The 144,179-nt window shown below is 39.3% G+C and overlaps 2 protein-coding genes and 1 long non-coding RNA gene across 10 annotated transcripts; 2 read left to right on the top strand and 1 right to left on the bottom strand.

Moving 5' to 3' along the window:
• The first annotated feature begins 32,397 nt into the window (after positions 1-32,397).
• Positions 32,398-38,858, top strand: LOC127480333 (uncharacterized). Its single transcript, XR_007907836.1, has 3 exons — positions 32,398-32,483; positions 34,056-34,274; positions 38,300-38,858. It is a non-coding gene; the product is annotated as an uncharacterized LOC127480333 (long non-coding RNA).
• A 1,366-nt stretch (positions 38,859-40,224) lies between these two features.
• Positions 40,225-132,509, bottom strand: SATB1 (SATB homeobox 1). 8 transcript variants are annotated; one of them, XM_051808285.1, is made up of 13 exons: positions 113,693-114,448; positions 113,531-113,600; positions 110,615-110,850; positions 106,671-106,847; positions 105,781-105,907; positions 104,930-105,053; positions 87,028-87,139; positions 84,236-84,690; positions 75,442-75,654; positions 66,991-67,146; positions 45,033-45,236; positions 44,441-44,536; positions 40,225-41,942 (listed from the first exon to the last, which is right to left on the bottom strand). In XM_051808285.1, the coding sequence occupies exons 3-13, from the start codon at positions 110,823-110,825 to the stop codon at positions 41,460-41,462; spliced, it is 2,358 nt and encodes a 785-aa protein (XP_051664245.1). In that variant the 5' UTR covers positions 110,826-110,850; positions 113,531-113,600; positions 113,693-114,448; the 3' UTR covers positions 40,225-41,459. The 8 variants fall into 8 exon arrangements, with proteins under 8 accessions (XP_051664245.1, XP_051664246.1, XP_051664247.1 ...); XM_051808286.1 differs by having other exon boundaries at positions 114,287-114,448; XM_051808287.1 differs by lacking the exons at positions 113,531-113,600; positions 113,693-114,448 and adding an exon at positions 132,408-132,509.
• LOC127480365 (translation initiation factor IF-2) lies at positions 132,160-138,949 on the top strand. The gene is made up of 2 exons (XM_051808447.1): positions 132,160-133,910; positions 137,197-138,949. Exon 1 carries the CDS (start codon positions 132,160-132,162, stop codon positions 133,432-133,434), a length of 1,275 nt encoding a protein of 424 aa, XP_051664407.1. The 3' UTR covers positions 133,435-133,910; positions 137,197-138,949.
• Positions 138,950-144,179: the final 5,230 nt, after the last annotated feature.

Genomic DNA, 144,179 nt, shown 5'->3' with positions numbered 1-144,179 from the left:
GGCCTCTCTGGGGCTGAGAAATTCCAATAAATCTTTTCTTCTTTCTAGTTTAAAAAATGACTTCATAACTAGCCTGTGACCGACAACATAAGAGTTTTGGTTGGTGGCCACTGGCAGAGGTGCACAACATTCTGAATAAAAAAAACCCCACCCACTGTGACATTGCAAACTAAGTCTAGTTTCCCACTGTACAGTTTAGTAACTCTGGTGTTCAGTAATAGCAAGTTTTGTTAATAACAGATGCTCACAGAAGTCAGAGGCACACTACCAAAACCTACTTGATCTTCCAAAGAGTAATAAAAATTTATCAAGAACAGGATGCTTTTGTGAGACTGGCAGGAGTTCTTTTTGCCCTCTGGTCTAGAAACACTAAACTAGTCATACCACTTTCCACACTGGACAGCAACAGAAAGTCCAGAGAATTTCTCAGAGAAAGAAAAGGGTGGAGGGATAATCTTTCCTCCCCATCACCATTCACAACCCCTGGAATAACTAGAACTAAAATTTATTTTTCTCCATTTAAAATGTTGTGTCCCATTTTCCCATACTATATTTTATCAACCAAAGTTTTTTTCAAAAATTTTGTTTCTCCAAATTCCCAAAATGGAAGAAGTAGGAGACAATAAATGCACTAGAGTATATGTTCTTTTGTTTCAGTTTGAAATTCTGAATAGATTATTCCATTTACTGTGCTTTAACTTTCGCTCTCATGAAAATCGGAAAGAAGAGCTATTTACAGCAATTATTTCCCTACCTTCCATTCATGTCTAAAACAGTGACAAAAACATAATGGATCACTTTTTTCATTGAATAAACAACCCACAAATGCAACTTTATAAGGTACATTCCCAGGAAACAGATCTATAAACCTAGTAAATGCACCAAGACCCCATCAGGGATATTTGAACTAAATCTTAATTTGTCATTCATGAACACTTCACATGCCCTTCTAAATGAGTTATGTACTGCATCATCGACAGGAAATATAACAGACTGCACGTTGGAGATACCGAAAAGGGCTTGTGGGAGTGTTTTATTGAACACTGCACAGGTGTTAACAATAGAGTGGGTAACACAGATCAAAGGATTGTGCAGAACCCACTTGATAAGTTACAAACTGTTCTTCATCTGTCTTGTCTGATAATAAATTGCATGTCCATTCTGGTTCTTCTGTCCACCCTGTGAGTGATACTTCAGCAGAATAGAGGTGAACAGCAGTGACATCACTGCTAGCTTGACTCTACAGCTTCAATCACAGATGGTTTTTATGATAATTTAGAGTAAGTTCCCAGCTGACCTAAATTCTGATGGTGACAGGTTTGGCATGAAAAGAACCTCCTCCAAACCAAACTCAATTTCCCACTTTCATCAGGCCTTCTTCATGATGGGGATGGCACAGTGCCAGTGAGAGATGGCCCAAATGGACAACATCTCAGCACCATGATGAGACTGGGTACTCAAGTATCTGAAGGAACTCTCAGCAATGCAAGCCAGCTGAGATAGAGAAGTAGGGAGGGAGTCACTCCATTTAGCAGGATTGCTTCCAGGCCTCTAAAGGATATCCCATAGAGAAGTTGGACAGTAGTTAGTTTTCAGATGCAGACGTTTCTTCATAACAGTCACTGATCTATGTGAGGAGGGAGATTTGAGGTTACTATGTGATTGACAGGATGCAATGGTATCTTAATAACTGTACATCCACTTTCTCAGTCTTCCCTCTCTCCTTTTCCATCCTCACTGGAGCTGTAATATCTATCTTGATTATCAAATGAGTGTGTGAAAGACCAAATGATTGGATAGATAGTGTTAAGCTCAGTAAATTGTTTTAGAACCCTCGTTTAATCTGCTCTTTTCTTTTTTTTTTTTTTTTCCATTTTGCAGGCTTTCTTCCTAATTTTCTGTATGCTTGAGAGCATTGCTTCAGATATGTAGTCATGGTGGCAAGTGCTGGGCAGTGGGCTGAAACAATTTTATCTTGATGTGTTAAAATAAAAGTGCATTACAAATGGCATTGACAAGGTTTTAGTATTGGCAGTCTTTCTGAAAACAGGATGTGAAAAATGTCTGCCCACTGGGCCCAGAAGTTGTCACTGTACTGACTGTGCTACAGAGGCACTTGTGTTTTTTGAGACCAAAGAAACAGATGGAGATAGAAACACTGATTTCCATGTCTACATTCTGTTAACATCTTCTCAGCTTAAAGTTCGCTTCACGTCCTTGAGCCTTCCAAATAGCACAGTAATGAATATGGAAAAAAAGTGCATGTTTTTGACTCAGCATCAACAGAGTACAGCTCAGTACTCTGTGAAAAGAAAAGTACAGCCAAAGAGCCCTCCTCCTAAAGGTTATTATTTTTGTCTGCAGAACAGAGTCACATAGCAGACATGCCATCTAGTATGCTAGGCATTGCGCTGACAAACCTTGGGGGCAATTTTTACTCTGAAGACCTTATAGAAAACATGGGATTTTTTTGCTTGTTTTATAAATGAGCAACAGAGGCAAGCAATGACTGAGGGACTGCATCCCATTCCAGCGTTCAAACCACAGGAATTGTCTCTTTCTCATAACTCCCACCTGTAGGAAATATTGCCTGATTGCTGACTCATGGTATCTGAGCAGGAAAGTAAGGTACTTCAACTGGGAAAGTTCAACCTACTAGCACACAGGGCAAGAAAATGAAAGCATTGCATTCAGGCACTTGCGTTTTGAAGTTTTGAAAGTGGATTTTTTTTCCAGCCTATCAATTTTTTCTTCAAATCAGCCAGTCCCACAAAGATGCAGCTCCCCAGGCACACACCCTGCTAGCAAACCTTCATCTGCAGAAGGTCTCTCCTTATGCTATATGCAAATCCTTCTGGAAGCTGGGATCATTTGACTTATAAGGTTCCTGCCTCATATACTCAAGTCATTCATCTAATTTACATGTATTCAGCTGGTTGTTTGTTTGCCTAGCATGCTAAGTATCAGTTTTTAGAAAGATTCACCATCTATATATGCTCTTTACAGGATGTGCTCATGTGTTACACGAAGGCCGTTTCACTGTTTACCTCCTGCTGACTCCCTGGAGAGGATTGTGATGAGGTCTCCTATGCACCATGTGAAGACTTATTTCCATGCTGTATACCATGTGTGATAGTGTGCTTCTCTATCAACCCTTGCTGTTGGGCTGACCCCTTTGTTCTGTGGTTTTCTCTCACTTTTCTTGGCAAATGAGATACATTGGTTTGCATGTTTTATGTTCACCAAAATAAACAAATTATGAGCAGTACACAGTACAGCAGGGTGAGTGGGTCAGAGAATTGTCTTACACACTGCTAGATATCACTGAAAGAACAGCTTCATACATCCTTCCAGGGTAAACTGGTCTCTGGCCACAGCTGTGGCATAATCCTTGGTGACATATAACTTTAAAACTCAGGTTCAATCAAACAGAAAGTTGCTCTTAAAAATAGTACCCACCATGTAGGGAGGAGATAAAGAAAAGATAGTTTCCTCTTTTTTTCCCATAAAATCTTTCAGATTTTCAAACACGGTGTTTGAAGATACATATTTGTGGATTCCAGTATATATTTGTGTTTGGAATCTTGAAAAAAGCAGCTAGACTTTCAGAGATGATGACTCAACTTTTCAATGATGATAACAGGGTTTGGATCAGGCCCCCTGTTTGTACATGCCTTGTAGGTAAACAGAAACTTTAACATCTATTGCTTGTAATCCTCTCGTACATGCAGAGAACAAAATTCACCATGTGAAGTAAAGAAGGAATAAAATAAACATACAGGTCATGCTTGCCAACAAAAGCAAACAGCAGGCCCTCCAAAGCAGCCTAAAAACCTGCCTGTGAACAGTTCTAGAGTCTCAGTGCTGTTTTAACATAACAAACCCCTTCTGGGACTACCATGGTAATTGCTGCAAGAAAAATAATTTTCATCTGGTAGCTAACTATGCTGTATTTCAAGCCAGTGTCTAGATTATCCTTAAATACCTTTGACCCCAGGGAAATTTAAATTTAACCTTCCATAACATTGCATTTGCCAGTTCCAAATTACCATTGTCATTATTTTGAGTTATATGTTTGATAGACTATATGACCTGGTATAGATAAGATATGATTGAGACTGGTCAAAATAAACAATTGTTTCACAAGCTGTTCTGGGAACTGATCAATGTGTTTATGTCGTATCTTGCAGAGCTGACTGATCAAATAAAGAAGAAGAACAGAGGTTTTCATCCCTCTGCTTTCATAAGGCACCATTTCAGCCTGTACCTCGGACTTCTCCCTATTTACAGCTGCAGATAACACATGGCTAACAAGAGTGGGGAAAAAGGCTTTCTCCTGAACAAGAGTTACTCCATATATTGGACTGTGGCACATTCAGGAAGAAAATGACATTATCTACTCACACTCCCTTGAGATCCAGAGGACAGAAATGAATGGTTTCTTTCTAGCTCCTGAGTAGCATCTTCACTGTAATGTTGTCCACAGGGTAAAAGTCATTTTGTCATGATAGTAGTAAAGTATAAGCACTAGACTAAGTTCAGTAACACTCGTATTGAGGGCAGTGAAAACAGGGAGAAAAAGACCTACAGCTTATGAAACCCTGGAGAAAAAGCTAAGAGTTGTGTAAAAAGATGCTAGAATTAGTAAGGCTCTCTATTTGCCCTTCAGCTGTCCTCTCTTTTCTATTAAAGCTTTGGGGAAAAAATGACAACAGTTCATCTATTTTATTAACATCTTTTCTTCCCAGGAGAATTAGATGGGTGCAGACAGCAAGGATAGAGAGGATTATTTTAGGCTAGTACCTAGGGTATTAATTATATACCTAGGGTATAATTAGGGTATAGATAAGAATCCTGGGATAATTATAGGAAATGGAAAACCAAGGCTGAATATTTGAAAAAGTTCTTTCTGTCTGTACTGAGCTGTAGAGCTGCCCAAGAGAAATGCTCATTGTTTTGCATATGTAAAAAAGTGATGAAGTATAAATTGGGAAATATAGCTTGTAAATTTCTCAGCTTTCAAAACATGCTTCTCATGTTAAACTCCAGATGATCCACATCTGTTGGTGCCCTCTCGTTTCACTTGTGCCTTTCTGGTATCAGAAATATAAGAAAAAGAAATTGACTTTTAAGAGTTGTTCATCCACTTGAAACCTAGAATCATTTGCTTTTCCATGTATCCTTTCTGCTACTGTTGCTGTTTCAATGACAATTGCTCAGCTCTTTTCCCCTCATAGTGTCCAACCTGTTGTTTAGGGAAAATGCAAGCTCTGCTGGGCACTACATTACAAAGAGCAGACTTTCTGTGGAAGGAAGATGGTCAGATGCAGGAACAAGTCTCTCCTAAGTCTATCCTTGGGGATTATCTGAAAATGGTAAGAAAAGTTCAAGAGGAGGAGCAGGAGGAGGAACATGAGGAGGAAAGGAATGAATCCCCCTACTGCTACTATAGGAAAGCTGGTTGGGATGAAGCTACCGTGCACTTGGCTGTGAAAGCGGCTGTACTCTGACACACCATGTATCATCTTGCTCAGCCGGCAGCATGGACATAAGCAGAAACCCTTCCAAACTACATTACATACAGGGAGGGAAGACTTACAGGTGCAATATCATGGTAGCTTGGTTATGTGCTTTAATGCTTCTTTTTGCTGAGCTCCAAATCCAGAGCCCAGCCTATCAGTAAACTGCAGTCCACTGATCTGTCTGAACATCCCTGAGGTCTTCCCACAGCCTCTGCAACTATCCCTTAAAACTATTGTAGGCTCTCATCTGCCCCAGAGCGGGAACAAGGGTATCCAGGTGAAGCAAAGACAAAAGATGTGAAATGTCCTTTTGATGACCATGAGGAGTTGATCTGTGCCACTAGTATTGAACAAGACTGGGTTACTTGTGTACCTTTTCCTCTGGTGGTACCCGGTAGTGCATGCCACTTGCTTAATCTGAATATTTTGAGGACAGAGAAAAGCAAAGATTGAAAATTGCAACTAGCATTTTGAACGGCAGGAGAGTGTGTCCCTGTTTTTCTTTTGTTCTTTGCAGGAAGATAATTGCTGTCATCTTTCTGGGAGAAAGTGCCCTCACAATTGAATCTCAGGAGTTTTATAACATGTCTTAAAAATGGTTTGTTTATTATTTTGGGTTTTCCTGTTGTTCCTCCCCTCTCTCCACTGATTTGCTTTAGAGAAACTAAGTATACTGTACATAAACAGTTAGAGCAAAAACTACTTGGTTTTTTTTACTCCAGATTTTTACATACGTTTTTAATGACTTTCAATCAGAGGCAATCTGTAGTTATAATAAAGCAGTGGATGCTTATTATTATTGCTATTACATTATTATTATTATTATACCGTACACTATTATTATTAAATTGTAAACTTGAACTCTGCAGTGCATTTTTACAATTTTGTGTTATTTGTGGGTATTTGGGGGGTTCATTTACATAAAACAGAGAACTGATGGAGTTTTCATGCATCCTACAATGAATTTCACTTTGTAGATTTGTTTTATAAGAGTAATGTCACTCATTTTTGATTACCTCAGTAATTTGCTCTGCCTCTAGTTGGTCACAATTTTAATTTAAGGAAAGTATTCCATGTCTCAGAGACACTGGCGGATCTTGCCAGTGAATCCCACTGCCTGTGGGAAGTGCTGATTGATATTCAGAGCTTTAACACTTCCCATTTTGCTGAAGGAGGAGCTTCATCACAGACATTCTAGCTCTTCGGTCCCTATTTTTCACTTTTTTACATCCCAACCACGTGTCTCGTGCTGTGCCACAGCTACAGCACTGAATTCCTCATCAGAGAGCTCTCTGAAAGCAAGATAATACTTTCGCAGTCTCAGCAGTTGCTGTGTCCTCCTGGAGGTAAAATATCACTTGTGGGGATCAACAGGACCTACATTCTCCTTGTTTTGTGCTGCTTTCTTTGGTGCAATAAAAAAAAACTTTTCTTGAATAAAGGGCATTTGTTTAAGGTTGTACATCTTACTGTGCTCTGATACAAATACTAGTTACTGAATAGACAGATTTCAAAACCATCTGAGCATCTGTACGGGTTACTGCATGAAGGGCAGCAATCGTGTCTGCTGTGATCCCAGGTCAGTAATGGTTTTGAAGGGTTTCCAGGAACACGCACACACCTGCAGAGGACAGCAAGTCACAAGGTACATAGGTATGAACAGGAGTTGAGCAAAGGCAAAAGTCTTCCAGGTGTGAAGTTGATGGCCCCATTCTTTGAGTTCTGGTTTACAGGCAATCCATAGCTATGCATTTGCTGAACAGGATTAGTCAAAGGGATGTTTGAATGCCTGAAACAGTTTGACCTGTGATTTTGTTCTCCTTGTGAAGTTTGTCATTCCCAACTACTCACTTCATGCTTTACCTACCAGCTCTTTCTCTTCTTGTCCTGGGTGAAGTTTATATACTTCAATCATACTCAATCAGCTACTGCTTAACTTAAAATCTTGCTGCCAAGTTGAGCAGAAAGCCTAGAAAGCAATGCACAGACTGTCCCTCCAGCACCACAGAAAGAGGGACATTAGAAACGTCTCCTTCACGCTCATGCTTTCAGCAGCTTCCCCCAGCCAGCTAAAGGATGAACCTCATGTTTCCTCCTGAATATGGCTGACATGGGCCATGGAAAATGTGGCATTGGAGCAGTGAGAGTTTCTGATACTCTTGGCTTTTTTTTTTACCTCAAGAAAGACATTTTACCAGCTTTTGGCAAAAGCAAACAAACAAACAGCTTTGGTGGAAAGGTGGGCCCTGAGGCTGTGGCATAGCAGCAGCTTCTGGCAGAGAGGTTTGCAAAAAGCCCTGAGGCCCCAGGGGTGGGAGTGGTCTTTCAGAGTTTCTTGGAGACTTGAAAAGTGAAGGACAATGGATTTAATCTCCAGACAGGTTATTTCTATTAAAGCTCACAGTAGAGGTAGGGGTGGCTCTGTGAAAAGCTTGGGCACCTTTGCTCCCTCTGAGTCCCCGAAGAAGACACCACCACAGCCCGATGCCACACGTGTGGCAGGCTTGAGGAGCAGGGAGATAAAGGAAGCCCTAAAATGCAGCTCAAGAAAGTTAAAGCAGTGATGTGGAGAATCACTTCACCATGGTGAAGGCCTGGTGGAGGACATGCTGGCAGCCCAGGGCTCCCAGGGAGCTGTGTGGCAGACCTGGGGGGGGAGAGCAACAGGTAGCAAACAAGTAAGCAGCTGTAGTGGTGGGGAATGATGGGATTGAGTCCAGTGGTTTCGTGGCTGAAGTGGTGCATCCTGACACCCAGATCTGTGATAGTTGTGGAAATGCTGCACATCAATGAGGGTAATGGCTGGAGGAGGAAATCAGAAACTTGTTACCCATTCTGTCACTCATCGTTGCTGAGGGAAGGCTTGGACCGTGGCCAGCATGCTCTGGAGGCTGGTAGTTTAGCCATAAGGGATTATTAATGTGCTCATATTTTCCTTCTATTTTTTGTTCCTTTCTTCCTTTTTCAATAGGTGCTCTACCATTTAATCCATGTACTTATATCATGTGAGCAAGGAAAGAAATACTGCTCCATGTGCACCCAAGCCACAGGTTTTCTGCGTTTAAAGTCTATGCAGTGTTTAAACATTTCAGGAAGAATTCCCTAGAGGTCCCTCACGACTGCCAAAAAGCATCATAGCAGATGAGTTGCAACTCCATGAGTTGATACAGTGAGGGGGAGGACACGCCTGCATGGCATGTCACGGCCCTGATTCCTCCCAACACTCACACTGCTCTTCGGCAGCAGCCACTGTGCTGCCGGGCTCACCCTGCCCAGCAAGGGGAGCCCTCCCAGAGAAACTCTCCTGGCATGTGGCTATTGATCTCACCAAGTATTGCTGTAAGCGATCACTTACACCGTGGTCTGTAATCAGGATGAAGCTAAGATTTATTGAAGTTCCCCTTCACAAGAGCCAGGGGTATTTATCTGAATTCAGTGGGTCCCCATTTTCCTGGCAACAGGACTGTGCAGATCCTCAATCACCTCCTTTCTTATTTTCACAGCAGCAGACTTTTCTTCTTGAAGACTAGAAGGGCAAAGGCCTCCAAAACAAAAACCCTTGTCAGAGGTTAAAAAAGCTCAAAACACTAATTAAAACAAATAACTAGGGACGCGGTGAGAATGTTTGCCCACTAGGCAGGTTCTTGCAAGCTGCATTTTTCAACATTCCAGAAAATAACCACTGAAAATTTTGCCTTTTTTTTTGTCAAGCATCTACTTGTAAAGTCCTCTCAGTAGCATGGCAGTTTCTCTCAAACATTTAGCACGTCGCTATTTGCAAAAAGGCAGTGAATATTTTCTTAGCACATTCTAATATATTTGAAGCTTTTTGCTAAAATAACAAATTAATGCTCACCTTAGCCAAACCCACAAATATTTGTACAATTAAACAGCAAGCTTTGTAGTCAGAGTAGGAAAAGCATTCCCTTGTATTTTGTGGCGCCAAGCAGATTTTTTTGTCCCACTAGAGAAAGTTAGATTAACCAATTAGATAAAAAAGAGTAATATCAAATGTATTAAACAATAAATTAAAGTCTACTTTTTTAAAAAATGCTTAGTTCATTAGCTTTGACATTTGGAAAGACTAAAGTGCTGTGATGGAAGATAAGGTGTTTCCTGGCAATTATACTTATGAGTTTTAGAGGATCAGAGAGGGCAACTGTAGCATGCAGGTGGATCAAAACTAAGTGAACAAAAAGCAAGCAAGGTGACATGCTACCTTCAACTGTGCCTGTGTAGGAATGTCTCCTTTTTAGGTCTTATGTAAGTTATTGTTGTGTAAGTGACCTGCACTCAATCTTCCGTGTTTCTGCCTTCTTTCCATTGTAGACAGCTGGGAAGAAGGTAGACGTGAGAATAAAACAGGGGAAAAAGGGAAAGGGGTGAGATGAACTATTTCCTCAAGCCAGAGCAGACCCAAGAAGAGCTCCAAAACTGATGGCACTGTGCCAGCAGAAAGATTTCAGGACAAGACTGACATGCCAAGAAGCGCCTGGTTGGGAGACAGTTTTCTGTGTGAGGAAGTAGGGAGCCTCCACTGTAGGTACAGGGCAGTGTGTGTGGATCCTGCCTTCCCTGACCTGCAGGACGCCCCTTTGGCAAAAACCTCTTTGCTGGAGCAGGAGAGTAGTGGGATTTAGGTTGTGTGTCAGTACCCACTTAATTTACTATTTCATGTGATGTCTGAGAGGTAGTAAAGGGGATCACTGATCATCAGAAGTGAATGTGCTATTTTATGTAAGATACATCATCCCTTTATTGATATAACTTGTTCACTCTCTCTGTAATTCACAAAGGACAAGTGAAGGCCAAATATTTCAAAAGTAGTTTTAAAGTGAGGCACGTAGCTGATTGGAAGGGTATAACCCCTCCTCTCCAACACCATTTCTCCCTTAAAAGAAACAATGCTATTTTGTGGAAAGTGTTGACATACTAGAAACTATTCCATTGCTTTAATATAGAATTTCAGCCTTTCTGTTTCCAGGGATATTTTCATAAAGACATGGTCTTTATTGCTTGAGAGATCATCTGCTCCTGCTGCTTATTCATCACTTGCAGCCATATAACACACAGTCCTCTGTGACATCATAATCATCTCCAGAGCAACTAATTATGATGCCACAATCACAGGAGTGACTTCAAGTGAGGAATAAGCAGCAGGAGCAAATGAACTTGCTAAGTAACAAATAGTCTGTTTTCAGGCAAATGTCCCTAGTAATAAAATAGGAGGAGGGGGTAAACCTACAGAAAACATGACACATGGCCAGAAATGTTCATAAATAGAACATTTAACAAAGTTTTTCACAAACGCCTCTTTGATGTCACATGCTGTAACTAGCTTCTCTGGGCCAAATTCTGAAAAATTGGAAAGACTCCAAGGATTTGAGTCACTTGTATTGGCAAGCAAACAAAACACACCAGATCACTTCAGATTTGCCCCAGTACAACTCAGCTTACTATGGCTTTTAAATTCAGACCAGGCAAAAGACAAGCAAATTGATCAGAATTGATAATTCTCAAATAACAGTGGCTTTAAACTGATTTAGTTAGAATTTAGCTTTATAGGGTCAATGGTTATGTATACACAAGCAGGAAAGAGAAACCATCCTTTTACCTGTGTTATGAAGCTACTATAGTCTTGAATGATGGCCTTGAATAAGAAAATTAAAATGGTAATGGTGACTCTAGCAAGAAAAGACCATGATAAACCTCAGTTTTTCTTGTGAATCTGCTTGGTTTCAAATAAAGGGGAAAAAAAAAGAGAAGATACTTTGGAAACTGAAGACTGTGTGAAGAAGTAGTGCAGTTGTTGCCTTTTTTTTTTTTTTTAATTTACAGGAAGTATACTCTATACTGAACAACAACAGATGTCCTAGGAGTGAATGTAGGGCTGTAATTCATTCTCAAGGCTCTGTGGCTGTTCATAAACTGCTCAGGCGCTGTCTGACATCAGCAGAGTCCTGCAAGTGAATTACAGTCCCCTACCCACACTGGGGCCATACATTATTGGATGCAATGGGCAGCCAAGACACAGTTGGCTCATGTCACCAACTGGTTTGCAGGCAGACTGGTAGTGAAAGAAAAAAATTTATTAATCAGAGGTATTTTTCCTAAACACCTTTTTTACTTATAGGATCCATTCTGAAACAAGTGTTCATATTTGCAGAATCGGCTGCATTAACTTCGGGATTTGCTGCTAGAGTAGAAGTAAGGAACTTTGAGGGCCATGTTAAACCTCGAGGAGAACATGGTGCCTGAATTTCATTTATTTCTGCCTGTGTGACACCATGAGAGTAGGAAAAGACATTAGTGCCCACAAAATGGTCTGGGGAACAGGTGTTACAGCCAATGGCAGGTTAAAACAGACCTGGAGGCTCCAAGAAATAGCCATTTCCCAACTACTAGAGAATAGCCCAGATGGTAGATATTCTGATATCAGTGAATCTTTAATACTGTCTCATAAAGATTTAAAATGCAGTTCAATTTCAGCACAATCATAAACTCACATCTTACAGTCCTACCAAAAGCTCCTGTAATGCAATATAGCTGCTTGCACTAAAAGCAACTTAAGCTAAGGATCACTAGTAAATCATTTGTTTTATGTTCAGTTCCTCTGAAAAAGTATTTCCCAGATGTAGCAACTTTGTTCTCAGCATTTTTCTTCTGGGATTTAAGTAACCCACAATCCCTTCTCATCTTACTATATACCTAAAATGCTACATAGTGCAAGAAAATTTGGCCAGAATTCTTCACTTGGAAGGAATATGTAGTTTATTTTAGAATCCTTAATAACTAGATAAAACCTCCCCCTCTCCCCTAGAAAAAGCCTTTACTACCTATCCTAAGTCCCATTGCCACATCTCCCATTATCACCAACCCCCAGAGGCTGATTTTGTAGCCATCTATCTGGAACAGAAACAGCTGAAAGGAGTGGGAGGAGAGCAGTGACTCAGCACTATAGACTTTAGCCCAGTTTACTTTCTTTTTATTTACACTTCACAGTTAAGAATTTAGCCAGAAAGGCTAAAGTGCAGAACATGGCAAGAATCAGACGGAAGTCAAAACTATAAAAAAATTAATGATTTTTAAAAATTTCTTTATTTTGCTGAGTTTTTACTGTGCAAACCATTAAGGAAGGACCGGACTATAAAAGCCTACCTTTTAGGTGAACCTATTAATATAGGCCGGGTACTTGCTGGGAATAAATTAGGGAAATCCTATGATAGCTTTTATCAACATGTTAGAGAGTTATACTTTAACTACTTCATTGTTTTCAACACAAAGGAGCTGGTGTTAGGCATCAAATTTTGAAGAGGAAAGAAATAGTATAATGTAATTCATGGTCAGATGATACAAAGTCAAAAGAAGTTGCAAATCTGAGTGAAGATAGGAAAATTACAATAGGCTACAGAGAGGCTGGAAACATCAGCAAAAACAGCATAAAGGGATTCAGTGTGAGGAAAAACAGTAGCTCAAATAGAACAATAGAGGCAAGTGATCCAAAACATTGAAATTCAATGGAAAGCCAAAATATGGAAAGCAATTGCTCTGTAAAAAAGGAAATGTTGTTAGTGGGCAGTAATTAGATATGGGTTTGAATTGCAAATAAATCAGCCAAACAAATAAACAAACAAAAAAAGGACAAGTGCAAGATCAGGCTGTATATGTCAAAGTGCAACATGAGCAGAAACGGTGGTTCTTCAAAAACTGTTTGTGTTGACTCTTCCTTTCTCAGTGTCACACCAGCAAAGTAAAAAAAATTCTGGCAAGTCATTAACTTCTTTGAGTCTTTTGTGAGAAACTCCAGATTTGTTTTATCGGTCATCCTCCAATGCCTTACAATTAATGAGGGAATATTCCAGTCTGATTTGAAAAGTGCTCTTGCCCAAATTGAGTTCCATAGAGACAAACTCGTTGGACCAACCCAAGGTCTGACTCTCCCCATCCTTGTGCAAGAGCAGAGTGTTCTTCTAGGTACATCTGTTATTAAATAGTTTCTCTGCTGACATCCCCATATCGAACCATCACTGTGGGGTTTCTTTCTGACTTGAAGAAATACACTAGTCTCAAACCAGTCATCTGCATGTTTAGCTGTATTTAGAACAAATCATTTTAAAGCAAAACAACAACAGAAACAACAAAAGAGCTATGCTGATTTTTTTCTAGATTTCTAACAAAATGTTTGATGTTGTAGAGATTTCCAAACAATTAATGTGAAATTGGGGATTGTTGTTCCCATGATTTATTTACCATCCATAGAGAACTCAGCTGTGGTGCTGCTGTTACTGCTACTTCTCCCTTTGCATTTAGAGATGAAAACTGGTGAGCTCTTTGTTGGGGCACGTTTCCTTGACTTAAAGTGTGCTGGAACTGCAAGGTTCAAGCTGCAGCAGTGTGAAACAGTTGATTCAACAAACACATGCAGAAGAGGCTAGCTTGGGGTCTTTTTGATTCTTTGTCTCCCTAATATGTTGTGTAGCCTTGGGAAGGCCTGAAGAGTCATTTTTTTAAACGTGACTTGCTTTCGTGGTAAGGAAAGTAGTGCTCTTCCCACATCAGCAACAGGCAGATCACCTGTATCCAAGGGCTGTTGCTTGTGGCCACTGCTCTCCCTGCAGTTCAACACTTGCAGTTAAAGAGCCTATCCTCAAACCCCATTTCCTCTTGTAGGCTTTATGTGCTGCTGTAGAAAACTGAGGCAGTGAACTTGTGATGGGCTCAATTTGTGTCTAAAAAGTGCAAAGCAAACAAAGCAAGGCAAGTAGCCAATTTTCTTGGAGCACTGTGGGCTTGCTGTCAAAAAAGGTGCTTTCCCACAGAAATAAAAAATGGCCAGGTTGCAGTAGATGCTAGGAATAACTTGCAGGATGCCCTGAATTTTCGTTCTGTATAGCTTAATAGAAAGAGAGTTGTGCCAGCAACGATGCATTTAAAGTGAGCTTTAGTAGTGGGGAATATTTTCATGTCACATCTTGGCTGAATTGCTATAATTTTGCTCCAGTAAACCCATCTCAGTCATGGAGGGAGGGAGGGTTGTTGTAGGTCCATTGCGGACCACACTGACTCCTGAAGCTCACCTCCAGCAGATGCTCCTGGGCCACTTCAGGCAGTAAATATTTCTTCTGGCTTAAGAGATTTCTTCAGTTACTGGTTTCCTCGCAACACGATTCATATGGAGCTGCAAATGTTGAAGTGTTTTTATTGGGCTTTTTTCTGGAAAAGGCAAATCTCAGAGGGCAGGGGTAGCCACTTGGCCCCAGCTACTTTCTGTTTGCTCCAGCCAGAGTCAGTCCTTACCCAGCCACATGCTTGATAAGCACCTCAATTACTAGATTTAGTTCCCCATATATTTTGCTGGTCCCCCAACAAGGGGAACCAGTTGACTGACTGGTTTCTATCTGTGTAATAGTAAAGAGGGAAGCAATGCAGATATTTGGGGCAGAACTCAGGGAGAAGGAAGGTATTTTGTTTGTTTGTGCTTTCCTCAGCTAGAAAAACATTTTAATTTTTTTTCAACCACTTCTTCTAAGAATCCTATTTCCCTTGTCTCTTGTTTTAATACCGTAGGGCTGCTTTTAATGGTGGCAATGGAGCCAGAATTAGATCTAATAACAGTGTTCATATAGAGAATCCTAGATGCAGCATCACATAAATAAACCAGACTGGGTATTCTACAAAATTGTAAAAATGAAATAAGGAAGGTGTAAAGTTAGAGGGGTGATTTATATGTGGAAAACTAGTGCCAAGAATATTGTTATGGGCCTGGCTCCTAGAGGCAAGATTTGTTAGCAGAAACTGTCTCTAAATATTTATGCTCAGCTAAATAATTGCTAAATAATTCCAGTTCTTAGCTGGAAATTCAGGATCAGGCCTAGCTCGAATGGGTGGCTGAGTAGGATGGTATATTGGTGTTCTGTACAACAGTCCTCTTACTCAATGACACTTGTAACTTTCAGGATATAATTAATCTTTTATAAAGTGCTCTTCATGGTCTGTCATTGGAACACTTCTTTTAGAAGTATTTCTTTAAAATAAATGAAGCACTTAAAAGCAATATATTCGGTGTTATTTATTTGGGAATTAGTGAAGAAAGTTGTGCTTTTCTGCTCTGATTGTGTGCTCTGCTTTTCACAAACTCTATTTTTGTCAGTTAACAACTTTGTGTGTGAGAGTGAGATTATGCTATTACTGTCATTATTTAGGCTTCCACAGCTTAGGGACAAGATTTTTTTTAATGTTCTTTTTACCATGTTGGCTAATACTTACTGTGCTCAAGATTAATGGTGGGCTCCCTGTAAGGAGTTTTTTATGGAGAGACTCTAGAAGAAATTACCTCTTATGAACATACAGGGAAGAGAGAGCCTCATCACTCAATGCAGCTGGGAGACAGACATCTACAGTACAATATTCTTGTATTTTCCTCATCTCAGAGCAGTGTTATAGTGATGTGGCAAAAGGGACTATTCTGAGTTTATGATCATGAAACAAAGAAACATTTTAAAGGGACCTTGTCAAGATTGGGAATTTTGATATTGATACAGGCCCTCCAATAGACTGGCTTTTGATTACCCCTGTCCCGTCCCCTAGACCATCCCTTCCTCCCTACAAGACCCCTTTGATAAATCCGTCTAAGCAACCCACTGTTGGGATTTATAAAAAACCCTGATCTCAGCAAAAGGAGGGATAATTGTTTCTGGGCAGTTTGCACAGGACTGCTAGGAAGCAGTGGACATTGTGGGCTATACTAAATATATGTTGTGGGGTATGAGAGCCAGGGATCCCAAATGGTGTGCTCTTGGTATCACTGAGTCAGTGGTTAGTGTTCAAAAAACTGAGCCCTTATCCTCAGAGATGAGATGGCGTTGATCTTTCTTGGAAATCAGATGCTAGGAAGTTGATCTACTTTCCCCAAATAGAGTGTGGGAGGTTTGTCCAGGCTTTCACATGCTTTGATCTGTAACTCACTGACACCACCACAATTCTGGACAAACCTGCCATGGGTTGTCATAGTAGAACCAAAATCTTTCCTTATCTTCCCTTCCCTAAAATCCCTTCTTTACAATTCTGGGCTGCCAGAAGCATTCCCTCTCCAAAGGAGGGAGAGACAGTTCTGGGACGTTAGCAAGAGACTGGTTGAAAAATGCACCCTAAAAATGTAAGACTTTTAATCTCCTGGACTCTAAGACATTATTTGTTTTGTGGAAGATAGATATCTTGTATCACTTACATGTACAAAGCAGCATCTATCTTCTGAACCAGATATATTTTGAATATTTATGCAGAAACAGTTCCTTTATGCATTTTCAAATGTTCCTGATCTAGTTTAATCAATTAAAACAACATTAAATGCATTTGAATATCTCAGCTCTTTCTCTTATCAATATAATTCTCAAATGTTTTCTTTTCAGAGCCCAAGGTGATGAAAAATAGATTCATTTACTCTATTACTTCTTATAATTGTGGCTCCAAGAATTTTTTTCTCCTAATTTTGAAGCCACAAGAAGACTTTATGTGGCTCTAAAACTGCTGTTGGTTTTCATACCACAATACTCAAGGGCATATCTCTCCTTCAGGCTGCTATTGTTTGCAATCTGGAGATAAAGGCACACTTGATAAAACTCTTTTAATGATGTTAATATTAATACTTTGGTGGAATACTTTATCCTCTAGTAATAGCTTTAAAGAGTTTGTTGAGATTTTGTCATCTCATACATTTTAATAGAAAATTAGGTTTGTGATTAACAAGAAAAATATATCTACCTGTTACTTTATTTTACTTACAGTGTCATATAACGGCTGCCAGTGGAATAATGTATACCTTGTGCCATATGTAGCTCAGCACTCATGGTGAATACTTGATGCTTCAGACAGAAAGCGAGGTGCAAACTAGCTATGAGCATTACCATAGGCCACGCTGTTCAGTGTCTGTCCCTTGAGAATCTCTGTGTGAAGGTAAGGACACGGTGTGAAGCGCTTTTGTCTGAAGGAGGGAAAGCTCCCAATCTCACAGGTAAAAGAGATGCCCTGATTCTCCCTTTACAGAGAGAAGGTCATTTTCTGATCTGTAAGCCAGCAGCTCTGTGTAGGCTCTGGAGCTAAGCCAGGAACTTGTAGTTTGTCCCTCTCTGCTCCTTTGGAAAGTTTTTATGCTTGAGGAAGTAGGAGCAGCAGCTTGAGAGCACTTAATTGCAGGTCAGCGGTGAGGAAGGGAGTCCCAATCTGTGGAGGGCTTTGTCAGCTGGAAACACCCCGGTAACTGTGTGCGATCGCACCTGCTGAAGTTGCGCAGTGGCCCCATGGAAGAAAACTCGGGTTAGTCCCAGGACAGGGAGATCTGGCACGGCTTCAGCTCCTGAGGATCTTAGGCTGCCGTGCATGCAGCACAGCATGGTTTCTGGATCATTGCAGTGGGATCCTCTCTCATAAAAAACAGGATAAAGAAACGGTTTGGAGCTGCTCAGTGCTTAGGGATATGCCTTTACTACTGCATGTCTAAGAACCACGAGGTACAGTCTGCTGGCTCCTTTGGCTCCCATTTCTAACCCACTTTTTCTGTATTTGTCATGCACCTCCCGAGTCTCAGCCAAATCAGCCATCCTCTGGGCTTTAGGTTCAGGCAGTCACAGCCACATTTCACTACACTTCCTGCTTTAGAGATGGGAATACTGATCAGTTCTCCAGCAAGTATACAAGCAGGCTAAAGTGAAGGCTTCATTAAAGGGACCTCAGTCCCTACATGAGAAGTTCTCCTACAAGCTACAGCATTACTCACTAACAGTGTTTCTTAAGAAAGGTGGAAGCAGACTTGCTTAAGGGAAATCTTACCTGGTCAGTGTTATCCAGTGCTATTGATACCTACTAGGAGGGAGGCAGTACTGGCCAAATAGGCCAGATTTACTCTCACGCAGGAGGCTGGAGGATCAAGTCCTTGTCCCCTTGGTGGAGGGCAGGACTGCTCTGCCCAGTGTGGGGCTGCAGCACAGCGATGTGAGCAATCTCACTATCCTTGCACAGGTCAATCGCTTCGGATGCTATTGCATTCCCAGCTGCATAATTTATTGTGGCTGCCATGTGAGGGCTAGTGAAGACAGCCAGAATGAAGTGCTGTGCCAGTAACAGCCTTGGTAAATTAAGTAGTGATGGGCCTGAGCAGTAAGATTTTGATACGGATCTGAATTTTGAACAGCTCGAGTTCAAGGGAGCTGGGATCCTGGTTTTGGGCTCTGTCCCATTTAGAATTACAGCAAATGAACCCATCACCATTTTGAACCCAATGTTTCACACTGTGATAGTGGCTGTGGGAACACTTGATCAGCTGCTGTCAGTCAGAGCAATAAATTGGCCGGCTTTGTGTCAGCTGATGAAAATGCTACAGGAAAAAGTGCAGGCTTCAAATGTCCTTTGGTCTTTTTCTCTGAGGCAAAAAAACCAAAGATATTTGTAATAATATAAATAAGAATGAATTCCCCAGGTTCCCCTCTCTTTCAAGCTGGTAAAACAATCATCTTCTCTTCTTGCAATGCTTATCAGAGCTCAATTCTTTGTGTTGCAGCCAAGTATAGCAAAGCCACTGCAAATCAGGGAAAATAAACATTCTCTTCTTGCTTGTCATTTGAGGTTATCTTAACCTGATTTCAGTTGAATGACACTTTGCAGGGCTTCATTACATGGATCAACTATTTCTTCACCTGAAGGAACTTGCCTCCTCCAGAAAAAAACTTCTCAGAGAGGACAAATTTTTCATCCCTCACATGTGGAAGGATTTTAATCTTTATAATAGACAGTATGCAGGATTCATGCCTCATAAGGAGCTTCCATTGTGAATCAGGATGGGACTTTAGACCTGTTAGGGGTGGTGTAATGTGGTGATGAAAGATAATCTTGCCTGGGATGCCCTAGAATTACCTAACGACTGTTGGGCAAAACAGTAGGATTGGCTGTGCTTGAAGTTCAGCAAGCTCAGTCTGTACGAGTCTGTTCTGAATGCATCAGTTTATCTTCCAGGTCCCTTGTCCAGTCTCTAACTTTCAGGGAGCACTCATTTGGTATGTTTAGCCTGGGAATAAAGCTTCACTAGAAAATTCAGTGTATGTTGGTTACCTCACAGAAGCTGCAGAGAAACTCTGCCAGGGGATGCAGTGTGACAGAAAGTCTTCAACTAGCTTAAAGAAAATACAATATAGGCTACATGGTAGCCTTCTTTTATTAAGTGAGAAGCTGCACTACTATTTACAATAAGCTTGACAATCTCAAATATTAAGTGTCCTTGACCTGTCTTAGATGTCCTATAGTTACATACATGAGTACTAGTAATACAGAGCTAGAAAAAATGAGTGATTTCTTGCTGAGTGCCCAGCATTCATGTCAGTGACTTTTTCCTTTCTCCTTCTGCTGTCCCAGGACTAATTAATATTATTTTCTAGACCTATAGGGAAACTATATACCAACTCATTTATTGTTTGATTGTGCTATTTCAGATGTAGCTGTTATTCCTGGGATTTTTACTTCTTTTCAATTTCTTTTCTTTCTTTTAAATTTTTTTCCAGCATCATTTCTCTTCCAGATAGTTCACATTGCCCAATGTAACCTCTCTATCAAAGATAATGGACTTTCTGAAAGACTCTTTAAGTCCCTTCTTCAATGAATAATCCTAATTGCCTAAACAGCCCATATGGTTTCCATGAGATTACTTGTTTAACTAATAGTTTCTCTCTCTTGCCTTATTGTCTCTTTCAATCCATCTGGTAATCCAAGGTTATAACTGGTCACAAATACTAGGTTAATTTTCTTTTGCGATTCAGAAAGCAAAAAAAAATCACTGAGTAAATGGTGGTTCTTTGCTCACCTTTTAAGGCTGTCACTCTTTGACATTAAAAATTCTAATGAAAAGCTCTAGCAAAATTTTGAAATATTTTCATAATCTTGGTTCTTCTGACTAGTATTTCTAAACTCCAATTTCTCTGTTAAAAATCTATTGGACCTACCTAATGTGTATGCATGACAGTATCAGTCTACAAATACGATTTAGTAAACATTGTTATTCTGAGGAGAGTATTTCTGCTTTGACAGTACTATCATGTATTGTGGTCCTTCACTGTCCTACAGTGCCTTTTTAAGCAGTCCCCTTTTTCCAGCCTCAGGAGAACTTTTCAAGTGTGACGAGGTGATAATCTGTAATAGGATTTCTGTCTACAGAATACTCACAGGGTTTTGAAGCTAATAACTTTAACTAAAGATATTAAGCATTCTTGAAGGAAGCATGCCCAAAGAAAGAGTAATCTCAATTCTGATGTAGAACAATAGATCACCAACTTAAAGGCTAACTGATGAGTGCAGATGTTCAGAGATCATGGCTAATTACATCACAAGCTGGCAACCACTGGATTCTAAGTACCATATGTTGTTTCTCAAAAATAAGTGATGCTGCTCCTATCCAAGAGGCTGCCACCACCGTCAAGAAGCTAATAAAAGAGTCTGAGGTCTCAGTGGATCTGCACTAGAGCCAATGATATAACTTTGAAGCTGCCACTTTGCAGATACAGCCAAATGTCTGTGTGTCCGAGACCTACCCAGTGCTCCAGTCACAAGTGTGAGAGTTGCTCTCTGTTCCTCTTGAGAACAATCTTGCTTGCTAGTGTTTGATGGGAAATTTGGTGCCTATGGTAACAGTAAAATGCTAAAACATTATAACAGGCATTCTGCAAATACTTTAATGGTCCACTGTTTGTTCTGCAAATCATATCACCAATCAAACCTTGGAAGAGTTTTATCTGTTTATTACCTTATGCATGAATATTCAGATACAAGTCTTCCTCCTGCAGTTGCAGGGAGTGGATCAGTTTTGTTGAGCTCTGTACTCTTAGCTGTGCCTGTCTGCGGGCAAGAAGTGCTTCTCCATGTGGTCTAAAAGAGTTGTACCTGCTACACTGCATGGTCATGACTCATGTTGCAGCTAAGCCCAGTATTCTGTCCTCTCCAGGGGTGGGGTTTCCCCAGGTACAAGGGTGGCTTGTCTCAGCCAAGGAGTTAGACAGGCTGGGCAGGTGGAGAGTCTGAGCTGGAGCACCGAGCTGGCAAGACAGTGTAGATGTGTCCATGTTGGCCAAGTTCCCTTTTCCTTCAGTGAATCTTGGAATGGACTACTGGAGACCTGTGCAAGCAGAGGCTTGTGGGTATTGGCTGTGAAGGAAAGAAAACATTCCACAGCAGTTTTACACTAAACTTTTCAAGTAGCCCAGCTGCAATGGGAGAACTGAGAGAACATTTGTGCAAGAAAAATTCCATATTTAATATAAAACAGTGATTCTTTTAATTGTTGGTTAGATGTTCTGCTTATCCATACTCACCACTTTTGCCTCTTATATCAAAAGCTGATTATAGAAATTAAAGACTGCTCTCACAACTGTAGTGAAAAATACACAGGGAAGAAAAAAGAGTGGACGCTGAGGGTTCTGAAGTTTCAGTTCCTAAACACAAGACATCATCTTCTGTTTCATTACAGTAAATGGCAACTTGACCAGCAATTTGGAGAATACAGCCATTATGAAAAGCAATGTTAAACATCCATTCCAAAAAGTCCATTCTGTGCAGGTTTTTTGATACATTATTTTCTCTGAATTTCAAATGTGTCATCTGTCTTATGAAGGAAACACTTTCTTTGAAATACATCTTCAGGGAGAATAAAAAAATGGGTGTTTGGCCAAGACCAGATATTGTAAAAGTAATTATACTTCAAGTAGGAGAAGCTCTAAAAGGGCAGCACAGAAAGTTACCATAATAAATACAATAATGAAACAACACAGAATTTAGTACTTAAAAAGACAAACCCTTTGTCTGCTAGGACAGTAATTTCTAGCTTATAACACCTCCCATAGTGATTGCTATCAAAGAAATCTTCATTCAGGGTAAGAGATGCCTCATCAGGTGTGCTGGAGCACTTGCTACACTTGCACCTTCCTGAAATTGCCTCGAACCATGACACTTACTATCCTACTGTTTACTCACATTTAAGATTAAGAAATTATTCATTGTTTAATACAGCATGTAATGCCTCCCCTAGAAAACACCTCCTCTGTGCAAACATACCGTGTATTTATTATGAATGAAACTCATTAATAAGTAGTGCAATCAATATTTGAGCTCTCGCAAATATCAAATGCTCAGGGTTGCCGTTTGGCTGCTATTCATCTTAATGTCAGGATTTGGAGAGCAGGTTGTACTTCAGCAGAGGTATCAATTTCCATAAGTCAGAATCAGAAGTTGTGTCACCTGTTTTGCCATCTATCTGCTAAATCCTTCATCTGTCTCTTACACATATGAACACCCACTGCAGTCACTAGTTATGGCTGCAATACTCACTGGCTTCACTTTTGCAGGAGTTTTCCCCTACATGCCAAAGGGATGAGTCAGGAAGAACTTTTTCGGTTTATTCCCCATTCGATCACTTTCTACTCAAATTGGTTTTCTCATTCTTAATCAGACTCTCATTGCCGTCCACACTTCATCATGTGTGAGGCACTTCAGTCTAGTCCAACTCCCAAAAACCTATAAAGAGTTTAAAATGTAAGTAGGACTGATCAAAAATTTTAGTGTAAACCTCTGTGTATTCTTCTGTTTGAAGTTTTTCTTGCTGTACTTTTCTCTCATGAACTCAGTGCATGGAGATGGACTTTGACATCCAGATTAATTCAGACCTGATGAACAACAGGGCTGTAATGTGAGAGGTGAGTGAAATGATTATTAGTAAATAACTAAATCTGTAGAAACTGAGAAATGATCCCATTGGCTGAGCCATCCACAAGGTGTAAGATTTAGCAGAGCTAGAGAAGGACTGCCTTTAGACCAGCTCAAGCCCTCTCTGAATGTGGCTGGAGGTCTCACAGAGAAGCAGCTCTGGGGGTCCTCAGACCATACCTGGTCTTTGCAGGTCACTGCAGAGATTTTGGTGGTGGACACATTCCCTGGACTGTAGGGCAATCAGCTTCTGTGGTGAGCAGTCCTCTACCTTCCCTGTCCTCTGTCCCTGCCTCACTTCAGCAGGGAGAATCACTGCCCTGGTTTGCCACCGTTCCCTGAAAGAGTCCACTGCCAATGGACTCACCACGAAGACCCCAAATGTCTGTTCCAAAGATTTCTGATGTGCGGGTTTTTTAGGTGTAACCTTTCATGAGGAAATAGTTGTCTAAATAAGCTGTACACTTTGCAGAATGCTTCACAAGTATAGATCTCTTTACTATGGTCCAGACTGAATCCATTACTGAATTCAATGCAAAATTAATCGAGCCGTTTTTCAGTGTTTCTTGCATTTCTTTTAACACATCTTTGGATTTTGAATGATGCCCTTTTGGGACCCTAGAAGATTCCTTTTTGTAACATATTCTTAATATTTTTAAGCTCAACTTTCTTTTCTTGAACATGAAATTACATATAGTCTATTCCTTTTTTTTCCTTTATCCTTACATGAATTCTCTTAAAATGCCTGTTCTACATCTCTCGTCTTTGTCTTTTTTTCCTGAGAGAAGAAAACCCTCTGCACCAAATCTTATTCTACATAAAGCTAGGCTGGAGCCATCTTACTATTTGTTAGGGCTGATATGTTCAGCCCTATTTATTTTATTTAGTCTATGAACAATATAATACCCAACCCATTCACTGACAGATATCTAGGCCTCAGGCTTCATGGCCTCACTACAAGTAAATATATAATACAGTAAAAACTAAGAATGAAGCAAGATCAAGAGTGTAAGCCGAGTTCTTATTGTGCAACTGAGATCACTAATTCCATAAAGACAGATACCCCAAACCATCACAGCAACATATATGTGTGGAATTCAATTATGTTACACAAATATTTTAAATTGCCATTGTGAAACTTTCTAAATTGAAATTTCACTTTTATTTTGGGGCTCTCAAACAGTAAAATACTGTATGTTCCTATAGGAAACACAGGTACAGATTTACTACTGTACAGATATCCTACATTTTCTACTATAAATGTAGAAATCTTCCCCCTCCCCTTTTTTACATTTTTTTTCTTTAGGTATGTAAGAAGCACATTGGCACAGCAGTCCAATGCAGCCTGTGTAAATCAGTGTCACTCCCTCCAAACAAGCAGAGCTACACTGATTTACACCAGCTGAGGCACCAGCTGAAGATGGTCATAAATTTTGTGGTGTTTTTTGACTTCAGACTTCCTCCTTTTTCAAGGATACGTGTGATGAGTGCCATTCCTTTTGAGAAGCTGTGAGTTTGTGCTACATATAAACTCCTAAAGGTGTTTTTAACCGTCCTTGATTGTTCTTCTACTAAGTCAGCATTTAAGTGTAGCTTTGAAGAAACAGTTTTCTTACTCTGACCCTAGTTTTCCATGCTTCCCTTTTTCTGAATATTGACATCCTTAATGTGCGATACATTAACTGACTAATACTACTTCAAGCTGTACATAGCCAAACTTAATTTTTAAGGAAAAATATTCTCCTCTCTTAAGCATCACTGAAAGATTATATGCAGAAAAAAAGGAACAGTTATCTGCTGAACTGTATCAGCGTCCTCTTATATAGCCGTCTTTAAAGCACTCCTTTGGGTAATAGTACTAATTAAATCCTGCAATGCTTATTCAGTCTTCTGTCCATAAAAACTCCCAGTGATGGGATCTGAAAGTCCTCTGAAAAGCAGGGCTAACTTTATTTACGTGTATAAATATGGATTCAAATGCCTAATATTACACAGTCTGTTGGAAAATGCTGGCCTCCATGCTCAAGGGTCACAGAATAACAGACTTTAGAGATGGACTGACAATACAGTACAGTCTTTCTCAGCGTCTTACCAATATAAAGATACATAGTAAACTGCAGTGTAAAATTTCTTTCTGGGTAAAATTTCTTTCTTTCAAGGAAAAACAAAAAAGAAGCATTGAGCAGATAGAAAAGGAAATCAATACACTGATTCCACAGTATAGAGGGAATCTGTGGGACATGAGGTCAAGGTAATGCACAATTACAAGAATAAACTCTTTGAACTATTCATACGTACTTATATGTTTCAAAACATCTGTAACTGTTCTAGAGAAAAGCTCTATGCAAAGCCATCAATATCAGAAATAATGGTTTGTTGAAAAAATGTTTTGATAAAAACCCCCACATAAAAAATTAACTATACTGTAATGTGGGCTGGTCCTATATGGATAAGTCCTTAAAATTTTGTCACAGGTGAATGGCACATGACACAATGATTCGTCTATTAGCTGCAGTTTGATATCTAATGTCCTGTCCAGATTTCCATGATATGAACAGTGGAGATTTTTTCCTTACTGAATTAGATCTTGTTAGGAAGGGTTTTGTGATCTGCCTGAATCTTACAAAGTTTTGGACATAAGTCCTATATTCTACATTGCTGTTTACATGCAAGGTCATTGTGAATGTAAAGTTCTTCCAAACATCTTGGCAATTCCACTTGCCTTTGCCACATCCCAGCACCTCTGTTTTTGAAAGTCTAATAGAAAATCAGTGGGGCTGTCTTCTAGGACATATTTCCAAAGATGTCTGTTTACATTGCCATGATTTGTTTCTAAGCATCTAAATCCCTTTAGCTTTGCAAAGCCAAGAGGACTGAAGAGAAATGGGGATGGTTTCTGTATAGCACTTGGAAGAATATCAGGTAGTTTATTTTTGCCTGTTCATCCAGCTGCTCAGCCATTTACCATCCTAATAAGTCTAAGTAGGCAACCTTCTGTTTCCCTAAGGAGTCTAGATTGCCTGTGGCTACGTGGGTTGGTCTCTAATAGTCAAAATACCCTATATGCAGAGGAGCTTGTACTTGTGCATTGGCATTTGCTCGGGGAGGGGATTTTGCCATCATTGTCCATCTCCTCAGCTGTTTTGCAGACCATTTCTTTCCCTTCTGCAAAGGCTGTGGATCCTGTGTGTCAGACCTCCACCATCTGCAGTGGTAAGCCTCTCCCCTGGGTGAGTGTGTGGACACTGTCATGCCCTGGGATGCAGGAACTCCGCACCTCAGCGTGGAATTGGGGCTGCTGCAGCCCAGGCATCACCCCGGAAAGCTGCTTGGCATGCAGTGTGCCTGCTGTGCTTGGCAGCTTGGCATTTCATGGCTAATCAGCATGTGTTGGAGCACAGGCAGCACAGTTTAGAGTGCAACTGTCCCCCAAATGTCCCTTTTTGGAAAAAAAGCAAGGGTCAGATTAAAGTAAGCCTTATGACTGAGGTGGCTCCCTTTAGTCTTGCTCCTGGCACCAGGTGACCCCTAGCATGGCAAAGGCCAGCTGCCCAAAAAAAGGGCATGATCAGGTTTGGAACCCCCTGGCAGCTGGCCCCCATGGCCATGCCACCCCTGTCCACAGCCCCTCTGGGCTAGCTGGTGGGCGCAAGCCTGCAGGATAAACCATGCTCACCCCTTGGCCTGCCACAGCTTCAGCTTGGGGACAGCGGATGGGTGTCTGATGTCAGCTGTGTCAGTTGGATACTAACATCTCCAGCAACTGATGCTTTTACAAAAAAGTCATGAACTACAGTTTTAAACCGATTTTTACAACCAGAGCACATTGCCACTAGGAAATGACACCAAGTTTTTTGACAGCAATATTTAAATGAATAGCAAAGAGAAATAGACTGCCAAGTACTGTGTTTTAATGAGAATTAGAGGGGTTTTTGCATTTTCTCTTTTCTTTTTTTCTTTATTTTTCTTAGGGGTAGGAGATAAAATTTTTCTGTCTGGACACAATACAGGAGAGAAACTCTCAAGCTTTAATTCCCTTGAATAGGCAGTGAGCTTACAAAGCAATTATGGGCTTCTGTGGATTAGGATAAATAACCTTTCTGAACTACAGAGTTGTTACATGCAAACCCAAAGTGTATCCTACAGCAATCTCTGCTGTGCTTTGGTCTAGCTTAAACGTGCCAAAGAGTAACTCAATATATGACTTTCTCATCACTCTATTGATAAGTGGACATATTTATGAAATTTCCAAACAAGTAAAGCAGTGTTTGCTCTTCCTCACTCCTAAGGCACAAGGAAGCTCAGTGGTGATGTTTTTTCTTGAGAGAGGGTGGTTCAAGGAGACATTGTTTTAACATGATGTTATGTTCTGCTAAGCACCCAGAAGGAGCTGGACCTATGTCTGGGGATGGTGGGAGACCGGCCATAGCAAAGAAAGAGGACATGAAGTATTCCTTTTCCCAATGAAATTTGGAAGGAATTGTAGGAAAACAAAAGCCTGTCTCAGTATTTCCAGGAAGATGCCAGGGTATGTGATTGACTCGAGGTCTGCTTGGATCTTAGTGATGGGTGGCTACCCAGATGTCACACCCTTGATTCTTCTTTACCCATGAATCTATCATGACATTGCTTTTGTTCCCTGACACAGAAATAGATGTGCCAGTATCCTCTTTCAGACTTTTGGAGGATCTCAGTGGTAAAGTAAGAGGAAGAAGCAGATCCTGTGTTTCAGTAGTCTTCATGGCCTCCTGGCCTTAAAAAAGGAACCAGGAGAGTTAAAAAAGGTAGAAGACAGGGAACAACCAAGTGCTCCTTCATGAACAGCTTTTTTTCCAGGATCAGGCTCCAGCTCATGGCTGGGGCGGCAGTATGTGTGTGGGAATCCTGCTGCCGGACCAGGGTACTTCATCTGAGCCTTCATCCACTTTCCGTCATTAAAGAAACCACAACCTTTTATAAATGAGACATGACTTTGCCATTACTTTCCAGTTATGTTCCAAGTGAGTAATAATATTTTACACAGGTTGCACACTCTTCAGGGAGAGTTTTTGATCTATACTTAGGATGCTCACTACTAATAACAGGGACCTTTGCTGAGGTAGGTGATAGCTCATTAACATTCTTCCCGGGACCTTCTATGTTTAGACATTATGTTGATAATGCTGTCTTCTGGTACAAGTGCTCAGAAATAAAACTCTAACATAATCGGAAAATTAGCTGCAGAATAATAAGCTTCATTACAGCTAGCCAGATACTCTAGCCTTCTGCTTTTATCAATGAATTAAAAGCTCTTCATCTGCAGTTATTACTGTAACATGACATGGCAGCAATGCTGAACGCTGAGAAGGCGATTTTGCTGTGATAAGCATGGTCCCCCACAGACTTTGTGGTTCTGTAGCATGTATCCCTAGCCATAGGTTTGTTCTCCATAATCAAAGATTTCATTTAAAAATAAAACTGCATTAAATCCAGTGTGCCTGTAAAGGCAGCTTTTAAAATAGTCCTCCAGTGTAGGACAGCGTCAGGATGTCAGTCTGAGTCTGCAGGCAGACAGGAAATTATCGAGCCTAATTCAGTCACAGCAATCCTTCATGTATTTTGTGCAGGGGACAATGAGAAAGTGCTCAAGTCCCTCCACAAGGACTAACCTTAGTGGTTAATGTTTAGAAAACTCCTAATTTATCTTTGGACTTGTGGATTTCCCGGTGGCTCTTTTTGGAGTGTGAGGTCTTTACTGTTGCTGGTGTCCTTTTCTGAGGTATTTGTCCTACAAATTGTAACTCTTAGTCCTTCTCCTTTCTGAGATTTAGAGATCTTCATGCCAAAAGTTTCTGTGATATATTTACCATGATGTTTGCTAGAATCAGATCTGTCCTTTTATGGCTGCTATGATTAAACCAATTTAGAATGAAAAACACCTCGAAAAAGGTTTTTGTTTCTTGGTTGTTCTTTTTTTTTTTTTTTTTTTTTAATTAAAAGGAGATGTCAGCTGAACATTTTTTTTGAAATCCCTTCTGGTTTCAGCATAAGCTACCCCAGATTTATATCTCCTGGGTACCTAACTACATCTTCGCTCATCTTGAAAGGAGTCTTGTTACTACCTGGCTTTGTCAGTAGCCAAAATCTGTCTTTTCCAGGTGGAAAGTCCTTTAAATGGTGGTTGCCAAACACAAAGACATGAGGGAGTGCTAGGAGAATTGAAGTCTTAGGTACTTGATGCCCAGGCCTGAGAAACTCTATTTTAAGCAAGAAGTCTGCAGAAACTTCTACTACATTTCTCCTATAGGAGGTTCTCCTGCATTTCTCATGCTCGGGCAAAGGAAGCAGTGATATGGCATTGTGCTGGCTCTTAACGTTGGAAACTGCTGCAAGAAATGGGAGGAGAAGGTAAGCCCAGAAGAAGACAAGACAGGGGTATTATGTCAAGGCTGGACTGCAGTCACCTTCTCTCCACTGAAACTTTTTTCTTGTGTAAAAAACATAAATCGCTAAATAGTGTAACAGCACATTAAGGATGAGGGTATACAATACCTTTTCCTGAAGAGGAGTTTCACTTAAAAACCTCATTCTCCCACACTATGTCCAATAAATCTAGTAACAATATTTTCGTTAGTCTTTTCCCCCTTCTCTCTTAAACTCTTCTGAAAGTGTTCCTGCATGATACAGTAGCTGAGACACTGGAAGCAGGCTGTGTTAGTTGATTAGAACTTAATACTCCCTACTGGCACAAATGAAGGGTTAAGATGAAGGTGCAGATGCTCTTCAGGCTGCATTACAGTTCTAGAAAACTTAGATGTACTCATACGTCATGAATTTAAAACTGTGAAAAAGTCAGCCCTCCAATACCTAGAAAGTCCTTCTTCCTTTTTGAAAGTTTCTAGCCTTTAAGCTTCTTTCTGCAAGGATAAGTATATGCACCGAGTGCACACTATGGAGTCAAGAATCTGGAAGATTTTTACAAAGACACTAAATCTTTTCTAAAATGAAAAACCTGAAAGCAATCTCAGCCCAAGTCTCAGTGACTTTTGAATGCTTGAGACATGACAATACAGTTCAGTATCCGGAAAATAATATCTGCTTTTTCTTTTTTTATCTGAAAGTTTTATTTCTAAAAGAAATATTTTTGCTGAAATTTACTTTATGTGTGAGAAAAGCGTCATATTCCAATGAAAAAGTTCAGCTGCTGTGCAAGAATGCTCAAAGAAAAGAATTTTTTTTGAGTTGACATGACTTTTTTGTGCATGTATTTTGAAAGACTAGTACAAAATCAAATGCAACTTTTAATTCCTCCCCTTCCCATGGGACAACAGTATTTTTCCAACAAAGCAATTATTTTTCCACTGGTTTTAGGGTTTTTGTTGTGTTTTGTTTTAATCAGCTTTAATAATGATTAATACCTGACATCACATTTACTGGGTCTTTATTGGCATGTGCCACAGCTAGCACATATATTACATGCTGGCTCCAGAAATAACCAATCCAATCCAGGTAACATTAGCCTTTGCAGGTGCTGATGGAAGATAGGACAGGAAACGCTCTGCTCCTCGGACAACTCGGCTGCTCATTGCCAAGGAGCTCTTGTAGAGGGGGCCTGGCATTGCCAACTAGCCAAACTTCTCCTCAGCTGAATCAGTAATGCTGCTGATATGCCAGTATTTGTGGGCTCCCAGATTTTTGGTGGCCTTCCTGGTCACTGATATCCATGCTGAATGGAGGCCAGCTATTTTCATCTGGGCCAGGGCAATAGTTTTCCAAAGGACAGTCCATCCAAGAGACAGTTGATATCTACTGTATTAACTCCTTCAAGGAATTTTTATCCAACTTCATTGGAGCTGAGTGTTGGTTTGATTTCTGCTGCACATTTGTCTGTGTGTAAAGATGAGGCAGGACTATTTCTGAGCCAAGGAGAGGCCCATCATTGCAAGAGACAAGAGAACAAACATTCTCACAGTATAATCAATCTTATAGAGCAGATGGATACAGTAATTAGAGCAAAAACAATTTTGCCAAGAATATTAACATTTCAACAGTTTATCAGAAAGGGGGTGTTGACACCGGTCAATAATTTTCTGATTATTGCAAAAACATCTTAAGTTGTTGACTATTTTGTGCAAAATAGGACAGACTAATTTTGGCCTCCTGACCTTGTTTACAGCAGTGGGAAGTAGCATTGCCACCAAAATCTTTTTTAAAAAAACAAACAAACATGTGTTTTTCCATGATTTGAAGGTATTGTAGGCCATAAAAATGTATAGGGTTTCCAAAGAGCATATTTATTTATATTTTACTCAGTCTCATGATACTTGGGTGCGTGCTGCAAAAAATTAAACAACTGTTGTCAACAGTTAGCACAAGTCAAGCCTACCCATTCCTCCCCCTCTTCCCATACATGGATGAGATAAACATCATGCGTATGAACCCAAAAGAAAGAATAATAATAAAAAAAGAAATTAGAAGAATCCAAGTCCATCAAAGTTTAGAACACTCCCTTCACTGGGGAAGAAATAGCTTCTATTCATCTTTTTTTTCCCTCTGAGTGTAAAACTGGCAAATCTTTGTAAGACATGAGAGGAAATACCGGAACAAAATTAGTATAGGTGAAGGGTAGGAGATTTTACTGACATTACTGTGCATTTTAGTAATCTGCTTGTATTTTATTTCTTTTCCCTCCTCTCTTTATTGTTTCTTCCATATTTTTCAGTATCAAGGCAGTCCTTCCTGTTCATGTTTTCTCCCCTGTGCTGTTCCTCACTTGCCTCTGATGCTATTTTCTCAGGGCACTTTCAGTGGTGGGCCTTTAACACAGTGTTATACAGACCCAGCGGACTGGATCATTGCTCTGTGCTGAAGGACCCTCTCATCTGCCTGCTGGAAGGGATCCCTTCATGGGCCATCAAGGTGCCTTGATATAACAGTTGCTTACACAGCTGCATATGAACATTTGAGAAAAGTCAGCATAAATCCTCTGAAACAATTTCCTGACCCTAAAGACAACCCTATAGCTCACTTCAGGGTATTGTGAAAGGACTGAGATATGAATTCACTTTGTGTCTTGCTTTCCCTTAATGAATCACATGAACTGGGCTCTGGCAGAAACCAGGAAGGAGAAATGAGCAGAGGGAGGGAACTTCCTTGAAGTTGGGAATGCCCTCCAGCCTACCTGCAAAACCCCAGTACTGAAGAAGTGGATAAGGGACCACATGTCCAAGTAGAAAACTGCAGTTACAGGTACTTGTCTCGTATGTAGCATATAACTTCTCATTAGTACCAGTAGCACTTCTCATTAGTACCAGCAGCTATAACATCATATCCCTAAACTATGGCAGTACAGATTGTTTAATACTGATGACCAGTGCTTACAGCAAAACCAAGGAGGTGTGGGGTAATATGGCCTTAAATTAACTATTTTTATCCCCAGTCTCAGTGCTTGCTGAATATAAGGTAATTCCTACCATATCAAAGCAACACAAAGACCCTTTCAGGTTTTGCTTCGTGGCCCATGACCTCTGTGAGGCCACAGCAGATTTAGAGCTCAAGTGGCTGAGCCAATGTTTTGGCCACACACTTTTTTTTTCCCAAATACATTCTTATCCTTAGTTGAAGAGGTGCTGTCCAGTGGCCATGAATATGGCTTGGAAAGTGTGAAGGTTGGTATCAAATTGTTTGGTGGTCCTCAGTAGAATAATTATTTCTAACATGTAGCATGTTTTGCTCCTTTGTTTTTCTTCTTGATGTTATTCCAATGGGTTTGGTGAAGCCATGGCCCAAGGCAGATAGTGAAGTTCAGGAGGCAGGTTTGAAAGACGCTGCCATAGACCCTTGCTCAGCAGACAAGTCAGGAGCTATAGGATCTCAGGTCTGAAGCTGCTCCAGGTTGTATAAATATCTGCCCCAATGTCTCTTTACAAAAATCTCAGATATGAAAACTGACAGGTGGGAAGAGCTTTCCTGTTGTGTCTTGTGCCTTTCACTCATTTACTGGCTGGGTGCAAGGTAGAAAGAACTACCCCAGACTACTCTACATCACAACCACGCCGCTTTGGAGCTGGCTGTGGCATTTCACCTCCTTTCTTACAGCAGCAATAAGCTAAGCTTTTATATTATGATGTCTAGAAAACAAAGTAGTTTTTCCCCTTGCTGTTGCAAAGTAGCCAGAGACTATTAGGAGAGTGGCTCAGCAGCTGCAGTAGAAAAGGGGCAGCTGCTACTCAAAGCTCTTGCAGCAGCTTCATGCTGGACCTTGTGGGTTAAAAGTCTGGGCTTAAAAGTCCTTGTGAGAATAATTGTCCCATCTACTGGCTATCTGGCAGTGGTTATGATCAACAGCTGACATATTGATTAAGCAGGGGAGGCAATGGTTAAGCAGAAAGACTTATACTTCCAAAAATAAGAGCAAGTGAAATTGAAGCTAAATCACTGGAAATCTGCCCCTTTGAATCTTTAAAGGTCAGGAGTGTGGATCAAAGATCAAGTAGTGCAAGAAGTGGCAGGGGAATAAATGCCCTGAAGGGCTTGAAGCAGGCTGAGTTTTGGCCTTCAAAGTTTGTGCAAAGCATCTCCCAAAAGGAGGTGAAAAGGAGGAGGACAATCTGAAGCCAAGCCCTAGGGCAGATGGTGGCAGATGCTGCACACTGGAGCACTGCTCTGTGGGACATGATGCCAGCCTGAGGGTCTGCCTGCACAGGAATGATACATTGGATTAGGCTATTCACCCTGGCTTCAGGAATGAGCTGCATCAAACGTGAAATGCAATCACATTGCTTTGATCTGCTTTCCCACGGTGCTTTTTATGTCCAACAGTGTGCTTGCAAGTGGTGTCAGGCTCATGTTATGTGGTACCCTGGGGAGGTACCCCCAGCAGTGATCATCCCTCTGCCCATGGCTCCCCAGAGTTGCAGAAAGCCCAGTGACAACTGGAGGAGACATGGAATCAAACCAGTACATTCCTCTGATTCGTCTCCCAGCCATCCTGTAACACATCCTAAAAACCTTGGGAGCAACGTCTCATGAGGTGATGATGTAAGTATATACGACTTTTTTTTTTTTTTTTTAATCCTCTGTGAACCTTTTCAGTGGGCTTTTGAAGTAGACAAAGGAACAGGTCAGCTAAATCTGAATGATAGTGAGAGGTGCACAGGGAAGGCTGAAAGAAAGGTGGTACCAAATTATAAAAAATGTCCCGGTTTTGCCGGTGAGTGGGGTCAAAGGAGCCTTACTTTACTCTTGCTGCAGTTAGAGCACAGTTGTGAACAGTAACGGCACTGGTAGTATGGCAATGACCAAAATGATTTGGGTTTTAAATTTTTATGCTGGTATGTGTGGGAGGGAATGTTTTGTAAATATGAGGTGACCTACTCCTCAATGAAATTATTCAGATCAGTTGTTTTAAAATCTGGTTATGAACAATGTAGACAATAAAGTACACAAACTGCATTTAGCATACCTGACCAAGAAAACAGAACAAATTTCAACCCACTCAAATTTGTCTCACTTGTGGCTATGGAGGACTCAAAGCAACTGACTGGATGCTGGACACTGTCCACATGGGATGCCATTACGGGGTTGTGGGTTGCCCAGCACAAGAGCAAAAAGCAATTCTTGACCTGTTCAAAAGAAGGTCACATCAACCGTTTGTTTTCACAATTTTCTTTGAACTTTTTTTTTTTGAAGCTATTTGTGCTTTTTAGTATGAAGGGGTGTGTATAGCAGTGAGTTCAGCAGTTAAGTGTGCAGAAAAAATGCTCCCTTTTACTGTTTTTTAATCCTGCTGGTTGATAATTTTCAACACTGGCTCTAGTTGTGTTACAAGAAGTTTTGAATTTGCTTTCTGTATTCACCTTGTAGCCATCACTTACGATTTTGCAGGTATTTGCTGAAGAAGCAAGCTGCCACCACCCTTTTACAAGCCTTCTCTATTTAATATTTCCTCTGAAGCAAGTCTGTTACCGTGTTCACTCTCTGTATTTTTGCAGGACATGCAGTATGTGAACCACAAAGTAGTCCTGACTTAGTTTTTCCTGGTGACTAACTCAGATCTCCTTCAGTTTAAACTAGTCTTGCAATTCTCCAGCCATCTCTGGGTATGACAGCCCCTAATGAGTTTTTATCTAAATATTTTTTCTCACCTTTCCTCCTTTTTTGCCTCCTTCAGTCTCTCAGCTGATATTAAATCCTTATTAGACTAGGGGTACAGCATTTTGCCTACTAAGGCAATCCAACACCTGCACTTATTTCACAGTCCAAGCTGCCTGCTGATAATGATAAAGAATAATTTTTCCTTCACTTGTGAAAGGACAACCTAGTTTACCTTTCCCTGCCCTGGTTTGCTCTAAGGTAAATTGTCTTTTAAATTGCTTTCCCCAGGTGAAAACACTGACTACAGATTAAAGGCCATGTTTAGGTTGATGATGGGAGAGTGAAGAAGAGTTAAGCCGTTTTGGGGCATGCTATGTGCAGGGGAACCTCCTCGAGATGAGGCAAGATGGGACGCAGCTGTGGGCAGTGCTGGTAGTTATCAGGATAGTGGCCTTCTTTAATGTGGATGGGGAAGAGCAATAAGGTTTGTACTGCAAAGACTGTTTATTTTGTAATACAAATAAAAAAACAGAGTGCCCTTTTTTTTTAAATTCTGTTCTGGGAGAAAGTCCTCTGCAAATTCAGTAGGATTATGCATGAACTTTTCTGGCTCCAACAATTTCAAATCATTGCAACTGACTATATCAGTATGAAATCTCTCTCTGAAGGCTCTTGAGGCTTCTTACTTGCTTCCAAACTTCTGAACTGTGTGTGCTTTATACAACTCTGTGCACTCACAAAGGTCATGTTTTTTTCTGTTCTCTTACACTACGATAAACATCTGATCCATACTACACATTTTTTTTTCAACTCCTGTGGCACATCTGGTCTGAGGAGAAGCAGGACTGTAGGAGACAGCTCCAAAAGGTAGGTTTGAGGCTGCAGACATACTGCTTGTGGTTAGATGTAATCCTGGAAGAAAATGAGAGGGTTTAAAGGCTGGATGCTACTTTAACACATTTTGTGTGTAAGCAAATTACCTAGAGAGTCCCAACTGCATCTGCCATGGTAACATGTCAGCAGCTGATGAAAAGAATCCTGCATGTCTTACACATAGGGACAGTACCAGAGGACAAACTGATAGGGGACCTCTTTTGCCATGGACAGCTGAGGCTTTTGTGTTGCCCTAGATAATACCTGCCAAGGCAAATCCCACAATTGGAGACCATTGTTCATTTTAGATCAAGAACATTTTCTATGGAGTCTTGGCAGTAGTTTGTAGTACTTTAAGTATTGATGTAGCACAGCTTGCAAAAAGAGCTCGTTCCCCCATGCAAGGGTAGCTGTTGTGACCTTATTGATTCTCCAATCTTTATCTGGCACTTCCCTCTTTCCTTTTCTTTCTCCCCTCTGTGATGGACGTCCCCTTGCCCCCTCTACTCCATCAGCCCAGAAACAACCTGGCTCCTGTTGGGTTTGCTCCAGTTATCACTCTCTTTCCCATGCAAGTGGCTTATTCTGGCAACTCTGCCAGGGTCACAGCATAAATGGTGATGACAAAGGGTAGGTGATATCAGACACACACAGTCCTTGCTGCCACATATTAAACTGTGGCACATATACCTCAGTGCTGGCATGTGACCAGGAGAGATGGCATTTGGGCAAGATGACCTGGAGCAGGAAGAGCGTCCGGGTCAGGTCAAAGCGAAACAATACCGTGTGAGATAGTGGGAGGGTTACCAGCAGCAGAGTGGGCGGGAGGGCTCCCGTATGAACCTGAAAGCAAACAAACTCACTGCCAAGTAGCACTACTCTTGCTCCAAGGAGGATCACTTATTGCAGTTTGAATTATTAGCTCATTTGTTGTAGTAAAAGACTGTGTGGACGCAAGGCACTGTGAGGAGACCAACCTAAATTACCTCTGTGTGCAAAAAAAGGCCTGGGAGTATATTTATATCCCTGCTTTGCTATGGGACTGTTATTCAAAGCACAATATAAATCATTATGTAAAAATCAAAATACCTTTGGTCTCTGCAATGTACCTGACTTCAAAGCACAAGTTCAATAAGCTAAGCAGAATTGGTAATACTTGATGTTCAAGTAGAGCCTCTATAATATCTAATTTATACTGCTCTTAACATATGGGGCATTTGCTTTGGCAAATGAACTTAGTAATATCTGGTGCTTTCCCAGCACAAAACCAAAGTACTAACTTAGTAATTCACTGCAACAAAATCACTGGTTTGGAGGAACCTTCCCCTCTTTCTCCATTTCCTGCACCCTCCCAACTTTAAGAAAAAATTAAGCAGAATAATTTAATACATGGACAGTTTTTGCTGTGTCATCTGACCAATTTAAGGTAGCTATACAAAACACAAATCTAAACCACTGAATTGTAGGGTAGCAACTCTTTGTAACGATAAGCAACTTCTGTATGTGTGACTGGGGCGTGAGACTGTCCCCAAGCCTTGGACTTCTTGGAATCTGGGGCCTCTTTGGGTTTCTTGCAGGGCTGAAAAACACACACTGGGGACTCTAGCATATACATATAAATCTTGTCAGTTAAATATAGATTAATGGGAATTATCAGGAAGTAAAAATACCCTACTTTTGATGGTAAACACCATAAAACATGGTAAATACGTAACATCAGTTTTATAGCAAAAGCTAAGTTCTGCCATCCCCTCTCAGCACTTGCTTCCCTCATTTTTAGGCATTTGGTTTTCTTTGCAGCTTAAATTCTATTCTTAGGAAGTTATATTCATTCCTCATACTAAGTATATACAAAATACTCATTTTACATACACTCAGTGAAGTCCTACTCAGTGAATTTTACTAACAACTTCCCAACTAATAGTGTTTTGATGTCTCAATTTCTGTTTTTCATTACCGACGTCCAGTCTGATTTTTTAACCTTTGCAGAAATGGAAAGTTGTGGTTGTGGGTTTTGGTTTTGCATTTTTGTTTTTTGTTTTTTTTGTAGATTTTTCGTTTTGTTTTGGTTATGTTTTTTGTATTTTTTTTGGTAGGATTCCACCAGACAGTGAGAAAAAGGAACAGAACAGGACATAAGGTAGGTAGTCTAAGTGGACCATGAGTCAAGGTGACATATGCTTGTCATAGCTTAACTCCTAACAGTATAAATGTCTCGCATTCACAAAAAGCTGGAATCCTTAGTACCCATATCACCTTTGAAAACACTGCTAAGGATTTAACAAAAATGCTTTTGGTCACTTAGGCCAAGTTAAAAGACTGTACTCACAGCCCACCCACCGGGACACAGAAAGGCAATGATTCAAAGCCCTGTGCAGGTAATGTGCAACTACAGAGGCTGAACTACTTGGAGGATAACCTCAGCTACGCTAGGAGAAAGAAAACCGAAGATAATGGAAAAGAAACAGCTATAATAACCATCTGCAAGCACACATGGTCTCTACTTCAGCACCCATAAAACTTAAAAGGATAAAAGAAAAGGAAATTGCTTGCAAAATAGCAAAGACAATTTTATAAACATTTCTTCTTATACTTTTGTAGGGTTGCCCTGTTTCTGCTGTTAGGAGTACTGTGTGTATTAGCATTTATTGTGGAGAGAGGGATATTTCAAGAAAGTCTTCCCTGCAGCTTCTCTCCTACCCCACCTATGCACACACTGCTAGTTTAAAAGTGTACCCAAGGGTGCCACTGGTATTGTCCTGCACATCAGATCAGCTTTCATTGCCTGGGATATGTATTAGCCTGCTCCTCGGCTGTGAACAAGGATCTGTCCCAGCTCCAAGTGGCTGTATGGCTGTGCAAAGCAGTGATCCCATTTGAAATGAGGGAAGAAATACAATGTTGATCACAGTGACGTCTGTGGACTAGGAATTAATTTTGCCCTTTTCCAACCAGCATAGCTTTGGGCTACTACAAGTCCCTTAAGTGCGGGTATAGTTTGTCTTTTTATTGGAATGCAACGCCAAATTACATGTATGTGTCCCTCCTAAGGCTTCTTTCCCTCCCAGAGTGGTTTTAAGGCTCTTTTCTTTTAACTGGACTGGTTCCCAAACCCAAATCATGGTGCAGCTCCAACACAGTCCTGGGAGCAGCCAAGAGGTGCTGCAGCTGGGAGCCGCTCAATGGACCCACAAGAGCACTGAGAAAAAGGACAACCTGCGTCAGTTTTAAATGAAAACCTGCTTTGTTGCCTAATATGGATACTCCTAAAGAAGTTAACGGAACTAAACAAAGACATTTTCTGCAACCTAACAGTCATTTGTGTCTTTGAAACTCATGTTGAGTTTTGTAAACTTTTAGTAATTTCAGAACTGAGCTGAATTCCAGTCCCAAGTCACATGGGTTATACGCTGTTTCTCTCCTAGGAGAACAACAGTGTGTACTTCACAGCTTTCAGCTGCAGACTGCTCTTTAGCCTAGCCATGAGCCTTGCATAAATTCAGAGGTCACCAATTATTATGACTTTATCAAGAACCTTATTAATGATCATTAAAAATAATCTTGCTTAGAAGGGGACTGCTGTGGGAAAAGCCCATCCGTCCTATTTATGACTATTAATGTTTTTTTTTAATGTTTATACATTAGTGCAAGGAACAGTGTTAGCATAATTCTAGTGTAAAATAAAACCAGCTGTATCCATTATAAGTGCATTACTGCCAGGAACTGTAAATATGTTTATGCCTGATAGCCTTCTGACTCAATAATATCCTGCTATCTCTGTTGGGCAGGCAAGTTTTGAAACCAAGAAAAGACAGGTTATGATTTTCATAACCAAACCAGGTTTTTTTTTGAAGTATGTTATCTAAATTCAAATTTTAAGAAGGTCATTAAAAAAATCTGCCTGTGATTTTAAAGGAGAACAATTGAAATGTCATCTTCAAAGTGGTGGCAAGAAAGTATGATGTGCACTAGGAACAGGTTTTTCCTCCCAGATATACACATACGCAGACAAACCCTGCCATATCATACCATACAAACAATTTTAATTGTGTAGTTACAGTCAATAACCACTCCTAGTCAGAACATTTCTGCATAAAGAAAATTGTGATACACTTATAAAAACAGCCAGCTGTAACAAAATAACTGGTGTTTTCATAGCAATAAACTCATAAAAAAGAAATACACCTTTATACAGAAAATTTATACAGCTGTAGCTTTAAAATTGATTGTAAACCAAAGGAAGACACATTGCAAACATCAATTATTTTCACATTAATTGCATAAGTTTCTAAGGTGATCTATTAGTTTTATTTACCTAAGCTTATTTGCATGATAGTAAAAATTGCATACAACAATAAGAGTGAAGCTTATAGTATGAATTGCTTGGATAACATAGAGCACTTTTTATAGGCAACTGTGTAAAGCACATTTTCTCTATTTAAAACTTTTAAGACACTTTGTTTTACTGCCCATCAAAATACATTTATAAATAGAAAAAAAAATCAGTATGATAACAAGAGAAGCAATATTACATTTAACGGAAACTTCCAAAAAAATTAATTACAACATGATGCTGCAGGATCTACAAATAAATAATGAGGACTAAATTGTGTTTCACATTTTCTTTTTCATTTTCTTTAAAACCATGTAACAATGAGAATGGAAAAAAAAATACAGTGACCTTTATTTCCAAAAGAAAACAAATCTGAATTACGGCAGTGCCATATAATACAAGGCATTTGTTGGCATATGTTATCTTTAAACTGCATTCCACAGTCTATAGTTCTTTTGTAACATACAATAGAACAAGAGTAACAAACTCTTTTTATTTTATTTTTTTAAATAAATGTGAGTTTCCAAAGATCAAGTGTGGAGTGCTACAGTAATAATTAAAAAACAAGAACAAAACAGAAACAAAAAAAACAGTAAATCACAAAAGTTGTAATGCTTGTCTGAAGGCTCCAGAATCAAAATCACTGGTATCATGCTTATTGGGTACACTCACAGTGTATCCAGTGAACACAAATTAATATCAAACAATCCTCAACGCTTCATCTGTTGCTGCGAAGCAGTTTGTAAAACAGAGTAAAACATCTAGTGCAGTCTGCATTATCCTTTTTTCAACTTTTGTGCAAGTTTTGGAAGATTCATTGGCCAAACAATGAATAATAAAGGTTTTTGACAGAACGCAAGATGGAATTTTCATTTCATTAGTAAATACCAGTGGCACTGTTGAAAGAAAATAATACTTTTAGATCAGTCTTTCAATTCGGCATTAATCTCTGTGTTCCCTTCTACTGATAACTCTTCTTCTAGTTTAACTGAAAAAAGCGTGTTTGCATTTTTGTCTTGGATGCTGTCTTCCAAATCCTTGAGCAGCTCTTCTTCCTTGTATTCTGCAACATCCACCTCCAAACCAGAATTGTCCTTCAGCTTCCCATGGTGCTTGAGATAGTATCGCTGGTTCTGAAAGAACTTGATAATGGTGTACTTGGGCAGGTCAAGCTGAGCGGAGAGAGTCTGGATTGCTTCTTCATCTGGATACAGGCCTACGTCTTGTATGAAACTCTGTAGGATCCCCAGGGCCTCAACAGAAATCTTTGTTCGCGGTCGGGGTTTCTGACGATTTTCATCCTCAGATTCAGCTGGTGATGCTACTGTCGGTTGCCTTGGGGGTAGTCTGGGACCTGGTTGTTGTTGCTGTTGCTGCTGCTGTTGCTGTTGTTGCTGCTGCTGCTGCTGCAAGACAAAGAACAGCATTTTTTTGTACATGAATTCTTGCTGATATTTTGTTACCAAGAAAATCCCGGGGGGGGGGGGGGAATTGCAAAGCTATAAACAAGGGCTTAGTAAGTTTAAAGAACAAAAAGGAAGGGAAAAAAAAGAAAGAATGAAAAGAATACCCTGGCTTTGTCTGACTGAAAGCGGTGATGATACAACATCGGTGTGGTTTAGCCGACAAATTTTAATGAACATGCTCCATGAGTCAACTGCAGACAAGACAAAATGCTAAGTAGGTGACATGGTATAGGATTAACTTGACCAGCTTAGCCAGAACTGTTGCAAGGGCAAAGTGAGAAAAGTGCCAGATGAGGGCAAATGTGCCAGAGCTCTGCCAGCAACAGCAGCTGCTGCCCAAAAAGAAGGGCTGCAAATCTCTAGCAATAGCTAGATGAAGGGATGGGGGAATCAGGGAGAAGGAGAGCATTTTAGCTAAGTATGGAAATATCTCACTGCTGATCTGACCTCAGCATGCACTGAAGTCTCGTCAAACTTGCAAACATTACAACAGAATGCCTTGGCTGGGAGTGCCTAATGTCACCCTGTCAAACCTAGCCTCAGCAAGGACAAAGAGATCTGGAGGTAGGAAATCTCTATTTCCCCTTCTGGCTCTGACCTCTCTTGCGTGTGGTCTTGGAGTAGGCCTGTGTTGCCTGTGTCCCAAAGTATAAGCAGGGAACAGACCTATTTACCTGCCTCTGTGTTTGAGCTGGGGATTATTTAGTTAATATTTATAAAGCACTAAGATGCAAAGCTCTAAATAAGTTGCACTATTATTATTAGAAGGGAACATGCTGCATTCCAAAAACTCAGGCAATAAAAATGAGTCAGTATGCACATCAGAAGAATAAGATAAAGGAAATTATGATGTAAATAATTAACAAGAGCTTAAAATGAAATTTTGCAAGCATGGATTCAGAAACATTCTTAAAAGGTGAGGCACTGAGCCCTAGGGACAGAAATGTTTTTCTCATCTACCACCAGAGTACAGTACACTATAAGATCATGTTTAAAATCAAAAGTAAATTTATCAGCTACTGTTTGTGTTGACAGTTCTTTTGCTGCACAGCACAGGAAGCACTGGTTAGTAAGATATTTTGGATCAGCAAATTTCTTGTCATATGGTGCAAACCACCAGTTATTATTAAAAAACAACCGCAGCAAAACAAGCAGTTGCTATCACTACATTTCATTTCCCTTTGCGCGTCTCCCCTCGACAATTTTTTGTGTGTTGGTAGTGGTTTCCAAGCTCCCAGTTGCAGCTCTTTGAGACACTAAAAAGCACAAAATGCTGTACAAATGGTATAAATATTGGAAGCATAATTCTGTCCACTTTCATAGGGCCACTTGTGGTTGTGGAGGCTTTGCAGAGATCTTCACAACCTGTTTAGAAGCCACTGCTTTAAGTGATCTTCAGATTCTAAGGTCTGACACAAATGCTAGTGGAATTAGGGCTCTTTCCTCATCCCTATTCCTGCCCTTTCATGTTTTATGGTCTGTGAGCAGTCCCATTCAAGGCTCCAATCCTAAAGAGACTCAAGACTACTCCCAGCATATTAAATTCTTACAAGACTTGAGGCTTTGTATATACAGTTTGAAAACTTGAGTCTGAGCTACATATTTATGCATCTACAACAATTACCACGTACAAGAGCGGAGACAAAACTCAGGCCCAATCTCCCAATCCTTACTCTTACAAGTCATATTAAGAGATTACAATGCAACTGCCTATGTGAATAATATTTGTGAGATCAAACACACAACTTTTATCAACAAGGCAAGAAAATCTAAGCGGCATAGTGGTTGAATGTTCATACTGTTCATAAGCTTCTCCTTTTATCCCCTTAAGAAGCGATTTTATTAAAAACAATGTACATTTTCAAACAAGTGCTGTTTTATTACTTAATATAGATCTTTCTCTCTCTTTTTGCTAAATCAAACACCAAGTTTCCAGGCTTTCACAATTATTTTAGTACTTGATATCCTAAGGGATTGTCTTATTCAGTTTGCTTTATCTTTAATATACACTCATGTTGTTTCTGGCTGCAAGATAACTCTATCCTTCCTAGCTTTGTAAATATTTTTCTGTATAGGTAATACAAATGATACCCAGGGTCTCAGCTGAGGTTGGGAAAGCATGGGGTAATATCTGCCCTTTAAGAAGGAGCAGTTACAAGACTGACCTCAGGCCTTTTGTGAGAGGCGATTAAAGAGTGCCCAGCTCAGAGAGACACCAGTCCCTACTGACAACCTGGGCAACAAAGCTCAGCAAAACAGCCAGTTCCGCTCCCGGCTGGCAGCGTCTGTCTGAACAAAAAAGGGTGGGTGCAGCCCCTGGAGGAGGGGGCACCGCCAGAGCTGCCCTGGAGCGGAAGGCAGCTGTTTCTAAGCCCCATGACGTGGGCCTTGCATCCCCTCCTCTCTCTCCTTGACATGGTGCCCTTGTGCCAGCTCACCTGCGGAGCAGCACCCAGCCAAGGTCCAGCGGTCAGCAGGCCTGGTAAGAAAGCGCCTCTATGCTCTCCTTTCCCAAGGGTGGTGGGAGAGGGGCTCTGAAGGAAAAACAAACAAATATTGACTCACCCCAGTCTCAGCTGGGGTTAAAGTGGGATGAGGAATCCCCTTCCCGTCACTCCTACCTGGGGGCGAGCCGCCACTGCTGAGGGTTCTTGCTTAGTTTTTGAACAGCAGCACAACAAGGTCCTCCCACTTTGCTGGGAAGACCTTTGACAACGGGTGCCACACGGCCCTGCCTTTTGGCCCTGGCGCCTGTCCAGCCAGGGACAGCCAGCACAGGGCTTGCCCTGCCCCGCACAGAGCTGCCTCTGCACTGCCACCACACGCGTTCGCAAAACACCACCGAAACGAAAACTGTGGGTGGTCGCATGGTCTCCTTTGAACCCCGGTGGTGGACCGGCAGTGTGCTCTTATCTTGTATCGGGAGACCTGCATTTAGCCTGGCCGGGAGGAAAGAAACACTAATTTCCTCTGCTCCGTTTAAAGCTTTATTTACTTAGCGCTCTGCGAGATTGGCCAAGGTAAACTAACCTGAATCTGTTCTGCTGGCACATGGATAATGTGGGAAGGCCTGTCACCATGGTGATGAACTGCATTGCTTTCTTGTTCATAAATGGCATCGCGTTCAGGCTGAGGAAGACTGAGGAACCTTCGGATCATGGAGAGATTCTCCCAGAGGGTCCTGTTCTCTGGTGAGGGATCTTCTTTCCAACGTAACAGCTCACAGAGCCACCCCTTGAAGATAACACCAGCAAAACATTAGTTTTTTTCCTCACTTCGTGAGTGGCAAAATGAGGGTGAATTGAGTATTTTAGAGGCACTGCATTCTCTCATGCTCTCCCCCGATACCAAGGTGCTTTCATTGTGCAAGCTGAGCTTAAAGCAAACACAGATGCGCTGAGAGGCTGCCCTCCTGTTTTACAGACTCTTCCACCTACAAGCATTTTGGAAAGCACGTTCCCACCACAGTGCTGCTGTTCATTAGCTTAGAAACAAACCAGTTGAAGGCAGAATCCCTTACACGCTCCCCGCTTCAGAACAGGGGGTTCACCAATGCCAGTATACTCTCTGCTCTGCCTATGCTCTTTCATGCAAGGCTACACCCATCTGACAGCAAGGACACCATATTTCAGGAGCCAACAGATTGTCTGCTGAGCAATTTTTACATTCCTGGTACTACTACTCAAAACAAGAAAGTACTTCAGATATCTGCCTTGACTGCCTAAAATAAATCACAGCGGTACAGGAGCTCCCTAACATCCATTCAAAAGACTGGAATCCTTTGACCGGATGCAGCCAAGTAAGAACTTCTTCATTTCTGCTACAAGTAAAGGTGTCTCTGTAGGTGAACTTATTTCAAGTGATACATGACTCTGTTTCCAGATTGTCCTCATAGACCCGGAAAAAAACCATTCTCTCAGTTTTACATACAGTATTACCAGGGCTTGGAGGGGAGCAAGATGTGCTCAAGCTTCTGATACACCCCTTATACCACTTCCACATCACAGGACAGCAATGTGCCCAAGAGCTTACCTACTCTAACTCAGATGTGGCTTTGGAATACATAATATGAAGGCTACAGAATCCCCTGCAAGAACTGTAGCAGTTCCTAATTTGCTTCTGAAAGAGACATATGAGTTAATCTTGAAAATTTAATGTTTCCTTACGTCTTCTCGAAAATTTAATTGAGGATTTTTTTCTTAACTGTGCATTGGTAGTTTGAAAAGAAAAGCGCAAACCCTCTAGCTAGGACAGTGTGCATCAGCAGAAATTTTCTGGTATATTAAAATTTAGAAACATAATATTACATGTATAAAACATGCATATTTCCTTCCTTTTAGCTTCAAGGATCTGTTTTCAAAACTAGGTCCATGCAATTTTATTTCTTAATGCTGTAGGAAAGATAATGTGACATTTTATTGAATCAACAAATAATATAAATGTACAGAAGCTTTTAGATCCTTTTTATGTGTACTGGTAGTAGATTAATGGTTTATCCAGACTAGATTACTAATAGATACAATAGATACATAGACACAATATAGATATGTATTTTCTTGAACACATTCATACATATCTTTAGCTAGCCGTTAATAAATGCAGTGTAAAAATATTGCCTCGACAGGAAGAGGTGAAAGTAAACAATCTTAATGCATTCATATTGTATACAAAAATTTTTAGTGAGGTGTGTATAAAAATTCGAAGTATATTCGCTTAGATATAAGTGGAAAACTGAACAAATGACAGAGGAGAAAATGCCCCTGAGAAACAATCAAAATGACAAATGTTGTAGAGATGGTGGTAGCAAAGCCGAGAAAGCAAAAATTTAAATGGGGCCAAAATCTGCCAGCTGCTCACAAGGTGTGCTAGGGCGGGAGGGGAGAGGGCAGAGAATGGTAGCAGCAGAAGGGCTCCCCTGCAGCCCAGGGATGGAGTGCACCCCATTCCTTGACCATGCACTAAGGGGGCTAATGGGTATTCCTCCAGTAAGGTGGCTGGGAAACATGGCCAAATGCCTTCATATAGAGCTGTCCCAGCTGGAATCATATGGCAGGCTCTCAAAACAGTAGCAAGGGTCTGTGGAATCTCACTGGAGTATGTTAGCAGGGTAATATGGAAGCTCTCCATGCTCCTAACAAAATCAACATGTTACTCATGGGTATACACGCCAGCTTATGCTCAACAGTAGTATTAGTTTTCTGCAGTAAGTTAAAAAAGGTGCAATCAGAAAGTAGGGGTAGCTTGTTGGGGATGGAGGAGGGAAGATGATGAAGAGAAACCAATCTAGATATTTTAACTGAAAAGCAGTTACAAAATTCTTTAAAAAAAAGCAACCCATAAACCAGCCCCTGCCAGAGCACAAAAATTTTCCTTTGGTTGTCTACAATCTTCACTGCTTCACACTGGAACTGTTGGTCCTCTTTCTAATGGTGGTGAAATAAAGAGCAGAGCTGACTATCATGACAGTTTCATAAAATTAAAAAAAAAAAAAAAGACAACCTGTCCCTCCCATGACACCTCTCTAAGGCATACAGACAGACTGGAAAGGAAATTGCACCATGCATTCAGAAGCTGCACATATTTTGTCTGCTGAGCACGTGCATCACAGGTTTTTGGGGTTTTTTGAAAGAAGACAGTAGAAACTCTTTATAATTAAAAAATGTCCAATAGTAAAAAACTCCTAGGCAATCACATTTTACACTGATTAAACATGCTACACAACAACAGCTTTTGTTAACTAAGAAATACCTTCTCCCCTCATTGTCCTTTCTGTTTCTATATTTACTAGATCAGACCTTATTTTTACTAATTACTGATGGCTAACATTGTACTTCCAGTATTTTTCTGTTAACTTTTGCACTGAAATAATACTTTAAACTTCTTATCTAAAATTATTTGATTAATTTTAACTTGAAGCAGGTCCCTTCTAGCCTTTCAGGGAAGCAGCAATTTTGAGATACTGAAGACACATACTTCTGACAGGGTACACAGAATGTATTGCTATTCTACCAAAATATCTCTATTCCACTGGGTTTGTCACACTTGTAAAGAAGCAGATACACTCTCATGAAACATATGATGGACAATATGGAAACAACCAACTGAATTCTTCTATAATTACACAGATAGAAACAATTTTTTGGTCTTCACTGCTTATTTCTGAACATATTTATGAAAGTTGATCTCACCAATGTTCTCAGAAAAGATAGTGAATGGACAGTAAGAGAGGCTGTAGGGGTTTTCTTTGTTAAGAGACTAAGGACTTTACACCAATGCTCTTTCTTTTGGTTCAAAACAAGCAAACAAAATGATAAGTATTTCACTTAGTTTCAAGTTCAGAAATCTGTATATGAAATAAAACTCATTCATAAAAGTTAAAGGAGAATGTATGAAAAGTTTTTATAAAATTTAGGAAAAGTAATCATCCAAACTTTTCTAATGGTGAATTTTAAGTTCTAGAAAATTTGAAGTTTTTGTTTCCATTTGATGTAAAAAGGTATGAACTGCTGCAGATAATGCAGTTGAATTTACAAGTGAATGCAACAGGGCTGATTTTTCTCCTCTTATGCTTTTTTAAGTCTAGAGCAAATTCTGCCTAGTTCAAACAATTTGTTCTGAAGGAGGGCTTGAGTGACTGGTTGTTTTTTTGCTGTTTGGTGGGTTTTTTTGTTTTTTTGTTTTTTTCCCCCTGACTTTATCGTCTTACAGGAAGTGGAAATGACCACAAAATAATAAGGAAATATTTATAACTCAGATTAGATCACAGCCGGTTTATACAGCATATATACTACACTGTTAAAAAAACAGACTTAAAATAATGAAGCAGATACATTTATGCAGCAAGGCAAACCCCCCAAAAACTCTGCAATGACATTGGGAACAACCTTGATTTTAAAACAGAGTAAATTTGCCAGGCAACATTACACTGAATATAAAGAGAGTACAAAGCAAAATATAAACATTAGCCACATGTAAATATGTTTGGAGAACTTTCAGGATGTTACTACTTTTCAAACTGACAAAGTTTAATTTGACACCTTCTGTTCTAAAACCTTTGTTTCTATTCAAAATCACGCCTTTAGCTGCTATCAATCACTATGCGCTCCCTATTACTTAAAATACTGGCATGGGCCCTGGATAAGCTGAAAATGCCATGCAGATGAATTCTGAGATAATATGTTCAAACCTGTTATATACAACACAAATCCTGTAAAGTTATGTATTGTAAACCTACATTTATTGGGAACTAAAAGTCTTAAATCCATCTGCTACAAAGAAAATACTGTTATGCACTTTCAAGTAACCAAGTACCATCTGCAAAGGTCTTGCTACAGTAAGCAAGAAAATGGTGAAAAAAAAAAAGATGCTAAACCTAAGATATTTAAAATAAATAAGAGTCTTCTGTCTGGTTTTCTGATAGGGATTTAGTAAAGAAACACAAGACATTAGAGGAAAAAAACCTGTGAAAGCCGAACTGCCAAACTATTGCATGAAAAGCGCAAAGAGGATAACTGCCAAAACTTGGGCTCTGCAATACCCATGAGCATGCTTATTTTAAAGAAAGCACTATGCATTTTATCTATAGATCCAAATGCTATTTTATTCTGACCTGTGCAGTGTATAAATAAAACCCTCTGCTCTGTCACATGGTTTCTAACAAACTATTCTTGCATTCTGGTATCTTTCTTATTAAAAGAAAAAAAAATACACTTAAGGTGTAAATACCTACCCTAATTAGATCAAAGAGGATAACATTACAATCATGAAAAATGTTCTCTGGCCAAAGCTTTCCAAATCAGCAACAAACATATCTAGTCTGGGAAGAAAAGGTTTCAAGGTAGAGCAATTGAACATGTTTGGTCAATTTGTTACAGTGGTACTAATTTGGCAAATGATGAATATTTCTTACAGAATAACAAAGACTTCAGCATTTTTTAGAAAGGCTGTAATTTGAATCTAAGAAGGCAAAACATTTTAGAGTATCAATGCTAAGATATCATCAGTTTTTCTTTTGTATAGTATATCTAAGATTATTTTGTATCATTCTCTGGGGCATATAGTATAATAAAAATATATGGTGTTAAAAGAAATGAGTCTAAATAGGGAGGTATTTGATATAAACATTTTAGCAGAAAGTGTGAATTGCATTTAAGCATCTACTGTGAACAAAGACTAAGTACATAATCCATTAAACTGTACTTCTAACTAAAAAAAATTGAGTATTGTAGACTAAACTAAAGTAGGCATTTTGAATGAGTACATTTTCAGCAACTAACTAGAAAGCTAGCAATTTATCATTCAACAAATAATTTCCTACTTTTAAAAGAATCTGTAAGTGTTACTTATGCTAATGAAGACTGTTTTTAATCTGCCCACAAACACGCTAATAGAGGGCAATTTTTTTTTTATTTACAATGCTGAAGGCACTCCAGTTTATAGAACACAGATATGAAATTACACTTGGTAAAATGGGCTCTTAATTGTCTGAGCAATCCAAATCCTTCACCTTTAACAGGAAAGCTTATAGACAAAACAAAGGAAAAGAACGCAAGGACTAAACTTTAAATATTGACTTTTTCCCCTTCAAAAGCAATCCAACTTGCTTTACAATCTCATGATTGTTCCAAATGACTGTGTTCACCTTAGCTATTTCTATTTCTTTTCAAAACAGAATCCAAATATAGAGGGGAAGAAAAAGGGCCAACATAGCCACTGCCATATATGCATACAGTCTTAGTCTTTAGTATTAAACTTGTAAGCTGCACATTGCACAGAGAGGTTGCTTTTGGAAAAGTCATAATACTTTGAGCGAGATACATAATGGTAGCAAAGGAGTACTGAAAGCATTTTAAATTATTTACTAGGTTAAAAGGGTGAAATGGTACTTTAAATACATCAAATTTCATCATCTGGGCCATTTTTTGGTGGCAAAGTGGTATTGATCTTTCCAAATGCTTAAAATTAACTATTTCCAGAAGGTCATTATTTGATTAAAGGCATTAAAGTTGAGGGCAAGAAATGATGCACTTTGTCTTCTTTCCCATTCAAATAATCATGTAATTTAATCAGAACTATCCCTTCATGTCCTGTAATAAAAATGTTTGTCTTAAGATATTGTTCTTTACCTAACATATTAACCTTTAAATGTTATGAAGTTCTTAAGAATAATCTCTGCTTAGAGAAGATTCTTCCATAATGCAATGAAAGGATCTCCAGCATTTAAATTGATAAGGCCAAATTTCCCCTACATATTGATTGGAAAATGCATTAAATCCTTCAACTGAGATTTCTCAGAGTGTTCAATAGGATCAAAAATTCAGGGAGATCTGAATCAGTAAACTCATGCATATGGCGCTGAGAAGCAAAAATTAGCAAACGTCACTTTAGCACAAACAAATACAACAAATAAGTAACAATGGATGCTGCTTTAGTTTATCTGGGAAAAGCCACTTGTGTTACATTTGTATTATCCGAAAAAATATAACAGGCACCACCCACCACAGGGTAAGAACAGAGCATTTGATTCAAAACTCATTTTCAGGGTGAGATCACTTAAATTTGACTTCTTTCTGCGCGAAATACTTGTGGGTTCAGCCATGGGAACAAGCCTAGATGGTGAGAACAGTCCTTTTTAGACTTAGATGTTCTTCTGAAATTTCCTGACTGCAGGTTTATCTTTCCTAAAATTCATTAAGTGTCCAGGCTATCTCCTGTGCAAAGCTGAATAGACCTGAATGCTTCACAGAAGAACTGAAGTTTATTAAACTGGTATTTTTATAAAAACTTACAAAACCGAATAATCTACAAGACTTAGCAGTTTTTGATATTGACCAACACATTTGTTAGTGAAAGTCTTTTAATTTTAGCTTATATTTTCAAGAAATGATAAGCACTGACTTCCTTCTGTGAGGTACATGCTTTTTAAATTTTAAAAACTGCAGTGAATGTTCAATACTTTGAGATTTCCCTATTTTTCAGAAAAAAATGTCTATTCTTAATTCAAGAAGCAAAAGCTGGTTTTCAGCTAATTCCAGAAGATGGATAGAGATCTTGATATGTGGCCTAAAGTGATAGTAAGTGTCCCCAGAAAGATGGTTGCCTTAGTATTTTATTTACACTAATCAGCCTTAAGTTTCAGGCTTTGCCTTTGAGCATTCCCCTAAATCAGACAAAGTTTGAAACCTTTATCTCCATATATTTCTGGTTTATCTATTTTATTGGCTTTCATTACTAGAACGTTGAAAAGGGAAGCCAGATGTGAATTTTAAATAAATCTGTATCTGCCATCATCATAGATGAGATTTAGCAAAACAAACAAACTGAAAACCCCACAACCTCATAGGGCTTTTCAGAAGAAAGGTAAACTTCACTAGCAGGAAAAAACTTCCTTTGAAGAATACTGAAACAGATTATGCCATTTCCTCAACTTTCTTATCCTACCCATTATTCAGCTACACCATCTGTCTGGATGTTATCTCCACCTTTCTCTGGGTGGTGAAAAACAAATGACCAAATAGCTAGCAGTGGTACTGATACTATTTCACCACAATTTTTTGGTGGTATTTTAGGGGAAAAGGATTCCTAACATCTCTTCATCCCTCTGCCTTTTCTTCTCTCTAGCTGTAGCATTTAGAAGTTAAATACATGTCTCTTACTGTAAACATCTAAACAAATAAATAAGAAAAAGAAACTTGCTAAAGCAATCTCTAAAATTCAATGACAAGCAACAAACAAGTATAGAAGCAAAATGATCTGGAGAGCTGTTGCTCTGCTCCGACAGTCTTGTCTGTCATATTGGACATCTGCTTCTACCCGGAGCCACGGTGAGTGGCTAAAAGTCAGTGTTTCCAAAAAACTTGCTGGATTAAGGTCTGAGGCTGTAACAAAACTGGTTGGTGTGTTCCCTGTGTATGAGTACTGGAGACATACCACCAGCTCATGGAAATAAAAAACCTAACCTGTAACTCTAAAGCTGACTGAAAACATAAGTATCCTTACTTTTTAGTTGAGTACAGAGAGAATTCAATAATCTAAACGAAGAGCTTCTCCCAAGCTTAGTTTCTCTGCTCTCAGCTTCCTTCACCTTGTCTTTCCCTTGTTCAAATGTATGTTTCTTACAGTATTGCCTTCAATTGCCTAGCAATGATAGATAAGCATATGCCCTAATCAAAACAACAATGTGGACGCCTTTGAGAATCTTACATAAAATGCAACTACATTCATATGTAAAAAGAAGGGGGAAAAGTAATAGATGCAAAAAAAAATAAGGGGCGAAGCTTTACTTTGCCCTCTTCTGCTCTGGATCCTTCCTCTTGCACACATACAATTCAACTGTTATTGTAATTGCAAGATAACGTCTGACAAAAATGGACTTAACAATAAAAAAACCCCAAACTACACAAGAAAAAACACCTGCTAATTATTACATAAGTCACTTAGTTTGGTACATTACTTTTTATAATACGGTCATATGAAATGGGTCAGTGGGTTTCACAGAGGGTGACTGGCAATATATGGCCCTTTATCTTTTATTTAAGTAGATAGAAATACTGATTTCATCGCAATACCAATGTGTCCCTTGAAAGTAAATACAATCCTAAATCCAACCATGACCCTTAACAGCCCACATTTATCTATTCTTAAACATGCAATCAATTTTGTATGGCAGCTATATCTGCAGTTTAGTTAGTGTCTTTAATAGAAAGAGCTTGGCAATTTTAAAAATCTTCTTTACTACTATCAGTTTACAAGTGAACAGCAAATGTTTGCTATTAAGTTGCTTACAGAGATTTAACATTTGCTTTGGGGGAAAGACCTCCAGTAAAAATGCCATAGGGGCAAAGCGTCACTTCTGTAATTACTTATATGTGTGCCTATCGTGTTGTTAGATACTTTTTTTTATATATTATAATTTCCCAGACTGAGTAATTTAATTTTGTGGCTTCTTGTCACATGTTTTTTTCTTTCTAGAATTCACTTTGGATCAGTGGAAGATCTTCCACACATTGAGGAATAACAGGCTCACAGATATTTGGACGTCATTGTAAATTCAGTTCTGCTGACAAGATGTTCGAACAAGTGACATCATTCCAAAACATACACAGCTCAAATATGTTCTCAGACATCCCTTCACATTTTCACAGCTTAAATAAAAGTTTTCATATAGATTTCAATTAGACATTTAAATATTCTGGGAAAATTTCTGGTCTCTTGCAGTTCAGCTTAATTCTGTAGCTCTCAGTTTTACAGTGAAGAACACTTAATGCTCCGATAATGTCAAGGGTGAGGGGAGTCTTAAGTAAATTGAAAAGAAACTTTTCTCTGACTTTCCTGCAGATTTTTTTAACCACAGAAATAGTCAGAAAATTAATAACATCCATTATCTCAAAGCAGTTAAAAAAAAAATCTTTAAAATCCGTATCTGTGAGAGATAGATGCCTCTCAGCAAATGAGTAGGGAGCAGCCAGAAGTGTCTGTCTGACCCATGGAAAAAGAAAGGCAGTGAAGCCCTCAGAAAGCTAAAAAACCTGTAGCTTTAGGAACAATAGGAAAGCTGGATCAAAAGGGAAGCTGGAGACATCAGGTTTCTCACTCCTGGGTAGGAACCAACACCAGAGTGTTTCCAGATAGTTTGCTGTCACGATGGGGTCAAGAACAACCACAGGGGAGAAGTTCCTAGACAGCAGTTCTTAGTGTTAAAATTTTCCTTGCTGGCCAAGAAAAGTGCCAGCCCACCTGAATCTCAGCCCTAGTCATATTTCCAGGCAGCAGTTTTGGCACTACCTTCTGCCCTTAAATGAGGGGCTGCACGGAGCAAGAACACTTCTTCCTGCCATGATCCTTCCCATCCTGTTCCTCAGGTGAAAAATATCAATCCTGTTAGTCTCTCTCCTTGTAATAAATGAGAGTAGCAAATGATTTCTCAGAGGTAAAGCAAACTGGCTGCTCCAAAGCAAAAATAAAAAGAATCTCATTTAAAACCCTCTTAGCTTTTTTCCCCTTAAATAACTGCTTTTACATAAACAGTAGAAAGTTCCTATATCAGTAGAGCTTTCTCTTGCATGCTGTATGTACTAGAGATGCTAAGCACCAGATGTTAATGGATATGTGTGAAAGTCTTGCTTAGTTGGGGTCCAAAACTTTGGGGAATTCTGCTAAGGACTATTCAATCCAAATATCTTCGCTTTACAATGATCCTGAAAACTATTTTCATATGTTTCTCAAATGCCATCCTGAAGTAAGAGAATATGATACTGCACAGGAATAAAAATGAAATAGATAGAATAACAGATAGAATCTGGCAGATTTGATATCAGATAAATATTTGCAAATCGGAATTTTTCCTCACTTAACTAGCTGCATGCCTGCCCTAGACTATTCAGTAGATGCCAACAGTCTGAGGTAATTCACAACCAAACATCTGAAGTTTGACTTAGAAGCTAAATTTGAAGAAAGTAAAAAAAATAGAGGCAATGAGAAATTGTTAGGAACAGTGAAATTAAAAATTCTCTGGAACAGAACATCATCTTTCTCACCTTCCACCTAGAAATTCTGTAACATTCTTTCAGGTGTTATGTGTTTTGAATTACCCAGTTTAACATTAAGGGAGAAAACACATATCTATTATTTCTCACTCCTGCCTTTGCCCAGCAGCCCTTCACCTGATTTGTAATTTGTCACTCCTTTAATAAATTGGTTCTCGGACTGTTACTGTATATTTGTGTTTGCACAAGATGCCTTTATACTTTGCAGTTATGTGTTTGGCAGCTCTCATTTTTTCAGCAGGAATTTTACCCTGTCATTTCCTGTTTAGTTACGGGTTGAGCTTGCTTTTGTTTTCTGCGCTGTTTACTTGGTACCCTGCTTCCCCCACAGCCGGGAACCACAGGCTGCTCGCTAACTCCTCAGCCTCCTCCTCGCCTCAGCCACCACAGCTTTGTTTTCGTTTATGTCTGTCTTTAACTCTCATACAGCTCACTCAAACTTTCCTCCTTTTTTTTAATAGTTAAAACACTGATATACTCAATCTTCAAAAGCCTCCTGAATAAGTGATCTGCCTACAGCAGGCATGAGCAACCAGAGAAATCAAGAGTATGGCTCTATTCCTGGCTAAATCCGTCACCACACAGGGAAAGGAATGATGCCTCATCCACAAAGCCAGTAGTGCTGGTGACCAGCCCAGTGAAGACCAAAGGCATGGGGTGCCCACACTGTGCCCCATGCACAAGGGGATATTTGTACAAAGGGATGGTGTGTGGGGGGATGTGCCTGGGATGGGACTCCAGCGGCCAGGGGACAGTGGTAGAGCAGGAGAAAGAGGCAGATGGAGTGAGAGTGGATGGTGAGGGTGTATAAAGGACAGGAAGGGGTGGAAAAAAGTCAAAGAAAGACTAAAAAGAGATCCATAATGAGAGGAATAAGGGAAGGTGGTGAGAGGAAAACAAAACAGAAGGTGAGGGTATAGAAAGTAGGAAGAGAGATTAAGAAAATCCATCCTGCCAGAAACAGCACCTCTTGTCAGGCAGACAGCAGGTGCTGCCTGGGGAAGAGCTGATTCATGCATCTGGAGTGTAGGAACCGAAACAACTCTACCTAAGGAAAAAAACCCTAAAAATAAAAGACTCAACGGAGGTGGGAGAGGATGCCACGCTTTTTTCTTTTGGCAATCCAGTGCTTCCCAATTGCATGACATTTTTTGAATGGCTTTGCAAAGAAATGAGAGCTGTATTTCGAGAGCCTTGCAAAAATCTTGACAGTTCATTTCATTTTCTCATCCAACATGAGCCCTTCCTGCTCTCCTCTTCATCTTAGTTCAGCTCATTTTTGAGACATTTGCAGCCACAGAACCTCCAGGGCTTTGGCTCTATCTCTAGGACAAGATTTTCTCTTTGTTTGGGGTCTGCATGGCCACTGGGGGAGTCGCTAAGGGAGATGGCACTGCCATGTGATGAGGGACACAGAAGGTACACCCGCACCGACCTACTCCAGCTGAGCTCTGGGGAGCTAGTAATGCAGTAACTGCTGGCCAAGTGGTATACAAGTATGGGTCTTTAATCCTCTCTGTAGCAGCCTGGGAGGCCATCTACACAGACAAATTTTCTGCTACAAACCATGACTTCAGTGGCTTTCAAAATCTGTCCTGCCCACCTTCTTCTGACCAACTTTGAACGCTATCTTAGCTTCCTGTCTCCTGCGCTTTCGATATTGCCGCTGCATCACAAATCACTGGCAATGGATAAAACAATCTCTTACTAAAGCTACTTTTTTTTTTTTAAACCTCTCCTGGAAGTCTTATTACAGATTTGATGAATTTCTATCTGATGCACTACACGAGTCCTCCCACCTGACAATACCTGCAACAGCTTTTGGGGAATCTGCTCAGTTGCTTTCTGCACACTGATTTTTTTTTTTTCCTTGCTGTAAGAATTGTTTTAGAATCTTATAATTAAAATTTTCTATCAAAATTGCATTAATTTTTTCTTTGTGTAGAAAAAGTAGCCAACAGTGGTCTACTAAAGAGTACATGGTTTAAAAAAAATCATCAAGTATGGAAGGCTGTTTAATTGGGGAAAGATGATGAAAAAAAGCAAAACAATTTACAGACAACATGTAGTTTCACTTTTCATAATCTGTTTTCATAAGAAGTACCGGAATGTTTTAATAAAAAAATAATCAATTTTCCATTTGCCAAAATTCTGAACACTTTTTTAAAAAGAATCTTTTCCCCAAAGCAAGAGGTAGAGGGAAGAGTTAGCAAAAAGACAAAATCCATGGTGAAAAACTTTGGCATAAAATTTTATTTCTGCTAAATCTAGGTAGCAGTGAAGACTACCTTTTTCATTAGAAGCTCTTCTTAAAGCAAGGTGTTTGCTGGCATGTTATTTCAAAAACCAGCACAGTAGGATGACTTCATTAATAAATGGGCATAAAATCCAGAGATTAGGAAGTCTCAGAGTGAGTGACAAACCCCCATGCGGTATCTGATTTCTTTGCCAAAGTAATGAAGGTTTTTAATAAAGGTCAGGGAGAAACAATCTCTGAAGACAGCAGTGTATCTACCCTCTATATGTTTACTCTTTTATTTCACCCCTTTACAGTAAAAGGCAGACCTTAACACACACACAAAAGGAAACAACAACCAAAGAGGAGGGAAAAAAAAAAAAAGAGCCTGAAATTTTAGTTACACCACATGTGGTTTTCATTTGTGAAAAATGAACAAGCTGTTTGTGGTTAAACTGTCTAATCTGCTGTTATCAATCTAGCGCTGCATTCAAGATTTACAGGATACATCAGCTTCTGTGCCACATTAGCTGTAAAAGGGAGAGGGGGTGGGAGGAAAAAGGAGGAGGAGAGAGTTTATCCTGAGGAATAATATTTCCAATGCAGCCACACTCACACTACATCTGGTTGTGCTGGTAGCGGCAGTTAAATTGAAATATTTCACAGCGTGTGTCAGAAACATGCAGAATGGTAATTATGACAGATCTGATTAAGCCTGAGTGCCACTAGCTCCCTGGCCAGCTCCGGTTGTGCAGGTGTGACCTTGTGCGTGCCTGCGTGTGTAAATAAAATTAATTACAAGCGAGAGGGCGAAGGCTTCGGTGACATCACAAAGCGGAGAAACTCCCAAGGGGGAGACCTAATGGAATATTTTCCCTCAGTCTAATAATACAGTTCATATTGACTTGAGGTAATTAGTGGGATCATTAAAGCAGTTTTCCCGGCGTATTTGGCTGCCTGATCAGATTAGTGAAAATGTTCTTCAGAACAAGCCCTGTGTGGTCTGCCAGAGAAGGAGGAAATAAAAAGCAACAAAGCATATTTTGGAATGATAAGCAGCGCTGGACTTTTTGCATGGCATTTTGCAGGGCCAGTCCCGGGAGCCTGGGTGCCTGACTCTCCTGACTGATTCTATCTTTCATCCCAGGTGCACGTGCTCCTGCTGCACGTCACCTGAGACTTCTTAATTTTTGTTCCTCTATACTTCAAAACTATGCCATGCCTATCCCTCAATGCTTAAAAAAATCAGATAAAAGGCTTGTAGGACTGCTAGCCTTAGAACAACTACATTAACATAACTGGGGGAAGGAAGAAGAAGAAATATGTGATCATCTCCTCCCCACGTCTCCCCAAAAATCCAACAGAATCAATAACATTTTCATTTCCTAATGAGCTTACCTCAGCAGATAAAAAGGGGGGAAAAAAAGCAAAAAGTTTAACTACGATATAAAGTCTTCCACAGTAACAGAACACAGAGCCCTAATCAAGAAATGGACCATTTGTTTAAAAACAGTCTATTGAGCATGCTCTACCTTGCAAATGGAATATGCCAAGCTCTGTCACAGATGGCAAGCTTTGACAGTTCCCATCCGTAGCGTCGATACTCGACAGTTCAGCACAAGATCAGTGACATTCTGTCTCATTAGAGCCACGCTAATTATCACAGCTAGTTTCAGGGGAAACCATGTGTTGCAATGGTCAATTTGAAGGAGTCTGTGCATCAACAAACTGGTAATAAGGATCAGACACCTTATTATATGACAGCATGCTGCCTATGATCTGATTTACTGAATCAGAGGTACTGAGGCAACACTGAAGCCTGATGGGTTATGGAATCGTGTGTACACAATTGTGTTGCTGAAGTATGCTTTAAAAATAAAAGGGAGCTACATAGAAAAAATACAAATAAAAATTTTAAAATGGTGAAGTTATAATGTGGAGTTTTTTCATTTGTCATTAAGACATGCAGAGATGTTAGAGATCTTGTCAGCCAGTTTTATCTTTAATCAAATCATATAAGATAAATAATTCAAAATGAAAGCTGCAAAATTATGGATTATGCTAAATTATAATTCATTCCATACTCTGATTTTTCAGTTTCAATAACATGTACCAAACATTCCTTATGTTGTGCCGTCTTGCTGCTTTAACATAATTTTATATTTTGTAAAAAGCTTTCTCTTCTTGGCTTTTTTCTTTTTTTTCATTTGTACATTTAATGACTTAAACTTGCAGTTCTCCTTGGCTCTCTCACACATTTATGCTCTTTCCACCAGACAAAAACCATCCAACCAAGACCCACTCCCCCACTTTGCTGTTTCTGGACACCTGTGGGCTGCATACTGCCAGGCACCGAGCGGTCCCAGCCCCAGCGCCTCCCAGGGATGCGCCGCAGTCTGTGGCCACAGGAGCGTTAAGCATTAACTCCCAACTTGCACAGGGCAGGTGTGCATTGCATCCCTCCAGGGAAGCTCTCCTTAGGGCTCAAACACACTCCCTTTCCTGAAGTTGCTACCAGTCCTTTAAACAGTAGTGTCTGAACAGCTCATTCTGCCACCTGCCTGGCTGGGAACCTCTAGCCGTGGCTGATTTGACCCCATGTGTAAAGCAGGCTCAGGAAGCACACTTTCTCATTGATGTGTCAACAAATCCAGCCTCTGCTTTATGCGTTGAAAGGGCTGCCTGGCCCCAAGGAGCTGTTTTGAAGAGGTCAATATAATCCTCTTACCAGTTAAGTATTTTCCATTCTGTACCTTTTTCTTTGGCTTGAATTATTTCAGGTTTTAATGCCTTTTTTCCCCCTCCTCTATGCTGATTTACATGGGCATGCTGATATGAACCACCTTGGAGATTTTAAGGTGGCTTCTCTTCAGTGCATGTTTGTTGATTCAAGGAGTTGCTGTGTACTCCTTACTGGCGGGAACCCAAGGCTCACTGAAGTTAACCCACTCAACAAAAATCTTACCAATAATGTGGGATATGGTCAGGATCAATGCCAGCCCTTTTTCAGGTTTACCCAGATCAAGTGATAAGAGAGTCAACTAAACTTAATTTTTATACCCACTTTCTGAGAATTAATTAAAAAAAAAAAAAAAAAACAAACGACCAAAACCCCAAGTAAATTTCCTGAGGTTTTAACCTTTATTTCTGAGAAGAGATGTTGTAAAAGAGACTAGGACATGGGGCAGAGGAAGGACCTGGAGCATTCATTTTTTTCCCCCAACGGAAACCTGAAAATCTTTTTCCCTCCAACCTGGGCAAGACAGAACACACTATGACTGTAACTTGATATTTTGTGAAAGAAACAAATCAGCTCTATCTGCCAAGTTTCACAGTTTCACTGAATGACACGCTGCTTTATGGGGCAATTCTTGATTGCATGCAAAAGCCCATCTCGCTCTCTCAGTTCACACTCTTCCTCTCCCAACCCTGCTGACACCCGATCCCATCCCAACTCCTGCTGCTCATGGCACCTCTTCAACTGCCAGAGCAATCACCCCCAGGCAACGAGGAGGGAGGAAAATAAAATTAAAAAATAATAAAAAAATAGATGCTGTTGTGTGGTGTACTTCTGCAGCTAATATTTTCTAACTTCTATTTTGCCTTTGTAACAGGGCAAAAGTTTATTTCCAGGTTGTCCTGTGAAACGGCAGACCTCAGAGTACATTGTGTTTCCACCTCGCGTCTCCCTGTGCAGCATCCCTCCCCACTCCACAGAGAATCCATTGTACATTGAGGAAGGGGGGGGGGGGGGGGGGGAAGGTTTTGAAGCCAAGATTTAAACCCAGGAAGTGACTCAGCTGCTCTGAGGGAGACAAAGGCAGGAGAGGACTTGACAGAGACGCCTGGTGACAGGTGAAGGACTGAGCCCCTCCTGCCCCCCAGACTGGACCCCACTGGGTAGCCTGAGGTGCAGTGCCCTGAGGAAACAGCTTTGGAAACAAATTTCAGGATCCCCTCCTAAAGCCACATTATTACCAGAGGGTTACTCTTGGTGATAAAAAGGTTTCTCTTCCTCTCACTGGAAATAGTTGAATAGATTGTTCTATATCTGCGGTAATGGCATGTTACATCTCCGTGCCAGATCCACAATACCGTGCTTGTTCAGTGTGGGAAGCTGTTTAAAAATGACTTTCCTATTAGGGTATATAGCTTAGTCTCTAGATGGAAAAACCCAGATCAAAGATATAGCATTTATAAAACTGCTGGTTAAAAAGATAAAAATGAGATAACAGACATCAATTTTTCACTATAAATCTCTAGGTTTACTACAACATTAAAATTTCCAGTAAAAGCAGGGTTTTATATACCTGAACTCTAATGGCCTATTCCGAAAATATTTATGTCAGGAAAAGTATGGTATTTACATGCCAAAAGCAATTTTAGTGCCAATGTTTAGCATTCCCTTCCCATTTAACTCCTTCCCATCTACTCATGAGCGCTAGATGCTCTGCCTAGTGCCTACCCACTGGATCTTCCCATGCAATCTCTTGGAGGGGGATGCTCTGGGTGCATACAAAGGGAAAAAGTCAAACACTTCTAATAAAATACCACTGCACAAAATGCTTGCCCAATGGCTTAGGGTGGACTCTAGCATGGTCTGAAATCAGTGATTTTATCTACATACTTTGCATGCGAAACTGGTTTCCAAGGGGCTAACTGCCTCACCAAAGTGAAAGGCAGGGATGGAAGGACAGGAAATTGGGCCACACAATGCAACAGCTCAGAAGTAACAGGTCAAAATGTTACGTAATTAGATGAGGTTTCTGAGGTATGGGTAGTACTCTATTAGATTTATTCTAAAATTAAAATCAAAGCATGATTCTGTGAGAGCCAAGTGTCTCACCTTCTACATACAGGCATTTTTATTTGGTGAGAAGGGAGGGCATTCGGCATCTACGTGGTCATGAAGAGCCATAAGCAAAATTGACACTGCAGAAGAGTATTGATTTCACCTGTTTATTCTACTATAAAGTAAACTTATTAAGGTAAATAGTGCAGGCTAACGGCCTTACACTGCAGTAGATGAGACTCTCAGAAGTATGGAGCTTGATATTACTTTAATTCAGTTTTTGCAAAATGTAGTTTCCTAAATTTAAGAAGCATCTGTAAGCAGATTTTCAGCAAAGTTTTGCTTTCTTCCTTGCTCGGGCCTAGCATGGGCAGGCCACAGCTTTTCAGGATAAGCCATAATATAAATATAACTTCTCAAAACACAGCAAACATACAGAAACACTACAAGTCTCTACTTGCCTTATCTCTCAGGGCTCTTAGGTTGGGGTTTTTGTTTGTTTGTTTGCCTGCTTTTATGGAATAAAATTAGATTTCAGCATCTGTCACCATCAAGAAAAAAACTCATCCCTGGCTCCCACATGAGAACATCGTAACCACTGCACAGTTACTGAACCATGATGCCTTAATGATCATTACACAAATCAACCTTTTTTTTTTTTTTTTTAAATAACAAAATTAAGAACATTCTTCCATAATTACTTGACTCAGACTGTCAGGTCATAAATTTAATAAAAATCCAATATGATGAAACATATCGTATCATAAAAGTAACGTATGCCATACAATTTTATATATGTGTGGATTCTTTTGATTTAGACTTATTCAGGTGTGCTGATTAGATTTTAGCAAATAAAACTGTTAGCATTGCCATTCTATACTGAAAAACAACAACCTGGGAGTAGAGACAAAACACTTGGTAAACCTTTCTCTTTTCCTTTTGCATACATTTTTCCAAAGCTTTCTTTTCAACATAATCTAAAAAAAATATGCAGGCCTATTAGACAGACAACTTACAATAAAAATGTAAGATCTGAAACACCGATATTAGGTGCTTTGTCAATTATAGTTCTAAAACTCCCCAAAGATATGATGCATTCCAGGAATTCAAATTATAGTATCTTCCTTAGCTCCTCAGTATAACCATATTAAATTTAAAAATATATATTTTTAATTTAACAGAATTTGAATTTACCCGGTACATAATGTATCCATCCTTAAAAACACAGAAACATAAAAAAATATACAGAATACATTCATTTCTACATGGAAAAAGAATTCAACATTTGAAGGAATGTCCTAGAGCTAAGTCCCCAAACCCGTTCAAACCCATATGCCAGACAGTCCTTATCTTTGGGAAAGCCAACAAGCTGCCAGCAAAGTGCAAACCTCTGCCTGATCCTGTCACCCTGTCCTTGTCCTGTGTCATGACCTCTGTCACACCGGGCCCTGGCAGCCAGCTGGCTTGTTGAGCATCAGGTCCACACCCGATTCTCCATCACTCAGAAGGATTTAAAACCAAAACTGTTAATCAAAGCATTATTTTCTAGTATGTGCCCTCCTGACTTTTCACTATAACTGGAAGAGATTGTCCCAGGATTTCCAGCTCCACTCTTGCCAAAGGCACTAACACAGCACAAGGGAAGATGCTCTTTTTTTACCTTGGCTCTACTCAAATAGAAACTCCTGTAGCATATCATTTAATAGCAATCCTGTACTAAGTGCTCTAGTCAGCAGAACATTATCTGCAGTCTCCTGGCTCAGGCGAGCCCAGCCACCTTGCAGATGCTGGCTGCTTAGACATGCAATCTAATGTTGACCCAAATCAGTTCCTTAAAAAAAAAAAAAAAGCCCTCCAGCAAACAACTACCTTTGTCCACTCACAGTGCTGGTTTAATTCACATACTGTTTTATGCCATAACTCCAGAATACACTCAGAAGTTAATCAAGTTTTTATCTCCAAAATAAGATAAAACCAGCAATGTTCAATTTTAGCCATTTTAGAAAACAAAACTGTTAACCAATGCATCTTTTTCTAATATGTGTCCTTCAGACTCTTCACTATAACTTGAAGCGATTATCCCAGGATCTCCAGTTCTGAGCATGGACCTAATATCCTCAAATTAAAACAATATCAGCAATAGATCTTTCTCAAGAGATGTTCTCTTAGAGAGTATGTTTGGACAAGCCTCTTTTATTTGTGCAAGGGAGATTTTTTTGGCCCAGGAAATATTTATCTGTACCACTGACAAGCTCCAATGCAGAATTTTTTACAATACAGGTATCTCCTTTAATATATGTGGTGTTGCTACATATTTAAAACTTATTAATTGGGTGACTAGTAGTCAGCTAGTTAGAGAAGACTCAAATACATCCAGTTTACCTATGAGGTTACTTCTGCGAAGCAGCTTTCTACTACAAATGACACTTTGTCTAACTACAGACCTGAAAGTTTGTTTGACACATAAATTAATACTGCTTTGCTGAAACTGGGGAGAAAAATAACCTCTGGCAATATGAGTATAATCACTGTAGTAAAAGGGAAAAGAACTACATGTTTGGTGTTGTTTTCTATACTTGGTAGCAAAGTTTGTACAAGAATCTAAATGTTATACCAGTGCTCAAATAAGCCTATACTACATCCTCTGGAAGCTTTTGGGCTTCACTTTGATTACGTGTCCCTTTTAAGGTCAGCATTGGAAGAGCTGTCCCACCTCGAAATTTTAAGGCTTTGCACTTAAATAAATATACTATCACACAAACCAGATCAGAACAAAATTATGCGGGCTGATAGACTGGCTTCATACCTTAGCTTTGCAGAGAACTGCAGTGGAAAGGGGAAGGTGCAGAAAACGGACAGTTCTCTAACCCCAGGTCTTGACATGTAAATAAAGACATCTGAGGAGCACACAGGTTGGAAGTTGCTGCAACATTCTATCATAATTAGAAACATTTCAAGAGCTCTGTAATTTCCAATCAAAATTACAGTAATTTCCGATATACAAGCCATGATTCATGACAGAATTTTTACATTCCATGGGAGATTATAGTGGCCTGATGTATGACACACTGAATACAGCACTAACATAAACAATTCAGTTTAATGTTTAAACAGCACTTGGTGTTTAGAATCCCACAATAAAAGAAACATATTATTGTTGAAATTATCACTTTGACAGTGATTGAAGGGTAAGCAGGCATGTGGCCTATAAAGCTATAATTTTTACAGTCCGCAGCTTGAGTTTAATCATTTTGATATAACATTTCCAAAATATCCCTTTAAATGCTCCTTACACCATATAACTTAAGAGACAACATCCTTTCTGTACAATGAAGTGAACTCCAAAATGTGAATGATGCAGAATTCAAACATTAAAGGCTTGTTAAAAAGAAAACCAGCATTAAAATGCTGACAGCCATGGTCTAACTGAGCGTCATCAGCTTTTCCTGGAAGATACTGAAATTTTCTATGAAGCAATTTTAGAAAAGTAAAGGAGTAGTGGATTAAGTGGACTTAACATTTAATCTAATGTGAAAATTCAACATTGGTGCCTTTGCCATTTCTTTGAGTTTTGGTCTAAACATGGTTCTAGTCTTTCCCATTTTTCTGTATGTTTTTCCTTTACTTCTTGGGTACATTCTCACTTAAATCAATGCTTTTGCATACTTCAGTGATCTTTCTCAGAAGACATGTCACTTATGATAATCACACTCAAACAGTGCTTGCTGATTTCCCTCTTGCCACTAAACTTGACAGAAACTCTTAATCTGAAGAAAACAGAATAGGAAACCACACAAGAAAGGCTTAAAACCGAATATGCAATATATATGTATGCACACACGCAATAACCAAGCAGACATCATATTCCACAAAGACTATACATATTTTCTCAGATATAACTTGTATAACTGTAATTTGTTGCGGTTTTTTTTTTTGGGGGGGGGTTGACATGGACAGTGCTGTCCACCTTCCATGCACAGCTTCAACAGTGGGTCTGACTAAATATTTTTACAAAAAAACAGAACCCCAGGAACTCATTGCAGCACATGTAATTGCAAAATACCAAAGCCTTGAGATGCATTTGGCAGCAATACACAGACCTTGCCCACAGCTTTTGCCACGTACACACCAGCTAAGAACTCATCAACCTGATGCCATCTGAGCCGCACCAAGACCCATGGGTGCACAGGGAAGGTATCTGGCTGGTGGGGAAAAGGGAGTGAGACATCTTTGCAACCCTGCTGGTCCAGGGGAACCAGATGTTACCTCTGGACTCAGCAAGGAGCTCCAAGTTGCGGTATTGGGCTGATATGCTGACCCGGTCACTCACTTTAACTCACGCAGAAATAGATCAAAACCGGGGCAGGGGGAACAATTGCGCAGGACACAGAGTTCTTTATGTCCTGGGAGCTTTACCTGGCTTTTGGTTGCCGCAACCTTTGCAAACAGTGCTTGAGACACCTTAGCTCTCTTCATTTCCTGCTGAATCTCATCATAAATGGAAGCATTAATGTTCATGGAATTGTTTTCTGGTTTTCCATTCCTCTCTGTAGCAATAGTAGCAGTTTTGACCTAGAAAATATGAGACATTTTTCATTGTGAAAAAGTTATTTTCCTCTCTTTCCCTCCCCAAGTAGTTCCTCTTTGCATGTTATTCCTTTTATTCAATCTTTCTCTGATATTCTTTCAGCTTTTCAGAGACTTAAAATTGTATGTTCAAGCGACTGGGAAACAAGAAAATTCAGCACATTGTAACGGCTGAGTGCATCTGAAATATGAATTATCACTAAGTGACCACTGTGAATTTCAACGCCATAAAACAAATTAGGTGGAAACTTGTCAAACAGTCTTGTAGAGACTTTTTAAACTTTATGTGATTTCTTTGCCCCACACAAATAAAATAAAAATTGTGAATGTAACATAAAAGAATCTCTAATGAAATAGAAACCTGAGAGATATATCTTGATTCATCTTATGTCCAGTACACTCAAATGCATGATAATGTTGAAAAGTTGTGGCTTTAGACTGAACTTTTAAAAATATATCTTATCAGTTTAGTTCTTAAGCTGTTTTTAAGACAGAGATAATTTAGAATAATGCAATACTTTAACCACTCTTTCATGAAACCAAGATAAAACTTTGTTAAAACTACTGATTCTATTTGTATTTCACTTACATACATCAAATATTTATTCTTCTTGCAGTCCAGGTTAAATAAACACCAAACACACGTAAACAAGACAGAATGATTACGGTACCACCTCTATGCTGCATCTGCAGCATTAAGGAAAACAACAAAAAATACATTAGTAGTGACATGACGTGCAGGAGACTATCCTTTCCTTCCTCCTCTGGAAATGATGGAAGTGCTGTTTCAACACCAAGCATCATCCCACCAAGGTTAGAGTGCAGTTTCTGCAATATCAGTTGAGAGGTACAAAAAATCAGCAGGTACTCAGCTTATCCTACAATATTCTCAGTAGTTAAGGATAACATCTGTCTTTAGCAGTTACTCTTCTAATGCTTGCCCAGGATTAGTGAACCTAATAAACCACTAATCCTAAAGTGGACCAAACAAAAGGAAAAACTGGATTTCTGCCAAGAACCTAGAAGGTGACAATGCAAAATCAAACCTTTACATTTCAATTCAAACCTACTGATTCATATTGAGGTCGTTGAGAGCTGAATTAATTTAGTTATTCAAAAGTTACACATCTAGTTTAAGACAGTCATTTAGCCTAACTCTAAATCTAATGGACAGAGCCTGGCATTTCCAGAAGATGATTCAGCCTACTCTTAAGTACATGTCTAAACCCACACTTTCACTATCAGTTTGATCCAGTGCAAGTCAGCATCTTCCTGTGCTCTGAAGTCCCTTGAGGTTCAAAGGGAAATCATGACAACGTGATAATTCATTTTCTAATCTCACTCTCTATGAGCTTTCATATGTCACAGGTCTCACGATACGAGAGTCAAAGGGTTTGAGTGAGAGACATACTTAGGCAAATCAGGAGCCCATTTTTTCCTAGAAGTGCCGTGCTCAATTTGTGTTAGCTATCCTCCATAGTGCTTTTAAGATAAAATAATCTAGCCCAGAAACTGGGAGTGCACGCCACTTTTGTCGAGCCTGGTTTGTCTATCAGGCTGTTCAGGAGCTGCACTAACATAAGCCCATTAACTGCAAGGGGCAATACTCCAGTGAGAACAAGGTGTTCACAAGCATTTCCCCTTGCCTCCATTCTGGCAGGCATTAGCACTTTCTGGGATCTGAAAACAGGGGTCCTAAATAAAAAGGGAAATGAAGAAAACCCCCATAACGTGGCATACACTTTAATCATATGATTTGCTTTCATCTGAAAACAACTGGTACTTTGCAGCCATGCCCTTTTCTGCAGTGTGACATTTTACCAGCGACACTGCAGCAGAGGATGGCCAAGCCTGGGCCAACGGTTGTTTAGAAACATTTGAGGCAGTGGGCATCATGAGGAACAGCAGCACAAAACTCTCTCCTTCCCACTGCAGAGCAGGAAAAGGCGCAGCTCACACTGGGCAAATCATTATGGAGCGGCAAGAGCAGGTGCATCTCCTGAGCATCATACAGTGAAATCATTTAAAAATACCAAATCAGTGGCAAATTTATAACCTTTAGATGAGAGTGACTTGCCAAAAGATAACTGACAACCAATGGGGATGTTAAACACGCAACTAGAAACAGACTTCTCTGCGTGCATGTAAAAATCAGGCTAAGCTAAATTAGAGAATGAAAAAGTGATGGCTTTGTCAACATGCCTTCTTGGACCTCAAGTTTAAATTTTGACAAACAGATTTCAGCCCTTCCCCAAAAAAATAATTTTAACTTGTAACTAGTCGTTGAATGACCCAATGGGAAGATAAGAATATGAAGGTATTCAGCTTGCATACACAAGTCTTTTGGGAAGGAAACACTTTGCTCTTGTGATCCTGAACAAATGTCTCTCTTCTATAAGCACACTACCTTTTTGATTGCTACTCAGCTTCAAAAGGCAGCTTCACATTGCAGTAGTACTTCATAGACCACTTAACTGAGCTCTGAACACCCAGATCATCAAAAAACATCACACACCACGCTGGAGACATAATTTAAACTATGCATCTTGGTCCACACTTCTCAACGTCCAATTTAATACGGATATGCATTTAACCCAGGGGAACTACTGCAAATCCTCAGTCTGGTTCACAAATCACATCTATCTTTATACAGGTACAATGAATTCAACAGCATCTAATATGTCACTGAAGTTAAAACAAACTCCTATTGCCTTCTGTTGATATTTAATTAGGAAACCCTAACTGCATTCAGAAAACAGTAGTATTTGCATCAAAAAGCCATATTAGCCCAAAGATCTTCTGAAGAATAAAAGTCTTAAAGTTATAAAATGATGGGTTTGGGGATTATCAAGAGTTGTGGTTCGCAGCCGTACCCTCTTCTTCTCCAATTTACATCATTGGTCAAGTATAAAAATTCTTCCCCTGCCTCTTAATAATTTCTCTTCAAGGATCAGGTATAGACTCTGGCTGGACTAGATGGACTATTGCTCTGCTCTGGTCTGATGAATTCCATGCAATAATGCTAATTAACCTCTTGGAGAATATCCATACATAAAACTGTTTCATAATTTATACATAAGCAAGCATCTAGGCTGTTGTGTTGAATTTAGAATTGAGTTCAAGACAGAGGCTGTTTGAAGTTCGGTTGAAAAAACAACCTCCTCCTCAAAAGAATCCAACAGAAAACAAAAAAGCCCTCAACGATGCCACTTCAGGACTTCGGAGAGGAGGTGGAAAAAGTATTCATTTTGGAGAGAAAAGCAAAACAAAACATAATCTCTCATCTCATCCACTCAAACACAACCTCCCACCCCACCCACACTTACAGCCACATTTTCTGTTTAGGAAAGAAACCACAGATCAGCTAATTTTTTTTTTTTACAGTAACTAAACTTTGCAAATACTAACTGAACAGAGGACCATTATTTTACAAATGTAACACACTGAGAATCAAAAATTCATTTGGGCCATCTTCCTATCACCAATCAATTTAGTCTTCTAAAAATACCTGAAAAAATTAACACATCCATCCCCTCTTGGCCAGCCCATATATGTCCTGTCATCAAATAAGTACTGATTACAGTAGCAAGAAATTTTGGATTAATTAATTTTTTCTAAAAAAAAAAAAAAGACAGGTTTTTATAGAAGAAATAACCAATATGAAGAGGTTTTCACAAACATGGAAGCTCATTCCTTCCCCATTGAAACTGAAACAAAAAAATCTTATATAACACATTCTCATAAGTACTGTTTTAGCTTGGGAACAAAAATCTTCTTTAATCCTGGTTTAGCTTTTAATATTACATCGTACATTAAAATTCATAAAGTAGTTCATTCCAGGCAAAACAAACTACTTTTCAGTTCTGCTCTGCAAATAGCAGAGGAGGTACAATAAATGCTGTTGCTTTCAGAACAGCTTTTATCAGAACAAGGTTTACTACTCCATTATTACAGTGGCGCCTGGAAGTGCAGTTATAGTTAAGTGTCAGGGTTTCCATTAACTCTCCTCCATGGTGGTTTTTGCGGGGGTGGGAGGAGAGGGTTGCATTTATTATTTTGTTCATTTTTATTTTCGTTAAAACGCAACTTGCCACAAAGACTATCAACCTAAATCTCAAATTCTGGCACCTTAAAAATAAAAATTTTGCTGGTGTTGACATATGGCACGTGTTTAAACCCCAGGGCTCCACCATCAAGTTTCATGGAAGCTGGTGCAAGAGTTCCTTGCAATGGAGGTTCATTGGTCCTCAAACAACTCAAAGCAGTGTCCTTGAGACCAGTCTTTCAAGAGTGACATCCTATCTCTGAGACTCAAGTTGAAATTGCTTTAGCATGAAGGAACTGTAATTTATCTGGAGTCAGAGGGAGGTCAGGATTATATTTATGAGATGAAGGTTTTTGTCAATGAGTACCTAGAACCATGACTCATGTAAGATTTGCGGATACGTCTTAAAACATTGTCTTGTTGAAATTATATTCTGCTCTTGACATTACATATACTCTGTTTTTACATAGGATGATGATGGGCCCCAACAGTTAACACAAATTTTCTTTGCGGAATATGGGTGGTAAGAAGGATTTCTTCCTCAGCTCTGTTGAAATGGAGATTACTTGTCCTGAGAAGGAAGTGTTCATAACTGCAGGCTAAAAAGTTTTAAGCAGAATACTTTGGAAAACAAAATATGTTAATTGGCCACCTGACTCCATTCTCCCTAACAATTTGTACTGAGGAGGACGGAGTCCTCTTCCCCCCACATCCCAAACTGCCCTGATGGGACAAAAACACCATCCCTAGCAACTCAGCATCTTCTAAAGTATCCCCGGATCCTCTCATTCCTACATAGCATGCAATAGATTCATCCTCTGAACTTGATCAAGGAATATCTCAAAACGACCTCTGTGGGGTGATCTGCAAGACAAAGATGTTGAAGAGTGGGGGGAAATTAATAAAAGAAGTAGAACACGAAACGACCTTTTTCCTTCCTTCTAGCAGAGGTTAAACTACGTCTCCATGCAGTACCTACCTGATGGAGATGCTAATACTTATAAACTGCAGTACCCAGGAAAGTGCCTGGCAGACAGGTTTCTGACCCCCGGGGTGGCAAGACGAACAATGTCCAAGGGAAAAATTCTTGTGTACACTGTCTCTTTGTGCTCAGTCCACCAGTGTGGAACATAGTAGCAGACTTTTACAACTTGACCAGCTTAGAGGGCTATACACGCAGCCCAAAAGCTCATGCATTACAGGCTAATGATTCCAATTAAAAAAAAAAAAAGTAAGATTTTGCATTTTGTTTAAGTCAGAGAGAAAGGGAGAAGTAAGGGGGACAAAGAGCTTCTTAAAGGATTTCAAAAAAGAACTGGAAACAATCCAGATACATTAGCTCAAGTAGCAACTAGTAAGAATGCTGTAAAAATGAGATAAATTCAGCACAGTTCGTTCTAACTCAGGCACTAAGGTTTTATGCTTGGTGGGTTCCTACTATCCAATCAGACCTCCAAGGTCACGCTTTCTCTTTCTGCATACAACAGTATGCAAAATTTACAGAGAACAAGCTCAGCTGCTAAATGGTTAAGTCTGCTCTACTGTCTGGCCACCAGTTGGCAACACGAAAATGCAAAATAGATCCTTTTCAGGATGTTTATTTTCACATCCTTCCGAAACTGATAACTTGCAATTGCAAAATAAACCTTCATGTGTGGCATATTAGCTCCCATTTTTCATGGTTTCATAGTTTAATTGTTTCAAATGTTACACTGGTCTAAAGATTTAATATTAAATATGTTGGTTCTTGCGTAAATTCTGTTGTCAGGATAAACGGTCTGTTTTCTCTTTCAATGGTTATCCAAGAAGCTCACAACCAAGCTGGAAAAATATTATGCTGTATTCCTGCACAGTGAACTTTAAATAATTGCTTGTAATAAATTTAGTAGTAAGGATGCTAGTTGTTTTATTCCCTTAGTATCAAATATTCAATAAACTGTGGACATTTTGTGGGAGTCATCAGAGTAGTAGCTTGCATTAATAATTTTGCAGTATCCTGACTATAATTTATTTCTGCTGTGATTTGTAAAGTCATACTTGCCAGTGTTACAACTAGGATAATTTCATTATTATTTCTAGCATTAAGTATTGTACTTATGCTACGAACACAGATATCCCAATTTTCAAGCTCAGGACTCTGAACACTTAGCAGCAGGTGGAAAGTGCTTTGGATGTTTATAGGTGGGTAATTCTGGAAACATGTAAAAACGTCATAGAGAATCCCAGCTGAGAGATTTCTACATTCTCACTCGATTTGCTAGGGCAAGTGAATATGTTTTGCTGAATGACAGAGAATTGTAAAAAAAATTGGAAAAATAACTGCTTTGTTCTCTAGACCTCAAGTATTAGTCTATCAGGTTTCCTTGTTAACTTGCTTTCCATCTGAAAAGGATTAAAACAAAAACCTATGCTGTTTCCACTTTGAACTGTCGCAATTAGGTTAACTATACTCCTGACTCACACTAAAAAAAAATGAAATGTAATTATGAACAAGATCACAGTAGAGACAGATATCCACCCCCACCCACCCCACCCCCCAAATCTGGACTTACAGTATATTTTGTCAGTTAAGAAAACCCCTAAGTCTCACTTTCTTTCTGGCTGCCAGGGATTTATACAGTTTAAAGTGTGAATTAAAACCAATACAAGGACTACCTCTGACTTGACATCCTTCTGGAAGGTCCTGTAATTAACTCTGTTCTTTAGCTGTGAAATTGCCCAAGACCACTTGAGACAGAGTGAGACATTACCTTGGCAGAAAGAGATAAGTTAAGAAGCAGGGTTAGCCTTTGCTCTGAATTACCTGGGCTGTGGGAGCAGGTACAGATATTAAAACAAACTCAAATGTTATTTTAAACACAGTTATCTCTATTTAACTATCTCCCACTAAAGCATTACTACGTAAATAGATTCTTTTCTTGAAGAATATCTATAGTGGATTTTACAGACTAAACTCAGTTAATGATAACAAAACTACACCATTAGCACAGTCTGTTCTTTCTGCTAAAATTTTTTTCTCTTCTTGTGAAAAGCACTGCAGCAGGTCAAGGTGATCTTCTGTTCTCCCTTCTACAATTTTGTTATTTGTTACTTTAGTGTGGTCCTTAGTATCCATTAGCTGCAGGAAAATTAGAAAAATAATCTAGAGAAATTTATAGCATTCAGAATGGGTATGGAACATAGTCATAGTCACAAGCCTATGACTGGTTAATGAAAACCTGCTGTTTATATACTCAACCATCACAAAATTCCCACAATCCCAAAGCCTTGCTTTGTATAGCAAATCTGGACTGTGTATAAAGCACGATGCCCACATATCTGCATATCAGACTTTTTCCTTGCATAGGTACAACCTTGAGCCACAGCAATGCAGAATATTTCAGAAAAGATACAGTTTTTGGAGTGTTTCACTCACAACCACATTTCTTCTTTGTGGAAATCCTGTGCATTCCTATGGCTCACACATGTATTTACCATGTACCTTAAAAGAAGCATCAGAGTTTCCTCCATAGACACAAGGACTACGCCATTAAATTTCTGGATGTCACTCTACCAAACTTTATAATTTCTGCAGAATTAAATAAAATAGATTTTACAGAAATCAATAGGAGTTTCATCTGAATAAATACTAAATGAAGCTTTAATGAACATATCCAAATCTTTCAGAGCGAGCAATATAGCAAGTCTGTTATGTTACCCAGTTGTCAGCAACTCAACCTGGTGAAAGACTGCCTAGTATTTTGGGATGGAGTCTTCTTTTCCACATCGCTTCCATTTTACCTGTTTGATTTCTGGAAAATAATTTTTAAGGCACTACAATGTACTCATACTTCTGCTTTCTTTCCCTCTCAGTTTAGTGGTCTAAATCCTTCAAAATCCCTATCTGAACCTCTAACATTAGGAACCTGAGAATTGTAGGAAAAGATGACAGCTAAAAGCCACCATCTTTCAGGCCCAGCAAAGCTCTTATCTCAACCAAATAAGGAAAAAAAATTCTATAGGGATCATAAAGGACAGAATTTATCTTAAAAGTAGAAAACAGGTAGAAATTACTCCTACTATCACCCATTATATTTCTTAAATTTAATTTGTAGTATGCACTGCAAATAATGACACTATGAGTGTTTAAAAAAATGCAATAGCAAAAGCTTTCTTTTTTTGTAAAAAACGTATCACACAGCAGGACAGTGTGAAAACACAATGAGCAAATCTCAAAAACAGAGAGAGCAGTTTACTTGTGGAGGCCGGCTGGGTGGTGTGCTTATGAGAGGTGCGGGGCCCATCGCAGAGGCTGCATTCAAGCTCCTTTCCCTTTCGTCCTGGTAAATTCGATCCCGTTCTGCTTCTGGCAGCTGCAAGAAGTTCTGCATAGCCCGAAGGTTTACCAGTAAGGACTGCGAGGCAGTCTTGGGATCCTCTTCCTTTCGGAGGATTTCTGAGAGCAAGCCCTGTAGGGAGGGAAGAAAAAAAATAGGCTCGAGAGTTAGCCCAGGTGAGCTCCTGTAAAACTGTGCTCTGCAAAGCCACTGCTTATCAGTCCTTGTTCTTCTTACTGCTGGGCTGAGAAGAGCAGCAAATACACTATTTGCTCCACATAGGAATGTATTAATGGCATTTTAGGCAGCAGAGAAGAGAGCCTCAATTGTACCCTTAATTTTATTAAGTACCTGTTTTACATACAACATAAACTGAATCTGCCTAATAGGTCTCGTTCTTTTTACTGGCTTAACTTGCCATGAAATCTTTCACAGTCGACAGACAATCATGAGGTGTTAAGAATAAGTGAAATACACTGGGGTGTTCTGAGGCTTAACAGACAAAATGCATAACCAACCTAAAAAAAAGCCTTTCCACATTTCTAGCAACTTACACAGCTCTTTGAAAGGAAGTGATATTTCATAACTTATCTGAGATGATAAACTAGCAACATTCCTAAAGTACTGCTTAACTGACTCAGGGCCATATTTTTTAGGTCAGTATTTCTTTCTAAGAATTGTATATTGGAGTTTAGCAACAAATGAGGAAACTCACTGTTGGATGCCCTCACCTTCCTCCTTCTTGCACCTTCCCCTCCCCTCATCAGGACAACCCTAATCCTCACCCAGTCCATTGCCTGGGATATTTATTTGAGAACCTGCTGTGCAGGTCTCATTTCCTAAGTCCATTTACTGTCAGAGCCCAGCAATGACACTGGGAAATGAGAAGAAAACTGTATACAAGGCATCGGCAGCAGCAAGCCTGAAGTGGCAGGCTGCAGAGGATAGCAGCCGTCAGCAGCTTGTACAGACCACACCAGGTTTTCTACACAATTGTTTCATCTCGGCTTGCAGCAATGGAGCAGGCCTGGTGGTCTGGGACACCTAATTCCTCTAAAAGACGAAATATTTATGAAACTGTGAGTGCAACTGCAACTTCAATGTCAACAGGTTCTTGAAATCCACCCTCCCTGCCAAATTCTCCTTTTAAATATGTCTCCTTTAAAAAATGCTCTACTATCTTGAAGTAACAAGATGGTGATAAGAAAACTAACTTTTTCAAAAGTAGATGTGAACTTCTTTTTAGAATAAATGCTGTTGCTTGCTGGGACAAGGTGAGGATTAGTATGGGAGGCTTTTACTGCTACTGTAACAATGGAACAGGCATGTGAATTTAAAGAAATAACACAACCCAATGTTTTCTTTCCTAAAGACCTGCTGTTAGTTTATTCAGGATAATAGAGAGGTAAATGGAGGGAAGGAAGCAGACAATAAAAAAGCTAAAACTAAGGCAATCCTGACTGAATAGATCCATTCCTAAAGGAGTACAACAGAAAGATACAGCCAAGACACATCTTTGTAGGGACGTCTCATGCTCACAGTACCTGTGGAAGTTGTCACCTCTCTCAAAGGTCTTATCCTCTCAGGCATAAGCATCAGCACCTTATGGAGATGCCGCTGCAAAGCCACTGCTCTCAGGCAGCTGTGCTTAGGCAGGGTCAGGGCCCACCCAGTGCAGGTCTGAGTTCTGTATGTGCCTGTTGCACCTCCACGTCTTGGGTGATAAGGACAGACGTGCTAACCACTACACTGTGGCCAGTGTGGTCCTCCTGGCCCTGTCTGTACCTGAACACGTAAAAGGGGAATGGGATGGAAAAAAACAAACAGCCTTTCAGCACTGAGCATGAAAAATATTTCAGAGGAGTATTAAAAAAATAATAGTCTTGGGGGATACTTTCTTACCACTTTTCTTGATCTCTCTTTTTTCCTGTTGTATCCAGTCAGAAACCATGCAGAAGGTGCAATGACTTACTGACAAAAGTGGCATTTAGGTCACGTATAAGTTTTACATTTTTTCTTAATGATTTGTATAATAATAAATTTCCCTGTTAGCAAATACGGAAATTAAATGTGTCTACCATTTTTTTCTAGGTCTGAGTACACCAAAATGGAGACATGGCAAAGCTGTCTGCAGAGCACAGGATGCAGAGAACAGAATAGAATCATTTAGGTTGGAAAAGACCTTTAAAATCATAGTGTCCATCCGTTAACCCTTTACTTCCAAGTCCACCACTAAAACATGTTCCTAAGTACCACATTTACACATCTTTTAAATACCTCCAGGGATGGTGACTCTACCACTTCCCTGTCAGCCTGTTCCAATGATGGATAACACTTCTGGAGAAGAAATTTTTCCAAATATCCAATCTAAACCTCCCCTGCTGCAACTTGAGATCATTTTCTCTCATCCTGTCGCTTGTTCCTTGGGAGAAGACACCCACATCACTACAACCTCCTTTTGGGTAGTTCTAAACATGTGGTTTCTGACTGCTACAGAGCCGAAAACAACCTCACCAGGAAAAAAGTGTCAAGAAAAACTAAACTCAAGTAGAGTGATCATTGTCAGGAAGGAAGACTCCTTACAAACAGTAAGCCCACTGTCAGCCACAGGAAATGTCCTTGAAAAATACTTTAGCTCATAATAGAAAATATTCACTCGTATAAGCCTTTGTCACATAGCGGGCAGCTAAAAAAGGTTAAAAAGGTTGTTTTTCTCATATAACTTTTCCCTTTCAGTGAAATAATGAAATAAAGAAAATGGGGGTTTTTTTGTCTTTTTCTTGCATTTCCGTTGCTGTGGGACACCTTTTGGTAATTAGAAATGCCATAAGTATTCATCCCCTTCTCCTTCTCCCATCGCTATCTCTTTACCTGAGATGGGAACAGGGCAGAGAACAGAGATGCAGAGAGAGGAGGGTAGATGAAAGACCTGGGAAAAGGCAAGGAAGAGTTTACTTCTAGGGCTCTGAACCTAAAGGTCAGAATATGTGACGAAAGAACATGAAAAACAAGATATAGTACCAGCTGCAAGTAAAGTCTTAGCATACAGTTTGCCTGCTTCAAATATTACTTTATTGCTACTGCTTCAATTTTTGAACACAAAACTTTGGCTAGAAGTTGTTAGACAAAATGTACAATGGGAAAAACCCTAGAAAGAAAATGTCAGCTCTCACACCCTGCTAATATGCAGAGATTTACTGTTCAATTTACCAGGCTTGAACTGGTTTGCCAAGATACTGGTCTTGGTGTGATCTTCTCATATTGTACCTCAGGTTGTTTAAAAACTAAATCTGTTTTGCATAGAGATTATAAACACTGTTAGGCTCGGAGCCCTCCTCACTGTTCCTCCCTTGCATTCTTTTTGCACTGGAAATGTATTTTCTTAAAATGTTCCCAGGTTTCACTGAAAATAAAGACAGTTTACATGTTATTACAAGTATAATTCATTACTAATGGCACAAAAATGTTCAATAAATATTATCAGGGCTTTCAAAAGCTCATTACGAATTCTTTAAAAATGGAGATAAATTAAAGTGTTTGCCAATATGAACAAAAACACTGCCTGTCTGGCCCCCAGTTTGTCTCCTCTTTGAACGTAATCACTGATTCAGATAGATTTTATCAGCCTGATAGAACTTCAAAGCTCCCAGAAGAAAAATGCAATTTGCCCAAACCTTCCCAAAACATGCAGAGCATCCCCGAATGCTATCCCTCTAGGTTGCAGGGTGCTCCTATCCCATGTCCAGGTGGCAGATTATTCACAAGCTCCACCCACAAGCCTGGATCCCTGCCAAGTAAGTTATAAGCAGACACATTTATCTATGTCGTTTAGTAGCAAGAGGAGAGCTGTCATGATAGTGTAATAGCACCTTTTACCTTTTATTCAATAGTGATATGGATAGCGTGCTTTTTCTTAAATTACACTACGAAGAATTATATGAATACAGTGGCAATTTCTGTTATACTTAAGCAGGCAAATTTCTCTCTACCACATAATTTACAGAACTCAAATTCAATAAAACATTACATGATGGTCCATTACTGTTATCAATTTTGAATAATCCATCTTCATTTTTCATTTTACTGGAAAATGAAGTGTGCCAAAGACAAAAGGGAAGGGAAAAAAAAACAGTGCCTGAGAAGGTGGTTTGTGTAAACTCAGATTTTGTTTTACAATTACATGGAGCTGTCTACTGCATCCAGGCATCCTCCTCTGATATAGCAATTGCCCAGAATTAGCATGAGCACAGTCCTAAATTCACAGAAGTTTTCATATATGAGAACAGGCATTATATAAGAATGAAAGGTAATGTGTCCTGGCAGCTGATATTTTAAACAAACATGGGGGTGAAGTAGAAAGGAGGGAGAGATAAAAGTTATCCAGCAGAAACACTGGGAAGTACTGAAAAACCTTCAGATCAAACATTGTCACTGCTGAGAAGAAGAAAAATTACAATAGTCAGACAAGGCAAAAGAAGCAAAGAGCTTTCTTTCGTGAAGATAGAACCAAGAGATCACCGTCGTACAACAGCACCCAAGTTCACACAGCAAACCTTACGGCTGAATGTTTACACAAACTGAGACAGGCAGCCTTCAGTTACAGTTCCAACCATAACCATGACTAACACAATTCCTTGCTCACGCAGCGCGGACTCGTCACCCTGCCATGCACCAGGCTAAGCTACACCTTTGAGTCAAATGTCAGACTTGCTGTGGGAACTCAAGCCTTCCGTTTCCTGACTCATGTTTACATTTACAAACACAAAACAGAAATGGGAGAGGAGTTTATTTATTTGTTTAGGGCGCTGAAGGTGGTTCAGCCCAACAAATGTTGGTGCTCTAAGAACAAAACAGAGCAGAGAAACTCCCAGTTTAATTGCACATGTAAAGGGGCAGGCAGAGCCTCTCTGCTGATGGGAGGCTGCTGCACCATGCTTTGGGGGCCTGCCCCAATGCATCGTCACTGTCATCCAACAGCTGCTCAGGGCCACCCAGGACAGTGAACTGACAACAATGCCATTTTCTGGCCAGCAAAGCACAAGAAAATACTGAATTTGCTCTTTCAAAACAGCAGAGGTGTCTGTAAAGTGCACTGATATCAGCCGGAAAAAATACCATGTTTATTCACTCGGTGAACTTGCAATTGAAACATAATTTACCAAAATTACCCTGGCAAACAGAGAGACTCTTTGGTAGTCTTGCTTGGGGTGAAACTCAGATCTGCTAGCACAAATCGTGACTCAATGAAATTTTCCATAGTACACTGCAAAGAGGTGCTAACAGGATTCAACCTATTTCTTTATATCCAATGAACTGGAATCACAACTCCTGACGGACAAGCAAAACTCCAGATCTGACTGTACTCTGAAGCCTTCCTAGAAGGAGCACAGAGAAATTTCTCTTGTGGAAAGGTGCTCCGCCCTTCAAAATTTTTTCTGCTTCCTATAACAGTTGTTCTATTGTGCCTGTATAGATGTGAATTTTCATTCAAGTTATAAATATCTGGACTTCAATTAAAGTTGACAAGACATATTCCTAAAAACTCAGTTTTGAAATTACCATTTGGAACTTAAAGGTTGGGGGAAATTATTCAAGAAGATATTAAAGTCACTCTCTTTCTTAAGGACGTACTTCTAGAGTGTGGTTAAGGGTTTTTTTCTGCTTTATAAATAGATAATAATAATAATTTTTTTAATAGACACTCTAGTTTTCAGAATTATTTTTACCAATTTCTTTCCTTTGACTGGGGAAAAGTAGAAATATTTCCAGTCAACATTTTTGCCCCCAAATCAAAAAAATCTTGAAAATTAGGTCCAAGTATTGAATTACCACACTAAGCTGGTAGAATTCTCCTTCCCACCAAAAACCACCACCAAATTCTCTAATTTCACCAAAGTCCATTTTATTGACTAAACATTGTTAAACTACTCTTAATTTATAGATCATTTCCTTCCTTAACTTTTACACTGAAAGCAAATCTCTCCCCTCATCTGAGACTGTATCTTGACACCAGATCTTTCTTGCACAGAACTCCTAACCGATATCAGTGAGTTCTTACGTCTTTAGAAACTGATGGCATGATCTGGTCCCTGGATATGGCTCAAATATAGTTATGATAGTTTCAAAAATGTCAGTGGTAAGCCGGAGTTAGCTTTTTATCTCAGAAAACAGTAGATGAATTTAAACAAGCATTTTCACTTGCACTAGCCAAACACAAAAGAAAAAAAAAAAGACAAGATATTACATCAATATTAGAAAATAACTTCTAAATAGCATCAGTTATTTAAGTGCTGCCTTAATTGCAGCTAACTGTGATGTATTCTGGAATAAGCTGTGATGAGTTCAGAAGTACAGCAAACAGAACAAATCTAAAGGTTTTCATCTAAGAATTGCTGGTACCTGTGTTTATCCTTGGACATTAGTTGTCACTGTGGGTAAAATTAGCAAAAGGTTTGCAAAGGTGAAATGTCCCTACAACAAATTCCTATTTCAGTGGGGCTCTGCTTCATAAGAAAAGTATGCTGAGATATTTCTTGGCAAAACTGAGACTAATACTGTCTAGGTTCCTAGTATTTTGCCTTTTTGCTCATCACATTTTCCACAATACATAAAAAACAATGCAAAATCTTATGTATCTAACTGTAAATGCTAACTTGATTAGCTAGCACAATTTGTAGGCTATAGGGATACTACTATGTATTCTTTCAAGTAGATTTGGTTGAAAATTGTCAAAATATATATATCTATTTCATATCTATATCTATTTCATATCTCTTCAAGGGAATTGTTTACAAATATCATTTCAGGGTTTCCTCCCAGTTTTGGGTCACTTTGAACACCTTTTACTGAGCTGGTTAACCACAACATCTGTGGAAGAACTGAACTTTAAACAAATATCTAAGAACATTTGTAGTAAGAAAAACACACACTAATACATATTTTTAATATATATTAGTGTAAATAATAATACGAATACAAAAGTAGAGTCAGTATTTGCACTAGAAATCTAGTTCTACAGTTGCATTCATCACATCTAAAGGGCATCTTCTCATACTGTGTCATATAAATTCAATGCCCAGTCAGAATCAACCATCCTTGTATTTCAGGTAACAAGTATTGCTCATGCACAAAGGATATGCCAAAAGCTGTATGCAAAACTAGCTGACAACAACTGAAAAATTTACTTCAGAGGGGGAAGAAAGTTGAGAGAAAACAATGTGCTTTTAGACAAGTCTGAGAGAGAAGTAAATATAAAATAAACTTTATTTCCTGAATTGCTTGCTTGGCTTTTTGTCCAGGTAAGATGGCAGCTGCAAACCATTGTAACATGAAGCTACAATTATTGCTTCAATACTTTATAGTATCAATATTTAAATTTTTAAACACTGTATTAAACAAGACTCTATGTCACTTAATTTTAAATATAACAACTGAAACTGCCTGGACCTAACCTAACAAGCAATCCTTGCATGAGTTCATGTATCTCATGAAATTTGGTATGAGACACTCAGATCTTGAAAAGCTCCTCTGCTGTTAAGAGGAAAGACACACTAACAGAGAGCTCTACAGAGAATTCACACAATGACTCTCTTTTAGCAAAAGGAGTATGCAAAATTTTAAAGCAATAGTAATTCAGAACAATTACAAATGACATGCTGATTCAAACCTGGTACCAGAGTATTTGAAACGGAATTTTTATTCTCTAAGCTATGAAGGGACAAACAAAGCTGTTTCAACAGAAGCCCAAATTACAATTTTTTTGTTATACTATAATCTGCAATGGACAAATTATTCCCTAAGTACATGTTTTTGTTTACAAATGTGGAATCCAAAGCAAATTTACCTCTGTATTTTTACCATATTTCCTATAAAAAAAAATACCATTAAAATATTTTATTTTATGTTAAAACATACTTCTAAAATGTTGAGATCTTATTATTTGCATTGAATATACTGACATTTCTTCCATAATTTCTGGTTGATTAAATTCCATGCAACATGGCATTAAGTTAAATTCATAGAGCAGAATAAATTATAACAGGGTTAGCTTCTAAAACAGGTGTAAAAAATAACACATTTTAGTGTTACTTATCAGCTTTGCTAAGGCTAGCTTTTTCTGCATTGAAGAGCTGAAGTATATGTTCTGACGTGGACAGTGGCAAGCTCAGCAACTGCTGTTTTTACAACAAACTACAGAAATACATGTAAAGAGTAGATTCTCTAAAGATAAAGCTTTTGATTCTTAATCTTTTCAGAAGCCTGAAAAGATGTTATTAAGACTTTCACTAGAAAATATTAAAAATAAATGTGAACATGAATAAAAGATCATCTCCGGTACACCTGTGTACGTGGTCAGTACGGGTACAACTGCAGCACAAAAGGCAATCTGTTGGGTGACTTTGTGAATGGTTCTGCACAAAGCTTTTCATTTCCTTTCCAGGGAAGGTTCAGTTAGTCATAAACCATCACATGGTTTATGGAGAGGAACAAGGGTTTCTGTAAAAACAGTGGCTATTTCCACAAACCAATCCCTGAAAATTTTGGTACTGTATCAATGGGGACAATGGTCCTGCAAGGAAGCATGTTTCCTTCAAAGGATCGAAGCGACAAGGTAGAAATGAGGAGAGAGACTTAAAGATGGCAATTACTAACTAGAGAGAGAAAAAAGGGACTCTTAGACTTAAAAAAAAAATAAATAAAAAAGACAACTGACCTGAGTTCGGTTAAAAGCCACACGTGCAAATACTGCCTGTGAGATTCCTGCTCGTTTCAGTTCATCACGGACCCACTGGTAGATTTCGGAAGACACCTCTGTGTTTGTTGAGACCTGCTGCTCCAACGGCTTGTTCATGGATCTACTGACAGGAGGAGGGTGGTTCAAGTACTGTTGGTTTAAGGACTGCTGGGCTAGAAGTCTGTTCACTGCATACTGCTGGTTCAGCAACTGGGCCATAACCAGCTGCTGATTTACCAGCTGAGGGCTAATGGGAGTAGATACAAGTCCAGGGTGCAGGTTTGGAAGCGGGGTCCGAACTGATGGCTGGCTACCATGAGAAAGCTGAACAGGAGATGGAGGCTGTTCGGCTGTGTTCCCTGGGACCGGCTGCTGACCGAAGTTGACATGGTTGGCACCTTGCTGGGATAGTTCAGAAAGGCTATCCATCTCAACTACAGTGGAAAAGAAACATTGAAAACGCCAACATCAGATTGAAAATCGCAAACTTGATTGTCCTTGCAAGACATGCTATAAAAAGAAACAAATACAAAATGGCGCAATGCAACCCAGTCAAGAGTGGGCTGCTGCATCCCAACAGTGGACTTTGGACAAGGCAGCAACCTTGTAGGGCAGAGACAAAAAACCACTCTGTGTACTGCAGACGATGTAGGGCAAACAGTAAGTGCAAACAGTAAGTGCATCTGTGCAGGGTAAAGAGGACTGCCATGGGAAAGCATGCCCCACCCAGAGAGACAGAAGCCCCCAGTGACTGTTTTTGTTCCTCCCATGATGTCCCTGACAGGACATCTGCAGTTCCCAGCCACTGGAAATCTGTAACAAGTAGGGTGAGGTACGGACCTCCCCAGGCTCTGCTAATTTCTAGATGCTGCATCAATTGTATGGGACTGCTAGGAACTAGTATAATTTATGTAAATTACACAGATGGGCTGCTTTATCTTGCAACCATGTACGCATGTTTTTTTTCAGTGACTTGCAACATGGTTGAATTTTTTTCTTATATTAACTCATCTGCCTTGACACACCCTCCTTTTTAATTAACAACATAGTTTCTTAAACTACAAGAGTTCTTCCAGTTCCCCTCTTGTGCATGATTAAACAATATAAAATAACTCTAGGCTGATATAAAGGAGTTTCCTTTTTATCAACATATGTCATTTTTTTTTTTATTTTAAACTATCTCACTTCTAGAGCTTTAGCAGCTCTGGTCTGAAAATAGCCTTAAGAAAATATGATTTATTGAAAAATTCAAAGTCCAGTAGCAATTTTTTTCTTAAACAGTAAAGGTTTTGGTTTGTTTTTCCTTTTAAAGCAGTGTCTGAGCTTTTCATAGTAATTACGATCTTCACTAACAGTCATCAGCGCAAGGCCACCCTTTCCTCCACAAGGATGAGAGTTGGATGAAGAAATCAGCACCTGGATTCCCACTCACATCTCTGTCTTTCTCCTCTGTCCTATCATGAGCAGAAACTTAATAGATAAAAAAACAAACCAGTTGTTCTGCAGAGAGTTCTATTTTCTGTAGCCTGGATCAGTCCCCAAGCAGAGGCCCTGCTACTCCTCATCCAGGTGGCTTTGGTGGTAGTGCTGCCTCTCCCCCCAGCATTAGGTTCCACAGGAATACACAAAAACACATTTGTTTCCTATTCCCTGACTTTACTGTCCCCAGACGAATGGATGGTGAACCTGTCTTGGCAGGCCACATAAGGAAAATTTTACAGGGATTGTGCCATGCAAGAGTGCTGCTGCAAAGGAAGTGGGAGAGGCTGCTGTGGAAAGATCACTCTCCCATGCAGGCACTCTGGTGCCTCACACATGGACCACCTGAAACCAACTGAAGTCTTACCACCAAATTTGGTGATCTCAGAAGAAGGCTTTTAGTGTTGCACAGAAGGCACAAAGTAGATTAAGGAAAGAAGCTGCCTTTTTTCACTCGTGGAAAGTAGAGACCAACCCAAGTGGGCCATTCACTCAGAATAGTAATTCAAGCAATTATCACAAAAGTGATGCATTGTCTTCATTATAGCCTTAAACTATAAAAAGGCAAGGAACCCGTTTTGGTAGATTAATGATTTTGCTTCAAATACTGAAAGCTAAGTCAAGCTCAAAAGTCAATCCAAACTGAGGACCCCCTTCTCCATTCTGCTGAAATCTATTTAAAAGTTTTCTGATATAAAGTGTTTAAAATTATGTGAACAGGTTTAAGAAAGAGAAAAGGTATCACAGAATTAATATGCCCCACTGACAGATTTTTTTTATCCAATAATTTACTTGTACTTACTACAACAAGCAAACAATTGTCACAACAAATATTTGTTAAAATTAATGGAAATTAGGGTCCAAAGTTAGAGAAAGATATGAATTTATAAAATTATATCATTCTTGCTGGGATGTAGTGAGAGTTATAGAAACCTGTTTCTTTAAATATACATTAGCCAGAGCAAGAAAAAAATACATACATTAAAAAATCAGTTCGTCACAGTTCCAGGAACAGGTTTTCTAAACAATTATTCTGGGTGGTAGAAGATCTCTAAATTTACAGAATGACAGCTTTACATCTCTGGCAACCCAAGTCAGCTTGGCTGTTTCGATAGCAAATATTTATTTAAATGAATTCTTTCACTATATATGTACTTTCTACATCTACTCATCAAAAGCATCTTAAACTTATTGTGAAGGGAACTGGCTTCTTATATGACTGTGACAGACCTCAATGTGACACATAATGGTATGTAACCACCATCAAGGCAATTTTTTTTTTTTTTGCTTACCCATCATATCTTTTGCCTTCTTGAAATGTTTATACCACCTTCCAAATTCCTGACATTTTGCTGCTGAGACATTTGCATAGTAAGTGCTGTTCACAATGGAAGAAATCATACTCTGTGAAAAGGGGAGAAGAAAAAAAATATCTATAATACAGAGCAGTACAAGTCAAAGCACAAATTATTTGAATTGTTGAACCATTATTTTTTTAGAGTTTGAGAACCACATTGCATTTTTAATCCTATCTTCCAAAGCCTTTTAAAAAACTCATTAATTGAGCATGAAAACAAACCAAGGTATACTGTAAATGGGTGCAAAAAAAAGCAGATGTACTAAGGGAAGAACAAAGCTATTGACCAAGAAACATCAGGCAATGAAACGCGCTCTGGACGGAAGACGCTAATCTTGAAAGTGAATTTTGTTCATCCTATTCCTTCTTCCAAATTTGAGTGACCCTTCACATACCCACACAAGTTTACAGGCATACATATTCTACACTGCCTTCACAAATGCAAGCAGTGACCCAAGTTACCCATGTCCAGTCTCTCTGTGCCACTCATCACAGAGCAAACCCCAGAAAACTGTAGCATCAAAGTTTACCTGAATGACTTATGAGTAGGGTAAAAAAGGGGTTTATAGCAGAATAAAATATGTATCTAACAACCCAAAATGAACCCAGCCTTGCTTTTCCTAAACAGGGTATTTTAAGTGATTTGCAAAAACAGGCTTATGAAAAGCTTATTGTCATGTCTAATTCTGTAACTGAATATTAGCTGTAAAATAGACCTAAGGATGACAGAGATATTTTTTTTCTCAAAGGTTCTCAAGATATCAGATAGCTACAGTGAGAAATTTACCTTCTGCTCAGTTCTGACCAATTTTAAAATAGTGGAATTTACAATGCATAAAACTTCCAGTTCCAGTACATTCTTTTTCAAAATCAATTAAGACTAAGCCTTGCAAAATGAGATAATGCTCCAACTTGAAAACTATATTCAATATATGACGTCTGAACAACAAAATTAGCAAATATAATTTCAATAGACTGAACTTTGTCACCCTTTAAATTTCTATGTGGAAAGTAGTTAGTTTTCGTTTAACTACAAGAACTGTCCAGTGTATCAAGAAAATGACAGTCAAGAAGACAAAGCCCTGATTATTATGTTTCTTCGCTATTGAGCATGTAACATTAAGATATATTTGTACTGTCACAAAATCGATGCACAGCATCAACCCTTTGTTACATAAACTGCAATAAACACTGGAAGAAAGAGTTTGGAGTAAAAATGCAATAAATATTACTATAAGTCTTCTTTTATAAAGCTAGTTCAGCTTCTGACTAAATGTACCTTGATTATTGATCTTAGTGAAGTTCATTATAACCATTTTCTAAGGTATTACTCAGTAACAAGCTACTCGTGGAGGCTCAGAACTGCTAGAGTGAGGCAATATTATTTATGCCGAATGTGCATACCCTCTACTCAGCAGCCAGCTATTTTAATGTTTCTCTGAATCACCAAAATTCTTGCCATTTCTTGATAGTAATCTGGCATTTCTGAAATTAGCTAGAAGCCTTTTGTCAGTGGTATAAAAGGAGAATGAAATCTTAATAGACTACTGCAACTCTAGCCTGAATGACCTGAACCAAGCCCAGCTGAACCCAATTTCAATTTCCAGTAAAATAGCAGTATCATTAATGTCTAATATGTACAAAATTATCTTTTAAGCTCTTTTACAGATTAAACCATCTTAAACATGGGCACAAGATACATAAGGCATAATTTAAAAAGTCCTGTGGATCTGGTAAATTATATGACCACACAGGTACTCTACATGCAAAACCTGCAGATCGGTATGTGCAAAATAGGGAACTGCACCTCTCATGGGCCACTATCCCATATCAGCTCATGCATATTTTGTGGATGCCATTTAAACTCCAGGGTTTTGTGCATGCCATTTAAACTCCAAGGTGGCTTTTCTTTCATTTTACTTTGCCCCTTCCAGATGTCTTCTCCTGCCCAACTAACTTTAGTAAGCATGAAAACATGTATATTAGTAATAATTTTAGTAAATTACCTATTATTGATGAAGGTGTTTGTCTTAGATTTCCTAGTCCTCTCTTCCATGTCATTTTATAAAGATAATATACAAATGACATGGTAGTTTGTGAAACTCCCTGCTTCTTCAGGAATAAATTTAATGCTTTACAACCAAATAGAGGACTGGTCTGTTTAAGTAATACTGCTAGGAATTTTAACTTCTTTGACACAATGTGAATTTCAAGCTTTGATGGCTAACATTGGGATATTGCCCCTGCTCTTCAAAGTAGATTAAAAAAAAAAAAAAGGCAGACATTATAAACACATTTAAAAATGAAAATTATCCTGCATTTTCTTCAAGAACACTTCATGCAAACATTCAAGTGATATTACCTACGCTAAGAATCCTCATCAGGAGGAATCAATGATTTATTTACTAATTCACTGAAGGCAAAATTTTACAAGCCAGATAAAATATTACTACCTTGTTAACTCAGAAAATAACTTGACAACACTGAATTTCATTGTTTCTCTGCTTTACTTATTGTCATCAAACTTGCAGTCACATCAGTGCAGAGAGATGCACTTTGCTATAGAATTTTCTATTACTGTAGAAATACAGTACATTTTTATGTCAATCTACATATATGCATGTCTGGTATGCTTATGGCCTAAAAGTTAAGATTAAGCCTATGAGTTAGTGGTCTTCAGAGATCCACAGTCTAAACTGGAGGCATATTGATGTTTTTCATATTACCTGGGTCATTACGCTTGAGGAGTTCCCCATGTCCTGACTTATCAATAATCAAAATCAAAATTATTGCATTTGAAGCACATCATATTCAGGTACTACTGCATATATCCTCCTTATCTGTGAGGCACAGAGGCAGATGCCTTCCACGTACAAGGATGACAAATATAAATATATCACACAAATATTCAAATGCGTCACATTTATCACTCATAATCAGATTTCTTTTTCACACGTTGCAAAGAAAATTGATAGACTGCAAAAACTGGTCACAGATCCACAGTCTTAACTTATCTCCTAGAAATTTATCATTGAAAGACTTCAAGATCTCAAATTTCCCTCTTTCCTCTCTCCCATCCTCCCTCCCCCCAACCACATCACTTGCAGTCCTGTTCTGAGAATCGGGAGATCTCATCTGAAATGGTGCCACCTTCACAGAAATCCCACTATTCTGGAATGATACCATCTGCTGCAGCCCAAGTGCTCTTTTTTTAGCCAAATAAGTTAATTATAATTAGGCATCCAACAACTGTGTGGAGGTAGGGGTAGAATTTGTTCTGAAGTTCAGCTGAGGTTCACCCAGCGTAGATTGAACAAAATCCCATTTTCTCTGGAAGATTAAATACCAGAGATTTGAAAACCAGACACCATCTTTTCTCAAATAAGTTGGGGAACTCCCTGGGGAAATATCATAAATCTCAACCGGAAATATTTTCATATACCCATCAAACGAAACCCAGTAAAACAGTAGCACCTTTTGAATTGTGCCAGGATCTAACGCAAGGTGCGTCCTGTCAGACACAGGGAGGACCTGAGCCTTTCATGCTGGCTAATTGCTGCAGCCGCTGCTGCAGGTGCTTCAAGGGAGGCATTTCTGAGTCATTGCCTCTAACACTGCTCTTCACCCAGGTGAAGTGCTGTTCGATCATCGCTAAAAGTATACTGTTGTCCTTTTTGCAAGGCAACAAAAACAATGTTAATCAGGTTAATTCAATCATCTAAACCAAAACTGTTCATGCTTTTCTGCCAAATCAACCAACCACAGCAAAATCTGTTATCAGTGATTGCTCAGCTTCCAGTCAAAAAAGCTTTTAACCCCCACAGTCCCAAAACTTCCCCTAAATAACCTTAAAATTATTTTTATATGGGCAGAATAAGGTTGTTTTCATGCCTCATGAAGGGGTACTTGGGCTGCAGTATTTACACAGAGCAAATACATGCTAACAGACTTAGCAGAGAGTAGCAGACACAGCAGCTTCCTAACACAACTCGGCTGAATTAGATATTGGGGATTCCTTTGCAAATTAAACATTTCCCTCAAAAGGAGCATTGTAACCAAAACTTATTTAGGCCTTCCAGGTTGTTTAACTAGAAAAAAAAAAAAAAAAACTGAGCTTTTTCGCAACTCATTCATCGGTGTTTAAAGCTTCAAGCCTGCTCAGTGGAAGGGGCAAGGGCTGCAACAACTTATTTACACAATTATCTAAATACGATTAAACAGCTGATGGACAAATATTAAACTGGAAAATGTATAGTCATTTCAGCTTAATGTAATCCCCTTTCTGTAAACACCCAAGATGATTTTTTTTTCAACCAGAACAGTCCTGACATCTCATAAGCCTAAGGGTGAATAGCAAGAGATTGTTTTTGATAGTTATAAATATTCAAAAGACATGCAGACCATCTGCTTTCATAATACAGGTAAAGCAAGACTGAAATGGTGACTGCTGTATAAAAATGGTTCTTTTAACAAAGTCTTCCTCTCCTCGAAAACTATAAAGACAGATGTCAAAAACTGTTTACACAGGGTAATCAGGAGCGTGCAAAATGTAATATTCCTTTTACACACAGTGCTTGCTAAAGAGATTTTTTTTTCTTTTTCTTCCCATCTGTGTGTTGCAACACATTTCTACAAGTTAAAAACATTTTTTCAAACAGAGATCTCATGAATACCCAAAAACATGCTATCTGGTTTCTGAATGCTAATTAATTTCAACTAAGGAATCTGATTTTTTTTCTGTAGAAAGGAATGCATGCTTTTGAAATGGAGTACTTCAACAATGACAGACACTGAAAACAGAACACCCCACAAGTTTAATTTTGCACTAGTTTGACACCGGCTATTTTCACAACTGTTTTACATTCAAACCCGCATCTGCTAAATCTGGCTATAAGACAGGCAGCAACTATTCTCCCACTTTTCAAATGACATTTTATTTACGTTTTACTATTTATCAAGTTTTTCAGTATAAAGCCTTGTAACAACATAATGGTTTTGTCAAGTGGTAAGTAGAAGATACCTCATCTTACAAGCAGAGTATGAACAGTGCTGCCCATAAACCCTACAGTCAATTTTCAGAGCTGAAACACTAATCTTGACAGTATTCTTTAAATGTATTATATTAATGGTACAGAGGCGTTAAGCACCTTTTTTATAATTCTCAATAAAATGAACATTTACTGAACAATCTGTCAAACTACTGGCTCCGTTTTTTAAAGCCAAACTTTTAAGGCTCTATTCTATTTTGTCTTCCATAAATCCTCCACTTTACATCTTTAGACACCAGCAGGGAAGCATGTCCCAGTGCTGCAAACCTAACATGCCTTTTTAAAAAAAAAAAGAAAAAGAGAAAAGCTACAAGCCTTTGTCCCTAGACCTAGTTTGAATAGTGATAAAGTTGCAGACCAGAACTTAAAGATTTGGGGTTGGGGGTGGGGAGGATCTTTTCATAAAGGACAGAGGAACTTTGTTTCCCCTATCCTAGCCACTATCAGTGGCTTTTGTTTGCGTGGAAATAGCAAGCATCAGTTTTAATACAAGCTGAACTCTTAGGAGTGCTTATTTCTCAGGAGGCTCTACGTTAACATTTTTCAAATGAGAAGGGAACATTCAAGCCCCAACCAGATAACACAAGATTATCCCCAAATCAAAAGATTTTAGCCTGAGCCTACGCCAGCCCACATACTGCAAAAACCCAACCAGGGCAAAATGTTGTTCCTAGTGTTCTGGCATGGCAGGGATATATCATCTGCCACTCCAAATAAAAGCAGACCAAATATATCCAGCCACTAGCTGTTTTTTGGACAAGGAATCATGAAATGGACAGTTTAACTGCATATGAAGAATTATGTTAAATTCCTTGGTCCATTAGCTTGAACTATAGCAAATAACGCAACGGAATTTGTTGTCATATGCCCTATAAACACGTAGGATCAGGGAAAAACCCACAGATGGACAAAGAAGAAAAAAACTTTTGTTTGTGCCTTTGGCATTGCACTTGGATGGCTATCTGACCTCCATACTGTTGCCAGGGTCAGGAAAAGTAAGGATCTGCATGGCAAATGCTGGTCATATAAGTTAAAACTGAATAAAAGGCAGATTTACAATGATGGCACAAGCTTTTCCTTCAATACATGAGCACGTCTTTCCTCCTTTCTCTTATCCTTGTAAAACCTAAATTATCTCCTCCTCCTTTTCTGCCTTATGTTGTCTTTAACTATTATCAATGTATGTATTAATGTAAACATAAAGCTACATTGAATATAATGAAGGAAGATATAAAACTAAAAGAACCCAAATAACATATACATATATACGCATATATTTAGATGTGCATAGAAATATACCCACACATGGGAAGATTTTGAAAATCCGAAATGAGGATTCAGCATCTGAAGGAACTGATCCTTGCACTATTTTTACCATTCTGTAATGTAAATTCCCAGTTGCTGCATGACAGAGCAGCATTCTCCCAATGTTTTCTGAGCATCTCCCACTGATGGATATAAATAAAGCTCAAATAAAAAGCTGCTTCCCAAGATACTAGTCTTATAACTACAAAGGTTAAAAGCTTAAAAGAGAGAAAGATAGGTAGGTGGGAAATGTTAATTCAGATTTGAAGAACTTCATAACTGCTTTACAAGCTTTATGGCACAGTGCCTTAGACTTTAAAAAAAAAAAAAAAAGGAAGAAAAAGAAGTCACAACCTCAACCTATAAAAGATAAGGAGACATAACACATTTTTGTCTTCATTGTCAGATGTCCAACATCAATCTCTTTAAGAATCCTGATTTTTATTGTACACAATTTGTAAATGGCAGGTACTTAGTAGTGAAAGTCCTGGTTAAACCCTTCCTAAAATCAACCTGGACAAAGTATAAAATGCAAAATCATCAGTATTTAATAAGTTAATTCTTGGTTTACTTCATGGAACTAAAATTAAATTGAGGGGTGAGTCATTACACCCTAAGATTTTGATTATGCAAGTGCCTTTGCCAGCAGAGCTCCGAAATTTGAGAGCTCCAGGAGTAAGAAAAGCACTATCCATTTCAGCCAGGAATCCATTTGGAAGAGCTGTTACGAAGTAACACCGCTCTTTCAGCTTGAACCGGGAATACGTGTTTTCAAGGGCTCTACCAATTGCTCCCACATCGGTGCCCATCGCAGTAAGATCTCAGGGTGTACAGGCAGAATTTCTGCTGGATGAAGCCAAACCTAGAAGCCCTGCTCCAACCCTGGCTGGACTTCAAGTACAAAGGACCAGAGCTAAGCTACTCCAGGGGAAGTTCCATCCTTCCTTACCAGTTCCATCATATGGTGACAGGGTCCTCAACCTCCCTCCAGAAGGCTGCTGTTCCTACTCTAGGCAATGCACTACGTGAGGCCTGTGCAACTACACTCACCTCTTCTCCTTAGGATGCAACAAGCAAGACTAGAGGAAGCTAGAGCCCAGGATATCAATCAGAATTATCCAAGATCGATGTGGATAGGGCAAACCAGCATTTCTTGTACAGAAATAGAGGTAGGGGAGGCCTTGGAAATCTCACAAACTGATCTGGTGAAAATCTTCCTCTCAGGTGGATTGCTTTTCTTTCTGAACACTCTGTTCCAGCCAGGTCAGAGTGCTTCTGATTTGTTTCCTATCCAGAATGCTTATCCTAATGCACATGCTTTCAAATACTATCCTAATAGAAATGTTTTGTGTGATACAGGACATTTTAGACCTATCAATGCATTAAAGTTAGCTTTGTGTATGTTAAACTTTCCACAAAAATGGAGTATATACATTCTCTTCATAGAGATGTTGATAATTGCCCTATCTTCAACCAGCCACATGGTTGTTTTCAATACAGTTTTTGTAGAATTGCTTAATATCCACCACATTAAGGAAGATTTCCTTGCTGGGAAATAGGACGTGATTTTCAACAACTCTCTTCTCGGATTCCACTGTTCTGCTAGGCAAAGCATCAGATGTCTGGCATGAAGTTGAGCCCTAAGGCACAATGTCCAGACAAGAAGTCATCAGACTCAGTAGCACTAACAGTTGTCTTGCTGAATTTCTTTTGGTGTGTGGCCTTTTGTTTGATCCCTTTTCCTGTATCTACACAAGTTTTTACAGATTTTTAAAGTCAAAAGAGGCCATTTTGAACATCCATTTTGGAATCTACATAAAAAGAGACCCTAGAACTTCATCTAGCAATTTCCAAGTTCAGCCAAGTTACCACTGGCTGAGTTAGAGAAATCATGTGATATTTATCTGAAGACTTCTTGTGCTGGGTCTTTCACCACATTCATGCTAATCTCTTTCACTACATATGTACCATTTATGTACCTTTCTCCTAGTTGTTTTTTTTTGTTTTTTTTTTTTTAACGTAGGAGTAGCTTTTAGCTTCATTGATTTCTGCTCCTAGCGAGTGCTTCTCTCATCCCTCTGATTGCTTGCTTAAATACCCCTCTAGTGCCAAATGTAACATCCTTTACCTACCCTTTGTTTAAATGGTTGTCAGTTTTATTGTTTCAGGCCATGTACCTCTTTATGAGCCACCTGTACATCTGATTATTCTGTCACATAGACCCAAATTCTCTGAGGGAGGTGCTGCTAAAAGCACATGAACAAACTACTTTCTGTCCTGAGAAAAATGAAAAAATTTGTCGGGAAAAAAATAATTTATAGTATGAAATTTGCTATGGATTCTTAACTTCTACCAAGTACAATCATATAAAGGTGACATTTTAAGCACATGTTAGCCAAGATACTAGTTTTACCTCTGTTGCTACGTTTCACTATCAAGAGTTTGTGAAAAGTATAAACACTCCAAAGAGTTCATAAAAAGATCCAGGATTCAATGAAGGTATCTCAAAAGAGAAATGTTCCAGCTAGCTTTCCATGAGGAATATGCACAAGCACTCCGAGGTTCTATTTACTAAATTTTTTTCTTAGGTACTCGTTACATTAAAATATATAGATTTTAAAAAATGTAGCTATATTAGATTTAGCACACAAAGCTCCTCCTTACAAAAAGTGAAGGAACACACCTTTAAGAACTTGGGGATGTACTAGCTGACATGTATATTTTGGTGGAATTTTATTGTAAGATATATTCATAAATATACAGATACACACACAACCCTTAAAATTCTAAGAGTCTAAATATACTGTTTCAAATACAAACACCCTAAGTAAAATTGTAGAGATGAAATCTCCTGTCCATCTCTAGAAAGGCCATTGATAAGAAAGTCCTTTTGCACAGGTCTCAGTTTTTCACCATCACAAAACCCAACCTTCTCCCTGACAGTTTACTATAAAGTATCAAATCCTTTTGAACAGTGGCACAGCGAGGCACAGGTTGTGTTTTAGCACAGTTTCCCCCCTCTTTTGGTGCAAGTTTATGGAAGAACTGCAGCTTTCAGTGTAGGAAATCTTAGAACCTAAAAAACAAAATAAAAGTGAGACAGGTGCATATAAGGAGAACATTTCATCTGTTCCCACCTCTGGGGAACAGAACATTTCCCTTTTGAGCAGTTTATTCCATGGCTTGGAGTGAGGCAGGTCTAAGGTTGCTGTTGTCCTGAAAAACCTGTCCTCTGATCACAGCTGCAAGGCACCAGGGGAATCTGATACTATTTGTGCTCTTCTTAAAGAAGTGTCCAAGGAAAGAGAGACAAAACTCACCCTCACCTTAGGGTTCTCCTACCATGTTTCTTGGAAATAAAAAGAACCTAACTATTAATTAAAAAAGAAAAAAGTGATGATGGTAGGGGAGCAAGCTTTGAGAGTTTTGCTCAGTCTGTTTGAGAAACTCATCTCTTTTAAGTTATGATTAGAGTGAAGGCATGCAATGAGTCCGGTCTGACAAGGTGAGAGTTGCTTGTCTCTGAGCATTGCCTCTCAACAAGTGGGTCCTGTTTTTGCTTTTGTTCCCATCAGGTAAAAAATTACTACCAATTCAAGTAATTTTCTCCCGACGCATCTTTATGCCTACACTCCTGCATCCCTTAACACAGATGTACCTCAGCTTCAAATCTGCTGACAGTGACGCTACAGCACCTACAGAATTTGCTCAGCTTTTGGGTAGGTTTTATAACCATGCTGATCTCTGTGCCTCCCACCATTGCTAGTAATAACTGAACCAGTCAGGGCAGGTCTCTGCAAACCAGTCACAGCAGTGATTAAGATGTAGACATACGTATCTCCTCACCCTTTAAATAGAAGGCTTAATTGGCGATGTGGATAGCAGCTTTCTAATGGACAGAAATTAAACTCCATTTAATTCCTGAGGAGACACTTCCAATGCACAAGGTTTACCACACATTTGGAGTGTGGAGGGAGGGGGGAAGGAAGGAGCTGCATGCACAACTCTCTCTACCTCTGACAATCACTGAGGAAAAAGCAACATGAGGACCAGAATGGCATAAGTGTGGCAGGTGTGAATTGACCTGCACTGGCAAAGCTGTGAGCTGGGAAACTTGCAAATCACATGATTGTGCAATACTTGGCTCCAGTCAGTGCTATCATGTTCTTTATTAAAAAAAAAAAAAAAAAAAAAAAAAGTCTTAAAGACATGTACATCAAGTTAAGGGATTAACTGTCAAGTGACATTACTGAAAATAGAGACAATATATTTCTTTATTGTTAATGAAATTCAGTTAAAAGTGAAGGAAGTGATAAAGAATGTACTGTTTTGTAATGTATTTTACATAAGAACGTAATATAGAAAGGGAAGTGCAATTAAATCTTAATGTGGACTTTTTTATTTTTAGTTTATCATCTGGTTTACATTTTGAGCCCCTTTGCAGCAGTAAATTATGCTGGCATTTCTTAGGGAATAACTGCCATGTTAATTTAGTTTAATAAAATAACTGACAGAAAAGGGGGAAAAGAAGCAAGAAAAGACAGTACCCCCCCCATACACACCCCTTATCTTTAGCTAAGTATTCAAATGCTTTCTATATGAATTGTCCGTGGTCCAACTCCAGCACCATGTAATAATACAATACATTACAACACAGTACAATGCAATCTTGGGTTTCTGTAGCGCCCTTCATGCAAGCATCCCAGGGTGCTTTACAATCATTATGAGTTAAAATTAAAACTGAAGCACATACAATTCCTAATAGAATAATTTTAAAAATGCTAAACAGAACAAATAACTTTTAAGTCTAGATTTAAAAGTCCCAACAGCCAAGCTTTCCTTACTTCAATTGGCAATGAGTTCCAAAGCTAGGGAGCAAAGCGACTAAAGGCTCTCTCATGTTATGTTAAAGGATCTCTCATGTTGTTTATACTTGTGCAGTATTCTACAGCCAAAAATTTGCCAATAAGGGAAAAAAAAAAGACTTATTTGCAATATTGCTTTAAAGAACACTGGAGGAGTGGCTTGTTAACTCTCAAAGTTATGGAAAAAATAAATCAATCAGGGTTTGCACTTGGCCACGACTGCATTACGAAGTATGCAAGAAACATGAACGAATGAATATAAAATTTTGTAGTAGTGCATTATTTGACTGCCTCTCAACCCTCTAAATGTACCCAGATGAAAAAAAAAAAGCATGGTTATATGTATACATAAATCTATAAAAAGAACATCGCTACAAATATTTAAAATGCAAGTTATTCTATACACTATTCTCAGGACCACTGAATGAACACAGAAGCTAAGTAAGGCTCAGTTCTACAATACATGCATGTTTCTGAAGGAAACCATATCAGAAGCAAGAGTGCTGTGTTCCTTTTCATTCTGTCACTTTCCTAAAACCTGAAGTCCATATGATGCAGATAATCGTTCACATGACACAGTTCTCAAAATTGCTGAGATACAATCACAAATGGTTAGCCCACAACGTGGGGGACACAGTCCCAAAAATACATTAATTTTGTACTTTGTTCACAAGAGAGCCTGGCAGAGGACAGGTGCTTAGAACTCCACACAGCTGACTTTAGCAGTGCTAAAAAAACCCCAACAAACTATCAACACTAGCACCATTCCTCTATTGGACTCCTCCACTTTTCAAAAGCAGAAATGCAAGACCTCATTACAGCACAGATACTAAGGGACACACTGACACTTTATACACTCCTCTGAAGGCATTTATTTGAGGAACAAGGCACATTTCTCCCCTCCTCCACACAATAATTTCAAGCCTCATAACTGTTTTGGAAAGGGACTTTAAATCTTTATTGTACTTAATTCTAATGAAGAGACAGAAAAAAATAGCTATATATTTTCTCCTTTAATAGGGCACCGCCCAGATAAAACAGTTGTAGACAGACTGACATAGCTCTAACACAGAGCATTTAAGTGCATCTAAAGAACATAGATTAGTGATCAAATGATCAAGCAGTTGAAAGGTTGAGTACCCTGTGAATGTCCTCACACAGCTCTACCAACACATGCATTACATCTCGCTCATCCCATCAACAACACGCTTTGCACTGCCCATTCTATCTGGATGACTAAAAATCATAGCCACAAATTTTAATAGTTAATCACAAATGTTTTAAAAATCCAGATACCATGTCAGCTTGAAGAGACATCACAGTGAATGCTCTTGAGCAAGTGGGAGGTGGGTTGAAAAGGCCTGCCTGCCAAAACCTGAACCCAGGCCCTCAAGGATTTACTTCCCTGAAATAATTAATGACATCTTTAAAATCTAAAGTACAGCAACTTCTAAAGCAGAAAAAGGAGTTGCATTCCTTACTCAGGTTATTAATTATTGGGGGAGGGGAGGAAGAGAGAAAAGACTTACAAGCAACAAAGAAATCCAAGGACTCGATCTCAAGTCTAGGTAGGTAAAATTGAAAGGGGAGGGGGTAAAACACACCTTTTGGTTTTGTAAAGGATGAATTAAAAATTGCTCATAAAATGTATTTATTTTGACAACTCTTAATAGTTCGTTCCTTGATTATGTATAGGTATAGAAATTTCAATTTTAGAAAACATAACTTTTTTGGTTAGGAAGGGGGTTGGTCAGAACAGCAGCGAGGAAATGTAAGAGGATTTCTATTGAGCAGTTTATTTGCTATGATGGCCAGGTGCCTTCAGATCAGGTGAACTGAGAAACACTGATGTTCCAAGAAAGCTTTCTGCCTGTTGTCTCTGCCAGATCATATAAAGTCTGCCTGATGTCTGCGTAAAATAGCATGCAAATTCAGGGCAGGATATCTGAACAAAAAGGAAAATATAAGATCTATAACATGCCCACGTCAGATGCAGAGAATCATTCACTACAGCATGGAAGCTTGTTAAAAATGCAGTCAGGACAGTTATACTTATCACAAGTGCAAAACTATTCAGACTTGGGTATTGTACCAGCACTTGTTCTGTGTATGCATACGTTTCATGGAATGCAAGCGTATATCCCCCTCTGACTAAAAAAACACTATTCCCTCATCACCAAGAGCAAAATTATGTAAATGACATTATACAGTGGGGAAAGGGGGGAACACACAAATATCTTCAAAAAAATTTTAAAATAGTAATGCAATGTCTGTAAATTACTACGTCCCTGAGTATCACAGCCTCTGGATATATTTAATGGAAATATTGCATGTCTCGTACAAAATATTGGGGGGAAAAAAGCCACTGAGATTTGAGATTCTACTATATATCAGACCTAGAATTCCTCATCTGTAATGCACTGACTCATGGTTGTCCTGAGAGTCAGACTAGAAACAAGCAGTTTCAAAGGACAAGCAAAACAGGCAAAAAAACCGCAAACAAAAAACACCAAATACCTTCACATTTCAGGATACTATGGGATAAGAGAAAGAATACATTGCTTCAGAAGTGCTTTTGCAGTGGTTTGATAAAGTGCCTGTTTGCAAATACTAACAACAATCATTTAGAAAATGTTTTTGTAGAAAAAAAAAATCAGGTGAAATAATACCAGAAGAAAAATTAATGTCATTTGACCACTACCATATTTTCGAAGCAGTGCCCTGATACTAATTAATCACTATGATCTCTTCATAGAGTGACTTGTTATCTTCTTTTCCTAGAAATGGTTCTAGGAGCTGAAGATAAGGGGTACACCTAAACCTTCAAAATCACACAGTGAGTTCATTCCAGAATTATCAAAAGAATTTCCCATTCTTTTCTCAGATCAATAGCCCATGTTGCTCTCTGCTTCCTCATAAAACCTGATCTAACTATATACATATATAAATACACAGACAGAGTGAAAGACAATCATTCAACAGGGACAAAAGAGGAAAAAAACCCCCTTATTAATATCAGCATACATATAGCCTGTAGTATTTCAGTTATTAACCGTGGAAGTAATAAAAGACTTCTGCACTAAAAATCAAAATAGAGCAAAACTGTGAAAGTGAAGTATGAAAATGCTAAGACTAAGGTTGAGGAAGACACTGAAAGACTAACATTAAATAAGTAAATGCAACAGAGCTGCCTGCTTGCCTGATCACTTTAGAACAGCTCCCAGAAGACTGAGGTAGAGTAGAGCTTCTGTGCAAGGGTTTGGAAATAAGAATTGATGGTAGAAAAATTTCTTTGCAACCCTTTGGAGACTGAAGAGCCAAAACGGGAGGGAAATGAGATCTAGGCCACTCACAAGATAGACCAAGTTAATGGAATGCACAAGACAGCCCAAAATTGAGTCCTAGATTAAATTCCGAGTTACCTTCCCCATCAAAAGAAATCTGGAGAGGAAGCAGAAATGAAGCGAGCTGTGCGCATGAAACGCAAAACATCTTTCACTCAGCATCTGCACATGCTGCTAGTCTCTAGCAATAAAATCTGCAAACTTGATGTAAAGGTTGAAAATATCCATTGCAGCCCATAATTCAGAACAGGTTTGGCTTTTCCATGCAGAATTTGCAGCGTCCTTTTACCTTGACTGCTTGATACTAAAACTCTGAGACCAAATCTCTGGATGCCTGTTGGCAATTCCCCAGCGATTCAGAGCCATGTATTTGCTCTGGTCCATCCTGAGCACTCCAAGTCATGTCTACAGGGATTCCCCATGATGCAGGCTCATATACTGAGCGATAAAACTGACCTTCAGGTGTGGCCACAGCAGTCACAGTGCTGGACATTTATAGTAGCTTCAAAAATCACCATGTATACAACCCTTCTAATGAGAGCAAGAGTCACAATAGTATTTTACCAAGGAATGCATGAGGAGTTCTTACGTTTATGCCACAAGGTTTTAGTTGGACAAGAAAGCAAATGGCAAAAAAAATTAGAAGAAAAAAAGCCACACTCAAGCAAATAATACTGTTAAGTTCTCATGACTCTATAATTGAAACAAACTGGTTCTCAAAGTTTGTTTGCTCATGTATTTTCAAGTTATTAAATATATCTGCACTATAAAATAGTTTGCTTGGGGTTTTGGGGTTTTTTTTCGCAGTACATAGAATACCAGTATTCTGAACAAATATGAGCAATTTTTTAATATAAAAAATTCAAGATCGTTTAAGAAAATCCAGTAAATTTTAAGTGAGAACAGGGCTTCGGAGATGCCATGCATGGAGCACAGCTGCTTAAATACTTTAAAACAAATCCTTCCATACCTACACAAAACAGGGTATTGCTGATGACAGTGACAGAAAATGATAACTACTCCCGTTTCCACTTGGAGTCATTTTTCTGTGGTTAATAAATTATATCCATAACAGTGTTAATAAGTTATGGTACGGTGTCACTGCATTAGTTTGCATTTGTGATGAAACACTTCATATGGCATTACCTATACCTGTGGAAGTACAAAATAGGAGAGACCCCTTCTCTGCTCTCAGAAGAATCTCCCACTTTGATGGAACTCCTAAGGAAACACTGCCTCCTGACCTCTGCCTTGCTCTTACTTCTCACCTCTGTTGCAGCGGCACACCACTGCAGGGCAATTCACAGACTTTAATACCTTTAATAAAACACTGACAGTCTTAAATCAGAATCACTTCCATAGAAGTGATATACAATGAGTTATTAGTTAGGCAAATACAGATCAATTTAGTCATGTGAAAAGGACACTGCCAGATCAACGCGTCTTCCCTCAAGTTCCCAAAGGGAAATAGGAAGGTTTAAACTGATTGCTGGGCTCTTGACCAACCACTGTAACAACTTGTTTTTCCGAAAGTTAGGAATAAATGAATGTATTTTAAGCTTAACATGATTTGGTCCTTAAAGGAAAAAGAAAAGCAGAAGCTATTTAAATTCTTTCAATCCAACTACCTCCAACTACCTGGTGAATATAGAGAGGACAATAGTAACAAGCACGTTTTTAATAACAGAAAGAAGCTCACGGTTTTAAGTATATTCTTTTACAAATAAAGAAGCACAAATCAGTAAACAGTCCCAAATCAGAGTTCTGTAATCTGGAGTTTTAGTCATCTCATGCTATTAGGCAAGATTTTTTTGTCCAATACAGTTATTATATAAAAACTCAGTATAGTTTAAAAGCAATTTTTTAGAAGAGTGTAATTACTGAATTGTCTTCAGTACCCATGATACTGTCTATAACAAAATTTTCCTTTTAAAAACTTTTTTCTGCTTTATATATACATATATACAGAAACTTCTATGTGAAACATGATGTCCAAATAGAAACAAGATATTCCATCTCAAAACAATTTATTTGCTTTCTATCCTTACCAAGTAAAAAGTACCACTATTAGAATAAAATGGAGAAAAATCCCAAGTTATCTGTAGCCTCCACAAGCCAGCAGTGCAAAAGCTCACATGCTTTTGTAGTAGGTACATACAAGATAACTTTGCAGACATATTACTGGAATGGTTTGCAACCAGTGAAGATAATTTTGATTATTTCCACTTCAGAACTTTCTATATTGGAGCCACATCACTGAAAACAATCTAACCGTAGGGGAAAAAAAGTGATGGGAAACAAGCCTGCTAATATATCCGCAGGAAAAACGGACAGAGAAAGAGACTAGTCCTCTATAGATTAACTGAACTTTTTCAGAGACGGACTCCAGAATTCTGAACAAGAGAAATAAAATCCCCATAAAAATACCTTGGCTTCCATAATTTCCCTTTTTCCCTCCCTGCCACAACTAGCATCATTTATTTGTATACTGAATTAGTCTCCACTGCAGCACAACAAAATACATTTTAAAATTTAAAAGGTAAAAAATAATACCATGTTCCCACCACAGCATCATTGGGCACCATTGTGCGTACAAAAATAAGTTGCGCCTTTGCAGTAATTTGACAAGAGAAGAACAAAAAGAATGGCAAAAATAGAACAATACAACTAAGGCTTGAGGAAAGCATCGGTTCAATATTTAGCAATGCATAAATTGAGGTTTCATTTTTGTTTAGGTATATTTTGATTAGAACTAATAAATGACTGATTTTCCTTTGGTTGTTTGCAACAACAGCACATCACCCAAAGAGCTTTATTCTTTATTCCCTTCTCATATAGCATGCCAAAGATTGTCTCATTTTATGAATTAGCATTTAAAACTACTGTAGGTTATCTAACAAGCATTCAGATTCAATAGTACTTTTGACAGCAGTAAGTAAAGAGTCTTTTAACATTTTGAACACATATGCTTGAAAAAAGTAGTTGCATCAAAGCAGTTCAAAGACTGAAGACAAAAACCAGTTAAAATCCAGTTTGCTGTGAGACGATTTTAGTGTGGTGTAAACAACCTTTCACGACTCCCCCTGGGAAACATTGTAAGACTACGTTCAAAATGAAGCAGGCATATTTATAAAGATCATGAAGTGGTCAAATGCATTTGCATTTTTGGCAGATCCACTCCATGGCTACTACTTGCTACAGTCTGTAGAAATCTCAGATCTCACATCAGCATTGCCTATAGTGCTTTATTATTTATTATATGTTATGCTAAGTACCTGTGAAAGGGGACATTCCTTGGCCAATGAACTCTGGTTCATATCCTTCAGTAAGTCCTTCAGAGCATTTCTTACTGTTGTGTGAGACCATTGTTCAGGAGGCAAGTCTTCTAGTTTAGGGCAACTATTTGAAACACAGATTAGAAAAGGGATTATTACAAGATTGCATCCTGCTGCAGAACATTCCTTTAAGACAGACAGATTTCATTTTGCGCATCAAGCAGATGCATCTGGAGATTGCTCTCGGTCTCCTGATTGTTCCGATTAGTTAATTACTTTATACAACACATCTGCTGTATTGATGCATGAATTATACATCAGCTGCATGTGGCGACTATTTTTTCATGTTACTTCTACCTTCCTGCTCTGATGCGCTTGGTAAAACAATTTAAGGTGTAATGCTTTCTCACGACTGATCATGAAAAGCATTAATATATTAACCGTTTTTTCTTTTTTGTTGCTGTGAAATTTAAGAACCTAAACAGCAACAATAAGTGTGAGCAAGTCATTCTTTTACAAAATGCACACAGATGGTACTGTTCATGATATGCAAAAATATTTTTCTCTTAAGTAAACTTTATGTAAAATGCCTTCTTGTAATGCATCATTTAATTGACTAAAATGCAATATAGTTTTAATGAGATATCCAAAGAAAATCTATGTATCAGAGCTATAAAAGTTTTCTGGAATAGTATACTGTAAGTTAAAGAAGAATTAGAGTAACTAGAAAAGAATTTAGGCGAGCCTTTGTACTTTGAGCACAAAGCACAATGGGAATTAAATACAAGCAATATTAACAGTTAAGAGCAGACAAGTAACAGTTCATGTCCCAGAATTGGAGTGCAACTCACCTGTGTAACTGGATTTTCAGTGTGACCACATGATACACGTCTTGCAGCATGTCTGCTACTGTAGCATCAGGGGCATCTGTCACATAGGAGAGTGGAACTGGATTCCACTTCCCAACCTGGATAAGCCCTGCAGGATTGTTGTTTTGTGAGGGGAGGGACAGTGGGCAAGAAAAATTGAAAGAAAGTAATTTACCTGTTAATTCATAGGGGCAAAAAAATTATCTGATTTTAACAGGATCACCACCTTTGTTTCTAGCCTCTTAAATCTGGCAAAACACAAGAACACACACCCCCCTCAAAAACCTCCACCCACACACCACCAAGGATATGCTTTATCTATATTATGAAATTATACAAATGCATTTCTTAGTATATATAGAAGTATATTTTCCTAAGTTCCCATGAATTCAATAGGACATGATATAATAGCATTCATGTTAATAAATTAGAAAGGATTTTGCAATGCAAGAACTGAGCACAAAAAAAATTACTTTGCAGTCTATAAAACCATGAGGAACAAAATAAAAGAAACAGAACTGGATATTCAGTCATAAATGCAAGTTGACTCTCAACAGTCCATCTGCTCAAATATGCTTTACACTTCCTTGTGGATCCTCAGTGGAGCAGATTATTAAGGTCAATAAGCATACTAATGATTCAGTTGAAGTCTTTTCTCTTCTTAAAAAAAAAAAAAAAAGAAAAGAATTTACCTCCACATTCCCCACGAACAAAACATGCACTAACTAAAAACACATTAAGGAAAAAAAAAATAGACTGAATTTACAGGAAGTTTAAGAAGTGAAACCTGCATTCCTGAAAGAAATCCTGCCCCTCCCCCAAGACCCCACAAACAAACATAAGTCATCATACAATTTCATAATCTTATTTACCTTTAGCTTGGGCAGCAGAGCTGTGAGAATATCCAAGAGATAGCAATGCCATTTCAATCAGTTGGTTGAAAAGCATATCCTTCCTCACCAACACAAATTCTGCATGCTCCTCCTTAGAATCATACTCAATGGCATTTTCATAATGTTCCACTACACAGAAAACTGGAAGCATACTTCCTATTAAAAAAAATTAAATTTAACATATTAAACTTGAGTTATAGTAGAGTAGGTGGGTCTATACAGTGTTATGTAAATAAAACCTGTACGAACAGGCAGAGGAGAGGAATCAAGAATCATCACAAATATTTGACAAACATATTCCCCAAGTCCTTTCCCCTCACCCTCTCCAAAAAAGATATAGTTCTACAAAAGATACATCTCTCTGAAAAGCAGAAATGCAAATTTATCTCGCTTGATCAGATACAGATTTAAAGAATTACCTTCTATAGAAATAACAAGGTTGACTGAAGAGAAGTTGATTCTCTCTGTCCTGCCTGATTTGCTGTGAGTAGCAGGCAGCATGAGAACCTAAATACATACTGCAGATGTCTTCACTGTAAGCCATTTTAGTACCAGCTACATAATTTTGTTCGTTAACATTAAAACTTTCTTAGTCCTGCCAAAAACATTTAATTGCTTTCAACATCAACAACAAATCACCTTGTGTGTTATACATTCGCTCTGAAAAGAGTACACAAGGAAACAAGGCAAAAGTTAACACTAATTCGTGCTTCATTCACTGAGTGCACTTGAGCACTACTTTCACTCGCATCTTTAAGAAACAAATCATGATTTCAATGCCGCTTTAAGAAGTGTACCTGCAGTTTGGGTTTTTTTGTTGTTGCTGTTGTTTTCTTCTGCACTGTACATCCCACAATGCTATTTTGGCATGTCTGAAAGTTAATTACTAATTTCCAGTTTTGTAGCATCATATGACAAACCCTTCCATACGCTACACAGAATATTAAGCAAATAACCTCTTCTCTTTCCTTTAGCCTTTTTTGGTTTTCTGCCCTTTTTTTTTTTTTCCATTTCCTCCCTTTTGACAATAGACAGAGAAGTAACAAATGACCCAAGCTGTTTTAGGGACAAAGTCTCTCCCAGAAATCAGATTCCTTGACTTCATGCAAATCCCTCCCGGCCTCCCAGATGGACACGGATGACATGATGACCTTGGACCTGTGGTTTTAGATCCCAATCCTGTTCCACTGTCTCCAGCGGCACAGGTTAGGATCTCTTAATGACAGAAAGCAAAAGGGTTAAAAGCAGATGTACAGAACTGTCTTATGGCAGCCTGCCAGAGGGGGTATCATCTTTAGCATAAATGATGACAAGGGTTATTTTAACAGGGCACCCAGGAACTCCAATTAGTCCTACAATGTTAATGCCTCTATAACCACTGCCCTCTAGACTTACGGAAACCTCCTAACCTGCTAGGATGCACCTGACATGCTGTAGTCTAAAAGCAAGATTTACTCTTGACAATAGATACACTTTAAGACCACGTCTGTTGATTTGTGCTCTAACATATAGCAAGAAATCACGATAAAAAAAGGTACCTCTTTAAGTACGTATATTTAAACTACATCTGTTCACCAGAGAGCCAATCTCTGGCAAACAAACCCCTTCAGGCTTGCTTGGAAAAGCTCACAAACTCACTCAGTTTGCCCAATAGGCTCAGCATGAAAGACAAGAGTAAAAGCTTGCCAATATTTATGTAGTGCAGGAAGACGCATTTCTGTCTTGACTTTTTTTGTTTGGTTGGTTTTTTTAAATGTGAGGGAGACCGGTCAGGGAGGGAAAGAAGACCAAAGCAAAAGCAGTATGTGCAAACTGGTGTTTTCTTCGTTGGTTTTAATTAAGCTGTGGACACACATGGTTCATCTGCAAAAAGGTGTTTGGTTTTTTTTTCTCGCTTCCAGGCTCTCACAACTGATGTTTCACCTATTGCCATCTGACTCAGAGTAAGGGCTCAAAATTCATAAATAGTTTTACCAGTAATTCCTGAAGATAAACTGTAAGCAAAGCTTCATTTTAACAAACAATGCAGATACACTCAAACTCAGCTAAAGTATATTTGTTTTTCCCCTTATCAGTTCCTACAAATTAAGCTATGATCAGACACAACACACAGGTACTTCGCTGCTATCAGTACCCTTTTTGCCAGGTACACGGTTTCCTGAGTTGCAGTATTCTGGAAAATGAGGTACTTTAAACAACACAGGAGAACCTCTTGGCCAAATTTTGAAGCACAGCATAGATTATCAGAGGTCGATCCCAGCAGTGCAACACAGGTATCATCTGACTACAAATCAAGACACTAAATCTTTTAGCAAACTGTCACTAGTGTCCTTCTGTTAATGTGAAAAATGTTATACAGGAGAGCACAATCTCAGCTGGCTGATCATTCCTGCTAGTACTTGGCAAGACCTCCAAGTGCAGCAACTTCATAACCTTCTAGTATTAAAGGGGAGAGCATTGGTCAGTTCTCCCTGCTAAAAATACAGCATGATTTAAACCTGAAGGCAGTGTTAGAGCTTTTGCTGAAGGTTTACGAGTCTGTGTAAACAGCACGTCTGCCATAAGGAGCAGTGAAGTCTGTAGAATCCTTGTCTAAAACTGTCCTGGCATTAAAGTTTGCTGTGCAAATATCACATAATACCAGAGACAGCTGAAATCTCCTATTTAGGAATTTATGGAACTTATATGTTTGCAGGCGTCAGAAAGTCCTTTTTATAAAGCCCCACTGCTTCACTGTACAATGTTAATGCACTCTGCTTGAAAAGCCGTAATAAATTATATTTTTAATGCTCTTACCCTGGCTTTCTTAAGATGCATACATTCTTGGCAAACAATCAATAAATAGGGTAATCATGAGCAGAGGCCAAAGAATTTGCTGAAGTGCTGTTTTTCCATTTTTAATAGATAAAGATCTAACAATACGGACTGCTGTGTCTGTTCATTTCAGGATCAATATATTCTTTGTTTTCACCAAACCGAGGAAAAAATAAATGATTGTACGATAAATGTTATGCATCAGACACAATGAAATTCCTCTGGCTTCTAACTTTGTGCGTTTAATAGTCCTGGTTCCATTTTGCACTTTGCTTAGCAAATACAAGAAAAATCTGGATTATAAGCATAACCAATTATGCTAGGAAAAGTAGAGGATGTTTTAAGACATATGCCAAATTACATGCAGCATATTTTGATTTAAATTAGCAAGCCTGTAGGACACGGTCAAAAAGACTTACACATTTTGATAAGTAAAATTTCTATATTATTGTCTATTGAAAATATTTTCAATGCAAACAAAAGCCATCCATATACGAACATCAATGGTTCTAAATGTGCCTTTTCCTTGTGTAAATGTCTAATTACAGCAAACCAGCCACTGAAAAATATGACACCCAAGTTGTTCATTGTTCAATAATGAATTGTACTTAAGAAAATAAACTGCAAAGATTGACATCATAAATGACTTTTCCAATGTGATACCTAAAGATTTACACTCTCTTCTTTAAACCAACTTGCAACTGTTATGGAAATACTGCTGCCCTTCCAATCTTAGGACCATCATTAAGAGGAAAGGTGAGAATTTGCTTTGGGGGTTCGGTATTTACTCTTGCACATTTTTGCGCTTCTTAACCCAACACTTACCCGAAGAATCAATATTACTTATATTTCAATGTAAGAATTTGTTTTAACCAGAGCTAGCCTTTACCTTAACAAAAATCAGACTCCACCCTGAATAGCAAGATGCTCCACCCAAGCATGAAGCTTACATTTCCCAAATGTGATTTATATCAGAATTGGGAATATATAGTATTTTAGAATGGAGATTTAATCCTGAAATATAAATGAAGTAGAGTCTGCAAAAGTATGCTTTCCCCCCAAATATTATAAATCATATTTCTCTAATGCAGAATTAGCAAAAGTGTTACCTTTTCTAATATTAGTTTTCATCAGGTGTCCAGAGTGTTTTAAAGGCACTCCTTGCATTTTAGTTCCTGTACTTCCAAGTCTTCCTCTTCCTAATGGGCTCCCATTCTGTTCCAAGCGCGCAATTTTGGCTGGTGGACCCTTCGGATCGCTTACATTGTTAGACATTTCTGAATGTTCTTTCCCCTGAGTTGCCTCGTTCAAATGATCCATACTCAGTCCCGCCTCTAAAGATCACCTGCCATGATTCAAAAAAAAATATATATGTTGTACACGTGTGCGCATATGTATACGTACACAGCCTGCACATGTACAGAGATATATACAGATATATATGTATCATAACCTCATAAAGAACAGATAACTATTTTAACTAGAAAGAAATGCCTTTTTCAAAAGAAACAAACTTATTCTTCAAAAATGACCTCACATCCCATTTTACAGAGAGATTGTATCATAATCTGGTGGAATTATTTTTTAAAAGCCAACTAGAGTACCTCTTTAAAACAAAAGAAAAAATTGTTCAGAGATATTCTACTGAATCTGAGAGACACTAAGACTCTCATAAATGATCATGATTGTCAAGGTATGTGCTCCAACACAGCTATTGTTACAAATCTCAGAGAAAGGTTTGCTTTTAATCACAGGTATTTTTATTGTGGAGACAGAGAGAAGGAAAAAGATTCTAGCAAAATATTTTTTGATCTACTTGATTAAAAAACAGATGAACTACAATAGAGAATTTGTTAAAACTTTAGTTGAAGGAGCAACAAATTTATTAGAGATGTAGAATATTGTCCATTTACAATTCCACCTCCTCCCATAAAAAATAGAAGTTTGAAAAGAATTTAACATTTAAGTTCAGAAAGCAGTGGCGGGAGACGATTGCTTTTGAGTTTCCAGACCAATATTATACAAAGAGTTTATCAACTCCTGCTAAGTTCAAAATATGCAATTTTTCAGATGTTGAGCTTCAAGTGTTAAATAGTTTAGTTTACTGAATTAAGAAAAATAACTGAGAAGTAGTATGTCACCAAACATAAAGCTGGGGAAATAACTCTACAATTTCTACAGTACCTTTGAAGCTCTTAAATATTAAAAAACCTCAAAACCTGGGTGATGCTGTCACAGCTATTGGTAACCAAAAAAACCAGAATTTAAATAGCGAATTGAGAAAAGGTATATGTTAGCGTGTCTGTACTTCCCTTTTTACAAACTTTTGAAACCTCTGTCCATGAATAACAATTACAGTTAAAGCACTAAAAATCTCCCAAGCCTAGAACACAGAGGAAGTTTTGAGGATTCTTGTCACTCATCAGAATCTGTTTTACCAACTATATTAAAAAAAAAAAAATCCCTTGCTGAGAGCAGAGATATCTTTCTGGTTATGATTTCACTGATCAATACTCTTGTGATTGTTAGGTATTTTATCCTGCCTTTCTCTGACTGAGAAAGGTGTAACTACACAGACATATATTATATATAGATTATATATATAATATAATCACTAAGGACAGGTGACTAGACATTAATTTATGAACTAGTATTTACATTTGCAATTACAAATACTGGGGAAGTCATATTTAGAAAGACTGGTGTGAATCTGGTAATTGCTACTTTCTTTCAGTTGCCTAGTAATTCAATACATTTTCCGCACATTTCAGAGCAAAGCTACTAGAGTCTAAATATCTTGGATTTTTTTTTATATATATACACTTCAACTGGTATACGTGCCACTGACAATTTTGTAAACCATTTTTTTCTTGTTTGAACATCATGCTGCTTTTCCCGATACGGTGAAGAAAGAGGTAATGTATTAATTCAAACGTTTACAAGCAACCTCAAGAATGCCACCAAATAGATTAAGTTCAGACAATCATTATTTTTTCTTATGCTGTAAGGTGACAGCTAAGGTTTACCGTTCATCTTTATCCCATCTGTTTGAGGTCGTGTGTCTCATTAACAGTAAACATGCCTATTTTAGCCACTTTTCATAAAGATTTTTTTAAACTGTGCTAAGTGCAACCTAAGCAAAGAATTACAGACTCAAACTTAACATCTTCCGATGTTTCTGACGATGCTAAAGTACTACAGGGCTGCTTTTCTGAGACTGGTCTCTCTCAAGAATAAGAGGATTAACAAAAAAAGAAAAAAAAAAAGGCGGAGGGGGGGAGAAGAGTAAAAGAATACACACACAAAAAAGCCTCGAATAAGAAATTCCTCATTACTTTTGGCAACTTGAGAAGTACTCTAAGGCACCGAGGTTCTTTGCTACAAAAAGTATCTAGTCATCATGAGTCAGAATCAGACTACATCATGTACAGTGAATAAAAGTGATAGATCGCCACTTAGTTAATACACTGACTACAACCAAAACACCAAATGGGTCATTTTCGCTTGGCCTGAGAATACCCACCCATCGGCATCCTTTCACCGCTTAGTCATCTTGTAAAAAGCTTTATGTTACAAAGCAAAATTACATGCACATAAAACACCTAATTTACTCATTTAAACTCCATGCCCAAGGCTAAAGTTCACTGAAACCTCAGTTTGAAATAGTGATGAGCAACAACCAGCATGGCCTGCCCAGGGAGAGGGTTGCAGCAAAGACCTATCATCTCCACCGGTTCCAGGCCAAGAGTTTCCCCGGGTTTCGCATTTAGGCATCTTTCACAACTACAAGTTTTCATCACAGATCATTGAGAGAAGAGCACAATTTCAAGGCACAGTTTCCCAGAGCCAGCGCACACGTACGGGCACACCGCGCAATTTCTGAATGAGACTCGGTGCGGTATCTCCTTTTGTCGCGACGTAACGCAGCCGGTATTATATTATTTCTTTCTCTCCTCCTGAATCAGCCCCCTCCCCATGCCTTTCCCCTCCTCTTCCCTCCCTCCCCCATAAAAACCCATAATCACATTTGAGAGAGGCTCCGCACTTATCCGTTCCATATGGCTCTCACAATCCAGGCCAAGCTTTCCCTGTGACCTTTTAAAGAGACAAAGAAGCAAAGTACTTATCTAGAAACAGAAACACTGCAGTTTTCTGAGTGAAATTAGCAAAACCGACCCGAAACTCACCACTTCAAAACTTGACAGCATATAAATAACAAAAACAAAGGAGGTTTCCTTTGCAGCCCGAGCTCTTGAAGAGGAAGAAGTTCAAGACTGATGTTTTTTAGGTCCCCCCCTTTCTGGAGGGGGGCAAGAGGGGGGGGGCAGCAGACCTGAGGACTACTTCCCCTAATATTCTCTTTTTTTTTTTTTCTTGTTGCTATTTTCCTCTAGACGGGGAGGGGCAAAAATAGATAGCGAGAAACAGAGTAGCCATGAGCAAAAATGGCAATGGACAAAAAAAATAGAAATTAAATCTCTTTTGAGAGAGCCAGTTTTCGAGGTTTAGCAACGGAAGACAGAGCTGGAGATCAAATTGATCAGACAAGTGTAACGCTCAAAACGAGTAATTAATAATAATAATAATTTAAAAATAAGTAGCAGGTTTAAATGGAGGTGGAGGGTGACTTAAGTCTAGCTATCCTTTCAAAAATAAAACCAGTGCGTACAGGAGCAAGTGAGAAAGGGGGTTATTAAAAAAAAAAAAAGCAAAGAAAAAAAAAAGGCAGCTTTTCTATCCAGTGTGAAGAGCAGAAAGTCTACTTCTAGGTTGTCACTTACACTGTTATTCTCCAATAGGCACCCAGAGGAGCAGCACACACAGAAGGAGCCCGCTCCCCTCCCCCTTCGCAAAAATACACACCGTAACAGCCCCCAAACTTTCTGCGGAAACCTCAGCCCCAGAGATCGCTACTGGAGATTAAAAAAAAAAAAAAAAAAAAAAAAAAAAAAAAAAAAAAGAAAGAAAAAGGTTTAGAGAAAATTGCAGGAAAAGGCACTAAAATGCCACTTTTAATCTTGCCTTTGCGGTCCGGGGAGGGAAAGGAAAAAAAAAAAAAGGCAGAGAGGACCTGTCTCCTCTCATTTACCGGGGGCTGTTGTGCTAGTGAGGGGGGAGAGAGGGAGCGAGAGAGGAGGGGAGAGAGAAAAAGAACAGAGGGGAGGAAGGAAACACACACAACAAGGCACACCAACACCACTACAAAAAAGTGACGAGGTTTCACTCCCTCCGAGTCCAAAACCGGGAGAAATTAAAATTTTGTTAAAAATCCAAATCTTCTCTATTGGGGGGGGGGGGGTAAAAAAGGAAAAGAGCCCCGAAGAACAAAAACTGGTTCTGCTTCTGCAAATTAAAAAAAAAAAAAAAAAAAAGAAAAAAGAAAATCTGGGAACTCCGAGAAGAGTTACTCGCAAGAAGGGGTAAAAAATATAAAACAGAAAGGTTGCAAAAAGCCAACAACAACAAAAACCAAGCCAGCAAAAAAAAAAAAAAACAACCAAAAAACCCCAAACCAAAACCCAATAACAATTGAAAAAGAATAATAATGGTAGGCTTTGTTTTTTGTCTTTTTTTTTTTTTTTTTTTTTTTTTTTTTTAATTCTCGTTTTCCCTGGCTGGCTGGGTATGGTTGTTATTTAGGCCGGTTTGGTGGTTGTTGCTGGATGTTACACGGATATGTGTGTGTATGTGTGTGTGTCCCCGGACGGAGCTGCCTCGCTCTGCTCTGCTCCCCCCCCCTCCTCTCTCTCTCTCCCTCTCTCTGTTTCTGTCCCCATTAAATTATTAGTTGACTCATCACTACTCCTCCTCCTCCTGCTGCTGCCGCCGCCGTCCCCTGCTCACAGCCTCCTCTCCTCCTCTCCGCTACCGCTCGCTGCCGCTGCCGCTGCTGCCGCTGCTTCTTCTTCCTCCTCCTCATTTTAATACAAAATAACACCGAGGCCACCGGCTTTCCACCCCCCCCCCCCCCAGCCAGAGACGGGAGGAGGACGCAGCCTCCCTGCTGCTGCCTGGAGCCCTTCCCCGGCGGCCCCGGATCATCCGACGCGTCCTGGGAGAGAGAGAGAAAGTGGCAGAGCAGGAGGAGGAGGAGGAGGAGGATGAGGAGGAGGAGGTGGTGGTGGTGGTGAAGGAGACAGGCATGGGGGAGGGGAGGCCGGGGAAGGGGGAGGGGGGTCGGGAGAAGTGCGGTGGCAGAGGGGACCGCAGCGAGAGCGGGGAGGGGGCGCCGGGCCGAGCCGGGCCGGGGGGGGCGGCCGCCGCCGGTAGGTGAGCGGGGGGGCCGGGGGAAGAGGGCGTGCGGCTTCCGGGCGCGCACGAATTTGCAGCCAGCCGGGTGCGGGTGAGGCGGCCCTGCCTGCGCCGCCCCGCGCACAATGCCCGCCGCGCACGGCCCCGCGCACAATGCCCGCCGCGCACGGCCCCGCGCCGCGCAGGCTGCGCGACCCGTGCGCGCACACACGCGGCATATGGGGCCTGCGGCGGAGGGGGTGAGCGGGGAGGGGGGCGACGAGCACGGCGAGAGAGGAGGAGGAGAAGCAGGAGGAGGGGCGGGGGTGAGGGCTGAACAATATCCTGCTGGCGGGCGCGCCGCGCCAGCGCAGCGCCCGCCCCTCGGCGCGGAGCCTGCGCGGGCCGCGCCGGGCAGGGCAGGGCAGGTGCACGGCGGCGGCCCCGCAGGTCGGGGCGCGCCGCGGGGGGACCCCCCGGCGAGCTGCAGGGCCACGTGGGGGAAAGAAGTTTCTCCTGCCCCCCCACGATCGGTACCGACAGAGGTGAAGGTAAAGCAGCAGGCACGTTGCTTAAAGGTGACCGAGGTTGGGTGTAACCGGCCCCGTTCCGTGGAGGGCATCATCCACGCGGCAGCCCGCCGCTGGCTCTGGCAGCCAGAGCAACCCCCAGCACACCGTGGGGTGAGCGCGGGACATCGCTCCGGGCTCGGGACGGCGAGATGCCACGTCCCCACCAGCGTGCGGGACGTCACAAAACTGTCCCTGCGTCCTGTCCGCAGCGCGGGGCCGAAGGCCACCCCTGAAAGGTGAAAGCTAAAAGGTGGTAAAGTATTGACAAATAACTGCGAGACAGACATGGCTTTTTCCCATCATGCACTTGGAAAAAAGTAACCCGACAAGCCAAACTTGAAAGCAACAAGTTTGTACAAGCTACGAGATAAGAGAAAAATTAAACTTCTTTATTGATAAAATGCATAGTGTTTAAATAGACTATGCCTAAAAGGAAAGTTGCATCATCAACCAAAGAAAACATGAACTATTGCATAGACAGATACATAACCAAAATGTTTAGGGTAGTAACTTTAAAACGACCAAAACCAAAAAAACCCAATACAAACATGAGGCAGCAGCAAAAGTAGGTGAGTGGGAAGGCTAATACTAGTTCTGTAATACGCAAAATAATACGGCTTCTGTACATTTATAAAGAGGAAAATTTTCACTACACATATTTATTACTTACTATAAAAGAAGAAGAATGCATCAAGACTAGGTAAAGAAACACACTGACATTTACCAAAATAAGCACAAATAGCATACAGGGCGTGCAGGAAAAAAGAAAATGGTAATAGCGTGAAATGCATGAAATATGTATCGTATTATGCAGTGCATAAAATAGATTATAATCTCAGAAGCAAAGAAATGCAAGGCTGGAAAATGAATACACTCTTACATAATACTATTATTCAAAGCAGAGCAAGTGGAGGTGGCATACGTAGGAAACGATAAAAGTTGTATCTATGTTGTGTGTCTTGAAAAAAGGTTACTAAGGTGGTTACCGAGAGTGTTGAAAAGGGGAAAAAAAAAAAACACCAAAACCTAAAACCCAAGAAACATATTTCACAAAGAAAACAAGGGAAAATGTAGATGACATCTTCCATAACATCTGATCAAGGGATAACTGTCTAGAGGGTTGTTTGTTTAGAAACCAATCTTTTTCCAGCAAGATAGACTATCATTCAGTCCCTCTTAAAAAAAAAAAAAAAAAAAGAAAAAGAGAAACAAAGATAATTATTATTTCCCAATACATTTGAATACTTGGAGGAAAACCAGTCTTAAATAGCTGAATTCAAACTTTGTGGGCACAATGAAAAATATCAACATTGTGTCATTTTTTCCAACCTTTTCAAAAAAGCATGATTCAGTAAACTTCAGCAGTAAGCGAGACTGACCACTAAAGAAAGTCATGAAGGATGTGAGAGTTTCAGCTGGCAGTATGCTGCCTACAGCATGACAGGAGAAGGACACTGAAGATAATTTGAGAGATGCAGAGCTGATTAGAATAGAGCAAATATGATCTGGAACAAGATTTGGGACTAAAACACCACCTTATCAAAATGATTACCAGACATGACAATAACTAACAACAAAAGATTAAAATCTTCTAAAATAAAGTTTGCTTTGGTGTTCACAAATCATTCTCTTCATGTTAAAAAAAAAATTAAAATGTTTGGATTAAAACAAATTGATTAATCTAAAAAGCAGAGATGGTGAATTAAAGGAGCAGAGAGATAACAATCTGATAATACAGGAGCACAGAAGGCCTAATAATGATATTATTACACACACAAACCAAACACTGACAAACAAATATTCTGTTAATTATATAATTGTGCATATGCTTCCTATGCTTGGGATAAATGATTATGGAAAACAACTCTCTTCTTGAAATTGCTTATATGTACTAAACCTTATAAATTTCCTACCACATGGATTAATCTAATTCCCATACACCACTTATGCCTGGGTAAAGTATTTACTACAGACTTGGAAAGCCGAGCGTGGAACCCTTGCTTTGACTAGAAAGCACAAATTACTAAAGGCTGCTATGTCTTGACAGATAGACAACGATCAGATATCTCTTATCAATACCAAAGTACTTGGAATAAATTCAAGATACAGATATCTGATTTTCATTTGACCTATTACAATTTGCACTTCACTGTGTCAACTTTGATATTAAAATGTTCCACTAGAAGAAAGTTATTTATAATAAAAATATATATAAAGAACAGAAGATGAATAGATATTGTCATGGATACATATGCAGCCAATCATTTAAATATGCGGCAATAGTAACATCACATTTTTCATAGCTTCTAGTCAACATACAGCAGGCAAATATATCCTTAATAAAGGTTATTAATCCTTAATAAAGTTGTTGCACTATGTTTATGATATATAAATGCATTTGCGCTAGGTTGTGTTGAAATAAGATAAAAGTTGGGCTGTGTTTTTTCAACCCCATGGTGAATTAACTCTCGAGCAGTGGTCTCAGTAGCTGCAAAGCAAAACAAATTCTCCAGTGTGGCACACTGCCTTGGTGCCTCCTAAGGCCTCTATTCCAATCTTTTCTTGTTCAAAATAAATTAGGAAATATGGGCCCAAATCTTGAGGCTTGGCTCTTGTGCAACACAAACAGAAATGACCTGGCAGCAGAGCAAAACCAGCAAGGCCGTGTATTTTCTTTTATCAGATTTCTTCAGGGAGATAAGGCTGATTGGGTTTTATACATACGTACTACTGACAACACTGCGGCCATTTGGGTGACTCTTAAGCACCTGTGCTGGAGGTGATGCAGAGAAGCGCAAGGGCCGGGGGACTGTTAGGAACCTCCCTTTGGTGGGGATTTGAATGCCTTTCCCCCACTGCAAGGGGTGATTGGTGCACATCTGTGGTTACTGGTAACTGCTGGACAGCAAGGCAATGAAAATACCAATCTGTGGCTTTCTGAAGGTAAACATCTATGGCCGAAAGGTGGATGATTTCTTGGTGGGCTTGTGCCTAACTGCCATGCGGGTTGGACAGAATTGTGGGTGAAGGGGAAGGATGCGCCCTACTGTCTTATCCCACAACTACCTGTGCAAACCTCATCACAGTCACTGCTGCTGTGCCAATGCAGTCCTGCAGCCCTACAAGTTTCGCACCTCTGACTGAAGTTGTTTTTCAGTCTCCTCAGACTGACTTCCCCTTTGCTTTGCCCTGAGCAACAATAGTTGCCTGACACTGCTCGAACGCTTTAACCAACCTGACTGCAGCAATCTCAATTTACATATGACCCAAGAATGTGATGCACACCAATGCGAATCACAGCATTCTGCAACATCCCCCACGCTGAACTCAAAAGTTACATACCAACCTAGATTTTTTTTTTGACTGCAACCTGCCCCAGCCTGGATAGGATGCCTGTCAAAAAGCAAAAGTGCTATGAAATGAAATTCATAGCACTGAAAGGCATCGCACACAAGCTGTCGTCCCCTCTCACATTTTGCATGAGCAATTTCTGCTCGTTTGTGTTCTCTCACACACCATGTCCTGAAACAGTTACGTAAAATGAATATTTAACTTACGATAGTCAGCTGTATTGAACTGCACTTAATTGCTTATTAAGTGAAGTAAATTATCCTTACCATATTCGTCAGAGGTGAAAAACCTACATATATGGCTACATGTAGTGCATTCATTAGTTTACAGACCCCAAACCCCCTGGGAAGTATCAGATATCTACACAGTGTCCCATGGTGCACTATTTTGTAGTTGGATGTCTCAGCTAGCTTGCAGATATGTAAAATCATATACAAACAGACATCTCCCTATTGATTGCCTCTGTGACGAGGCTCGTTTACTCCTGCAAACATTATCTGCAATGTACTTCAATCACAGAATCTTTTTTTAAAAACAGACTTTAATAAGAATATGCAAAATGTGGTTTTGGATAAAACAAGCTGCTTTTACTCAAACTACCACACCATTTTGTGCAAGTCATTTCACACCTGTGTGTCTATTTTGACTAGGACACTTGTACAGGTGAAGTATATACATACTTTTGCAGATGTGACTGCAAGAGTTATATCAGTTCACCCCTTGGTGAGTCACAGAGAGGCAAAATGATGAAAGAAAATTAAGGAGTAAAACCCAACAAAAACGTTTGGCATGGTGAAGGGTGAACAAGACCCCTAATGAGAACAGCAAATCTTTTACCTCTGGTTGCCACAAGAAATCTTAGCTGCTTAGAATTTTAACAGAGGTGTGCCCATCAAAGATCACAGCAATGAATATTAATGGTTAAATACATATATCTTACTCTGTAGTTGCAGCGTCTCTGCCTGCTACGTGGACAAACTTCAGTTCACTGCCTACCTGTAGTTGGACATGAACTCCCACAAACACTATCTATATGTTATTTAATATAAGCCAATATGTTTTATGACTGTGGATTTCACAACTACTTCAAATAATAAGCTTCAACTTTAAAAAAAGCATTTTGGGGACCATGTCCTCTTCCATCCTTAGAACCTAGACTAGAACCTTGATGAGTCATGCTCGTAATTTCCATGTGACAACTACAGCCAACTACTTCCACAGAAAAGAACAAATAAAAAAATGCAATGGAACTTTTATATAATTATATTTAATGCAATTAGGCAGCTGGAAGAAAGGAGGAGAGTTGGTGTCTTAGGATCACTCAAGTTACCTATGTCATAAGTGTATGTTCAGCAGGTCACTAATTTCACAGCTTTCTCCTCAGAGGTATAATTTTAAGGTCTTTCCTATGAAGATGTTTAATATGGGATGTGGGGAGATGAAAAAAAGTGGTTCCTGTTGAAACTCTGATCATCACAGTGCTAGATAACTCCTAGGCATGAGACAGGCATATAATTGTTACCTAAAAGAAGAGTCAGTTGATTAGTGGTTATTTTAGGGATGTGTCTGAATAGAAGCTCTCTTAATTTAACAGTATGTAAACCATGATCCCTGGACATATAAATCCATAGATCCAGTTATTTTTACTGGCTAAGAGCAAAGGTACAGCAAGTTATCACCAAAGTGGTTTGCAATGTTGTTGACTGATTCTGCTTTTTTCCAGTTCCTGACTCATTTTCCATCACTTGTATGCTGTTAGGAATACAGAAATTTGATCCAACAGTTCTGGATAAGGATCAGTTTCACACAGCCCAAGAAAAGCTGTGCATTGTGGTAGAAAACATGTGAACCATTGCACTTAGCTCTACAGAGGGTTATTCAAGCATTATTATCTACAGCTTAGATGTTCATGCTGCTGAACTCAAACCACAGTGATTTCTTACATAGGAATACTTCATCAACGGAAGAATCATCTCCTTCATTGACCTGATAGTATGAATAAAAATTTACTGATACAAACTGAAAACATGGAAGAGTTTTAAGTCTAAGGAAATGGTTAGAACTGATTGATGACTTAACTATGTCAAACTTTCATTATGAAACACAAAACCACATGAAATGTCCTATTTCCAGTTTCATTATTAACTCAGAACTCTGCCCAGGTTCTGCTACGCTTTTTCTAAGGTTCAAAACCTTTAAAGTAAAACTGTGCATCTAATTACAGCCAAACTTGACAGGAGTCAATATTCATTGTACATAAAATACATGCAAAATGTGTGGTTGTGGTGTAAAACAAATTGAAAGTTGGTGGTTTTGGCCGAATTAGCTTTTTCTTCTAGGGCTCCTTCCAATCTCAATCTCAGATGATTCCACAATAACAAAGACAAAATGAATGAGTTTTTCACAGTTCTTTTCAGGAACAATTAGCCATTAATATTCACGGCTCTTTTAAGGAACAAGGTACCTGTTAATATTCAGGCACTAACTAAAAAAAGGTTTAGCATATGCAGTGTCACTAAGATATGTCAGAGTATGCTTAGTTTAAGGCAAACAACATAAAGCAACACCAAATCACTTCAAAATGTCACTCCAAGCACCCCGTACATGTTCAACATACTTGTTCTGATTTAGGAAAAACAACCAAAAATAAATGAGAAATTAACAAAAATGTATTCATATATTTAATGTATTATTTGCTAAAACAACAACGTTTCTAGATTTCCTGCTAAGTGGCTACAATGGAAACAAACTGAGATGGAAAGTAGCAGTTGGGAACCCAGTAGAATACAATATTTTTAGGGCAAAATTTGCTTAATATTTATGATAGTAATTTATACTCATGAAAGCACTTGAAGGAAATGCCTGAACAGGTGTGTAAAATTAGTTCCTACATTAAATACCAAAATTTTTACGGAAAGATCTCTTCTCTATAATTTGCTTCTGGCAGGTTATACTACAAACTCTTTCCCATATTAGATTTTTTCCTTCACAAATATTGGTAAGATGCTCACAAGAAGTTTTGGAATATTCTGCTCATGAAAAAGATGCAGTGCATTCTCTCAACTTATTTTTCCTTTATAGGTATACAGATGGAAAATCTCTCTGCACCACATCTGCAAAAATGCCACTTCCAAGGTGGGTGGAGCCATGTGAGGAAATGCTCCAAATTATTGCAATCATAGAAAAGTAATGTCCAAATTAATTTACCCCCATGTTTTTGAAACATGGGACACCTTCAAATATAAGAATTGCTCAATTTGCTGCCAGGAATGAGCTACACAGAAACCCTGCCATCTCACATCTAAGCCCATGCTTAAAGTTCTTTTAGATATTTCTGCGTAAAAAAGAGAAAGAAAACATATTCAATCCTTCATTTACTTAATACTAAGTGGTCATTGCTGTGGGCATGTCACCAAGTGTTATTGTCTTTTTCACTTGATTTAGGTCTATGAAACTCTTCCCGTGGCCAAAAGAAATATTATGCCCAGTCCATACTGAACTTTTTAATAAAAAGCAGTAAAGCAATAAACTTCATCGTCAAATGATAGAAAGCAATTTAATTAATGCCTTTGCAGGGAACGCCTACATAAGTATCACAATCACAAGAATGTGTATATATGCATATATGCATATATATGCCCAACCTCAGTCTATCCTGTTGCTTTAATGTCATAACACTATAGGCCATGAGCAGCTGAAGGCAAAAGTGAACTCCTCTAATTTAAAATATCGTGCTGACTCAATTTTAAGGTTAAATGACATTGTGTAAGTTATTAGAAGATTAAGTGCTGGCTTCATCACAAGACAATTTAGCCCTAGAAAAAGCAGGCAGTATAGAGATGCTCACAGACAAACAAATTAAAAATAGTAAGTTATGAACAGGGGAAAATAAGTTTATGCCACACCGACAAAACCAAAAAGAAACAAAAAACCCAAACCCCAAAAGCAAAACACACAAAGACGCATGAAAAGCAGTATGCTATGTTAGATGTTTATCTATACATAAGAGACAGGTGTCACAAAAACAAAACAAAAAAATCACGAAGCTAAAGAGAAACTTTAACTCACCAGTTTCCATCTGTTATATCTGAATTCATGCATAATTGATTATCCATGACTGGTAAGTTCTTTTTTTTCACTAGCCTAACACAGTTTTCTAAACATTATGTGTTAAATCACCACCAAAGTAAAGGGTGTTTGAGAAACCGTAAGGGCAGAATAAAAATTTTTTAATGAAAAATAACATGTCAGTTAATAATAGAGCTGACCTATGTTTAAGAGAGAAATTTTAATCATGTGCATATTAAATATTAATAACCTATTCTGTTATTGTTATAATAAGGTTAAGTAAGCTTCTCCATGCTTAAGGAAAGAGAAAAAGTAGGAATATATAACAGTGAAAAAAAGCGCTGAGAAGCAGAGACATAAGGAAAATGTGTCAACAATAAACAAGAGGAAATGAGAAAGAAGGAAAAGATGAAGGTGGAAACTAATCTCTATGTGTCATTATGACTGCCAGAGTACTGGCAAAGAAGCAGCATCCTTTTATTTCAATTTTAATCATTTCTGAATTTTAATACCCTGCTCCTTTTGTAATTCTCCTGGCATTCCCTATATGCATCCATCCCAGCCAAAACACCAGTGTAAATTAAATGGCACACAACCACACCACTGATGTAGTTCTCCCAGTAGAACCAACTGAGTGACCAAAAAGCAGAGAAGGTATGACTACTTTTTGTCCCTGTAGACCACTGGCCAATTAAGTGACTTAATGTTCTTCAATTCCTTTAATTTTGAAAAGAAGGGCAGTGGTTAGGTAACCCAGCAATACAGAGCCATTAAAAAAAAATAAAGCAAGCCAGTAGTAATACAATAATCAGTGACCATCAGGGCCTGGAAAAATGAGTTTGCTCTCACTGGCACTAAGGAGCATCACATGATTATTTAATTACAGCTCTAATTTTTGTCTTGTGGATGGCAACATATCAACAATTAATAGGGCAAATAGAGGAGACTGCATTTTTAAAGAGACAGGACCTATATGAAATAGTGCTTGGTAATGCAATTTATCAGACAGTATAATGCTTCTTACGGCATATCTGTCATCCTGCCAAATATATAAAGAAATTCTGCTGGTTCAATTCTCTTGCATGGTATCTATAAAATTCTTCTGGAATGCTTAGAAAACAATAACTACACCTGTGAGTATCCTAATTGTCATTTTAAGTGGCAATGCAAAAGTCAGTTACCTGTAGGACTTGCAGCCCAAATAAAGTAGTGGAACCACAAGTTTCAAATATAAACATGTTATTATAAAATTATCTTAAAACGATTATAGCAAAATTCATCAGGAACGGCAAAAAGGATTATGGATTCAGTGAGTCAAGTGAAGAGAAAAAAAAAGAAAAAGAAAGTCAACAAAATACAGTCAATGGGACAGAGACTCATTTCGACTAATTGATTTGACTGTGAGATTTTCTTACGAAGGATACCGAAACTAGGGCCTCAACACCAATATTGTACCATTCCTGCACAGGACTTCTAGATAAGAAACTAAAAACAAGACCTAAAAGAAGACATATGATACATACGATCGACTGAAAAGCTCTGCTCTAAAACGGTTGGATGCGGTCTCCATTGTGCCTCATCCTGCAATGACGGCAGTGCAAAATCTAGGAACTGTGGAAGAGCACTTTTCACATTTAGGGGAATCTACAAATGTATCACAAGAAAAACTAATTTTCTCCACCTTCTTGCACTTTTCCACAGCAATGTGTGGACCAAGCTATAAATCCCATAAATTTACATTATCCACTATGTGTTTCAGACAATACTCATTATCTGGCATAGGAAAAAAGCAGGCCCCAAATTTCCTCCCCGCAATAAGCTGTACCTGTGAAAAACCTACCAACCTACTCTTGGATTTTTTTTTAATCTTACTTCTCAATATAAAACTTAAACAGCTTTTTCGTTTAATAGTCTAAAATCTATCCTTTAAACAAGCAAAGAAATGCTGAGTTTGGGCCTTTGCAGAGAAAAAAAAAAACACTGCTAAGCAGCAGTTCAACTATTATTGCAAAAAGTGTGACTACAGAAGCAGTACTATTACAATAAATGCCCCATTCCTCCCAAAAATCGTGTCAAATTAAGTTGTTTTCATTGAAGACATGAACATTCTGGATTGGAGATCTTAATCTATAATCTTAAAAAGAAAGCTGGCAAGCAAGAGCTTGTATGTAAAAGTAAATATCATTCTTTTTATGCACTGGTTACTACACAGATAACATGTCTTACAAAGACTGTAATTAAATGTCTAGTGCAGAAGTAACACTAAAAAGCATACAGTATTATTATATTACAATGAATCCTTAGAAGCTAAAACTGTCATTTTTAAGTTTTAAGATGCCTTTAATTATTCTTGAGACTTCTTACATTTATCAAGGAAGCCCACCTATGATGAAAAGCGTCAATAATTTAAAATCTTTTTAAGACTGCTCTTCACAAAAATATTAATTTAATCTTTGATTATGAACATTTTAAAACTCGCTGTGCAATTTCTCCCCACTTCATTTTTTGCCTTTGGTCTTTCTGTGAGTTTGTGTGCATGCACGCTCTCTCCCACTCTCTTTCCCCTCCTCTCTTTCTGTCTTTTATTTAATGTAATAGAATTAGGAATTCAGGGCATGTATGATATTTAGAATTTTTCTCCTGTTCATTGAAAATGTTTTTAATTACCCGGCTGTTATGACCAGACATATATTCTAAGTGCAGTTACTGAAAAGGATATACCTTTGTTGCACCTTTGCATGTGGGTTTGAGTTCAGAGCAGCAATTCTTGGCACTTGTGCTGAAAACGTTTTCCACTCTAGGACTGATCTACAAATGCAAAGAATTACTTAATCCTTCGGTGTTCTATGAAACAAATATATTACTAATTTTATAGCTAAGTAAATAAACCATATTAAAGCGTATTAAAGGCCACATTTGTAGAAGAATAGTGCGCGGCAGCTTCCTTTTCTTTCATCTGAAGTTGTGACTACTGAGCATTTTCAAAATCAAAGTCACAGCATTAAGGATGGCAAACATAGCATGGACAGTTATGAACCCAAAATCACACATTTTTGTCAGGGCTGAAACCAGAACCAGGAGTCCAGACACTAGAAAAAATTATAAGACAGTCCTCCAAGTATATGTGAACTGAGTACATCACCACTTTGTCTAGTGAGCAGCAAGTGGAATGATCCACAAATGATTGCTGCTGGCCAAATAAATCCTGTCAGAGCAGGATCCTGGGAAGATGAGATGCACTCGAGGTTTAAAGCACCTCCCTTATCTCCTCAGGTCATATCATGTCATAATGTCCCAAGGGAAAGATAGAGCAGATAGTCGCTGGAAGTTATGTAAGGCCAACACAGCTGATAGATGTGGCCCATCCTGATGTTCTGCACCCAGGTGCAGCTGGGGTGACTGAGGCCCATCTGCAGGCAAGCAGACTCTTCTGCCTATCTAACCTGCAGTTCACAACAGAGAAGCACAAGGTGGCGAGAGCTAACTCCTGTGAGCCTACAGCTGGGGAGAGGTGTCTCCAGCGATGCTTTACAGCAGCTCACAGAGCAGAGCTAGCACAGGCTCCAGTGAAAGGAAGTCTTCTTAGAGTCCTAATCCCAGCATACACAGATGCGCAGTGTCTCACAGGACAACCAATCTCCACAGAGATCACTGTGTTGGTGTTCCAAATAAATAGCTAAGAGGTGGACCTTAGCATAAATACTAAGTGTTAGTGTGTTTCTTAGCCCATCTGAACACCTAACACTGATACTCTACAAAAACTGTAAAAACGAAGGTTTACCAACCTCTGCAGTGACACACCAGTGTGGATGGGAGCAAAGTCAGGCCCAACAAGTTTAAAAGGAAATATTTACTATTCAGACAGTGCCTGAGGTATGTTACTACACTCTACTCTACTATTACTACTACATTGCATTGCCATTCCTACTATACTGCACCAGATAACACAGATTAGGAGTAGATTACAGCTGGTACAGGGCACGAGGACCAGATCAGAACATATGTACAAGATCAGTACTGACAAGTCTCCTTAAAATTAATCTTTATCAAGACTTATACCTACTGAGAGCAATGCAGTGCAGAAACCATTAGAAAGTAGACATTTGCAAAGCAACAGAATGGATACCAATTAAGTAATGAAGGGTTGGTGATAACTGTGGTTAACTTAGATGCCCCAGGATGGCACATATTCAAAAACACCAACATTTTTGAAGGAAATTTAGTATTATTAGTGTATCCTTTATACATTACAGTATATCCTTTTGGAAGTAACAGTTACAAGTTATGGTCAGGGTTATTGAGAGTTAAGGATACCACTGCCACGGGAACTGACAAACAAGTCAACTTAATGTTAAGTAATAATTTCAGAATCTGAGGAAAAAATGGACCTCTGATGTAGAGGTTATTACTGTAATTCTCCAACAGAGAATTTAGGGGAAGCTTTCTGCAAACTATGGGTTATTCTGACTACAGTTATCTTCAGTTCAAATGCCAGGTACTTGGATGCATTAGTCCAAGATTAAAAGTAATATCAACAGGGCTTTCTGACATGGACTTTATAAAGTTGCAGAATTTCAGTATAACAGGCAGTAAGAACAGTAAGTTACTCTTTAACCGTCAAACTGTTTTACTTTTTTTTTTTTTTTTTTAGAATCAGTAGCAACTTTGTGACAACTAAAGTTTAAAAAATGCACTTGATTGCATAGTGACAGATTTGCAGAACATTTTTCATCACACACACATATGTGCTTTCAGTTATTAATAAAATGCTTCTGCCCTTAATCTGCCATTGCCTGAATATACAATTTCAGTGTCTTGGATAGACAAATACTGTTAAGGAATTCTGTTTTCCCTGTTTGAGATGTAATTCAATTACACCAAGTAAAACAGAATACTATGTCTTTAAAACTGGCTTTGGCATGCCACAGAAAGGAATACCGAATCACTTTTCTGTTAAGTTCCTCTTGGAGTGGAATGATAACAAAACTTTCTTCTCTTCTTCACCCCCCCCTTCGTTTTTTCCTCATTTTAAACAAGGAAGAGCCAGCAGCCCTCGGTAACACCACAGGTAGATATTAAACTGGAGACAGCCATTATTTAGTGGCGACAGGAATATAAATACATGCACTAACCTATAAGCTGGTGTTTACTTCAGGAAAGTAAGTCATATTTTTTCCTCTGATTGCCGTGCTGTCAGTTTAATGCAGCGTAAATAAACAGTAGGTGCATGATAGCTTTAAGTAGAAAGTGTTCATTCCACAAGAGGAGCAGATTACTAAAGCCTGATGCCTATAACGGCAAAAGCAGAACTTCCATTTTACCTGAAAATATAGCCTTCCACGCTAAGAGACTTGTGGCTTTTCTATTAAATTAATTTGTCAGAATTCTATGAAAAATATTATGTACTCAAAGAACTTTACCAAAAACATTCATTTTTGCAGCCCTCAACTTGAACCATTTGAAAAAAACAAAAGCCAATCACTCCTCTGTAATTTCATCATCTCATTGCTCTAAATGAAAGCTTTATATAATCAACCTAATATAACAGAAAATAAAATGATATATAGAATTGCCTATACTTTGAGTTATTTTGTTCTTATAAATATATTCCCTGACTGAAAGTAAAAAAATTCCCCTTTGGAAAAAGCAATGATGTCTGAGAAGATTGTATATACACTCTACATCTATTAACATAAATTATAAGAAAGTAAAACGTTCCAGATGTGTTTAAACTGTTGTAGAAGGAAAGTTTGTGGCTTCATTGGTTATATATTAAATATATCTAGAGAGAGCAATGGCAGTTATACACAAGAAGGCAATAAAATGCTTCACTAGAGTCTATGTTAAAATACCATAGTTCCTAGAAATATGACTAAAATATTTCAGAAGTCATATTTCCTCCAGTTTTAATTCAGAAATCTGCTTTTAATATCTTTTTCTATATATTACATGATATTTTGTTAATAAAATAATCTTGATTTTTTTCCCCCAATACAGCTGGAAACCTAAAGAATTACTTCAAATTTCTCCGACAATGCTTAGATTAAAAAATAGATGACAATAAAAAGGTGACAATATTTCCAAAAATTGAATAGTTGATACATGTAAAAGATTTGGTGGTTTGCTTTTTAACAAGAACATCAGACTTCAGCTGATTGTCTTCTAAATGGCAGTAAACCCCTCTCTAGCCCAAACCTGAAATGCGGGAGAAACCTCTGTAAGAGGTTTTTGTGCTGCGGGGGTGGATTTGTCCATGTCCCCAGCAGGGCTGAACGTGGTGATGGTCGGTGCCTGTGGGATACTGGCAGGGCTGCAGGAATGGCTGCAGGCAGGGCTGGCGCTGCCTGTCCTGCCTTGGGAAGCACATGAACAGAGGGCAGGTGCTCATCCGCTGACCTGCTGGGCCTACGCTGCAAACCAAAAAGGTGTCCTGCTCGCATACAAGGTGGGGCAGTCTCTCTCTGCTTTTCATGCTGCCAAAGCACTATGTCCCATCAGTGAGTTACAGATCGACTCTGCTTTACAGTGTTTTCTTAGGAGCACAGCAGCAGGTTAGGAATCATGCGAATCACTAAAATAACAGGCGAGGGGAAACTGCAAGAGTTACTTTCCTATTTAAAGAATTAAGAAAACAGAATATAAAAAGGAAATGGACAGTTTTTCAAAGTGCATGCACAAAAAGCATTTCATTTAAATATTTTTTGTTCCAGTAAACTCTTTTGCATACAAAGGACTTATTTATTACATATTTGGACTTGTGGGAAAAAGGGAAGGAATGCACTGATTCCTGAAATAACTCTACAGTCTTTTTGGAGACTTCGCTCTTCTGTGCTCTTGTTCTACTCTGAACAGTTTTATTCCAGGGACAGAGGAATTCCTTGGAGTCAGTTGTTTCTTTTCCACTAGCTGTATTCAGGAGTGGGCATACATAGCATACCAGCCAGTGATTTTAATTTCTCCTCTGTTGCCTTATTATGTGTGTGCGTTGTCTGTTCAGACGCATGCTTATACGTGAACACGCATTTTCTGTCTGCTCATTTTTTTACCTACTCTATGTTATTTCACATTTCCATGGAAAACCATTGCTTCAACTTGAAAAGCAAGGTACTACCAATAATAATCTTAAATAGGAAGTGAATTAGAAAATTAGTGTATGTATAAAACATATTAAAGAGCATATAGGAGTACGGGACTGAAAAGAGCACTCTCAAATTCTACAAATAGTGCTGCAGAGTAATTAGAAGATAGAAATTGCGGTGAACATCCTACATTCATGTCTATACACTCTACACTTACAGTTTCAAGTTGTTTTTGAATAGTGCGCCTGATTTGACACATTTCTATCTGGTGATTGTGTTAAATGCTTGAAGAGACAGTGAAATATCCAAGCATTCCTTGTGCTAACTACAGCTGAAATTTTACACTTATTGTAACCTTTTCTAACAATGTGAGAAAAACAGAGTAAATATATTAAATTTGTTTCACAACAGATGCTTAGGTTGTTAATATTTAAGATGCCTATTCATGCTATTCCTGTCTGCACATTTGTCAAAAATGTAAGCTTGAATGCTAATGTTTGCCAGCAGACTACAGCAGACAAATATACGAATGCACTGTACCAAAATAATATAAAGTAGAAATAAAGGGCTGCTGCTAACTCCCACCCAAGCAGCACGGACCAGAATGAAAGGGCACCTCCAGATCACATGCCCTGGAGTCTCTGCATCTGAATTTGAGAATTATTTTCTCAAAAGTGCTGCGCTCATTTGGATGGACTAAAACCAACGGAAAGCTTTCCTCAGTTTAAACTCATTTCAGCTTAGGAGCTGGTGCAAAGTGTTTCAGCAAACTTGCATTTTAGCGAAGTTTCTCTCGCAGTCAGAGAAAGCTGGAGACTGGCAGAGGGAAACTCCGGGTCGGGCAGGTGCCTGTCAGGAGCGCTCCCCCAGGCAGCCGGCAGGGACGACGACAAAGGGGCGAGGGTTTAGCAAAACCTCGGGTGGCGGGTTCGGAGAAGGAGCGGAAAAATCAAAAATAAAATCCTGGAGCACAGAGGCGAGCGAGTTCCTGGCACTGCTCCCCGTGACAGCGGCAGCGCCGGGTCGCGCCGCGGGCGGGCGGGGGGAACGTGCCACCCACTGCCACGGGCGCGCCCGCGGCTGGGCCAGCCGCCGCCGCTCGGCCGCCGGGCAACCCCGACGCCCCGCGGAAGTACCACCCCGCGACCCCCCACCCGGCTTCCCGCGACCCCCCAGCCCGCTCCGAGCCGCCGCCTCGCCCCGCACCGCTCGCCGTCGGGGGCGCCGCCGCCCCGTACCCGCCGCTGCCGGGAGGCGCGCGGGGCCGGGTGAGAACTTTGCCAAACTTCTACGTTTTTTTTTTTTTCCCCCCTCTGTCACCCATTCCCCCTGCTCTCCCTGTGCCGGTGGTGGATGAGGCGGCAGCGGAGCGGAACGGGGCCGGCGAGCGCCAGCGGCGCGGCGGCAGGTGTGAGCCCGTGCCGGCCGAGTAGCTCCTGCAGCGGCAGCGCCGAGCGGAGCCACCCGCCCCTCGCCTCCCCCCGCCCGCCCTCTCGTGCCGGCACCGCCGGCCTCGGTAAATCAGCGCGGCGGGTGCCCCCGGCACGGCCCCGTCCCCCCCGTCCCCGAGGAGCGACGCCGAAGGAGCGGGACCGACTCACTCATGGGAGCGCGGCGGGCGAGGCCGGCGACACCTCCGGCTTCCGAGGCGCCGGCGAAGTTAATTGCACTGAAGTTCAAGTTGTCTTTTCACCCATCAGGAGTGGGCGTTTAAAGGAAGGAGAGCGAGGAGGAGGAGGGGGAGGGGGAGGGGGGAGAGTCTCTCTCGCTCGCTCGCTCTCGCGCACACACACGCACACACACACAGGCACACGCATGCACTCGCACACACACACACACACACACACACGCACACGCACCCGCCCGCTCGGCTCCGCTTCCGAGCTGCCTCAGCAAGGAGGAGCCCGGACGGAAAACACCAGGGCAGCAAGGTACCGGCGTGGGGCAGCCCTGCCTCTTGCCTGCGTGTCTGTGCGGTGTGCGTGCGCGTGTGTGTGTATATGTGTGTGTGTGTGTGTGTGTGCCCGCGTTCCCCCCGCCCGCTGTCTCGCACAGCCCCTCCGGGCGGGGAGGTGCGCGCTGCCCCCGGGGAGGGGGCGGCGGTGCCGTCGGGGCAGCGCGGCCGCGGGAGGCCGGTCCGACTGGGGCCGGGGCACTGCGAGCCCTGCGCCGCCGCTCGGCTCCGCGCCTGCTGCTTCCTGCCTGCGCGGCGGCGGTGGGGAGGTGGGGGGAGGAAGAACCGAGCAGCGGCTGGAACGCGGAGGTGGCGTGTGTCTGTTTGTGTGTGCGCGGCGTCTCCTCCTCTCCAGCGGCTCCCGGCCCCGCGTGGCGGTGGGGCTGACTTGGTGGAAGTCCCGAGGGGTGAGGGCGTGCGAGCGTCCATCCCTACCACCCCCCCTGCCCCGCCGCCGTGCGACTCGGGTCGGAACCCTCCGCCGTCCCCGCATTGCCTTCCCCCGGCACCGCGCCCCCGGCCCTCTCTCCGCCCTCCTCGGCCCCCGGTTTCCCCCTTCTGTCCATGTTTCCCCCACTCCTTTATTTCCAGACCTGCCCCCGCGCCGCTACTCCCAGCGCCCTGGCGGCTGCCCCTTTCGGGCAGGCAGTGCCCCACGGCCACCTGCGATTTGAAGTAGCTGAGGGAGCGATGCTCCGCGACCGCGCTGGCGGCCTTTCAGGGTTGGGGATGCGTCCCCCGGAGGCCTCTGCCCGCCCAGCACCTCCGCTTCCCCATCGGGCCGGGAGCGGGGTCGGGTCCCGCCGCTCATCACCCCTGGTGCTCCTGACTGGTGTTTCACCCGGCACCACATGCTCCTCGGTAACGCTGTTTGAGAATTGCCTTTTTTCGTGAAACTTCTCCTTGGGGAAGTACTTGTTCTCTTTTCTTTTGTTTTTAAGACCTTCTTCTCCCTCTTCGTCGATGCAGGATTTGGAAGCAGACTTCCTGGAGAAGGACGCTGGCAATGAGTGCAGGTTTCCCTGAAAGCTGAGGCTGTTTCTTATTCCCTAGGAGACTGAGAAGAGGGGGGGCCCCGGATGTCAGCCCAATCTCCCGTTTTTTATTTGTCTCGACTTTGAGGCAGATTTTCAGCTCTGGGAACTGACAGGTACAATTCCTGTAGGCACCTTTGCATGTCTCATAAACAAGACCAAGGCCAAGAAGTTGATAAGTCAGTGCTTTTCCTAGTTAACCAGCGGTATGCCCTTCTATTAATTGCTATTAGAAAGTTAACCTTGTTGCTCAGTTATTGAATAATCATTAATCCATGGAGGATACACAAGCCCAAAGGTTAATAATAGGAATAGCAATTAATAATATTGACCTTGCCAGTGGGAAGAGTATTTTTGTCATAGTTATTAAAAGGCACTCCTATTTGTACTGTGTACAGTGGTGCACATTTGGACCCAATATGCTGAGTACCAAATTAATGCAACAACACCAGAAATCAATTTACCCCATTATCTCCATGTTATCAGTCCTCTGACTTTTTCTCCCTTTAAAACATATCATTCACTATTCTCAGTTTAGATAGAAATGCTAGGTCTTTAATCAATTCTGACATTTCCACTAGAAAATAACATCAAGCTCACTTACACAGATAAAAATTTATTTGCCTGCAGCTGATTTGTTGTAGTGCTTTGGACCTATTCATTTCTCAGAGAGAATTTAGCTTTCTGTGGTCTTTTGATACCATGGGGTAATAAATAGGAAATCAGTACAAAGGGGACATTCTCACTTTTATAAGTCCAACTCCCCCCTCCCTAGAGCTGCCTCCTCACAGGGCTACTCAGACTGACTGACTGACTAACCTGCATCTTCCATTGTCAAAGATCCATCTCCTTTATTTTGTATCACATTTCTGACTGGCTGGTCAGTAAGCCCTAATAATAATCATGTTTCATGTCTCAGAAATCTAATAGTCAAGTTACTCATTGTTACAAATTGCAACTAAGCTATGTGGGTTAGCGCGTTATCCCTACTTTAAAGGCAGGGAAACTGAAACAGGAAAATTAACACATTTGCCTGAGGCTACACATGGATTTAAGAGCAGATCCAGGACTGGAACTGAATTTAGACCAAGCTCCCTCTTAAAGGTTCTTAAGTGTGCTATGGAAAATGCTTCTTTAAAGAAGAAATGTAACGTAAACCTTATTTTTCATCAATTTTGTACGTTAGTCAAAATACATTTTTTTTTTAGCTCACATTTCCTTTTGTAAAGATAAGATTTATCCAACTTTAAAAAAAAAGTGTGGTGGTACCTTTCAACTACATAGGCCAGTTTACTTTGGAAAAAAATATTTAACATGAGGTTGTGAACAGTAATGGGAACAGAATTGCTTGTTATTAGGCTCCTGTGAACAATATTTGCTGAATGTTATGGTATAGTTACAGGTCAACAAAACATAATGAGAAGTCCAGCATTAGTATAGGTAAGTTATTCTTGCTTACCTAGTGTGCATCAGTTTTCACTATAATGCACTTTCAGTGCTTTCAGTATCAAAATACTTAGCATGGGTCTAAACATTGAAAAATATATGGGACAACCATATACTGTGTTTGAGAGTTATGTACCAAGTCGTGTCATTCATGTCACTGAAGCAAGACATATATTGCCTGCCCTTTAACTGTGGCATGTCATGAAAGCTGTGTGGTATGACTGAGCACAGATGGCATGCCTAAAAAGCAGGCATACAATATAACTTTCCTGTTACTGACACGTAGACATTTCCTCTTCCTCAATGTCCACCCCTAGATGTTTGCTTGCCCAGCCTTCTACAGGAACTATAGAAAGTCCTGCTCATCCTGCTCTTCCCTGGTGCCTGGAATTGTACAGTCAAAACCCTATACGGAATAAATGTTGGCTTTTTTTAAAATTTTTTTTTTTATTTATTTATGCTGACAGCTCCGTTCTGAGCATTTTTAGAGTCCTGATTTGAGGCAAGTGGGTGCAGATCTCATTCAAATAGTCATTCTCCAATACCATTAGCATTACCTGCCAAAAATGAAAGTGGCATATGAATCACAATAAGCTACTCATGAATTTGTGGATTTAGAACCTGCCAAGGAAAGATATACATGAGATTTCAAAGTCCCACCAGTTGCAGGGACTTTGAATAGTATGTAAAAGTACGTTTATCCAAAGACCATCTTATTGATGACCCATTCTATAAGGGCTACAGACATAAGTGATTCCAGGGAAGGGTAATACTGACTGAAAATATTTCTGTTTTCATCTTTCACTTACAAGTGAGATAGTGAAAGTGATGAAACTGCTAATTGTAACTATGTCAGAGACCTTTCCTGAGGTGCTTCTTATGGAAGTGCTACTGTGACTCTTGTGTGAGAAGAGCTTTAAAATCCTCTGGGAAATATCCCAGTTGCTTTCCAGTTCCTTTCAGACATGTAAATATCTTTATGTTTAGGCATGAGTAGAGAGGGGTGGAAAACGAAGTTCAGTGAGGAGTAGAATGGGGTTAAAAGCATCCACATAGATCCAGGAACCAAATACATACATGTGTCTTTTTTTTTTTCTCTATCTGATGTTAGCTGGGAAAATGAAATGTTCATTATCAAGAAGAAACACTGCATAAATGTGTGGATACTTGAGATTTATGTTTACCCGTGATTGACAGAGAAGGCCATCTTCTGCCTGAAATTACAGATGAGCAACAGAACTCTCAGTAATGCTCAGATACTTATGTTGTTTTCAAGTAATATGTACATTACCAAGTATGGTTTATTTCCAGCTTGTAGTATATGAATAATGCTACATGAGTGAAAAAAACTACATGCCACCTAGCATGCCCTACGATTGTTTGCTTTTTTCGTGGTTTGCTTTAAGCTAAGCACATCAGAAACTGAAAATAACATTTGGGTCTTTTTTCCTTTTTAACATAAAAAACCCACAGCCAAGGTTTTGTAAACTATTTATATGTTGTTACTTGTGAAACATAACAAAGAAACCTGCATACTAGCATGGTCTACACATAGATGTCTCAGCTGCTTGTTGAAATGTTAAGACGCGGTTTGAGTAACTGTGTTCCAACCGGTTATAAGCATTACCTGTTGTAGGATGAAAATGGTAGTGAACAAATACAACCATGCATTGTAGCCTTCTGTGCATATTTTAGGTGCAAGTGGCCATTATCAGCAGTACCTCAACCTTGTCTGGTATTCCGTCTCACTGTTGACTCAGTGGAAGGTAGTCAGACTTTTCTGAATGTATCGTCAGGGTATTTCTGCAGTCTTGATTATTCTACTCTTTGTTGGTTAGACACCAATCTCCCAAGCTTAGGCTTATGCCACCTCACTATCTGAATGTCTCTCCTGAAAATTTGTTTTCTGAAATGGGAATCTTGTCAGTAATAACAAATTCATCTATCTGTCTCCAGACTGGTTTAAGTGTCCTCCAGTCACTTAGTGAAGACCTGTGTTTTCCAGCCTTGATGCTACAGTACGTCAGTCCATTCAACTTCTCTCCAAGATGGTAACTACTTTCTGTTCCACATCTCTTACACAAGATCTTTGGATTACTTAAAAAAGTAAGCTGCATCCTGTATATTTCCTCTTAAAACTTCTCTTTAGGAAAAAAATCAACTTATTGTGGGTACATTAGTGATATCAAACTCACTTCTGTTTTGTCTGACTGCTCTCTCCATCTTCTGCCAGTCTAAAAAGTGTAATTTTTTAAAGGGTTGAAGGAGTTATATTAATATTTGTGTGAACCATTTTTCCTGCTCATTGTCTGTTCTTTTCTCCTTCCCCTTGGTGTCTGGTTCATCTTGGCTGCTTTTAAAAATTCTGTTGCCTCTAGTGAGGGACTGCCAGATTAAACCAGTGAAGAGAAACCAGGTGACTGTCTACTTTTATGAATATAGGTTGTGTATAATAAATTCAGGTTTTACATCTATGCAAATGAAATCATCATATGATTCTGACTACATGCATTTTTTATCAAATATGGCATATATTTCACAAATTATATTTAACTTGTAGTCATGTTGCAATTTTAAATACCTAACTAGGAGTTAAAAGGTATGCCACTAGGTCTTGGTAAATAGGTTTACAAACACAGAAGAAATAGAAGAAATTTACCTTTTTTCTTGTATTCCTGGTAAGTTCAGTGAAAAAGTTTTTCCTGCTATAGGTGATAATATTAAACATCTCACATACTGTTTGTCTTTAGAGACAAAAATACATTTCGTTACTAGAAATGTAGAGATTTTGTAGGGGCCTAAACAGAACATGGCCAGAATGAGGAAGTTTTAAAGCAACATGTCTTTGGCCTGGAGTTTACAGCATCTAGTTAGTAGGGCTTTTTGCTAATGTTTCTATCATGGAGTGGAAGTCAAATGTCAAAATAAACTTTTTACTTCCGCAAAATTATATATTCACCTTGGGAATATTGTGAAGTGAAAATAGGATTTAGCAAAATTCTTTCTGTGGGATTTATCGACAGACAGGGCAGTTTTAGTGTCAAGCCCTAAGCCTTGCAATATGATTCCCAGCCATAGGTGCACCATACTTTGACTAATCAGTCTGTCAGCTGAGCTACGACAAGGATTATGCTGTAAAGGCAACAACTCAATGCTTTCCATGTCAACTCTCTTTGGTAATTGCTGCTGTTTTTTCTTAAATAAAAAGATATTTTGGTGAGCACAAAGATGTCTCTGTCAATACTTGTGTTTTGATCAATAAGAGGATCTGGATGGTGTGAAATGTGGGACTCAGTTAGAACTGAAACATCTGAACAAACAGCTGTGATTCACAAAACCTCTGCTAAGCAGTTGCCTAAACCTCAAAGCACTATGTTTGCCTGTCGTGATCCATGCCTTGGAGTTAGTTCCTTTTCCACCTGTGGCTCCCAAGTGGCTTTCCAGGAGTGTTCATGCCCACCCAAGTCCTCTGGACATAAGTACTGCGATATTCTTCCACTCAAGTGTCCTGGTCATCTTGACCTCCTGATCACTTCTGGAGTGTGCCCAGATTCCCTGACATGACTGGCTTTTTGACAAAGTGCAGCAGCGTCACAGCGGTAATGATAGGACTTATTCCCAGGACTGTTTTTACTTTTTTTTTTTTTTTTTGAGGGGGATGTTTTGTGTATTCCACAACAATTTAACATAGTGAAGACAGAAATAATCCCGAGAAAACTCAGTGTGTGCCCCAGCCCTGGGAATAACCTAAACATTAGATTATGATCTTGAATTCATTTGTGCTCAAGGGCGCTGTTTCAGCAGAAGGGTCGAGACTGCCTCTTCTAAAATAACCATCAGCCTGGTGGTCAGAGTCCTCCCTGGGGTGAGAGGAGTTGTGAATTGGGGCCTTTCAGGGCAGGAGAGATGAATCCCATGATTGTGTGAGTGCTCTAATCATAGAGTTGTTATATAGTGGGAGATGAGAAGCCAGCTTTTCCTCCAGCTATGTTTTAATAAAACATAAGTTTTGAAGGAAAGATCACAGGAACCTATTTTCATAAAAAGAATCAGGGTGTAGATTCTGAGTGGATGGAGGCACCTCTCAGACAGCCCTGCCTTTAGAGGTAACCCTCAGGTAGAGTGCTGGCTTAAGAAGGAGGCAGGATTTTAGATTTGGGACAAACCTCATGTTTTCCCTGGTTAACTCCACTCATCTTATGTTGAGGTCAAGACACGCTGTGCTGGCTGTTTTCCAGGCCACCCAAGTATCTCCCTACGTATGCCACAGGAGGGTCACACTTTTAAACATGATACTGGATACCTGGTAGGGAACCATGGGATGAAAAATTTAGTTTGGGAGCACCAAAAGCCTTTATAGGGTTAGACCATATAAATCAGTATCTGATAATTCATACAGTTGGTTTCATATTAACACTAGTACTTCATATCTGGTGGTAATGGTTCTCTGAGTAGAGTTTCTTGTCCATTTTTACTTTGTATTGCAAAGGACCGCACAGGAAACTGTTGGATTGCGTTTTATTTATAATGAAAATTCTCACTGTGTTTCCCATTAGATGCACTAATGGCTAGCATGGCTAGACACTCATATTGGTTTTGAGTCCTGTGGGATACAAGGTTAGAATTATATTTTTATGGAATTTATCTAAATTAAAATGGAACTACATATGAAAATTTTGACCTTTCTTGGGGAAAGTGTAATTATATTCAAAGATGCTTATTCCTCCTTTAAAAATAATTTCATTTTGCCTACTTGAAAACTTGCAAAATCAGGGGGCAGTATATTCCTCAAAAAATAGGTAACAACATGACAGCAGTCCAGTACACAGGTTTCCTCTGCTGTGGCATAACTAACTGCTTTTGCCACTTACAGGATGTATGGGCACAGTTGTTCAGGCAGTCTGTCCCATGTGTGTTCCCTTCCCCAAACCTGCTTGATACAACTGAAGAGGAGGTTACAAAGCTGCCCTGGAACCCTCCCATTTGTGATCTACATCCTACACTATGGATATTCTAAATATCTTGGGCTTTCCCTAGCTAACAAGCTGGTTATTCTGGCTATGCATAAAGATACAGATTTGGGTTTTAATTAACATCTGTAGTTTAATCAAACCATTCATGATCCTGAGAAATCTGAACTGTAGACTTTCCGGTTTTTCTGATGACAGACAAATACCATAAACAAAAAGGAACTATGGCTGTGGTAACTTTCCTGGAAACCTGAGAAGTCTGAAAACCGTATTTGTCAATGTCTGATGAAGAATTAAAAAAAATAATAGATAGGAGAATAAATACATTAGGGACTTCACAGAAGCTTTTAGTGTTTAAGTTTAAACAGCATTCTATGTCGTTTTACAGGGTCTAGCTCTCCTGCAGTGACAGTGATGTAAATCTCCTGCTAGGCCCAGTTTTATTATAAAAGCAGTTGGCCCAAAAGAGAAAATCTGGAATAAATTGCCGTGAAAGTGGATTGGCCTGTTTAGTCTGGTGACCCAGTGAAACAGTGGAGGACTTTATAATCTTCAGTACAGACAGGTCTTCATTGTTGAAGGAAGCAGGAAGTGCTAAGAGGCTATAATTGCATATTCTTTAATAAGAAATATAATTGTTGCTTTCTCCAAACAGATCTCAGACAGATTTTAATAGTGTGCACACATTGAGGAACCTCTGAAACACACCCTTCTACACAAATTTGTTCATATACGTTGATATATTCTAATGTGTTTACACCCTCTAAAAATGTAGTCCCTGTAGAGCATTTCTGAATTGTAGGGTTCCTTACTCTTTTTTTCCCCCTTTTAGATTGACTATGATGTAGACAAATATAATTGAGCAAGATTCAGTAAGAGAAAAGAAGGTCCAACAGATGTGTTTCTTTTGAGACTTTGAAGTCTCTATCTTGGAATAAAGGCTTATCTTTGCCATGATTATAGTGGTCAGCCTTTACTACAATGTCAGGGCCTTGCCATCTTTCATTGTGCAGCACGTTCAAAAAAAAACCCCACAAATAACTCAGATTTGTGTTTTGGTTTTTTTTTTTTTTTCAAAAAAATCAAATTAGGAAACTACATTTGTGAAGTAGTATAATTTTCTTTGTTGAATCTGAAGATATCAAATCTTGTGTTAAACTAGTATTAATGTAAACCTTGGTCAACACATGGAAAAGCAGTGTTGTGCAAAGCCTATCATAACTACTGATTGTGAAGTCAGCAAAAGCAGACATGAGCTTTTAACAGAGCTTCAGGTGGCTGAAATTCAGTTTTCCTCCTTTCTTCATGCTCTATACTCTTGTTGTAGTCATTACAAAGCAAATAGCTTTCTTAACTGGCATTAGGTGTATGGCTTTCTGTGAACTATGGTAACTGAGGCTTGAGATCTATGAACAATTGTTTAGTTTTCATCAAACTTCTTCAATGTGTAGATCTAAGCAAAATCATGCCATATGTTGAAAATGAGGTCAGTCATGACTGTTTTTCAGCAGCTGTACTAAATTTGTATTGTTCTGCAGTGCTATGTACAGCTTTTCTCAAAACAATTGAGATCACAGATATATATTAAATTATTTTTATTACGATTGATTATCATATTTCAAAAGCCTTGAATTCTTGTTTCTGTGAAATGTGAAGTTAGGAAAATACTAGTTTTTTATCCTGGGATACTCATAGCTTTGGTTTAGTTGAAGAAAAGATGCACCATGGAAAGATAGATTCTCCACGATGGCTGAAAATGTTAAAAGTTTCAAGCTCTGTACTCATAAAATCATAAAATCCCAAACAAATAACCAAACAACCCCTAACAACAAAAACAAAAATAAAAGTGCTGCATTCTCTTGTAATTTGTCCATCGGCTTTCAAATATAAATGCTTATCTGATAGTAACTTGTGTGAGATCATCAATTCCTTTTATACCTTCCACTAATCAATCACCCACTGATAAAGGCTTCCATTGTTCAGGTGGCCTATGTGTGAGGTATTCCACTTTAGTTTAGGAGGGGTATTCAATATCATTTGCCTGATGCAGGAAAGAGTAGGACAGTCTACAGCATATTCATACAACTGGGGTTCAGGAAAAGATTTTATTAAAAAGAATATCTGCAGAAAGAAAAAAAGGACCAATACTGTTTGCCATAGTTAATATGATTTGTCTTTTTTAAAACTGCAAGTTAAGGTAAGTTGTATCTGGGCAAGCAGGAAAATGAAATCGTGGTTTGCTACTGCTTGGCAATATTCATGCAGTGAGTCAAGTCAACAATACTGAGGTTGAGCAGAACACAAACCAAGGAGGTTGCCCATGCAAATGATACATCCTGGTTGCTTCCTCATGAACTCTTCCATGAAATCCTGCTGCACCCATCTTGATTGCATATGCTAATCCTAGCTTCTTAATTGACTCATAACAGATTTATCTGGATTTCCAACTTCCTCTTCTCTTTAGAATGTTAATTAAAAGAAAAACGATTACATTTAAGATATTCATGACAGTAACAGAATTTTCTGCTTAGAGGCATTCAGGGCCAAATTTTGCTTTTATTTAGATAGGACTATTTAAAATCAATGAACTTAAACTGTTTTGCACTAGGGACCTTTTGATACCCACACAGTAAAAACATGACCTTAGAAGCAATGGAAGACAGATCATATAGTGTATTTTCTAAATTTTACCTTGTACAGTAAAATTGAGAAAAAGCACCCAACTTTTAATATAAAATATATATAAGAATCAAAAGCCAATTTGTTTGGATGAAAATGGGCTCAGAAGTGCTTATGTAGACTTGTATATTCTCCTTGTCTTCCCCTAAATCACTCACTGTCACTATTAGGCCTGCAAAAGTAGGAAAAGGATATTCTCCGTATGGAATATGGAGATTTTAAGCCATGTCCCTTATGTAAACAGGTAATTGTCCTTTGTTATTTCCTAAGCCAGATGCAGAGCTTGTTTATTTTTACTCAATATTTAGGAAAACTTTAAATAGTAGTTACGCTTTTTGTCATATGGACAAAATGAGATTTAATTAGAGAAGAAGTAGAATGAAAATTCTCTTCCTTTTTTTTTAAAAAAAAACCCCCTTCATTCCTATTATGTACTTCTACAGGGCCTTTTTTTCCATGTTTTTGTTGTTGTTTTTGTTTTTGTTTCTCCTTAGCAAGGCACTTTGTAATCATGCTCTTGCTTGGTAACCCACCCTATTGTTGTTGGCAATTTGGGGTTTTTTATATTCACTAGATTAAATCATACTATCCTATTTGGGATCTTCCCACCATTACAGCTTTTGCCACCCATAACCTTATTTTATGATCAAAGGGGAAATAAAGGGAAAGCAGTAATGTTAATAGGCTTTCCCATGCAGTCTCTCTGGGAATGGTCTTTTTATAAGTGTCTTGAACTTGACCTCTTCAGAAGGCCCAGAGGTCCAACACACATTTTTAAAGTTGCGTTTAAATTTTAATATTTTTATTCTGTGAAGCCATTTAAAACCTGGCCCTCAAAACACAAAGCATAAATCTTTCAGGACAGTCATACAGTAAAATTGATGTGTGCGGAAGAGAAATTCCGGAAAACCCCTACAGCTCTGTTGCTTTGCTTTTCATGTTGTTTTATAGATACGTTCCCTACAACACTACCAAATAATCAAACAAAATCCAATGAATAATATTGTGATTTCATCACTCTGGCATTTGAACTTGCAAATACAATTTAGCAATGAATTAGGAGAGGAAAAGTTTTGCATTGCCCCACCCTCATTATAAAAATGTTCTTCTGAGCCAAGCATTTGAGGCATTAGAAAGATTTACAGTAATAATATAAGTAGCAGTAATGAACTTGGGAACAAGGGAGTCTTGTAAGAGATTCTCAGAATGAGAGAGAGATTTTGTAAGCAATTCTATCAACACTAAATAAATATTTAGGAAGATTGTCTTCTCTTAGTAAGTCTGTATAAT

The sequence above is a fragment of the Manacus candei genome, unplaced genomic scaffold (assembly GCF_025592945.1).
Source record: "Manacus candei isolate 608988 ecotype Guabito, Panama unplaced genomic scaffold, ASM2559294v1 h1tg000072l, whole genome shotgun sequence".
Classification (NCBI taxonomy): Eukaryota; Metazoa; Chordata; class Aves; order Passeriformes; family Pipridae; genus Manacus; species Manacus candei.
The sequence above is the reverse complement of the archived record's forward strand: the minus strand, read 5'-3'. Positions and strand labels throughout refer to the sequence as shown.

Bases quoted from the DNA above. Each gene is read 5' to 3' on its own strand.
- LOC127480365 (XM_051808447.1), top strand. From the start codon at position 132,160: ATGAGGCGGCAGCGGAGCGGAACGGGGCCGGCGAGCGCCAGCGGCGCG.
- SATB1 (XM_051808287.1), bottom strand. From the start codon at position 110,825: ATGGATCATTTGAACGAGGCAACTCAGGGGAAAGAACATTCAGAAATG. The intron at 106,848-110,614 runs GTAACACTTTTG...TTTTTTTAATAG, and splicing joins GAAAACTAATATTAGAAAAG to GAAGTATGCTTCCAGTTTTC. The intron at 105,054-105,780 runs GTGAGTTGCACT...TGTTTCAAATAG, and splicing joins CTGAAAATCCAGTTACACAG to TTGCCCTAAACTAGAAGACT.